Source organism: Salarias fasciatus, chromosome 10 (assembly GCF_902148845.1).
Source record: "Salarias fasciatus chromosome 10, fSalaFa1.1, whole genome shotgun sequence".
Lineage (NCBI taxonomy): Eukaryota > Metazoa > Chordata > Actinopteri > Blenniiformes > Blenniidae > Salarias > Salarias fasciatus.
Window position 1 is genome coordinate 7,335,340 of NC_043754.1, and position 144,179 is coordinate 7,479,518.

Below are 144,179 nucleotides of genomic sequence, written 5' to 3' on the forward strand. Positions count from 1 at the left end.
GTTCCCCTGTCGAATTGGAAAAAAAAATTCAGAGTTTAGCTCCAGCCAACAAAGGAAAAAAAAAATAGGTGGTTCTTGCTGAGTACTTAGCAGTCTTAAGCTTTGACTAATTCAGCTGGCTGGTAATAAAAGAAATACTTTTGGTCGTGTTTGGTGAATATGCAAAGTTGAAAACGTGGGGTTTTATCTGTTCTGACAGACTTGAACAATGAGATGTATGTTTTCTGTCCGTCCGGCACTCCTGTGCCTTCAACAGAAACATTATGTCCCCGCCTTACACGACCCGTGTAACGGGATCCGTGTGACTTCACGGCCGTTTTACACGCATGTTCAATCTGTTAAAGGATTTGCTAACATCCCTGTCAGTTCCTGTGTTGACCTGGAACATGTTGAGTTACTTAAAGCAAAGGGTTGGCTTTTTTTTTTTTTTTTTTTTCAAGGAAATAAAAACACTCAAAGGGCTTTGTGTTTTGTTTTTGTTTGCTGCAGTCATGTGACACATTAAGGCGACAGTCTGTCTTCACCATTAAGTACAAATGCTAAATGCATAAGGCTGCTTTTTAAGTGGTCTGTATTTATAGAAAGAGCTCCAGCATTCCCAAGGCCTTTGATGGGAAGCGGCTTTTTATATAGAGTCCATATGTAAAACTGCACTCTCACATCAAAGTGCTCTTTTGCATTCAGGACACAGACTATGTAATGTCTGCTTTTGGCAGGTTAACCTTTCAAAAGGAAATCAAACACTTTAGAGTGTTGATTTACATGAGTTTATCCTCAAAATCTGTTTCAAAACCACAGTAGCGAGTGGATACTGCTCATCACGCTGTATCCTCACAGTTCTCCAGGCTGTCTTAATACTTTTGAGACAACTAACCCGTACATTTTTCACTGTATAATCTAAGCAAATGTTTTACTACTTTGAGATCCCCTCACCCTGCATTGTACATTAATCCTGATGTGTATTCTCCTGATGTTGCCCAGAGTAGGTGGGGGTTTTCCAGTGATGACACACACAAATTCAGTGCCTCTTTGTAAAAGACGAATGTCCCAATCGGCGTGTTCATTTAAAAAATGCTTCATCCGACCCCTCCTCCAGCCCAGGCCCAGCGCTCATACCGAGCACTAAACTCTCATAAACATTAACCAACATTGTCTGGGTAATCAGGATAAGTGCTTGGTTGCAAGAGTGTGCGAGGACTTAAAATGCCTTATCAGCAGCCGGGCAGGGATTTGGTCAAATCCTACCTGAGCGTTTTTTATGACTGTTGTAGTTTGGATGTAGTTTTAATAAAAGCGAGTGTTCGCTGCTGACTTTCTGAATTATGCAGTGAGTTGATATTTTCCACGGCTGGACAAATTTAGTGATGCGAGCATGCAATATTTAAACTTCCCAGCCTTTCCCCCAGAGACACAAATCCCATCCAAATGTAGCTTAAGGCTGTCAGAATTAAAGGGCGAACGCCCAAAACTTTTACCGCATGAAGCCGAGGTACAACATCGAGCAGTGGAGGGCAAACGCCCGGTGAACATGAAAACTCCCACAGGTTTGAGAAAGTCGTACTTGTGGTCTGTGGTGTCCTCGACATGTCCTTCACTTGAGGGCATTGTCAGATTGAATTATTGAAATGCTCTCTACGGCTGCAGCGTGTGATGCTGACAGCACTCTGTGAAGATCGCCAGTAAACAACACAAGACTTCAGTCCTAATGGACTGCCTCAAAAACTCCCCAAAAAGTAGCCATGTCTTTGCATCTTCAACAGTCATGTGTAATATCAGCTCAATCTAATGGTCAAGATTGGCTTTGAATTATTTCGTTATGACAGTCTGTTAGATAAATTCAATTTTGTCAACGAATTGTATTCTTTATTAAATCTCTATTTTTCATTCTTTCAAGACCAACAATCCATCATAGCAGCCAACTATCAGTCTAAAAACACTGAAATATCAGATAGCAACAGGCATTCAGCTATCCCCACGTACAACACATTAATTATTGTGCTCAATATTGTACTCAATTCAATGAACAACTGTCGTCATTGTGTACTCCACGTAGACACTGCTGGCTCCAGTTATTCACCATTTAATTGGCTCATTCACACCCTTCTCCATGAATCAGATGAGTGGTAAAGGGCTGAATGTGAGGACACTTTGTGTGCTTCATTTCTTCTTCTTCAATTTTACTATAAAAGGGATTAGATATCCCATAAAGACATAAAAGGGGAGGAAATGTAAAAAAAATAAATAAAGGGATTTGGTTCAGCTGTCATGAGTGGACAGATGGCCTGACACTTTGAACAAAAGTCTGCAGTCTTTGATGGAAACTGATCCATCATGATGTGACACTTCCACCCAGTGTGAAGAACAACTCTGGCAAACTGTCCGATGTAACTAAGCAGCGTGCGCCGGGAGCCGTCTTTTACTCACTCTAGAAATGTACATCTGCAGTGCGCCTCACTAAAAGATGCTCTCCCGATCTCTCTCTTGTTTTTCAGCCCACTGTTTGTCACATGGAAAATAGGCAGAGACAAGCGGTTGAGGGGTTGTATAGGTACATTTTCTGCCATGAATCTGCACTCAGGACTCAGGGAGTACACCCTTACCAGGTAAGCAGCTACGGCCATTTGTCTTTGTCTCCCAGTTGTGGACCGAGTGCAGTGACGGGGCAAGGTCGTAGAGGAACAGCAGGAAAGTTTTGGAGGGGAAAGTGAACAGAGCAAATTGGAATCAGGAGCATCCACACGGGCAGATTAGCAAAGAAACAGCAGATCAATGGTGACAATAAATCACCCCCGAAGTAATTTGTGCACAACAACAAAATGTTCAACTTCTGTGGCTTTGTGTAATGCTAAGTCCCTAAGTCTGTTTTCCATGAATGGTTTTGGTCTGGCAACACTTATAAAATATGAAGTCCATGTTGTTGAAGTAATTTCAAAGGGATTTCATGCAAACATGCAGCAGATGCGACGGCCCACATAGAGCCCCGATGTTGCCATGTTGGCTACCTGAAAACTACACCTAAAGTAAGGAAACGGCTGGATGTAGTGATAAAGTAGAGACCTCCAACATGTACTCCTCTCAATAAAGCTGAAATTCTTAAACTGAAGTCGGTTTTGGGCCAAAGTTCATGAGTGTTCAGTCACAAATTGAATGGATATGGGGGAAAGGGCTTTGTGGTCTAAAAAATGAACTTTGGGATTTGCTTTGACTCAATGAAAATGAGACGTGTTTTACTATAGTATCAAATATATATATAAAAAAAGAACATTAAACAGCTACATGCAAGGGACTTGGGATGTTTTATATGCATTGTTTGAAATGGTAGTGGATGACTAGACTATGAGAATGTTTGCTGTTGGGACAGTACTAGTCTCCTACTTTGGTATTCCAGGGAAAATATTTCTTAATTTTTTCTAAATAACCTATTGATTAAACCTGCATTTATTGTCATTTTATTCACAGACATCTCACATAATGATCAATCATGTTTGGCTGCAGTAATTGAATGGCCAAAAGTCCCAGTTTTCCTCAGACTTGCACCTATTGGACTTGTTACATCAGTGTTCTTTGAAAAACTGTTTGTGGAATCCTCTTTAAAGTCTTGACTGAAAGCAGCCACACAGCTGTACGAGTGGTATTGTGCGCGCGTGCATTGTTTGTCATGCTGCGAACCTGCTGACCTCTACATGTCCATGGGTCGTCTCCATCTGAGTACAGGACGTCACATGCTGGAAACTGCAGTGCGGTGCAGTTCATGCTCCATTCAAGACTTGGACATTTAAAAAAACATAAAAGCCAAACACATTAATAATCAGACCTTTACAGAAACTGGATTGTGCCGCCGACTGACTGAATCACCTTGTGTGACTCCTCTCTTTGTTCTCTTGTGTCTGCAGTGCCCTTAAAGACAGCCGCTTCCCCCCTATGACAAGGGATGAGCTGCCTCGCCTCTTCTGCTCAGTGTCTCTTCTTACCAACTTTGAAGACGTCGGTGATTACCTTGACTGGGAGGTGAGAGACCTGCTTTCGGCGACGGAGTGCTCCTTAGAATAATAGCCTTTGTGTGGCCTTCAGGCTCATTCAGAGGCGTCTCTCATCCTGCCGTCGTGCACACCGGTGTGTCCGCTTTCCTAACAGGTTCCTCGAGTCCCTTGAAGGCGAAACAGCAGCAAGAAGTCGCTCTCTTAGTTATTCAAGAAGTCTCTTGTCATTTCTAATTATGTGCCACGCCAAATGCTTCGATTGAAATCGTATCTTTCGGTAGTTGGGACTTTTCTGAGTCTCCATTTCATGTTTCAGAATGAAGAAATATCACATTTGTTCATCCTAAAGCCTGCTTCAGTGTCACTTTGAGGGATTTACGATTGTGTCTTTGTCTTGACTCACAGGTGGGTGTTCACGGTATTAGGATAGAATTTTTCAATGAAAAAGGATCAAAACGCACCGCCACCTACCTACCAGAGGTTGCAAAGGAGCAAGGTGAGGTTTATCTGTGCTCTTTTAAAATCCAGCTTTCATTAAAATAAAACTGTGTGTGTGTATTGAGTCTTGTTTTCTTCAATCCAGGTTGGGACCACATTCAAACCATAGATTCCTTACTACGAAAGGGAGGTTACAAAGCTCCCATCACAAACGACTTCAGGAAGACCATTAAGTTAACCAGGTAATAAGACGTGTGTTTGTTTCGGGTACTGATCCTGATGCATATGTGTGTTGTTGCTGAGATGTGTTTGATGCTCTCACAAAGTGTTTTGGGATACTGTTTGACCACACGGAAGCACAAACACACCTAAGAAGAGCTGAATGTGCTTTCCAACAGGTGTTCAAACTGTAACAACACCGATCTTAAAAGTAAATGCAGTGCGTTTGGCAAACAGAAAAAGGAATGGTGATGTTTTCCCCAATGTGTGCTGTGATCCAATGATTCATCACTCGGTGTTTTGTTTTGTTGTTCAGTGACAGCAGTTTAATTTTCGGTGTGACATTCTGAGCTGTGTTCGTTGCGTATGACTCAAACTTGCGAGCATTTAAAGTGATCGTTTAACTTCACGCGATGACGACGTCACTGTGAGCGACCGCGGCTTCATCCAGACTTCCCCTCTCTGGCCCGCAGGTACCGTAGCGAGAAGATGACGATGGGTTATGCAGAGTACATCGCCCACCGCCAGCACCATCACTACCAGAATGGCATCGGGCACCCTCTACCACCCTACAACCATTATTCCTGACAGCGAGCCGCATGACCAATCATTGGACCTCTCCGCGGACCTTTTCCCAGGAGAGCCCGCCCCCTCCTGGTCTAGTTATTTCTACTACTGTACCATTTTATGATGATAGTTTCCGTTGCCATGCTGGCCGTCTCCTCGACGTTGACATGGCAACGGGTGGCAACGAAGCATCATTTGATTACGGCAAGAAATCCACGTTTCTCGCTTATTTTTTTTTTTCCTCCTTTGCCTGTGGTTAAGTTTTTGCAGCATATATATTCCTATATCTATAACCCCCTTCATTCATACGTTTAAAAAAAAAACGAAACCCATATTAGTTTATTAACCCTATGTCTTTTCAGCAAACCTAATCAGGTGTTTTGATTCTGTGGATGGAAGGAAGTCTCTTTAGGTGGATTTATCCGCCACCCTGGTTTTAGGCTTTGCTACAATTTAACATTTGCTACTAAAAACTTTTTTTTTTTCCTACTTTGATCCTTAATGTTCCTATCCTGACATGTAATACCATGTAGCAAGGCAACTGCAGTTCTCAAAGGCTGTGTCGTCTCTCCTCCGATTCCTCTCAAAAAACAAACAAAAAAAAAAAGACTGTTGAGGTGATTTTAGCCTTGTTAAACTCTGTAGTGTTGTAGTGGGAACTATGTAATGGGTTATGTATTCTCCAAAGTATAGTTAGTTAGGATTGTGATGCCCTTTGACCGGCTCGTGGACGGTGTTTATTGACTGAGCTCACAATCGCGTGTATTCCGTTGTGTGGACCAGGACGCTGATTTTTTAAAAAAAAAAACCAGTAGCATGAATTAGAAATTGGGTTGAACTTGAAGCATCTCCTTCAGAGAGCTTTGAAAATCCTCCTCTCCCCTCCCTCCCCCCTTAAGTATTTCTCGTGTTTTTGTGGTGGAACCCGAACCTTTGAACTGCGTTTTTGTGTTTGTCGTTTCTTTCGCTGGGCCTGAGCTTACAGATATGTTCCCTCTTCTATTTTTCTTTTCAACTTTAAAGGCAATTTGCAGAGGAAGCCATTCAGCCTGAGGATAATCACAAGGTGATTTTTTTTTTGATTAACTGTGGGGGTGGGGGGAAGAAAAAAGTTGACAGGTGGGTCTCATTTCCTCTCTAGAGAGGACATGCAGGCCACACAACAAAAAAAAAAAAAAGAAAGTCTTTTTCTTTTGAATTTCCGTGTCTGTTGGTTTACTGGCAGGGAGTCACTTGACAGGGACGCGGTGTAACGACCTAAAGCCATACTCTCTTTTTAGTCCATGCTCGTCCGGCGCCGCGTGTCGGACGCCACAACGCCGCCAAATACCCGTCAAAACCTCTCGCTCATTTGTCCGGCGTCTCCGCATGTTGTCAGAGAAACATCGTCTTGCCTTTTCAGATTATAGCTAACCATTGTCACTCGTCCAGAGTGCGAAGCATTGACAGAGAAAAAGTCATCACGAATGCACCCGGCGCTCAGAAGATGCGGCGTTGGCGTCAGGTAGACGTGCACGCCGTGCACCGAAGCCGTCACAGGAATGCAGCTTAGTTTGATGTCGTCGTTGAGCCTGCACCACCACTGTTCCGATCCCGTGTGAGTGTGTGTGTGTGTGTGTGTGTTTCCTCAGCACGGGGAATGTTTAGTCAGCTGTCCGGCAGCAGGTCGGGTTAGCCGGAGCCGAGCCGGAGCGCGGTGAGGGGGCATGGGGGAGTGTACGTTATAAAAGTCAGGGCTTTGTAAGGACTAAAGAAGCCATTTTCCCCATCCAAATATTCACTTGTTGTGAGTCACATTCACGCACGCACGCACGCACGCACACTAGGGTAGCTGAGTTTTACTTATCAGAATGTTCCAACTGTTGAGGATCACACTGCGATCCTGCTCGTTTTGTTCCGTTAACTGGAATTTTTTGAGAGGTTCTTGTTACTTGGCAAACATCTTTCTTCGTAACAGCCTTTACTAACTGACAGGTTCTATTTTTTTTTTTTTTTCCTTCTTTCTTTTATGCAAAACGTCAAGGGCTTTTGGCACTCCATCCACAGTAACCCGAAATGACCCAGACTTCAGTTGTGTTGCCTTAAATGAATGATTTAAATAAACAGTGGGCCGGTGGAAGACGAGCCGACTGCTCCTCTGACCCATGGTTTCTCCAGCTCCACCTCCACGCCACAGCGCATTAAACGACGGACCCCCCCCCCCCCCCCCCCCCCCCCCCCCGCGTGTCTGCGGCCTCCCGCCCGGCCGAGCCTCGGGAGGCTTCAGAAAACACTCCGTCGGGCGCCGCGGTGTCGCCACCCTTAATGGTCAAACCATGGGGAAAACCGCTTTATGCATCTCTGAAAACATGTCTGTAAAGAGTTCACCACGCACCGAGGGGGAGCAGTCGGCCGCTTGTCTCCCGGTCCATGTTAATACAGCACAACCTGAATTTCTCTGCTGCAAAACCAAATTGACCATGCTCTTTTACATATATGTCTTTGTATACACATGCAATGTATTTAGTTGCATGTACGTATGAGTATGAGACCTATGGTTTTATCCATGATATGCTTGATCTATGGCTTACACACTCTTATTAACCATTAAGAGATTTAAAAGACAAATATGGTGCTATCGGACCTCATATTGGGGTGGTCACAGCTCGTGACTGGTCATGCGGACTCATCGATCATATCATCCTTAAAAGATGCTCCATGTAAGATTTTCTCCGCGGCGCGTCGCTGTGAAATGAGTTATGACGGCACTTTTTTTTTTTTTGTCTTTTTTCAAAACACTGAAGGATGACCGTCACCGATACAAGCAAGTAGCCCCATGAAAACCTCATCAAGGCCAGTGTGGGTTGCATGATTTTTGGGATCAATTCCCTATGGGAAACTGGATTATTACATGACGAAGGAGTCCCAGCAGCAGCAGCAGCAGCTTATCAGAGGGGCTACAGAATGTACTGTCAGTGGTCGTTATGACAGCGGAGCAGCGGCGCGTCCGGAGGAAATCCTACATGTTACCTTTACTATCCTTGATATATGCAGATCTGTTCAACAGGTGTTTATTTTCTGTTCTCTTGTTTTGTTCCTACCAGTGCAAGTCAACACCCCTGCAGGTTTGAAAGGACAAGAAGTCACACGTTGAACCCTCCTCCTCCTCCTCCTCCTCGTCCCCCTCCCCCCTCGATTTCCCCCCCCCTACACTGTGGCCCAAACCTCATGGCCTCGTCTGTGAAGGTGCGACGTGTGTCGTTCGGTAAACGGTGGCAGTCGTAGTCGTAGTGGCCGTTGCCTCTCCTCCAAGATTGGATGCTGGGTCGTTGGTTGTTTTTTTTTTTTCCTCTTCTTCTCGTTTTCTTTGAAATAGAGCACATTCTGAGTTTTTTTCCTTCTCGCTGCTGAATCGTCCGCGACCTCCTCTTGACAGTCGTCGGGCTTAGCAAGCGGTTCCGCTGCCCAAGCGTCCGCAGGTCCACGGAACGAGGAGCGCGGCGTTTTCACGTAGAGCTCGGAGACCGCCGCCTCGCCCCCCCTCCGCGCCGGCGACCGGCTCTTAAAGCATCGATACCTCACGGGATCCTCTGGAACGGCGTTGGGAGTTTGTTGTAGCAGACGGGAGTGTTTTGGTTCCATACCAGGGTTTAGAGTCCAGCCTCGGCGTTCTCCTCGCGCGGTCACTCTCATATTTCGTGGAATGCCCGAGCTCGTGTTACCTTCGTATGTTCGACTGAACCAAAGATGCCAGCGGCCATGCCCAAATGCTGCTCTTCAGGCCTGGCTTCCTGTCCTTCCAAAAAAACACCCCTGCAAATGACGAAAATGTTTGTCTGTTTTTGTTTTGTTTTTTGTTTTTTTGTTTTTCTTTGAGATTTCTCAACTGTCTTGACTTAACAAGCAACCCGATTTTTCAATGAATTTTCATTGAGTCTGTCTCTGAAGCCGTACAAGGCATCACGGATGGTGAAAATGGTTGCAAATTGTTGTTACTTGTTTTGTTTATTATTATTATTATTATTGCTTTATAATTTTCGAGAAAAAAAATGAAAATCCCATGGTGTGCCTCCTAGCTTTATGGGTTTATAAATGTTTTTTTCCCTAAAGACCAGCAGTTATACTTTGTATAAAAGATGGATTTTTCCTTATTTTTTATGCCATTAAAGAAAAAAAAAAGCCTGTTTTCTTTACTCTGGACCCAGTAGCTGCACTGGTTATACAATCGCACTGATAGATTAATTAAAAAAAAAAAAAGGAGTAAGTGAATCAATAATAATAATGATAATGACAAATGAAATAAGAACTACAATAAACTTGTGTTGGAAACTTTTTATTATATAAAAAAAAATAAAAAAAATACAAAAAAATAAAAAAGGAAAATGACTGTTTTTGTACATCAAAATAAATTCTTTTCAAAAGAATATTTTGGATCTAGTTTGGAAATTATTTTAGTGGTTTTCTATGTTCTGAACTTTTGAGACACCGACTTCGAAGACGTGTCACTGTACAAACTGACTTGTTTCCGTTGCAGTGGCCTGCTGGGCTGGGAGGGTTGCCTGGTGTAACTCCTCATACCAACTTTTAGGTTTTTTTGTTTTTGTTTTTTTTTCCTTTCCATTTTGGATTTTTTCTCTTGCTGCTTTAGTAACTTGAAGAAAAAAAAAAATTGATGGAATAATATGAACTGGGAACTTCAAATCCACACCCCCCCCCCCCCAATGCCCTCACCCCCGTAGAGCTAGATCCCCCCCCCCTCCCCCTCCCCTTCCCTATTGAATTGCTGTTAGTGTGACAAGACTTGAAACGGGCATTTATTATGATAGTATGACTCCAAAAGAAAAAAAAAAAACCCACAAAATGTACACACACACGAAAAAAAAAAAGAAGATAGCAAAAAAAAAAAAAAAAAAAAAATTGCAAAACAAACGTGTGGGGAGGGGTGACAGAATATATATAGATGGGTTATCTGAGTATGTAAGCAATGGCTGTGAAGATAATGTAGTTTTAAACATTGTTATTACCTTTTAAAATCATTTATTCAATAAAAAAAAAATGATAAAACCAAGAGAAAAGAGTGTGTGTGTCCGTCTGTTGCAACATTTCCCGTCATTCTTTTGTCCATCTGCAGCTCTCTCCCTGTCGCTTTCTGTTCATCCAGGCTTATCCGTTTGTTTTGCATGTTCTTCCTGTGCATCTCTTGCTCTCAGTTCAATGCTGTTTCAGTCACTGACAGTTTGTGTTTGATCAGGTGGAACACTGACTCTTAGGTAAATGTTGCACACAGTTTTCTACATATTTCTAGATTTCTCAAAGTAGTATCTTAATGAGTTTTATTCCCCACATATTTCAAATATAATGTGAATCAGGAGGCCTGTTGTGTTCAGTGCTGATAGTGAAGCACAGTTTTAAACATTTCTTTCACATTGTATTGTCCTCTAAATCAGGCGAACAGTTTGGAAGTATAAAACATAAATGTTTGCTTCTGGTTTGGTGGGACTTGAGGATGTGCCGTTTACAACAATCCCTGGAATGCTGAGGAGGGTGGTCGGGCCTTTCTGCTGACTCCTCCAGCAGCGGCGGTCGGGAAAGGTGTGTCTGAAAATACTTCTGTTACGTGATCTTCCGAGCCGAGTGCTCTGACACAGCTGAGTGGATCAGTTAGCAACCTGCGTGAAACCACACACGAACCCCGCCCCGGCCAGAGATCAGACCCGAGCAGCTCTCCGCCGTCTCTCCGGAGGGCGCCTCCGGGCTCTCCATCTGTCTGAATAAATGCCGCTGACGAGCGAGCTTGAAAGCGGGGTGTTATAAGAGCAGTTCAGCCCCGCCACTTTCAATTTTTCTTCATTTTCACCAGAGAATTTTAACACGTCAGGTGCTGCGTGTGCCATAAAAATCAACAAATGGAATCCGATCGGTGGAATACCAAGTCTCCTCTTGGATATGCAGCATGTTTTCCTGGTCATTCAGTCACACTGAGGCCTACTGGATCTCACCACGAGGTGCAGGAGGCTCCTGAAAGCTCTCTGCAGCCCACTTCAGTCGATATGCCGCACTTAAAGCCTTTTCACCCCGCCTGCCCTCCCGGAGAACAGTGAACCGTGACGTTCTGTGCCGAGGCGCTTTCCAGTTTCCCCCTGCAGTGTGAAAACATCTGCTTTAAGATGAACCATCAAAGAAACGGTTCTTCTCAAAGCACTCACTTCTGCTCATTTGTTTTTATTTAGATTTTCAACCAACAAGGCAATCCAACTGTTTTTCATTCCAATAGAAGGAGGAGAGGAATCCACAAATCCTCATGATCGGGCTGAGGCAACAGTGGAAAGTGAAAACTCCCTTTAAGCAGGAAGAAATGTCACAGTTCCAGGTTCAGAAGTGATGGATTTCTGCTGCAGTGGAGGAAAGACGAGAGTAAGAGCGAAAAAAAAAAGGAGAAGACAGAGATAGAAAGCAACAGCCAAGTTGACATTAGACGGCAACTAATCACTGTCAGAGGTTCTGCAAGATCCAGCAAGCTTTTCTTTTTTTCCTGCTTCGTCTTTCTGGCATCTTGAAAATCCCACCAGCTGCAGCAACAGAACTCGTCTAAGTTAACGAGTTCATCAATGAAACAAGCTGAAAGTTTAGTTTGAATTTAGTAGTTTATAAAACATGTGGGAACAACTTATGTTATGGGAACCAATTGATTTATTGTCCTGAGTCAATTAGAAGAGAATAGAAAATCTTATTTTGAGAAAACAAACCAGTTTATTGGAGCAAATTGTTTAGTTTAATTTAATCTGATGACTGAAAACAACTTCTTCCTCTTGTGAGAACAGAATGTCCGGAGGGAACGGGTGAAGGAGACCGTCAGTCCTGTGGGAATATGTTAATTGGTTTGTTGCACAAGTTCATTATTTTGAGGATTCTAGATATTTATCTTAGAATAACAATCATTGTGAGTGTGAGGAACCACCGTTGTGTAGTGAGTGAACAGCGACAGGATCCCCGGTTCGAGTCCGGGGGAACGGCCCAGTGTTTTCTGTTCGTCACTCCAGGAACAAGTCAATCAACTGGTGGAAGTGAAGCTGTGCGAACAAACTAGACGGAAACTAAGAAAAAGGAGAGGATTACTTCTGACGAGTTTATTCTGTGGGAACTGTTTGTCACATAATGTGTTCTCAGCTGAATAGACTAAGGGAACAGATATATCCGTGTTTATCAGGTGTTGTGATTACTTTAGGAGCTCTAACCTTATAATACACACCTCAACTTGTTCCCTTAGTTTGAGGGAGTAATGAAGCCCGACAGAAAAACTTGGGTTACTGAGTTGAAATTTGGTTTGGAATTGGAACAATAGCGCGTAAAACAGTGAAGACAGAAGTCAGGAATGGGACGATCGGTGCATGAGACGCTTGGTCAACTGAAATCACTTTTATTTGTCAATACAGCACAAACTGAGAAAAATACAAAAGTCTCTCTCATCCCTTTCTTTACAGTGAAGTATAGAATATGCTACAGTAACACACACCTTTCATACTTGAAATGAAATATACCGTGACTGACAGCGTTTGTTAATACTCCCTTTCCACTGGGTAACCTATAAAATACCCATTTCAAGTTCATGCAGATCTATGAAGCATTGTGTTTCTGTACAGACGTGAGAGTGCGACTGAATCCACAGTAAATCGGCTCGTCCACTCGTCCTCGAGTGGCGCGGCGCGCGACTCCAGCACAGGTGCATCTCCTGCCAAAAAATCCCTTACGTCTTGGCATAAAAAAAAAAAAAAAAAAAAACGTTTGAATCCCGGCGACTCACTCGAGGCTAAACCTTCCTGAATAAGGTCCAACATAAAACGCGCCCTCCGAGTCAGAGGTTATTAAAAATAACATCCCGGCGTCGATCCGTAACCGATTCATTCAGCCGCGGCGTGGGAAACATCCTCGTGACGTTTGATTATCACAGCTGGAATGATCTGAACAGACAGAAAAAAAAAAAAAAAAGGCAGAGGAAGCCATTTACAAACGTGACGCTTCGATAAGGTGAGAGTTCCGATTCCGTTTGTGACAACACTGAGAGGTGATCGAACGTGTCCTCGCACTACAGACAAGCAGTAACGTCCGCGACCTGCTTCAAGGCGCCGACAACATAGCAGCTTCACCCACTAACATAAAAACGCAGAGCAACATCCACAGCGAGAAACCGAGGTGTGAGGGTGACTCCTCCTTCCCGTTCCTCAAAACGTGACATTTAAAAAAAACAAAAAAAAAAACAAAAAAAAGGCAGCTAGAGAAATCTCCTTGTTCGCTCACACTGTATACAATCCGTCCGGCTCGGCGACCGGCCGTCCTGGAAACGCACGAGCATGCGCGCATGTCTGCAAGCCGACGGCGCCACGTAAAGAAAGACACGAGCTCACGGGCCCTGAAATGCTTGTTGCTGGAGTAAAACGGATGGTGAATCTTAAAAAGACGCTTTAAAAGGCTGACTAAAAAACATAAAATCTCAACGATGAGCAGGGGAGCGGGGGCTCCGAGCGCGGCGCCTTAGTCGACTTTCTTGCTGCGCAGTCGGAGTGTGTCCAGCGTGTATCTGCAGACGGCGCCGCTGTGCTGCGACAGCATGGTGAGGATCTTCCCGTGGATGAGGGTCAGCAGCGTCTGGTGGCCCGTGGCCCAGATCCGGTACCAGGGCCCGTAGAAAGGGTCGGACACGGCCGGACACAGCATGTTGTTCAGGTTCACCTCGGTCGCCTGCGCGGAAACACAGACGTTTCTTCATTAGAAAATGTTGCTTTTAACTGTATTCATGTTTACAATCGTCCTTCCTTGTGGATTATCATCATCACAAAGCTGAAAGATGAACGAATGAACAACATTTTAATGGCTTTGTGTCATTAAATACCGTCTCAGGGGCAGAGCTCTCAAATAACATGTAAAAATGTATTTAACAATAACAAATTTAACCACTTCAGTTTTTCACAGATGGTAGAATTTGACCTTATTTTTTGTTCTGATTAAATATATAAACTGCAGTAGTTTAGTTACACATCTAACAGAACGTGAGGAGGCCCATTCGGATCAAGTATCATTTTCTCTGTTGTGTCTGAGAACATTATGATACCCTGGGCTCTGAAGCTTTTTTACAGAGCAGATAAATAACAGCTCAGAAGTGTCCTTGAACACCTCGCTGCTGCTGCTGCTGCTGCTGCTGTAGTAACCTGCAGGGTGAGACTGTAAGATGGGAAATTTACAAGGAATTCTGCACAGTGCAGAAAACCACAGCAATGCTATTTCATCTACAAAAACGGTGGCAGATGAGAAACTGATTTTAGTTATCTAAATACCTGTGATCAAGAAACTGGAATAAACAGCATTATTGTGACGTTACTTAAACGTAACAGTACTTTATTGAACGATAACTGAGCTCTTCTTTGACGTCATTTAATCCAAAATGGCATCAATGCAAGAATCGGGACTTGAGGATGGAGCTCACTGGTCTCTCTTCTGTACTCTGAAGCTGCACAGCTGGAGGCGGCCATGTTGCTACGTCGTTTTCATCACCTACACGCTGCAAACTTGGAAATGGGGAAGTTTTTCTTCATTGTGGTGTGGAGTATATATATGATAAAACTGCTGATATTTTCACAAAAACCAAACAATGACTAAGGAAAAGGACAGCAATATTAAATTACAGCCAAAGTGATTGAAACCTTCTCCTATAGCTGCTGAATTATGTATGCTTTTACAAATAAGACTAGTTTGAAAGCAACGAGAGCAGCACCGATATGTCAGCTCTGGTCTCAGTGTTCTGTTCACTACTCTTAAAAAAAAAAATCAGGTTTTTTTTTGATACATCTGTATGTAGACTTGAGACTTTATATGTTTAATTCTGTGATAACGACTGGTTTTTTTTCCACTTTACTTGTAAACATTTGATATTTATATGAACCAAAACTTTTATTTTAATTTGACATGACTCAAGTATTTGTGATTCCTCCAATGTTCTCTGCTCCAGTGAACTGCGCCACAACGGCCAGCAGGGGGCTCCATCTTACCAGGCCAAGAATCTGCAAGAAGAGGAAGTGGTAGAGGAAGAGGATGCCAGTGGAGAGCAGCGCCCACCACATGTCTCCCAGAGGCTCAGGCTTGTACACACCTGCAAAACAGCCACGCACAAACATTAAAACAAACAAAACAAAACAGAACCTTAAAACCTTGAAACGCGTCTGCTGAGCCGATCTGAGGCGGCCGCATGAAAAGCAGCAGCAGGATGTGCTGTGTGTGGAACAGGCTTTTCCTGTTTCCTCACTGGAGACAGTAAAACCAGAAGAAAGACTCACACGTGGCGCCCGGTGCGTCGCCTCCAAAGGAAAACTGAGGGCTTCCTTTTGTGCGGCTTTACTTGAACTTATTATAACTCCTAGTTTAGCATAAACCCTTTCGTCTTTTTAATGCACGATTGTCTCGTTGTTCCTTAAAAGACCACAGAAATCCACATCTGTTGGTAGAAACATGTTTTAAAGAACAGTCTCACTGCCAGAGATTACTGTGTCGAGTCTCAATTATTGCCGTTTATGATCAGATGCTAGATTGGCTCACTATGCCATCTTTTTCAAAAGCAACGGTATCTTGTGTGAAAGCAGCTGAGTCAACACCAGTGTTTGTATTTTTTGCTGTGATGAAGAATTCATGCTCTTCGGACATGTCTGCTTCACAGTTATTGCGTCCGAGGAGGGGAAACAGCGAAGAGCCTGCAGCTGCAGCTGGAGAAGCAGATTGGGGTTTTTTTTTTTGTTTGTTTCTTTTTTAATCGCGGGAGAAGCTGTTGGGGTCTTTGCGCGGCAGATTGTGGGGTTTATATTTTGTGCGGCGAGGCCTCTCGATCCACAGCAGTGAGATCCACTCCGGTTGTGTGTGGCGCTCCGAGTCCTTGTCGGTTGTGTGTACGCACGAGGAAGCGGCTGGCGTTTGTTTACGCAACAGAACAACAAGATCAACAGCAGCCGGGACAAGGAAGAAGCCGGTAAAACCACCGGGTCTGACAAACGCTGTACAGGGCGAACGGCGGGAAGAGAAAAGACTCACCTCCTTTCCTGAAGAGGTAAAGAGGAACCAGGTAGAGCATGAAGTGCTGGATGTAGTAGATCTCCTTCTCAAACGGGAGCTGAAGGAGAGAATGAAGCGGTTTAAGTCTTTACAGCAAGTCATAATGAGACCAGAGCTCACCGAGACTTTCTACGGGCCCCAGACACAAATCTCATTTGCTTCTTCGGCGGCTCGGGTCCCGAGACTTTAAGTGGAAGTCGGGGATATCTGTTCTCACTTTCACAATTTACTCGGCAGCCAGCGGGACGAGAGCCACGAGGAGCACCAATACACACCGCCGGTAGCACCTTTATTCACAATCTGAGCAGACAGCGCCATATTGCTTTTCTGAAATAAAAAGTATTCAGCTCTTCTCTGCAGTCGAGCTCCAATAGCTTTGTATGTTTAAGTGAATTTATAAGGATCTTATGTGAGTTTGAGCTGAAACAGGCTCAAAATTTCAGTTCAAGCTGTTGACAAACCAAGAAACTTTACCATTATTATCCCCAGGCTATACTGGAGTATTTTCTGAGTTAGGCTGCTTTAGGTTTATTCTGAATGATCTCTCCTTTAAGTCAACTTGATGCGTCCCTCCTCTCTCTCTGTATCTTCCTGCAGGATCTCTGACAGTTTAACTGGAGTTTGTAACCTGGTTTCTATCACCATTAACTCTGCAGTTTCTCTCCTTTTCCTTTTCTCTCATACTATTCTCACTTCTCTATGTTCTATTATATCATAAGAAGTGCTTGATGCTACATCAATAAACTGAATTAAACAGATAATTCATTCAAGATCAGTCCTCAACCTTCTAGTCTTATTAAACCTATTTTAGAAAAAAACAGATCTAACCAGGAACACAGCACCCATTCATGTAGAAAAACACTAAATATATCTCATGAAAATATACTTCCTTGTTACAGAGAAACCCGTTTTCTATTCAAATAGGGAACCATCTATGTGGCTCTGCTCTCTCTCTCTCTTGCTGCTGTGTGGTAATGGCATCCCATCTTCATGGGTGCATTACCAGAGAGTTCAAACTGTCCGCATCTGGTTCATTCAGGCGATGAAATTTAAAATCTATGCATTGTAGACTGCGTCCGCTCCTCAACTGCAGCCATCACCGAGAGCCTTTCAAACTTTCTTCAGATAGAAAACCGGTGGTGTCTGATGAAAAAGAAAGTTTTTTTTTCTTTTTTTTTGCAACACATGTGGAAACAGGTGAAATCATGTTGCAGCGGTTAAACAGGGGGAAGTCCGCTGATGTGATGTAAAAAAACACTTAGATACCACAATCAGAGCATTTCAAAACGGTCCACACCATTTAAATGTAAGGCAGTCACTCATCTGGCACATTTACTTCACCACTAAATGTGACATGAGGGATAAATCATACTGAAGTAGATAACATTTTCATTTTGCAATTCAAAATGTGTGTGTTTTCTAAAAGCTTTCGCAGTTGTCTGTCGATAGCTGGTGCATTTTGCCACCTCAGGTAAAATGCTGAGCATCGAGAAGGATCCTTAAGCTTCCCACAAACATCCTGAAATACGTCTGCAACTTCTTCCATCTGGGTGTCAGAAGCGTCGGCTTCGGAACGAGGCGGGGAAAATCTTCTCTGTTTGCTCTTTTTTAACTTAAAAGTCTCCCTGTCGTCATTCCACTGAGGAGGAGGAGGAGGAGGAGGAAAGCATAATTACAGGTCTTCTTGTAAAGAACGTTACCACTAACTTGTGTTTACAGAACCTCTGAAATATTACAGCTGTTGTGTTGCTGATTATTCTTGTTTAGGATTAATTCAAAATTTTGTTTCTTTTTAAAGAACAGACCTAATCGGGGGAGTAAAAGTTCATTTTCACAAGCCACAGATGATGAAAAGAGAAGTAACTCCACGACTGTTTCATTAAACTGCATAACACGGGCTACTTCCTGTTGAGTAAGACTGTTACCTTAGTGACACGTTACACAGATCTGGATCTAAATGACAGTTTATTTAAAGAATTAAATTGAACGAAAGACTTCCAGAGAAGGGATTCAGGAGACTTCGTGTTACTCACCAGTCTGGTATTGACGACGGGGAACATTAAAGCCAGTAAGGCTCCATTCAGCATGTGGACCTGCAGTCTGTAAACACACAGGAGACGAGGCAAACATCAAAATCAGCAAAACGGATCAAATTAAATGTTAAATAAATTCTGGTGCTGCATCACATCTGCTTGAGACTGTGAGGATGATTTAACAATCATTCCTACATTTCATAAATCAATACGTTGCGGCCGTATTAGCTTGAGTCAATTAGCGCCGAGGAGCAGGTGCAGCACTGAACAGATTACGCTCCACGTCGCTGGAACGCCATCAGCTTCGGCCCCGATGCCGTCAGCACCAGCTGTCTCCGATCCTCTGGCAGGGTCCGTTTCTTGTTGGGGTGCCGACTGTCAAAAGTCAAATCGGCGACGCTTCGGGCAATTAGAAGCTCTCACTTTACATTTTACAGCAGTCACATTTTCCGGTGACTGCGGGGAGATCTCGCAGAGCTGCTGTCAGGATTCGGAGGAGTCAGCAGAAGTGACTCCTTCATAATTAGTAGGTTTTGGCCGGACTTCAGGATTTGGTTAGCGCTTATCTTTCTTACACACCTGTTTCCATCTCCCTGCTCCTGCAGACAGAAAGAGCGGGATCCTCCTTCAGTGACAAGCACAGAAATGCTTCCCATATCCAAGATTTATCTTAAAAGGCTCCGTATACAGTAAAGTTTAGCAGCCCAGAAGCTTTATGTGTCAAAGCGGGGCCCTACGTCTATTTCCTCCGACTGTTCTTTTTGTCAGGCGAGCCAAAATAACTGTTGTGACAGCCAAGGTCAGTGGGAAAACAGCACTGCTGTAGGAATGTCAGTTTAAATGAACCCAGCTGTCACTCCAGGGGGCCTTAGGACCTTTCCCTAAAAAAAAAAATAAATAAATAAAATAAAATAAAATAAAGAACTCTTTGCTTCATTCACATACTTATTGATCATTACTCAACTCTGCCAACTATTTACTGGCTTTCTTTTTCCTGAGAATGAATTAAAAATTAACTTTTGGGATGGAAAGCGCTGCTCCGAGTCACAATCAATACTTGAATCTGATCCTGGCGCGCCTTTACTTTGAAAATATTTTTCAAGTTACCATCATCAATATTTGTGCCGAGTTTTGAGCTCGGAGGCAGCTTTGTTTCAGAGCTTAAGTGTGGAATTTTCAGAGATTGCTTTCACGAGTTAGCGGCGCTCGCTTCGCCCCTCACGAACGGCCTGCAGCTGTTTGGCTTAACAGACACGGGGAGCTCAGACGGGGCGGGAGGCAGGCGGCCGCTCGTGTCTGCAGACGGAGGAGCTCGTCCGGTGTTTATTCAATGGGATAGTTAACTAAAGGATTCAGACACTTACTGCTAATGCAAACGCTGCTTCACGCTAATCCTCTTTCAAACAAACTTTTGTTCATCCCACCTCATTTATTTGGGTGTTATGAGTGTAGAGTTGTTAAAAAAAAAGACTGCTCCTTTTTCCAAGATAATTCCAACTTTCTTTCATCCATCCATCCATTTTCTACCGCTTATCCGGGGCCGGGTCGCGGGAGCAGCAGCCTCAGCAGGGATGCCCAGACTTCCCTGTCCCCAGACACTTCCTCCAGCTCTTCCGGGAGGATCCCAAGGCGTTCCCAGGCCAGCCGCGAGACATGGTCTCTCCAGCGTGTCCTGGGTCTTCCCCAAGGTCTCCTCCCGGTGGGACATGCCCAGAACACCTCCCTAGGGAGGCGTCCAGGAGGCATCCTAACCAGATGCCCGAGCCACCTCAGCTGGCTCCTCTCGATGTGGAGGAGTAGGGCTCTACTCCGAGCTCCTCCCTGGTTACTGAGCTCCTCACCCTATCTCTAAGGGAGCGCCCAGCCACCCTACGGAGGAAGCTCATTTCAGCTGCTTGTATCCGGGATCTTGTCCTTTCGGTCATGACCCAAAGGTCATGACCATAGGTGAGGGTCGGAACGTAGACTGACCGCTAAATCGAGAGCTTCTCCTTTCGGCTCAACTCCTTCTTCACCACAACTGACCAATACAACGACTGCATCACTGCAGCCGCTGCACCGATCCGCCTGTCAATCTCACGCTCCATCCGTCCCCCACTCGTGAACAAGACCCCAAGATACTTAAACTCCTCCACTTGGGCCAGAGTCTCTCCACCGACCTGGAGAGGGCAAGCCACCTTCTTCTGGTTGAGGACCATGGCCTCGGATTTGGAGGTGCTGATCCTCATCCCTGTCGCTTCACACTCGGCTGCGAACCACCCCAGTGCATGCTGCAGGTCTGGGTTCGATGAAGCCAAAAAGACAACATCATCTGCAAAAAGCAGAGACGAAATCCTGTGGCTACCAAACCTGACCCCCTCCGGGCCCTGGCTGCGCATAGAAATTCTGTCCATGAAGATTATGAACAGAACCGGTGACAAAGGGCAGCCCTGCCGGAGTCCAACATGCACCGGGAACAGGTCCGACTTACTGCCAGCAATGCGGACCAGACTCCTATTCCGGTCATACAGAGACCGGACGGCCCTTAACAAGGGGCCCCGGACTCCGTATTTCCGGAGCACCCCCCACAAGACACCACGAGGGACGCGGTCAAACGCCTTCTCCAAATCCACAAAACACATGTGGACTGGTTGGGCAAACTCCCACGAACCCTTGAGCACCCTATGGAGGGTATAGAGCTGGGCCAGTCTTCCACGACCAGGACGAAAACCGCATTGTTCCTCCTGAATCCGAGGTTCGACTATCGGTCAGATCCTCCTCTCCAGTACCCTGGAATACACTTTCCCAGGGAGGCTGAGAAATGTGATCCCCCTATAGTTGGAGCACACCCTCCGGTCCCCCTTTTTAAACAGGGGGACCACCACCCCGGTCTGCCAATCCAGAGGCACCGTCCCCGACCGCCACGCGATGTTGCAGAGACGTGTCAACCAAGACAGTCCCTGCACATCCAGAGACTTAAGGTACTCAGGGCGAATCTTGTCCACCCCCGGTGCCTTGCCACCAAGGAGCTTACCAACCACCTTGGTGACTTCGGCTTGGGTGTTGAGTGAGTCCACCTCCAAGACCTCGGCCTCTGCTTCCTCCACGGAAGACGTGGCGATGGGATTGAGGAGGTCCTCGAAGTATTACTTCAACCGTCCAACAATATCCCTAGTTGAGGTCAGCAGCTCCCCACCTCCACTATAAACAGTGTTAGCGGAGACCTGCTTTCCCCTCCTGAGGCGCCGGACGGTTTGCCAGAATTTCTTCGAGGCTGACCGGTAGTCCTCCTCCATGGCCTCCCCGAACTCCTCCCAGACCCAAGTTTTTCCCTCCACAACCGCTCGGGCTGCAGTTCGCTTGGCCTGCCGGTACCTGTGAGCTGTGTTGGGAGTCCTACGAGCCAACAAGGCTCGATAGGACTCCTCCTTCAGCTTGACAGCAGCCCTCACTTCCGGTGTCCACCACCGGGTTCAGGGGTTGCTGCCACGACAGGCACCGGAGACCTTACGACCACAGCTCTGAGCAGCTGCTTCAACAACGGAGGTGGAGAACATGGTCCACTCGGACTCAATGCCCCCAGCCTCCCTCGGGACATGAGAGAAGCTCTCCCGGAGGTGGGAGTTGATAACCATGCTGACAGAGGGTCCCACCAGACGTTCACAGCAGACCCTCACAACACGTTTGGGTCTGCCAAGTCTGTCCGGTTTCCTCCTCCGCCAGCGAATCAAACTCACCACCAGGTGGTGATCGGTCGACAGCTCTGCTCCTCTCTTCACCCGAGTGTCCAAGACACGCGGCCGGAGGTCAGATGACACGACAACAAAGTCGATCCTCGACCTCTGCCCGAGGGTGTCATGGTGCCAAGTGCACTTATGGACACCCCTGTGCTCGAACATGGTGTTTGTTATGGACAAACTGTGACTAGCACAGAAGTCCAATAACAGAACACCACTCGGGTTCAGATCAGAGAAGCCGTTCGTCCCAATCACCCCCTTCCAGGTCTCACCGTCCGTCGCTGCCCACGTGGGCGTTGAAGTCCCCCAGTAGAACAGTGGAGTCCCCCAGTCGGAGCACTGTCCAGCACCCCTCCCAGGGACTCCAAGAAGGCCGGGTACTCTGCACTGCTGTCTTTCATAACCTGACATGTTTTCAATATCGCTGTGTGTTTTTGGTTGATGCTACAAATGTGTGACACACTGTTGGGGACCACTTCAGTATAGAGGCATCATAAACTGATTATATTAGTGGGAAAGATGCAGTCAAATCCTGCCAGCAACCACAACAGAAGAAATCAGAGGTTAAGTTGATTTTATAGAGTAAAATGTATTGTGTGCGGCCATGAAACGTCTTCAGCTGATTAATTCCGTTAAGCTTTGCATCTTGACATTTTCAAGTTCATATTTCACATTTATTTTGTTTGAGATTCAATGGGTTTGTCAAACGGCATTGTGGATTTGTCTTTTTATTATTCCATAAAGCAGAAAGCGCTGCCAACAGCGACAGAAAAATCAATTTTTGGCATGTTTTTAAGTATACAATGAACCTCAAATCAGGCTGGGAATGATGTATGAACAAACCCTTCAGAATATAAAGAGAAAGAGGCTCTGGCTCACTGAGGGAAGCAGAGATTTCTGGCTCAGAGGAACAACTTCTCAAAGATGTATCATCAAGGTGAGGGCTGCTTCTCACAAAGTTTGGACCCCCCCCCCGGGACACTCTACTCACCTAAACACAACCATGGCTGTTTTACATGGCGGGCAGGCCAGCAGAAAGATCTGTGGGAGAAATCAGAAACTGCATTATGATTCATATCAGACACAGGGCGCATTCTGACCCCCTTCAGGCCTGTAACCTGAAAGTTATTCACATGTTCAGTATGAAAACTCAGTTTTCACAGTGGATTTGTGCATTTTAAAAGTTGTGAAATACCTTGTCATTATACGGTCATGTAGAAAAAAAAAACAAAAAAACCTGACTTTTTCCTCCTTCGTACCATTGCGCTCATTACTCTCATCCATCCCCGGGGGATCAGTGCTCAGTCACAATTAGTCCCGCTGGTAATGAGGTTGAAATTATTGCGGCTTTCACAAAATCAAATCTCTGACTGGTATTGTGAAACGGTTCGACTGCTTCACACCTTTCAGTGCTGTGAAATGGCTGGGACGCTTTAACAAGCCTGTGTCAATATAATAGGAGCGCAAGTGTCAAAGAGAGGATCCCATCGGAGCCACGGCAAAGTGTTTCTTGCTTCAAATCAAGAAGAAGAGAAGTCAGAAGATAGTCAGGCAATTAGTGCAGATTTCCAAAGCCTGTCCGGTGTTGACATGAATGTATTTCATTGCTTGATTAAAAAAACTGTAACATGTACTCACAAGAGAAGACCAGACGGATAAAAAACAAGGTGGATCACAGTTTAATTATCAAAAACACTTTGCGCTCTCTGCTTTAACTACAAGCTGCTGATGCTTTGTTTAAAACCCACGTGGATTCATTAGAAAACAAAAGGAGGAACTTATTTTCTAATACCTCTCCCTTGCCAAATGCTATTTATATCAAAAACTTTGTCTTTTCGTGGAATGAAAACCCAGGCTACAAGGTGGGCTTGCAATCTGCGCACCGTGACGGGGGCTGAGCGGGGGCCCGCAGGACACAGCAGACATGGATTGGTTCAAAAACACCATCTGACACAAGAAAAAAGTTGCTTTGCCCGAAGGCTGGAAACAGAATTACAGGAAAGCAATTGACCTGAGATTTGTTGTACAACTACCCACCGGCCACGGGCTTGAACACGTATGTCTCTGGGACCGATGTGCTGTACACTCCATCGCTCTGTACTGATCTGCAGTGTGAACATTCACACAAAGTTTATCTCCGCAAGACGGCTTGCAGCGACCACCCAAGAAGACAGTGAAAAACGATGAAAAATACATTTTCTTATGGGTGGAAGTTGCTGGTGTGGCCGCTTGGAGCTTCATGATTGCATGCTGTGTGAGGATTATGCTTCTGTCAATGCAATGCGAAGTTCGATTTTGCTGCATCTACAAAAAAACAAACAAAAAAAAACAAACTTCGAACTTTAAGTCTGTTTAATTACAGTGAATAAATAACCTGGAAATAAATGATGTGACTAAACATTGAGCAGGAATTTTCACAGTGAACAACCCGACCCAATAACGAGGATCGTTAATAGTAAATTAAACCCAATAAACCCAAAGCGAGAATAAACACTGTTTATGGCTGTGTGCTCCAGCAGCGGCATCGGATCTAAGCCTGAGTTTGATTGATGGCTTTTGTCGACACACTGCGAGACAGAAACAACAAAGCATGTGTTCCTGTTGGTACTGAGCCAAGGAAATCAGGTCAGATAATTTGGGACCATGTTAAAACTCGACCTAATCCAAAAAATGTCAGGGAAAGCCAGTCCGAGTTAAATTGATTCAAAAGGCCACGGCAGTGTGGAATCAGGATTAATCCTCGTGTGGGACGCTGGACCATGAAGTCATGAACTTATTTATAGGTGAGACATACTGCTTAGCATTAATCCAGTCCTGGCTACTGCTTTTATTGTAGGAAAGTTGCTCTCAAGTATTTCTTAATTGGTTAAGATCAGTGTTAGAATACTGTAGTGCGGTTGGCTATTGGTGCGTTCAAAAAACACCTTAATGAAGCAACACATCTGCTACATACTGATGTAATAACATCCCAAATCAGGGACGATCTCGAGTTTTATATCAAGGAACAAGACAGTCTGACTGATCCACACTGGTATGCTGCTTTCCATCTGTCTCTGAAGTTCACAAATCCTAACGCAGAAAGATCTAAGTCAGAAATCCATGTTGTAATGTTTGAAACATCCCATTGCATCTCGGACAACAGCTGTTCCTGCACTGGCGCTCTCTGAGTTTCCACACAAACACTGCGCTGCATTTCCCAACATCGGCGTAACAGGACAACGTGGCTGTTTATATGAGTCACGGAAACAGGTGAAAAACCTGGAGCTTCTGTAAAAACAGCGCGGAAACACTGTTTATGCTGCCATCTGTGAAGCTTTGCAGAGTTTACCGTCTGAATCCTGATCTGAAGTGGGCGGGGTCGTTCATTATTTCTGCTCCACAGCTCTCGAACAGGTTCAGAATTACAAGCCCCGAGGCAACTGGAAAGCGGCGCTACAACTTCAGAAAGTAGTGCTACAATAATTCCTCTTCTCCTACACCTGTGTTTGGAATGCGAGCGCTTCAGTGAGTCCAAACCCATTTGCATCCCCTCAGTGTAAACGCAACAGTCAACTCAGCCCTGTAGTTGTTGATGGTTTGGTAGGATTTAAAGTGCTACTGTGGTTCACTTTTCACTGAAATCTGCACCATGTTTGAAACTAAGGACTCCGATTACATGATGACATTTCAAGTGAAAAAGCGTCGTTTCTGCATTGTCATCTCAAAAAAGTGTCCCATTCATACAGCAGCGACACAAGTTTATCAATAAATGTCTTCAATCCTTTCAGCTCTCTTTGAAATGTAATCAATCAATGATTATGACCATCACTTTTATACAGTTCATTTCCTGTTTCATGAGTAATGTGGGTCCAGACAGAACTTTGCCAAAAGGCTCGTCAGCTCTGACAGGGGCGACGTCCTGACTTTTGAGAAGTGTTGCCCGGTGTAAGGACAAACAGAGGGGAAACATGCACATTTAGAGGCCTGCTGTTCACCGTGAACCTTGCAGGGTGCTTGTTCAGACTGACAAAAGGACCCACATTGGTATGCAGCATGCATTTCACTCTGCAGGAGAAGCAGGACCAACTGAGCTGGTAAACTATTTAGGGGGTTTCTGGAATTTTTTTTTTTGTAAAGAGAGGGTTCCATAATTAATAGGAAAGTCTGCCTTTCTTATCGCTGGAGCAGCTGAATCAATGTGTGGCGTGTGAGGCAGACAGCGGCTCGATTCCTCCAGACTTCTGATACTCTGACAGTGTTCTGCAAAAACTTTTAATTTGCTTTTCCGTCGAGTTGCCACTTGGTGAAGCTGCTCTGCGGTGCTCTCGGCGCCGTCTGTCGTGTGGTAACGTGCATTTGATGCCTGTGGGACTCCCGGTACCTTGACACTGAACTATTTTTTGCTATGGCAACTTAAACACAAGACTTGGTAATTTAAAGTTTTTTCATTTTATGTTTTGGTTCATTTTTTGTTTCTTTATGCTCTGCATAGGTATCTGTACATCGGTGTTAACTTGCACAGCAAAGGGCAACGGTCTGAATATGCATCACATGCATGCCACCTTCATTTGTGAGGTTAAGTGAGCCGGAGGTGTGCATGTGTGACTGCCGGTCTCTCTGTGGTAGCCTCATAGGCTGCTTCTCAGTCAGTGTTTGCTAGGACAGGTGCCAGTGGTCTGGCCTGCTCTAGATGCAGCAGATACACAATATTACAACCTAACGTACAAAATGCAAGGGAATGAAAGAGTATTGCTTCATCACTCACCAGGACTTTAATAAAGAAAAGTTCTGAGCAAAGGTCAAAGTCTGCAGTGTCCTCCAGACAAAGTCGCAGTTCAACACAGTCACCATTACTTTCAGTCTATTCAAAGCCAATGTCTGTTGTTGCATTATGCCAAATATTGAGAAACAAAACTAATAGTTGGCCCTCTCCTATATAGACAGAGACACATACTGTCAAGGTTACATAATGAACAACAAAGCAAAAATAAATGGCCAAAAATTCTGTCGAAATTGTGGGGAGAAAACTCCGAAGAGTCTGCGATCATCTCAAAGGTCAATTTGCCGTCTCCGCTGTGCACCAGGAACTTCAACACATAAATCCAGATCATAAAGCTCACATGAATGCATGATCATAGTTACGAGGCTCAAACCAGGCTTGACGTTGTTGTTGTAGCATAATAGACACAGTTAACAGTGATGGCTGTTTCTCCCCTATTAACTTTAACTACCCAGGTATAATTTAGTTTGAAGCATAATGTCGATATCTTCTCTGTTGCCGTTATGCTTATAGTCGGGGGACACGGGCATCCAGATACTCTAAAAGAATTGGGAATAAAAAGCAGCGTCAAGAGCACATCTGCAACTTGTGATCTTATGAGCAGTGACAGCGTGGAGAGCAGTCACTCAAGGTGACACTAATCACAGCGAAATAAACTCCTCCAGGACGACAGGCGAGCAGAAACGACTGCAGCCATGAACTCATACACACAGCTGGAGGTGAGTTGATAAAGTGGGTGAACTTGGGTTTACAAATTATTACGTGAATAAGATTTATGTCATGAAACTTATGTGCAGTGGGTGGCAGCAGTGAGTTACAGTTGCTCAGTTGTTACCAAAAAGCAGACCGCTTCTTGGAATTCCCATTTTGACTCTGGAGCTACTGCTAAAGATTCAGCATGTAAACTAAATCCTTTGTCATGATGGCTTGAAACTCCAAAACCTACCACAGAGTCAGTGAAACGGAGTTTTGTATCAATATACTGTATTACATTGGGTAAATCTACGATCGCTTTCACTTTATTGACGAGTGACAAGAAAAGAGCAGAGGCCTTTTCACATACTGATTAACATCAGTGCTGATAAGCCATGCTTCTTTTCATACAGGGGGAGTCATACATGTAAAAAAGGCTTCAGTGCTTTCAGTGTAATCTGACTGAGTCAACAATCTGTTGATCTGGAGCTTCCTGCTGCAGCCGACACAGTAAATGTGGCTGCATTTTAAACCCTCATACTGATATTTGAGTGTTGCTGGCACACAGCTTGTTAACAGCATGCTACTTCGTTTTGGGAGTGAGCGCTCATCCTGTGTGCGATTCATTCAAAGCTGCAGCAGAAATGCCCGAAGACACAAGCTTGAATGAGTTAATATTTCCTGCAGCAGCATTTATCCTCACCTGACCTGTGATCTATCACCAGTCTGTAAGTTCACTTTTACAGGAAATACCGGCAACGTGCACAAAGGAAGAATGTTGACTTGATAAGAGTGTGTGTGTGTGTGTGTGTGTCATACCTGAGGACACACACACAATCCTGTAACTGGTAATGAGCTGTTCAGACTTACCAATAAACACCAGTGTAGAAAGGCCTTAATCCCTGAACACCTATCATATGTTTGAGAGCCTTTTTTCCTTTTACAGAAACGAAAAACTGAGTCAACAAAAACAGTAAATCTTGATCACAGCTTTACAACAGCATCTGAAATCGATTTCTGCCAGACACATAATGGTCAGGTTGGTCAGCTACACAGAAAAGAATTCTTGACCTATCTTTATATTGTTGTACATGCAACATGATAAATCAACATTACAATCTTAACTTAAAATGGGACCAAATATTTTTTAATGATGGTTCAAAACACTGCAGGCACATTTGCTTTTTTTAACTCATCATTCCAATCTACATTTTTGCTCATAACGCTTTCACTTTGACCGCACCAAACATCAACAGATCGCTTCCTGATAAACTTCAACTACAAACACACCAGCATGTGTGAGGACTACGTGTTATTTCTTGAGACATACACCACTAGGTATGGCTATCTCAGTCAAGATCATCACGATGAACTGAAAAACTGACGTAAGCCCATGCGGCGTGTCATTTTCCAGCCTATTGGGAGCAGACTTGGATCTCCATATCACTGCATGGTCTCTGTTATTGGATTTGTTGAAGCAGCTACAGCCACACCCACAGGATGGCAGAAGGAAATCCATGGCAGTGAGCTGGCAGGTCGGTATGCAGCAGCGTAACTGCTCCTCTACCGCGTCGTGGTGGATATCGCAGACATCTGTGCTGTCAGATGGGAAGCATCCGCTCATCAGTCATTACCCGGTGAACTCCTCACCCCCCAGGGGGGAAATCTCACCTTGTGCTGAGTGATCCGTGCTCACCTGGTGTTTCTGATACGGGGAGGAACGTCACAAGTGGCAACAGCTGCTCTGAGCACGGCAGAGCATCGTCATCTTTTCTCCCACAGCGGGGTCTTACTGCTATCATGCTTTTCTGGAATCTGAATACAAATCAACACAACAGAAAATAACAGCAGAAGGAAAATATTCTGCTGCGGCAGCATGGGAACACAGCCTTTGTTAACAGCTCAGCTCGCAGGTGAAGCGCACACCTTTGTTGATTACTCAAGGGCTGCGCTGCCTTCAGCTGCAGAAACACTTGACTCTGCACATTTCACCCGGCATCATGGGAACTTTGGAGAAACTTATATTTATTTCAACCTTTAAAAAGTCGCATGAAAGTCCTTGCTGTTCTGAACTCACTATTGTTACCAGATACTCTCCTGAGAAAGTGCAGAGGAAACAGAGAAACTGACCACTCCTCCTCTTGTTCAAGGTCTTTTGCACAGCTTAGGTTTCCAATAAGGCTTTACACAGCACCAACCCCACCCCGATGCTGTAGATGCAACACCAGCGACTCTCAATCATGAACAGAACAAAAAGATCCTCAACTGAATGCTGAGATAAAAAAAAAAAAAACACATTGAGGCCCCGTGTACACAACAACATTCCAAGTGACAACAACTTGTTTGTTTCAGAAAGCTCTTACGTTTATAAAGCAGTGCTGTGCATTTACACGGCAACAGCAGAGACATTTAAAACGATGTAGTTCGCACGCAGCCATCAGCCACAGCTGATGGCTGCAGTGGCTCTGAGCACTGCCGTCATGTAAACCGACATCACAAACACGCCACGGTGAAAGTTTTGTGTTACGCTCCTCCTGTATCGCATTCCATTCCAGTCCAAGAATGCAAAACACTCATCTGGCACCACGTTTTTTTTTTTTTTTTTTAATGACAGGGTCAAGCTCCAGCAGGTCTATGCTTTATCACCTGCAGAAAACAACCGTAAGGTCTGACAACTGCTTTGAAATCCTAAAACTTAACGTGTCTTCTTAATTAGTAACTGGAAAGTGGTAAAAGTTTAACTTCAAATCATCAAACTGAGAACTTTCTCTCCTCTTGGCAAGCGGGAAGGTGAGGGAGCTTCAAGAAGCTGATGTGGTGACAGTATTTGTTTGTCGACGTGACTTCTGTGCAGAGTGCTCGTCTCTCCACAAACCTTTCTTTAAAGGAACTTCATGATTTAAGGGAACTTCATCAGATCTTGAGGTAGTCAGCTACAAAAACAGAACTTGCATTAGTGTAAAAACCCCACTTTCATCAGTAATATTCACTTTACAGACATGAATTTAACTTTTTGTTGCTTACAATCCAACAAACTGTAAATAAAAGACGTTTAAATCTGCAGATTAACAGTTTTTTGTTGTCACTTGCAAGAGGTAGCAAAATACTCAAAATCTGTAATTAATAAGTACAGTTACTAGTTTTAAAAACTGATTTAAATATTTCACTTGTAGTGTCCAAAAGTCAGTAAAATGTTTCTGAAAAGTTGGTTTTTGATAACACTGAACTCTGGAATAGAAGTGTTTAAAGAAAACACCTTTAGGGACTTGCCATCCTGTTTTCGTGTAATGAACAACTTAATTGAAACAAAAATGTTTTGTTTTCATTATAAAATATAGTCTTCTTAACAAGAAGTGACTGATTTTCACCTAAAACAAATTGCAAACACATACGGAAAATATCTAATAATAACCCTGATCTCATACAACGAGGAAATTTTGCTGCCATCAGTTGATTTTTAACTGCAGTCAGCATTTTCATCGGCTTCTCATAGCACCTCCATGCTACATGAAATGGTCCTAACACATCAGCGTCACCCCACCTCCACATTTCATCTGCGTGACGAACAACCGCGCTGTAGTTGACGGCGACCTTTTGCTACGACCGTGAAGGTCAGGTGACCAGCAAGTGGAGGAGGAAAGACATGCTTATATAACCTCTCATTCGAACCTTAAAATACCAAATGGAAGCATTCACATTCAACAGGTTGAATTCAGTCCTCGGTTGTCCAGCTTTAAATCTGTTTGTGATTCCAGTCATGAACTGGGAGCTCACACCTAGATCCTGTTGCACACTCTGAAGGAGATAATCATGTTATCTTTTATGACGGCACTGGTCTGACTCCATAACTGATGTGTAATAAAGTCTTCACGACACAAAGCTAAGCAGTATTTCAGGCCAAGTCCGGATTTACCCTTCTTTAAACAACGGATTTAACACACATTTCTGATCATTGCTGCTATAATTGCCCATGTTTTATCTGAACTGGTTCAGAGCCTAGGATGCTCTCCACTGTTAGATTAGATTTTTCAGATTTTTAACAATTTCAGACTCAATGAATAGTCACTTGATATATGCAAGATTTTACTTTGTGATGCCTGACAGGGAACTATCAATTTAATGCATTATTTTTGTTACTACTGATCTTATTTCATCAAAAAAAATCTGCACTTCTCTAGAGGGCCGGGATGTTTGCCGACTTCAGTTTTGCTCAAAAGGAAAATTCTCTCGATAAAATTCAGCTTGTGTCACTATTTTTAAGAGCTACTGTTGCTCTGCCTCACTTTTTCTCAGTATTTCCCAGTGTTTGTTTTGCAATTGCGCTTCGGTTTTTCTAAAATTTTCAAGTTCAGTGAAGAAGTAAATAAAACTGTATTTTTTCCACTATGACTCACCAAATTTGCAAGGTAACAGTTGTTTTTTTATCTGCAAGTTCAAGTGTGACACACAGCATAGCAGCCAATAATGCAATAGTCAATAAAGTTAAAAAAATAAAATTACTACATGCATCTGCACACTATCTCTCATTTAATTACCCAGTGACACCCTGGAGGCCAGTCAAGCACGTCCAAAGACCCAGGTATGACCATGGAGAACCTCTTTACACAAATACTGTGCAAATGTTTAGAAAAAAAACCTATTACACATAAATAAAAGAATTGGTTTTCTTTTCAGATATGCTAAACACAATAATCCTAATCACACATCCATGGTGTTTTATAATATGAACATGAATTAAAAGTCCTGGAAGTAATGGTGTGCCCCACCCATGGAGGCCAGATCTCAACAGATTATGAGCGAGTTTACACTCAACAGCAGATTTGTGCTGAGTTTCTGGTCAGCAGAACGATTTTAGAAACAAGTTTGCTGAGAGGGATTGATGCTGTTGTTTTGGGTGTGAAGAGTGGACACGCTGAATGCTGATTCCCTCTGTTGATCATTCACTTTGCATGGTGTTAATTCATACCATATTAACACATCTGTTTTGAGAGGGGTGCTACTTTGCAATCTGTTGTCTGGGACTTTTACACAGACCTGTACAATCCTGAGAAAATAAATAACACTCCTGGGAAATGATTAAGGTGATGGGACATGACAAATAGTTGTTTGTAACCAGTGTATAGCAACCCTGATCACTTGTAAGAAACCCATGTTTGGACTGTTTATGACAACAATGGGGTGCGGGTGCTCACCTGGACCATGGTCACGACATGGCACGGGTTCAGCAGGTAGATCACGGTCTTTGTGGCGAATTTGAAGCCAACCTCCACTCCGAAAGTCATGCAAAGAGCGACCAGCAACAAGTTCTTCCCCAGGCTGTCCTCCTTCGTCCGTGTGCAGTCCTTGCCCACCACCCGGAGCTCTTTGGACAGGTTGATCTTCTTCAGCGCGACCGCGATCTCCAGCAGGGAGAGGAGGACGATGACCAGACTCTCACTGATGCGCTGCTGGGGCGCCAGGAAGGCGGCACACTCGGGGCCCCCGTTCCCCTCAAACTTCGGGTCCACCCCGCCGTAGATCCAGTCCAGCAGGCTGTATATGTTATATCTGGACATATTCCTCTTCTCGTGTTGGAAAAGATACGAACAAGATGGAATAAAAGACGACACACTGACTTCTTGGCGAAACATGAACTGCGAGGTTTCCCTGTCGTCGCTCGCCTCGTGGTTGAGAGGTAGACATGTATCCACCGCCTGTGGACTACCTCATCCGCACACGGAGGAGGAAGTTTACCGGGCGACCGGAGCCAGCTGTAGTCAAGACTACCCGTAAACTGCTGCTGCTGGCTGCTGGCGGCGGGCAGGAACAAACCCCTCTCCCCTCACATTTAGCAGCCGGGCTAGCTAACGTGGACGGTTGGCATCATATGAAACGAGCAGCGGCGTTCATGTGAAGATACGGACCCATTAACTCAATACATACCGGAGGGGACGCTAGCTTAGCCGCTAAAGCTTACGCCTGATGTAGCCCGAACCTGACTGGGCGTGCTTATCCCCGTCCTTTGCTTTGCAGGTTGTACACGCCAATCAAAGCGCAGTTATGAAACCGGCCAGCTCGCGACACGTACATTCACAAACAGCAGGTTAATCTGTGGGGGGGTCAAGAGGAACGATTATTGACTAGTGAAGTTATTTTTATTATAGTGACAAATAATATCGCAGGAAAAAGGTAAGGTTATATATTACAGTTTATTGAATGGAGACAAAAACATAGGTAATATTTGGTGATTTATATAATTGCACCTGTCCTGTATCTAAACTATCCATCTTAATGTAAGCCTGGGGCTTGATTTATCGGTCGCTGTCCTCTTAGCCTGACAGACAAAACTGAGGACACAGAATTCTCAAACAAGCAGAAGGACGCTCAACACACGTGATGGTCGGCAACGATGCGTTCATGAATAATCAGAAAATATAGTAATGTATTACAGTTGGGATAACGCGCACGGAAAACGATTGGATGCTGTAATTGGTCATTCTACTGTCAATCAACTCACTTTAGCCCGCCTATAATTTTTTAACCAATCACAGGCAGTTACTCCCGCTCGGCGAGCCAATCGCTGAAAGCCAATCTCATTGTTGCGTTTGGGTGACGCAGTAAAAACAGACATGCAATCGTAAACATTTCATCAGCACATCAAGGGTTTTATAGACAGTGAGAAGTCATTTCCTCTGACGACGTGTGGGAGTAATGTGAAACTACACTGAAATCATAATTATAATTCAGATTAGCTTTCACCACAGGGAGGCATCCATAGTAAAGACAGTTATTCAATTCCCATAATGCATAAAGGAAATGATCAGATGGTGTTCTGGGGAGCTATAATCAGTAAAGTGGCGTTCTGAGGAACAATTTTCATCCTGTGTTTAACTACCTGTCACATGTGAATATCATATTATGTTTATGATTCACTGTGCAATACTTACTCATAGACAACATGAGCAGTTGGATCCATCATAAACTAGAATGGAAATGTATAAAGAATGGAAATCACCTGAAAGCAGTTCTCCTGATTTGTGCCAGGAAGACTAACTCACTCACATTGGCTAATTTACAAAGAAGCTGGTTGCAGTGTGCGAGCAGGCTGCTGACCAACACAGCACAGATGCCTGGCTGCTGTAGCTGTGTATTACTCACACTTCTGAGGAAGAAACAGGGTTTTCACTGACATACAAATAAACAAATCTTTATTATAACAACAGAAATGTCCTTATTTGGTGGGTATTGATCATCTCTTGCAGTTACAGCACAGTCCACATTACGACATATTCAAGCTGCTTGTAATTACGGTATGCAAAGTTGGGTTGAATGCAGAGAAATAACTTCGTCAAGGGGATAAATGACGCATGCTTTCTCTGGCATCAGCCACAGCTTTTAATCTGGCAACCTTGTTCACAAACACCTCCGCCATCTCAAATGTTAATCCCTGAAATTAACTCCAGTTCAGTGAATTAATAATGGCGCTCTAGTTTTAAAATGATTCTGTTTTAATAAAGAAAGCTGCCCCAACAAAGGAAAAAAAATCATTAATATATAATAACTATAGAGGACAAAACTAACTTTAAGAAAGCCATTTCTAATCTTAGCAATAAAAGCATTAAGCATGTCACAGAGTTAATCAGCTGTTTTTGTTGTCCATATAAACACGTGTATCCCCATATTGGACAAAATGATCAAGGGCCACAGCTTTATGAATACTTAATGAATTGGATTGTAATGGAAACCAAATATTTCCTTTGAAATATTTTCATTAGGCATGAATAAAAGGCAGCAAAATCTGATTGAAGTGAGCTACAAAATGCACACTTGCCAAAATCAAAGTCTACAGAGAACTCATTTGTAAGCCAGTTTCCTTCATCCTTGTTTGGCATTGTGTTTCATAGTATGGGGGCAATGATGTTCCGCTCTGTGCAAGAACTGGTTTGGAGTTTTTTACTATCATAATTATTTTTCATATTTACACTAGAATGTATGGAGTGGATTGGATGAAGGGTGCAGAGACTGAACAAAAACACATGGATGAGGGAAAAGAAAACACACTGTGAAGGAACTAAGGTTTCTAGTGCCGCACTGGCTTTCTGAAAGGAAAAAGGGAGACTAACAACACACATTTTCACCAGCTGACGTAATTCCATTAGTGTAGGGTGTGGACAGCACAGGGTAGGTTTCTGAGCGGAAATCGCCCCGTCGTGAAATGCTGTCATGTAGGCGTGAATGGTTTTAGTGGAAAGAGTGAAGGCAGAGCATTGCACTGAGATCTGGTTTGTACTGTTGGTGAAGTGGAGAAACTGAGCCTGGGAGACTCGTCAGTTTACAGCTTTTCTAATTTATTGCAATTTAATGGTGAGAGATCATTTTTTAATTACACAATTCACTGATAATGTAGCAGCCTCCCGAGAAATAAAATAGGGGAGCAGCAATAACATGTGAGAGGAAGAAGGAAACACCTTTGTGAGACTGTCCGCTAGACTTCAGAGCAACATTCACTCTCTGTGAGAGAAATCAGATTTTTGATATGCAGTCACAGTATTTCCATTTCAACTCCATCTAAATCTAAGACCACTTTCCCTGTGCTAACATTCACAAGTGGGGTCTTAATTGTGATAAGATTTTAGTGCTTTCAGTGTAATCTGAGTGACTGAGTCAACAATCTGTTTATCTGGATCTTCCTGCTGCAGCTGCATTTTAAAGAGATAATACTGATATTTGAGTGTTGCTGGCACACAGCTTGTTAACAGCATGCTACTTAAGCTCTCATCCTAAGTGCAATTAATTCAAAGCTGCAGCAGAAATGACAGAAGAGACACAAGTTTGAATGAGTTAATATTTCCTGCAGCAAAATTTATCCTCACCTGACCTGTGATCCAACACCAGTCAGTAAGCTCAGTTTTACAGGAAACCCTGGCAATGTGCACGAGGGAAGCATGTTAACTTGATAAGAGGACAGTGTGTGTGTGAGTGTCATACCTGAGGACACACACACAATCCTGTAGCAGGTAATGAGCTGTTCAGACATACCAATAGACATCAGTGTAGAAAGGTCTTAATCCCTGAACAGCTATTTGACGACCCTTCCCCCTTTTTTTAAACTGAAATGAAGGACTAATTCAATGAACATTGAGCACATCTTGACCACGGCTTTTCAGCACATCATGATCCGATTGGTCAGCTACAGGAAGGAGGAGTCCTGACCAGACTTTGTTGTGTATGAATATTTCAAAAAGCTATCTGTGGAAGTCTACCACAAAAAGGCTGTTTTGCTGTGTCTTCAAGCCACACAGACGTCAACCTCTCCTCTGATTGACCATGATGCAACAGTGCTGATTACAGTGTTACTTTAATGGTGTAGCTTACCATCTGAGTGGTTTTGTGCAGGGTTGAAACTGTGGGCTGTGCTGTGGATAGATGTGTGCCAAAACCTTTTGAGGAAGCACTTCTGATTGTCAGCTTACTGCCCTACACTCTTTAGGCATTTTGAGCGATCCAAAACAAAGAAAACGGGTTAAAATGTTCAGTTGACATTTAATAAAACATGCTTGCTTCAAATAGGGCCACACATTTTTGGACTCCAGTTCAAAACACTGCAGATTTACATTTACATGAAGTTAAGGTACCTGCTTGTTCATACAGACTCTCAAAGTCTGTGCAGGTTCATTCTCACTCCGACTCCACCAAACATCAACAGATAACTTCCTGATAAACTCAAACACCAAACTTCTAAAAGGGCCTTGAGGGTTACTCCTTTGATTCCTTGACTGTTTACATGCGTCAACGACTCCTCCTCAGAGCTTATTCAGAAATAATCAGGCAAGATTAACTGCTCACAATTTTCCAAACAATTTGGAAAAGTAAAGAAAAAAGAGACACATTTAATACCAGCTATAAAAAAAAAAATCTGCACTGCACTTTATAGGTTATCTGAGTCAGAAACCTCACCTGTGATGAACTAGAACATGCTGTAAGCCCATGTGGCTTGTCATTTTCCAGCCTATTGAGAGTTGACTTGGCATCTCCATATCACAGCATGGTTTCTGTTATTAGCTCCAGCCACACCCACAGGGCTCTGCTGCTCTATTTTACTTTATCCTGTCTTGATGCATCTCACTAAATGACCAAGAATGCTGCAGCTGCCAGTGCCTGTCTTATGTTTTGTGTGACATTACTGTTTTAATGCGTTTTTGTTCTTTTTACTGTTTGCCCTGTTTTTTTTGTTTTTTTTTTACATTTCTGTAACTGCTGCATGACAAATCTGCACTTTAAGGGAAAAATAATAAAGTTGAAGTTGAAAATAAAATCCGTGACAGTGAGCTGATAAGTAGGTATGCAGCAGTGTAACTGCTCTTGCTCCACGCCGGGGAAGAAATAGCAGACATCTGTGCTACGAGATGTACATATCCTTACAGCAGGCACCAAACTAAAAGCAATATGCACGTTTCTCGATATAATTCAATTGTAATTTCCAGTTTCCAAGAGTTGATGCTATTCTCAGTGCTGTGAAGGCCTCCTAAGAGTCCTTGATGGAGCCAGCATCTTGACAGATGTATTCAGAGATTAGAATGTTTTGATCCATGTTTGACAAAGAAGCAGGGTTTTAATCTCTTAAGCAAACAGTAAACTATAAAATTCTGGTTGAATATTCAGAGCCAAATGTCAACAGCTGCAAAAACACGGTCTGTTAAGTACGGACAAAAAATACAACAGTCGCTTACTTTAGAAATACACTGGCTTTATAAGCCCATTACGTTTGCTCACCTTGAGCTCCAAGACATTGTTCTGCAGGTTCTTCGTCACCTTGACATTCTGCTTCAGCTCCTGGTCCTTTCTCCTCTCTTTAAATGGCCTGTACACTGGCTTTCAACACCTTTTTTCAAAAACACCCTGTGTAACGCTGTCTGAAGCCACTGAAAACCCAGATAAGCACATCGAGAGAAGGCCTGGATTGTTCGGTACATTAAAAGCTCTGAGATCCGTCTTGAAGCCTCTGCGACTCTGTGTTTCTACAAACTTACGCCGCGTGTTGCTGCAACTGTTCCAGTTTACTCTGAAGCTTCTCATTTGCTTAAGTCTATAAGATAAAGTAAACACAGGATATGATGCAAAAGAGTGAAACAAGAGAAAGAAGAGGTAAATCACCAAACTGTCAATTGTTTTTCACCTGAGTTCCACCTGTACCTGTTTTTACATCTTTAAAAGAAATGATGATATAAAGAGGAGATTATTAAATGCTGTGCTAGTCTTTCTCGCATATTTTCTTTCAGTTTTTCAGACATGAACACCATCTATGCAGCTGCATCGCTCAGCTTTATGCTCAGCTTGCTGTTCTCGTCCTGCAGAGCGCAGTTTCTCTCCACCAGTTTAGCGACTTTCTCCGCTGACTCAGGCCTGTAACAGAGCCACAGACCGACTGTTACGACCTGCTCATTCCTGCAGATACAATGTGCCCTGTGTGTGCTTATCTGATGTCCCGATGGGACCCTGGCTGACTGACAAGAATATCTCACCCTGAGAGCGCCGGAGCGACACCTGCAAGTGCTCAGTTTTTAAGATCTTCAAAGTGAGAGGTTTCTAATGACCACTGTATAACTTTTGAACATCAAAATCGAAGCCAATGTAGCAGGCGGGTGAGCTCGGTGTCTCTGTGACAAACAAATGTATTTTTCTTGCTTTTATCCCCCAAAATGCTGATCACATTATCCAAAGCTCAAAGACCTGGATTGATGGTGATGCCTGCCTGCCTCACACTCCTCCCCGCTGTCTCTCTCACTCTGAAGCTGCTCTGTGGATTCGCCCCCACCTGCACACACCGCTGCTAATGACTTAAGATTTAAAAAACACACACAAACACACAGCAGTGGCAATCTAAGACGGTGCAAAAACAGGGAAAAAAGCAGAACGGCCTCAAAAATATGAGATTGTTTGGATTCCACCCACCCTCGCCGGTTGCTTTTGTCTCACAGCTGCAGGGAGGCGGGAGGGGTGAGTGACCAGCAGGAGCTGCTGTGGTTGCTTCTCCCTTCTTCACAGACTTCTGAATCAGTCTGTCAAAGGCAGACAGAACCTTCCTTTCTCTCATAGCAACAGAAATATCATTTCTTGACGGCTGATACGGAGCACTTTCCGCCAATACAAGATACATCCGGTGTATTGATCGCTGTTCCAATGCAAACTGGTGTATCAATATCTAAAGGTATATCTAATTTAAGTCTCGGGACTGTGACATGCTACTCTGTGTTGTGGTGGACAGAAATTCCCAACAAAAAAGCTAAAAAAACAAATGCAAAGTCCACAACATCACAGCCAATATGTGGCATTTAACTAACAGGTTAAGATTTTAAAGGGTTATTCCACCCTGAATATTAATTATCGTAATAACTTTGATGCTTTTGCATTTGAGCAAATTGTGTAATCCAACTGCTTGTGTTATTAGCAGATCAAATATTCATGGAATCATGTTTTAGTCTCCAGATCTCCAACCGGATGGTTTAAAAGGTTGGGAAATGGTGACGCACAAGAACGACTCTGTAGGCGGACTTACAGTTATTCTATGCAAAATAACATTTAATTAAATAAAATAAAAGCTGATCAGTTTTTAAAGGTGGTACTGCCTATAAAAAGCACAGATGCACATCGTACAACACAGTTTATTTTCTTACTCTGAAGTTTGACCTTGTTGTTTTCACTCTGTATATTTATTCACAGGTTATGTCGTGTTTTGAATTGTTAGGCACTTTGGTCAGCCTTGGTTATTCTGAGACACAGGTTTCCAAGCTTCGGCGTGGGACCCCTGAGAGGGACACCAAAGGTCACAATGAGGATTTGATGTTTTTCCGCTCTGAGGTAATCAAAGAGATTTATACATGTCAAAGAAGAAAAGAGCAGAAGAAACTGACCTACTGCATGCACCTTGTTGGAATCAAGACGGTTGGTAATATTTTTATGGAAATTTGACTTTTTTTTTTTCTTTTTTTAGCTCTAGATCAAGATCCGTCAGATATTTACAAAGATATCAAGAACAAATTTCGCAGGGAACGGCTGCAACAAAAAGTTACGGCGAGAGTGAAGATTGAGAAGCAGATCGATGAGATCAACCAGACACTTGGGCAGTTTGTCTAGAAATGTAATGCAATATGTTATTATTATTATTATTATTATTTTTTATAAAATATATCTCAAATGGCTTTTAAATGGTAGAAAGTGCTTAAAAACCTTCAGCTTCCACTGAGAACTTTCAGTTGTACTAATATTTTCCTGTTGTCCTCCCTGGGAGAATAATCACGCTTACCCCTAGCTGACGTAATTCCATTAGAGTGGGGTGTGTATCGCACAGGGTGGGTTTCTGAGTGGAAATCACTCAGACTGTAATGGTGCGATAAAGCCCGAAATGGTTTTAGTGGGAAAACTGAAAGGAGAGCATTGCACTGAGATCTGGTTTGTACTGGTGTTGAAGTGGAGAAACTGAGCCTGGGAGACCCATCAGTTTACAGCTTTTCTAATTTATTGCAGTTTAATGGAGAGACATCATTATTTAATTACACAATCCACTGATAACGCAGCGGCCTCCTGAGAAAGACAGTAGGGGAGCAGTAATAACATGTGAAAGGGAGAAGGTAGCCAGAGTACCTGTGTGAGACTGAGACTGTCTAGACTTCAGCGCGACGTTCACAACATTCAGAAAACTCAGACGTAGGTGATATGGAGTCAGTATTTTCGTTTCAGCTCCATCTGCGGCTCATTATTTCTTTAGTGTCCGCATGAGGCATGTTGTCGCTGTAACATTTATGTGACACAGATGAACAAACATGTCGCCACAGATCTGAATATCGGGATTCAGTCGATCGTAAAACACCTCTTGCGAGAGTGAAGTGGTTAACATATAAAACAGAAGGACTTGACTTTTATAGCACATTTTACTGCTTGAGCAGTCTCAACGTGCTCGGCATGATCACGCGCTCGCACTCTAAAGTTGACAGCTGCAATTCACATTGGGGGAAAACTATGAGTGCATTGTCTTGCCTTGAGGAACTTCAATACATGATCAGGATGAGGGATCCGACCTTTTGACTGAAAGATTGCAGGAGGCCAACTCAGGACCTTCAAAAACTGTCGCCATTTAAGGATCGCCACAAAGTCACCTTTGGTTCCACTTCCTCTTGTGCGACACCGTGTTGATGAAGACGGTTGAAGACGGTTAATTTTTGCTTAAAACATGTTAAACAATGTAATTATCAGTGCTTTTTGCTAAATTCTTTAAGGACTGTAAAATGAGAAAAATAAATTATGCAAATATTTCCCTGAGATTTTCCCCCCCATGGGTCTAAAAAAATTCCTGTAACATTTTAAATCCAGTTTTAATTATAGATTAGGTCAGCTCAGATCCTTTCAGCTAATATGACCTGAAGCTTTTATTCACATCTCGTATTAATAATTAGTCTTACGTCCTGTTAATATTTGAGATGAACGTTGAATTGTACATTCAATAATTATAAACTGAAATGGACGAATAGATCAGTGGAATTAGGGGGAAAAATCACACTTATTTAAATTTGTAGTGTAAAAATGAATCATAAATAGAAACTTTGAATTTACATGGTATTCAGGATTCATTTTAAGAAGACTGTAACTACTACCACTAATGCTAAGAAACAATGATTTGTTACTTTTCATTGATAGGCGTTTCTCAAGTCAGTGAATATAATGAAAATGTTAAAATCCAAAATAAAGAGACGCATGTAATCAGTACACCAGGGTGCCATTCAAGTGGTAGAGAGCCCACTGACATTTGATAAGGCATCTCTGCAGACTTTCTCATCACTTGCTGCTCGGGAAAAATAAACCAGACTCCATTTTCAACGTTTTTTAAAAGGGCAATTCAGTATGTTATCTAAGTCCCACCAGGGAAAATGCTCTGACTCAGTTTACAAGCTGTAAAGGCTTCGCTTCGGGATGAGGGGAGAAGCAGGAAGAGGGCTAAAGATCAACTGGCCTCCTAACACGTGATCCTGGGGGATAGAGCGAGCTGGGCTCCTGGCTGAACGGCGTGTTGGGCTTAGAGAAGAAGAAGAAGAAAAAAAAAATCTGCCAGATAGGAGGAACTTAATGAAATCCACACCCGTAAGGCCCTGTTGAAAGAGGCCAATTAGATGATAACCGAGAGGAAAATACTCGCCAAGATTTTTAACCCATGTTCTTAATGTATTCATGCGTTCCACATATATATGTTCAAAGTGGATATTATGGAAAATATATATTGCATTAAACACAGCATCTCCACAACAATCCCCCTGCCTTATTGTCTGTCTCATAATAGTGTCTGGATGAGTGAGGTTATTGATTGCTGATGGCATTTCATATCCTCAATAAAAGCAAGGCGTCTGCCTGCAGGAAGCGTCAGTGTTCCAGCTCAAACGGGGCCGCGTGTCAGTTTTAAGCTCCGATTCAACCCAGGAAGCATTAGGATTTAAAACTGGTACGACTCTCCAGCTCCCCTTACTGCGAAAATCACGAGCCAAGTGTCGTCACAAGTGAATCCACCCCATGTTCAAACAGAAAATGGATTATGTCTGACACAAACACACACAAAGAGAGAGGCACCAAATCCTGTATCACACTTGTCAGGGCTGTTTGTAATGTCCGTAATATTCCTGCTCTGCACACTGGAAGCTTATGACCGGACGCGGGATAAAGACCGAACACCAAACATATGATATCGCTCTCTGAACTCAGTCGTTGTTCATTTTCCCTCTGAGTTACACTGCAGTGAGTCTCCTCACTCCTTCAGACCTTTCCTTTTCTCTGTGCTGTTCACTGTCACCAGGGGGCGATGTTACCATTTTCCCTCCCTGTGTGGACTTCAGCGTTTCGCTACTGTTTGGAAAATATCTGAAAAATCACAACCTTTTCAGACGCAGACCCATTTCTTTTATCGTCCCGACTTTTTAATGGGTCAGTGTGAGCTATTTTTTCCTGTGCTTTACTGTCACAGTAACATCTCCAAAAGAGGTCGGGGCCAAAGCAGCACAGTGTGACTGCCAAAACACATTTGAAACTATATAAAATATAAAGCACTTCATTATGTGGGAACATTAATTCTCAATTTACTTGTTTTATGACTGTTTTTGTCTTCAGTTCTGACCTGTTAACTTACTATTTTGACAAAAGAGAATGATAAATATGAAGCTGTCAAATTAACATGCATGCATGTCTTCATCATTTATATGATGCATACATTTAAATATTTAATTTCCATTTGGATCAGCTTGATATAAATACCTGAAGTGTGCTCAGTTTATACAGCTCTTTAGAGATGTGAAGGCCCAGAAGAGCCTCTGTTGCTCTTAGAAGAGAAACGAGAAGTGGAGAGGTGACGTGGACTGCTGAGCCGGAGGTGATAGGATCTACATGGACAACAAATAAAGTATTTTGTGGGTCCGGGTTTATATTTGTCAGAATAGTGTGAAAATCAATGGGCTCCTGAGGGGGTGGCTGTGCTCCGATAGGCCTGCTCCTCTCCCCACTGCAGAGCAGGAATCAGTCAAGGATATTAATCTAAACATCAGTCATGCATGGGGAACACCCCACAAGGAGAATCAGCTTGCTCATCCATGCGTCTCCTGGGGGAGGTGGCGGCGGGGGCCTTTGAGGAAGGAGGAGCTGAATGGGTAAGTATGTCAGGGTATCATCTCAGGAGATTTGATGTGGGCTGACTTTGGGCTCACGCAGACAATAAAAACCCAAACGGAAGAGGTTGGCACCATCAAAACTGGAATTTGTTGCATAGCTCAGTGAGCCACGTTATAATCTCCACTGGAAAAAGATGAGGCTGAGAAAGTCCAAACTGTGACTCCAGCAGAACGTCTATCTCCTGTGAGGGGGGAAGTGGGAAGCTTTACTTCAGAGTTATATGTTAATGCATTTCATCTTATTGCAGTCTAATCCTTGGAGTAGCGGTGCATATTATCATTCAGGGCCAGTCCGTTGTCTTATTACCTACAATATGCTCCATTTCATTTCCCCTCATCAACATTATAGAAGGCTTCCTCTGCCACTATTTTAGCTGATCAGACTGGGCTTTCTTCCCAAGGACCCGTGCAGCTGTTGAGTATTTTCCTCCGTGAGGATACCCCACACTGACTTCAGGGCATCAGAGCTTTCCACTCCACAGATAATCTAATGTACCACAACTGTCAAGTGTGCTAACAGCTACAGAAACATGCCAACATGGTCAATTCTAACTTGCTAATCGATGGCTTAACCCAAGCTGAAAATCATGGGCGGAATTCAAAATGAAACCTGTGGAGACACAGAAAACCTGGAGGCAGCTCTTTCCACACGTCCGCATTCAGCCGAGGCGTCTGATCCGACGCGATACCGAACTCAGAATGTCTGAAACCCGTTTCCAGAATGCATAAAATGGAAATAAAGCCAGGGTGCAGTGAGATGCACTTTTTTTTTTTATAGAGGCATCATTAAGCATCACATCAGAAGATCATCGACACATGAGATGATGCAAACCAGACACTTTTGGAAATGAGTAAAAAAAAAATATCATCTCATTTTTAATTTGATGGAAGTGGCACATCTAAAAAGGGCCTGAGACCTCTTCTCACATGAGGCAGAAATGAAAGTAACAACTTAGTCATGCAGAAAAAAAACTAATGTATAAACATGATTAGTAATTAAATTGACTTTGATTTAAAGTAAACTGAGAACAAATGGAAATCTGTGTTTGGATCAGAAACTACGGGGAAGCTGTGTCCTGCAGATGAACGAAGCGAGGGACCCTCCAGCTGGTTGCTGGCGCATACATTTCTGATGTTATGGGGTTGAAGCAGTGCCTGTGGTGTAAAAAGTGTACATACCCAGAAAGTTACTGTCGTTGCCTGAAACTATGAGGAAGTTTAAAAACAAAAAACATATGCTCCATCGAGAAAACAACCTTTCAAGAAAGCTGATTTCAGCAAGACTGTGAAAACCATATACTGTAAGTGCATCTATCACCATGCTGTGGTTGGCGACCTGGAGCTGAACTGGGAAGATGTTTCACATTGAACACCCCCCATTAAAAAAAAACCTCTTTGAGGCTATCTTATCTTTCTAAACTCCATTTTGTACCTTTTTCACAGATGATCACACTCAATGTAGTCACAAGAAACACTGATGCTGTACAATAATACATACCAGCCTGTCTCCATCAAAAGAATTTATCATTTATCATTACACAAGATCGAAGTCACAGCGTACGTTTATTTCAAAACCTAGCCTTTGTGTGTGTGTGTATGTGTGTGTGTGTGTGTGTGTGTGTACAGCTTATTGAAGGCAAATAAATATCCAAACAAACTTGGCTCCAAGTAAAGTTTTCTGTGTGTTGGAAACCCGTTTATTTCCAAACCCATTTCTTAGTCACCCGTACAGTCTGGAGCCAGAGGGACTTTGCTTATCCCAGGAGGAGCAGCAGCAGCAGCAGCAGCAGCAGCAGCAGCAGCAGAGTGCGGCGTCGGAACTGAAAGGCAGATGAATAGCCTCATCGTAATGTTTAGACCAGCCACTCTGCTCGTGTATGCTTGAGAAATCATCAGAGATTGTGGGGCAACATATTCCCAGGCAGATAAAATGACAAAAAAAAACATTAAATGCGATGATCTGAGAGAAAGAGTATACACAAAAGAGTTGCGTAATCATATAAACACTGGTATCTGCTGATTCACTTTTTTGAGGGTTAGTTCACAATCATGGTCCAGCAGTTTTTTTTGGGAGTGTACAGGAGATTCAAAGACATTTTGATTCAAAGACATTTTCATACCCTTATTACATCCATTGGCATGCTTGATAGTAGTCAACCCCAGCAGGTTCGTCCAATAGAAGAAAAAAAGGCTTTCCAAGCTTTGAGCACAAACTGAAAATGGCCGCTGTGTTTATGACTCTAAAGACGTTCAGTGTGTAACCTGTTCGACTAGTTCTGTCAGCGGAAACGTCTGAAGTGAAGAAAAACACACAGAATCATCAACTTTGAGATGTTGGGAGCATTTACAGTGAAGTATGAATCATTTGTAAAATCTATTCTCGTGTATGTGACAAAAAAAAATCTAATCTCATTTAAATCTGTTAAAAAAAAAAAACAGTTGTGGCATCCAGCGTTTAAACTTTCCTACATTTTAAGCTGCAGTGACTTGCTGTGGTGACACTGTCAAAAGGAGCAGGTACATTATTAGTAAGATCAAGCGGTAGACGACAGCATCCATAAACATGTAGGCTTCAGCCACAGTCTTGCTTCAGTTCAACGTTATCCAGAAATAAATGACAGCAACCAGATACAGAAATGCTGTAAGTCAAGAAACTGCACATAGTATATTAATCATATTTGTATTGATTTAAAAAAAAAAGTGTATACAAGTGACACAAAAATCCATTTTCCTTTGACGTCCTCCATATCAAGTCAGATTAGTGCCTCTATTTGCATTTCTGCTTTTCGGGTGAATATACTTTTCTTTTAAAGTATAGAAACAGACATCTAACAGGGATGCAGGCAGTTCAAGTTATATTTTTCACTTGTACATAAAGCAAGGAGGCTAATTCACAACATTGTTACCAAATCCCGTTTTGACAAAACCCTTCAGGCAAAGTATCTGCCTGCAGGCTTACAGTACCTGAACTAATCACTGAAAAGCAGCGTGCACTGGGGGCCAGCGCGGTTTCCTTCACTAAAAACTGCAGCAGGGGTTCTGTAAACTAGACGAGAGGTAATATTGTGTCTTCAAAGAATAGGAAGAGTAATCAAAACAGACAAAGGCTGGTAAAATAAAGTGAAATAAAAGAACATGTTCCAGACCATAAGTGAGTGGGTATATTGTTGACTCCCTTCACGGAAAACCAACAAAAGAAGAAACACTAGCCTTCTGTGGGATGTAATAAGCCTGCTGCACGGCAGAGGACCAAGATGGAGAACTTTCCGGTGAAAGTCTTTTGACAATTTTCATGTAATTATTTCAAGCCGACGACAGCTATTCACTTTTAATGCCACCCATTTCTCCTCACAATGGCCAAAATTACAGAGATCGGAACAGTTTGTGAAAGGAGCGCCTGAGTGTTTCGAGACGGGCCGATCCCAGCCTCACACTGAACTGAATGAAGGTGACACTGAAGAGAAACGGCTCCCATGGGCCGAGGTTAGCCAGGCAGTGCTCATGACATGACTGCCATTAGAGATAATGATACAGGCCTGCATTTGGCTGTCAGAAACATCACAGTGATTAAAGGTCAGACTTTAGGCGCTGAAAGATGGCGAAGGCTGATTGACTCGTTGAATGTCAGTGCACATGGACGCCATATCTGCCATGTCCTATTCACACGTCCAGCTGTACTTCTAAGCATCCTAATGCCGCCCGACAACTTTGACAAGATCTTTCTTATCGGGAGAGTCGTGCTTTTATGTTTGCTTTGCTGGAAAAGCACTTTATATACAGAATATGTTGAAATAGGACACATATACAGGTAATTTTGTCTATATAGATCCAAAGAACATTTCAGCATACTGAGTAGAAAGGCCTTATACACCTGTAAACCCTGATGGAAGGAGACTAAAAATCTCTAAAAGGAGACCAAAAACAACTTCTATTCCCAACCACACGCACGCGCATGCACACACATACATGCGCACACACAGGCACACACACGCACCACACGCAACGATAGTACATATTACTTTTATTACATTCTTAAAGCAACAGATTACAATCGTGAACATTTAGCAGAAATTTTTGGCTTCAAGCAAGAAGAAAGTATCACCTTAAATTTGACTAGAGATAAAACTGTGGCTGTAAGTGAGATTCAATAAATCCTAAGCTTTTTCTCCATTAGAATTAATTACCTTTTTGTTTTTCTGTATCTGCAGGAAATCTGCGTACTGAAGTTGAAAATCCAAAGTATTGCATTCATGCAAGAGAATAAATTCTGTGGATCATAACACTTTAACAACTTATTTGTTTTCTAAGTTCTGCAGGTCTCCTAAACTCACACCAGGCACCCTCGCAGGCCATCTAGCACACAGATTACGCTCATGTATACAGTTTTAAACGATCTCAACTGACACTTGGTGCTTCTCACTTCCCTTAAATGTGCCTGGAGTTGAGAGTCCAGGGTGGGACGTGGCCAGAGGACGTCGTCTTCTCTGCCTGTGACTCTGCAGTCTCTGTATCTCTGTTCAAACTCCTGACAACAGTCTGTGACAGTTCTTCTGAGAACACCCTGTTTGAAGCCTTCAGTGGTGAGGTACATCTTCTTAATCGTGGAGGAAGAGGACTGTTTAAATATCGCTTCTAATTCAACCAAGAAATCTACTGGTCGATTCATCTGTCCAACGTGAAGTGTGAACTTTTAGAGAACAGCAAGTTGTGCAGAAAGTGCTCAGATATTGAACATTCACAAGCTTAGAGAAGGTCACATTAAGCTCACCTGGAAAGGTTAGAGTACTTTTTAGGTCCTTCCTTAAGTTTCACCTGAAAGCTGAACACCTTAAACTTTTTATGGATAGTGTATGAGGGTTTTCTTCAGGCCATCTGGTTTCCTCTTACAGCCCTAAAAACATCAAGTTGAGTTGAAGTAGGAACTGTAAATTAGTCTTAATTTTAGTGTTCTCTGCATTTGCTTCGTGGTTTTAAAAAATATCAGCATAAGCTATATTTAACTGCAGAAGCAGAGAGCATCCACTTGATCTTAAAGGTTAAAAATGTCTTCCTCAGCAGAAATGATCTCTTTTGCTTTTCTTTTGTATAATTATCCTGCAGTTTCTGAAATCAGCTTATTGGTCATTTTATGAATTCTACTGGTGTGCACATTTATTATTCTTCATATTTTTTTATACATGACTTTAACTTTATATTTGAGCTGTTTACACTTAACTTTTTGCTTTCTTTACTATTAGTAGGTAGTCTTCACACCAATGTTTCATTTTATTGTCATACCACCGACTGACAAGAAAAAAAAAATCACCTTGAACTTTCCTGCAGATCTTTCAGTTTTCTTTCCAACATCGTAATAGGATCAGAAACGGGGCCTTTCTTTCTTTGACTCGGTCATTCAATAATCGCCTTTCTGAGCCATCCTGCGGTGGATTCACTTGCATGCCTACGATCAATATCCTGCTGAAAGGTCCACCTCTGCTAAAGGAGCTACTCTCAGACAGAAGTCCTGGCATTCGCTTCAGACTCCATTCGACATGATGCAGAATTCATAGCTGACTCAGTGTTTGCAAGCAGGCCAGTCCCTGAGGAGATGAAGCAACCGCAGGCCATGTAAAAACATGAGACCCACCATGTTTCACAGGGAGGTTTCACCCTGCACCAAAAGAAGATCTTATAGCAGGGAGTGGTGGCCTTCAGGTTCACAGGTTAAAATCCCACTGAGAGGTCAAGGCAAGTGAAACTCCTTGGGATGGCCCAAACACTTTTTGCGGTATATTTGGAGTCAATGTGGCGAATAAAATATTCATTCTCTCCTAAAACACAGTCGTACAAAATGAAATAGTTAAATAACTTCAAGTAAAAATCCCCTAAAATGACTTTTATGAAGCCTGCAGCTCTAAAAAGCAGTCCTTAATTGGCTGGAAGGAGCACAGGTGTAGATAATAAAGGTGATTGACTTCCTGAGTGGGAGGGCAAACGGTGCGTTCAAGAGCAACCGGCTGTTTGGAATGCTCTAGGTTCAGTGTGGGGAAATTTCAACTAAACCTGGTCAAACTGAGAATCAAGAAGCTAATTCCAATACTACATCCATCAGCCCCAATACTTCTAAATTAATAATGTGTCTTGATGATGCGTTCTGTAATAATCCAACTGTGTAGGAACTAGGAAGTATGGTTTGTTTAAGAAAAAAAATCACATTAGTTTTGTGTGAAAAGTTTTCATGGCACAAAAATAGATAGAGAAATAGGTTTAGCTTGTGAGTCATTACTAACATTACTTTGTTTGAAGAGATTATGTGCGAATATTGGTTGTGAGGCGACATTTTCAAACCAGAAGTTGAATTTCCGCAGTTCCTAAATGTCCCAGTTGTTTATGAACGCACCACAACACCTTGAGCGGCAGTATTTTTTATTTTAATAGTAACGATCATTCGTCACTACAGGCCTGTCTTTCCGGTCTTTTAGCCTGTCTTTCCCCGTGAATTAGCCAGATTACTTGCAACAGGGCTCGTCTTCCGGATGTTTTGTTTTACGTAGCGGAACAGCGGCTGGAATTCAGACTGAGCTTCAAACATTAAAGTGATGGAGTTTCTCCTCCCGCTGGGTCAAGAGAAAGGTAAGTTTGTTTCATTGTTTTATTGATTTATTTCACACGTGACTGTGCACAGCCTCAGAACGAAGGAAATAAAATGCATTTGCAAACATCTTAGTGTACAACCATGATGGAAAAGGAGCAGGAAGAAGAAAATCCTATAATACCTGCCCCTTTCTGAGTTCATACACATATTGATAGACTGTCAATAACAATACTCTATTGCAAAATAAAAATAATTCTTGAGTTACGTATTTGCAATATGAACCGTCATTTTTCAAATTCATATTCTGTAAATATTGTATGTTTATACATTTTTCTTAAAGTTTAGAGAACTCTGCTCTTTATGTTCTGAATATACGATAAATGCATGAATGCATATTCCGATATGTTCTTTTCATAAAGTTAGAAATAATAAAATTAAACAAATCCCAGTATTCATTGCTGATATTTGCTAAAAACTACACTAAATGTGTGAAAAGTAGTTAAGATGAATTCAGGTACAATGTGTCAGGAGGACATAAGGAAAGGAGTTTGTCATCTTTTGAAGATTTAAGATTATTTCAGCCAGAATAAATATTTCAATTTTATTCTTTTGATTGAAGATTGTACATTTGCTGCCAAGTTTGCTTTGTGGGAATTAAGGCTTTTTCTTTTTTTTTTTGGGACAAACTATCTCGTCATTCATAAATTCAGGAGTCACCTCAAGCTGAGCTCATCATTTGGAAAATATTTCATCTTGAAGTAATAGACTAGTGTCACCTTGTCCTTGTCTACTGTTTCTCCATCTTAATGACTAAAGTACTGACTGCTCTGCCGTTTTATTGCTGCTACAACTTTGCACTTATTATCAAGTCACTTTCACAAGGTTGTCTTCAGCATAACAACATTGCATAACGTAGCTCACGCTGCATATTCTCAATGCTAGCCTTTGATTATCTCCTTTACACGGCAGGTGACGTGTTTGCCATACTGCTGCATCTTACCTGAGCGCTCTTCTTTGCCTCCTCCTCTCCTCCATGGTTCCTCACAATGTTTGGTGCTTTAAGCAGCGGCCACATGAAAACTGCTGTCACCTCATCCCTCCTAACTGGATTCTACATAATCTGGCATCCGGTTGTCTGATGTTCACTGTTGCCGCTCCATCGTTGCGTGCAGGCAGCGACGAGGCCGAGGCTTTACACGCCTGGTGTCCACCTCGTGTGTGTTGACTTGCTGCATGTTTATGATGCTTTTTATGCACCTATTGAGCCACATGGTTGATGTATTGTAATGATTCGGTATGAACCTACGTGCTCTCCTGAGTGGTTTCGGTGAATTGTTGTGGGAGCTTCAGTTTTTCATCAAAGTCGAAGAGTATTTCACCACGTGTGTGAAAGTTGCCATAAAGAAGTGCTATTCCTGTGTGCCAGCAGCTCCGCTAATTAACTTCGGTAACGGAGGGGTGGACACTTCTGAAAATGATGGTTAACAAAGGTCAGAACAAAGGAGGAGAAAGCATCTTGTCATGCTTGACAGGATGGGCTCACACCTCCTCACAAGTCACTGGAAATCAGATATTTAACCCCCCCTCCCTTTTCAGCACAGCGTCCCATTTTTAGTTAAATGAAAAAGAATTCAGCGTTTCTCTCTTCACAAGGCTGACTTTATGTCACACGGAGCGATGCGCATTAGCCTTATTTGCATGTTTCGTGTTGGCGTCTAATTGCCTAGTGTATCACTCACGTCATCGGTTTGCACAAATTATACACTTAAACGAGTGCTTTATTCTGTTCTCATGCATGAATAAGTTATGTAATGCCTAACTTGGTAATTTCTGGGGTAAGAAAATGGTCGTGGTATGAAGTTAGGTTGTACTTTATGTCGTATAAGATCGCTTATTCAAAGAATAGTTCTGCTGTCTTGATATAATTTGTTTGCCATTGAAACAATAAAAGCTTTTATCCAATTTTTTTGGCCCATATGATGGTTCATATCATACAAATAAGAGTGATTATCCCATTAGAAGAGAGCTTTCACCCTGAGCGAGTGCACGCAGTCCGACTGTGATCAAATTCTCAAACGTGTCGTCTTCTTCATCCGTGATTGAGCTCGGGGAGATGAGCACAGCAGTGGCACGGCTCAGATGAAAAACAAAGCGCCGGATGCTCCCAGGGCTTGTACGGACAATTGCTGCTAAGCATGTGACGGGTAATTTCATTCATCATGACGCGGGCGAGAAAACAACCTTACACGTCCACGTGGGGCTCTTCGGAGAGCTCATTTACCCCGGTGTGCCGAGGAAAAATGAGGCGCTTTGCTTTAAAACCTAATAGCATTGCTGTGGCGCTGAAGGCACCTACAGGGCAGTCGGGACTGGACTGCAGCCAGACGGAAACAGTAACCTTCAGAGTGTGGAGGCAGCAGCACAGTCATGTTGGTGTTTAAATTTCGAGGCCTGTACTTTGTTGATCGTTTGTGTCGTCTTTGCAGTCTTTTTTTTTAATGCACTGTGTTGCACTTTTGTTGATCAGGGGTTCAGATCGTCTGCAGGTTACGTTTAAGAATGAACAACTTCTCTTCAGCTGATCTCCAAAGTAAATGTTTTACAAGTTTTTTTTTTCCATAAGTGAAACAAATATAGAATATGTGATCTTCACATGTAACACTTTATGATTTACACTAAAGAAAGCAGCTGAAGTGACCGATATGACTGTTATATAGGGGTGTAACTGCAGGTCAAACATGACCGCTTCAATTAATGAGCTGAGCTATTTTAATAAATGTGCATGTTTGGCCTGAGCAAATATAATACATTTGGTCAAATAAATCACTGACATGATCAGATTAGGAATGTCAGAGTCATGAAATTAAATTTCTTTTTTTTTTTTCTGGTGCAGCCTTTAAACACTTTCATATGTTCAGCTCTGCAGAAGCTTACAGGAGCACGATGTTAATCTCTGATTCACTACAGAACATCATCTTTACATTTTCTGCAGGAAACAAAGCTACAAAGACTTGCGTCAGCCGTTAGTGGGTTATATCGTCCAATCCAGTCATCTGCTCTTTGCCTGTTGTGCTGGAGAGTCTATGAGCAAGACAACCCTGCAACTGTTGCACTGACCAGTGGATCATTTCATATATTTGTCAGTACTTTGGAAGCTTGTAATCAGAACACAGTTCAAAAAGCCAACATCTGTGTTTGGCATAGGTCTGCATAGGTTTGCATTTATGTAACATAGACTTTAAGTGTTGCATGTTTGAGGCTTTTAAAGTAACATATGCTGCCATATCGCTTTCCTCACTGAAGGTTACCCATCAAGATGATGCCACGTGGTTCAAAAACAGAACTGCGTCCATGAAAAAGGGCCATGGGTTCTGAATTGACCTGCTTGTAATTAAAAAAAGGAGTGTGGAAGATCCAGCTGTTTAGTGGCAGGAGGTTGATATCAGGGGTGACCACACTTTCTGTACAGAAGGTCGATCAGAGAAAACTATGAACATGGCACTGTCACTTAATGTATAAGTATATATCACACTATAGCACTCACCTGCTGTCTTACACATGTCTTGTTCTGCCATTTTTTTGGTGACCAGCAGGAACATTTCAGATTAAATTTAATCATTTTGTTGAGAAACTGCTGTACAAATAATGTTCAATGGTCAGTGATTCTGTACTGTATTTATTTAGGTTTGTAGTTTGAAGCCCTTCATATTACCTGTTTCATAAAAGGTTGTATCTTGAGTCAAAACAAGAATAATGCTGTCAAGTGTGTTTTAATGTGTGGGCCATAATCCAGGATAATGACTTGAAGGGGTAAATATATATTACTATATTTACCCCTTGTTTTTTTTTTTTTTTTTTTTTTTTTTTAACTTTTAAAGTTGTCCTCTTGTCCTGGATTCATTTCACTTAATTTTGACTCCTTTTCACAACTGGACTGCAAACCCCACACCATTGAGTATGTATTGACTGCTGCTCCTCTTGCACCATTGCAGTGTGCCATAATCAGTCATTGCACTGATTTGATTTGGAGATGTGAGAAACTGAGGCATCTTTAAAAAAAAAAAAAAAGTGTGGTGCACAACTCATTGTGCCATATTTTTGATTCTATTAAAGCTAAGAGGCATTTTACATTTGATACTGTTGAACTGCATAGTTGTAAGACTTTTCCTTGTGTTCTGAACATTGTCAACAAGTTACAGAGGCTGTTTGTTGAATTTTTGCTTTGTCACGTTTGTGTAGATTGCGTAGATGTCAATGAAACAAATCAAGAGAGTGTTTCAGCTTTGAGTTGCAGCTTTATGCAGCCCCCCCACCTCCCCACCTCCCCCCACCCTTTTATAGATGTTTTCAAGCTGTGCTGCTTGATTATAAGTCACCACGTTCGCAGCAGTGATGGAACTCGTGCAGCAATGACTCAGACAAACACTCAAAATGCACCTCGACAGGATCATCGAGGGGAAAAGTCCATCGTGGCGTGAGAGAAAAAGAGAAAAACACACTTTTTCGAAGGTTTGAATGCAACCAAGGAGGGCCTTAGAACTCCAAGACAAAATACATGGTCCTTTTAATCCCCATTTCCATTTGCTACATCTCATACAGTAAGCACATGAACGAGAGAGGGCAACATACAGAGAGTCCAGTCACTGAGCATATAGAGAGCACTTCCCGACAAAAACACCAAAGTCCACAAAGTTTTCCCGGAGCCGTCTCTGTGGAGGAAGTCTTTGATCTCTCAATGCGTAGGGACATGCAGTGAAATCGCTGGAGAGAGAACACAGTGTGTACGACTCTGCTTGCAGACAGCTGCTAATTCACAGTTAGGTTTGAAAAGTGCACACAAGGTACTGATCCTGTAAATAGCTTGGATGAATATTATCTCTAGCGTACGGCTTTATAAATACCATAACACGTAGTGTTACAGAGCTCAATGTAAGATAGCAGTACTTATCCGATGTAAAAATAAATGACGTTGACATATTCACAAAATTGATTTCACAATATCTACAAATTCACAACTTTGTAACACTATTCTGAGCGTTTAGAATTGTTGCCATTTAGTTTAGTAATTTCTCTAGTTGTCTACGGCTTTCTACACATCAGGAGATTTGCATCATTGCTGTAGAGGTTATGTCGTATAAAACATAATATTTAATGCTTTACTGAATAGCATAAATATATTCATATAGTAATATAGTCTTAATATACTGTATCTTATAGGATGACATGTTTCTGCGGACATTAACTCTGGCCCTGCGAGGAGAAGATAACACGATCAGAAATAAAGCTAAATGGCAACAGTACAGTAAAATCCTGTTCATCCAAACCTCTCAAGAGGAAAGAAAAACACCACAATCCTTTATCATATTAGATTTACATATATACTCTTTAAAATACTATTTTACAACATTTTTGACTGAAAAAATTAAATACTTCTTGCATGTTTTCTTAGCTATGGCCATTGAGTCTGAGAAGTTTGGATGAATGTGATTCTGTAGTGGTCTGATGTGGGCTGAGCGGCTCTGAAAGCGTTTTCCCCGTATTGATAAGCACAAAAATGACAAATGTGCATTAAAAAAAGCAAACACAAAATGACATTTGAACCAATCGTACATACAGAGAAATGCAGCGCAGTCATTTGTCTTCACATTCATGTGTCACGTGACCAGAAAAAAACATAACAAAACCGACATGAAAACTCCTGGTAAAACATTTCAGACGTGGAGAGAAACACTCTGGCAGTAAAGATTTGACTTGATGAGTAATTTCTGGCTTTTCATGAAAGTGTATTTAAATGTGTACATTTTCAGAACGCACACATGTTGCTGTGTTGGCCTGAATGTGACCCCTGAACTAAAACCACTGGTTGTAAGACCGTTTTTTTTTAAGCATATTATTTTCCCTCTGCAGCAACTGCTTGACAGTACTTAGCTACAGTCCCTGTCACATTACTCAGAGGAATCATACATAAACATTAGTGCGGTGTGTCATCAGATCCTGAATTAGCAGCAGCCAGCAGGCTTTATGCACCCTCAGCAGACGTGTACGATGAATCAGTTTGTTTGAGACAAAATGATAAAAATCGAGTCTGGAAAATGAGACGGGGGCGCTTCGCAGGATCAGTGCATCAATTCCTGACATATATTTGATTCAGAAAAACCACACTGTGTCGGCAGCGGGACGTCTGTTATTTAGCGGCAGTGTGCGAAAACACGAGCGGTTATTAAATATTGCTCATATACGAGGGACCTGGTTCAGGAGGGCTGCAATTATAAATTTATTCTGTCTATTAAAATTGGATTTGTTAATTTGAAGCTCCTCACTGTCGTAATCCGTGGTTTATAGTGTCAGGATTCATCATGTCAGTGGCGTCGCTGTTTGTGTTTGTAAACGTGAATAATGTCTGAATGTGAAGTGGTTTACCAGGAGCTGCTCGTACTCTTCCATTCATACTACAGATTGCAGCAGCGCATCTATTCAGATCTTCAAAATCCTCACGCGCATGTGATAAATAATCCTCACGCATACGTTGGTTCGGTCCTATGTGGGGTGTTGTTCACTGTAGCTTGGAGGGATGCGGCCGATCAATTATGCAATCACCATAAAAGTAACATCTAATTTATTGTTCACAGTTTTGTGGGATTAGAACTGAATAATAACCCTGATGTTGTTCGAGGTCAAAGGTCTTGAATAGAAATAGAAAATGGTCATGCGTCTTACTGGGATGCTGAAGCTGACTTCCTTTTTCTTCAATTAGCATTTAAAAGGTTGTAAAGGAACCTCAGTGTGTTTGTGTGTGTGTGTGTGTGTGTTTATATACGCAATAAATTAAGTTTTGAATCTGCTCGCTATCAAATTAGGGCAAAACACTTTCAGAACTCTGAGCCAGCGAGAAAAATACAAGCCTCACATCAATTTACACAAATAATTGGAGCCTAAGTGTGTTTATACAGACGCTGCTGAGGCTATGAGAAGGTAACTGATGAGCAACTGGGATGAACCACAGAAAACATTGATACTAAGCCCTATTTCAGTGTGACAAACACCGTTATTAGAGGTCGCTGACATGAACATGTACAGATTGTCATGCATTACCCTATGACTCTCACACACACACACGCACACACACACACTGCATGTGGTTGGCGATATTAACAAACCGTCACAGAGGTCACAGCACAGTTCACTCATTCTCCTAGGCTTACCACCGAAGATACAGTTAGAGAAGATGGACTGCATGTTGGTATCTGTACTTTAAACATTGTGGGGGGAAAAAAAAAACAAAAAAAAAAAAAAACAGGCAACAGGAATGAGACGCCGTCTCAATAGAAAAAAAATGAGCAAATTTCACACAGAAATACAGAATGTGTCACAAAAAGAACATAGATCACACTTAACAGAGACAAAAGCTGGAGACACATGCCACCGCTGAAGTTAAGTCATTTGTTGAGAAATGACTGGTTGGCCCATTACTTGCTCTCCATTGTGATGGCAACAATTAGTTTATTGTTGGAGAACAAATGCAGTCTTTTTTTTTTTTTTTTTTTTTTTTTGGGTTCAACGGAATTTTTGTGGCACTATTGTCTCCGGTGATGACAGTGTCTCAGAAAGTTGCTTCGATGTGACATGTTGTCTATTACAAAACACACACACACACACACACATAAAGAAAAGTACAACTTACGCACTCAGTCAAATCAACAACAAAGTATAAAAGGGCAGGAGGTACAGTACGGATCAAAACGTTGACAGGACGGAAATGCAGAAACGATGAGAGATGCAAAGAAAAGGAGGATGTGAAGGCTTCTGCGTGCCTGTCCACGATCCACACGGAGACAGAAGACCGGGAGTTCAGTAAAACATTGTGTTTTTTGCATTTCCATGGTAAACGGGCAATAAAGTGTAGTTCAGTCTGAGGTAATGGTGGTAGTTTGTTATGATTGCTCAGCTCACGGAGACGCCGCACCATGAGAAAACATAAATGCACGTGATAATTATTCTAGACGACATTTGATCCTTTTAATCTCTTTGCTCCGTCTTTTCACAGGCAGAGGTCTGCTGGCCTTCCATACCGATGGGCAATTTTACACTCTGTGGCCATGCCCGTGGGCTGGTGGCGTGTGAGGCACAGCCGCACGCTGCAGTGGACACCAGTGGATGTTTGCATGTAACCTAACACCCAGACCCCTTTGTGCATATATGTGTCGCGAATGCAATCGGACGTACGTCGCAGCCGTTTCCTTTATGACGTGTGTATTTACCAAGGCACATAGCTCCTCTGTCACCGGGCATACTCAGCCAGTTAAAACAATAAGAGCCACTGGACGAGAAAATGTACAGGCAGCCCCCCATGAGACGCGAAAGCAATTCCAGATGATGCTGCACCGGGACTGTTGAGATTCAGCGTGCGCTGAAGGCCAGACGCTGACGATTATTAATGATGTTCCTATGGAACTATACAGGCTGCCCCCAGCTAACAGCACAGTAAAGCGACCAGCGAATGGGCGCCGCTGGCATTTTTTTTTTCTTCCCCTCACCGCCGCCCCCCCTCCCCCCCTCCCTGTGCATCGCCGTGTGCGTGTGTGCATGCATGTTGTCATCTCTCTACCTAAGTGTCAAAGCCTTATCGTCTGTAATGAGCAACAATGAAAACTTCAAACGCATGCCTGCTCTAACTCATCATAGGTGAAGCGCAAACATGTCAAGTGAGAACACAACTCGACTACTCTACGGAAAAACGGCAAGCAATCAAGACACAGTGAAGGAGTACTTGGTTCCTCTCCACAGAGAACAGGGCCAGAGCTAAGTGTGACAGGGGCCGGGGGTGGGTGGGGGTGGGGGTGGTGGTGGGGGGTGGGGGGTGGGGGGTGAAGTGGCGGGAGAGAAAATCATAAATGCTACACAAACACAGACGTGACGTGAGAATGTGCTCCCTCCAAAAGTCCACGACTATTATGTGAAACTACTGCATGTTCGGATTTGCCTTCCACCGATACAGACGTGCAAAATATCAAACGCTTAAGAAAAAACAGACGCACGAAACATGCGCGCACACACATACACACACACACACACACACACACACACACACACACGATAAGATGTGATGGACTTGGCCTCCTGCGATCCTGTCTTAACCGAAAAAAAACCACCCCGAGCCTCGGACAGATTCAGTTTAGGTTGTTGGCCTTCATGATGGCGGGCTTCCTGTTGACGTACGTGGCCCAGTAGCCTAAGTTGAAGATGAAGAACAGAACTGGGAAAATGATGCGCGAGATCTTGTCCACTTTGCTGACGCGGTTGTAGGATTTCTTGGCCTCTGTGTAGGGGTCATCCATTTTATGCAGGTAGGCGTGTTTGGACGACACCGTGGGCGCGCTCTTGGAAATGGTGGTCAAGCCCTGGTCCTTAGCCACGTTGATGGCATAGGTGGTCCCGACAATGTTGAAGGTGTTGTTTGCCTTTTTCGACAAGGCTGCCGACTCTCTTCTCTGGAAAAGGGAAAAAGAGGCAGTAAAGTAAAAGGTTGTCAGGAGCGAAGCAGCAGACTCAACAATACTTCCATTTGAACTCATTAAGAGGAAATAGAAGCAACACCACGAGACACGACACACACAAGAACAAAACAAAGCCTAACCATATCTTTAATCCTGGCCATGTTAGCCTGAAACGGTTCCTGAAAAGAAAAGTAGAAAAGAAAAAAAGTTTACCAATTATATTAAAATTACCCAACGCACATACTCTATTCATCAGTGCCTAGCTGGAAGTACTTCTTAACAAGACACACTCTAAATACTGTTAAAAGTCAAATCTGCATCATACAAATCTCTGAATGCAGAAAAGAAAAGGTCATGATAAAAAATTCATGACTAAATTACCAGGCCGGTAAAATTAAGAGGGTGGAAACAGGAACAGTTTATATTTTTTGCATGGCTGCAGAACCAGGCCGGACTGGGCGTCTGACAGCGCTAACAGCTGCGGTAGCAGCGCAGAGAAAAACAAAAGCAACATAATGCCTGAAAACATGTCTGACAAACTGTATCAATGAGAGCAGCCAGACCTCTTCAGGCAAACATCGTGCGATAAAACAAACACGACAAAAGGGCTGCGCGTGATAACGGCGGCGCGAGAGGCGGCCGTCCTCCTACCGCTGGAGAGAAATCATTAGACTGTCTTTCATATTGGAATCACACGGGAAGACGGGGTTTTATTTGCTAAATTGGTCCTCTCACATAGCTAAACTTGCAACACTAGAGGATCCTGTCAGCCTAAGCGAGTACAGCGCCGTGCACACGCCAGCCGTGGGAGAGCAAGTAGGGCACTAAGATTGATTACGGGAGCAGAGTTTTAGTTTCCTGTGTGGCATGCAGTCTGGTGCCGTGGTAATTTCCTTCACACCATTCATCCCCACTGTGGCCACTTTAAAGATGCGCAGTCAAACTAAACCGGCGTGTGTCACGTAACAAAGAGTTTCACTTTCACTGCTCCCTGTTTCCACTTTCCGCCCGGCTTTAATTTTTGCTCCACTTTTTTCGGCTTCATTTAATTTTCCTCCCTCCTTTTCTCCTCACTCCATCTTTTTAATTAGCATAACTAATGTCCCCTTCTCCCCTCTTCCAAAATACTTCACGGTGGATCTCTGTCAGCGTGCAGCTCCTCACCAAATGTTTTGTTTTCTTCTTTGTCCTCAATATTATTCACACATGCTCACAAATGTGCATTAGAGTGATGGTTTTCTTTTCTTTTTTTTTTCTTTTTTAATATCCTGTATGTTTCTCCATGACCCAAAACTCAACAGGAGACCACTTTGCAGTATCAGGAGTGAGAAGAGGTGAAATGATATTGGCAGGAGCTTTCACAGGCGAGTCATTATTGTAGCACAGCCTCAGAATATTGGTCTGAGGCGATGGAGGCAGCAGGATTGCGCAAGATACATGTTTCCTCCTCAAATGAGTAGCACAACGTGATGAGTACGATCGTTTAAGCTCCTCTGCAATGACAGCAAGGCTTGTGGAGAAGCAGCAAAGCTGGCAGCTTTTAACAGAGGAATGGGGAGCCACTCCCTTAAGGGTCTACTATCTCAAGTTAATTTGAACCGAGAGAAAGAAAGCGTTGCACTGATGCCCCCAGATAACCAGATACTTTTCCATGCTATCGATTCCTCCACATCTAAAGCCACCGCGAGCCTCCTCTATCACGGCAGCGGCCTGCGTCAGCAGGAAAGCGAATGACTACTATGTGTCATATGACCTTAATCATAGCCCTTAAACTCTGCAGTCGCAGAGATGTTCCTCACCCAGTATCCTGACAAATGAGCTATGCAAAAGCAATTTTCTGTCGCTATTTAGCCAGGCTGTCATCTGCAGTAATTTATATGGACTAATTATTGAGGAAACCGTATGCGGGAATCGGCTGTATGCATGTTTTTGTGAACATAAAGTGACACAGCGGATAATTTACTTTCGGCCAATGAGTCTTGTGCACTGTTCAAAGTCATTCGGCTAGCTGCAGGCACAAATATCCCCCCAAATACAACGCATCTATTGACCTTGTCTTTGTAACTTCTACAAATTGTTGCATCAGAATATTTTTTTCTTGACTGTGATTAAGTGTCCTGGGGGTAATTGTGTGTTGCCGCATCCCGCTGTGTGGAGCTCACTGTGTTCATGTGTGCGTGAACCCGAACCTTGTGACAGTCTGTCCTTCTCTAAGACTGGAGATGAGGTGTTGGCATATTTAATAGCCTCAAGTATGTGAGCATGTGTGTGTATGAAGGAGCAGACTGGAGATGGGAGCCATGAAGCCCCTGTCTCTTTCGGTGTGTGTGTGTGTGTAGGCAGGCAAATATAAACACAAAAGTTGTATTTTTTGGGCGGGATTTCTGAGGCTTTAGATTGATCTGAGGTTGTGTCACAGATTGTCAAACTTTTACCTTGTTAAGAAACCAAAAGAAGCTTCTTTTGCATATATTCCCAATCCTGGGTTTTGAGAGTGCTATTGTAAAAATCTAAAGGCTATGACCAGCATTTAGTTTGTAACTCACACTAGTAGAACAAACAGTGACCTCTAGTGGTCGTACTAAACCTGAGGGCAATGATGGAGAAATGTAGAGAATATACTTAAGCTCTGCTATAAATCTTCCACATTTTCATAAAGTTAGTTTTCATTCAGATTTGTCGTCGGCTTATTTATCAATTTTACCAAATGTTTGTGTTTGAGGCTGCAGTGATGTTTAGCTGAGTTTCAGTGTCTCAGCTGTTTCTCGATTCCTTCAGACGGCCCGTTTTCTGAAGGCTAGTCAGTCAGCAGGGTAACATTAATAACCTGGGAACGTCTATGTGGTGTTCATGGCCTTACAGCTTACACTGCAAAACGGTGTGCATGTTGCATAGCAATCGAGGTGTCAGTCCTGTAATACAGGGAAGATATGGAAATGGAGCGTGAGGCAATAGAGCTTTTTTTTTGGGGGGGTGATAAATCCAGTCAAGATTTGTTGCACTGAGCAACACATTTGAATTAATTTTTTTCTTGTAATTTGCATGGAAAGCCGACGCTGACACCTGCAAGTGTTTCTTCCTTCAGGTGCATCATTCATAACCGAGTGCTTTGTGGGGCTAAAAGCTTAAGGTGTGAATGTTGTGTAAGTCAAGCAAATTGTCACATTTACTCAGTGCTATGAATCTAAAGTGAGGCTGCAGAGGTACAACGGTTAGGTCCTTGGTTTTCTCTGAAAAGAGTCTCTTGTGGTGGTTGATTCGGAACAGCATTTGCGCTCTCTGAGTGTCGTCTTCAGCCTTCAAATGCAAACTTTGAAAGCTGCCGACACTGAATTGGGACTCGGGTATGGGGATGCATCTTATATATTAAGTTAAATGTCATTCAGTTGGCCAAAACATCAGAACCGACTCAGTATAAATCAATCCAACTCAACACCAGTGCAGATTGCAACTTCGATGCCGTGACTCCACTGAGTCTACACACAGAAACTAGACACATTAGTCTGTGATCGATAGTACCCATAAATGATGAATGAATGAAACACAAGAATTCAACTTATTCATAGTCCAGCCAGTTTTTCTTTGAGCGAATTTGAACGGATTTCTTTTCCCTTTTATTACAGCCTCCTATTTTTCTTAAAGAAAGCAATATCTCGAGTTTGCCACGAATATAGAAGTACTATTTAGTTATATTGCAACTGCTAAACACCAGTTTCCAGCCATGATTGGTGCCAATATGCAGTCAAAGCATGGTTTAGGATGATTAGTCAAATATAACGACTTCAACTCGCTGCATTATAAAGCGTTTCCCTTGTTGGAACAGTCAGAGGACGATTCCCAAGAGGCAAATCATCAAGCATAACAGTTTTCTCACTTCAAACAGCACAGGTGTGGGAGCAGGAAAAAAAAAAAATCTCATCAAAAGGGGTAATAACAAGATGCCTCCAGAAAAGGCTATTTTCCTCTTCCTCCACCTGAATGCACAAAACTTAAAAAGTTTTGTATGGCAAACACACAGAAACAGCAACTTTCCCGTTGTTATGTAGAGAAGAATTGTCATTCTGACACACTACTGCGAGGATTGACGATGACAACCGATGTTTTCTGAGAGATTATTGTACTTCAGTCGTCTGTAGGTGTAGTCATTTGTGGTGCAGGTGCGGATGCATGACAAACCGTGATCACTCGCTGGCGCCTGCGGAGAAAGCCACGGCACAATCAGCCTCTGCCCCTGCCTCGGCGGATGGAAACAGCGCCTAATATCTAACACAGTAGTGTCCAATCAGGTGTCGCAGAGTGCCAGGAATACACAGGCTTTCATTCCCACCAAAACTCCCCACCGGCTAATTTCTGTAATAAGCACACCTTCAGCCGGCGAGGGGAGAGCTAATTAGGGAGATCGCTTGTCAAACTGAATGTTAGACGACACGATGGGAGGAAAATGGCATCGGAGCTCCCCTAACCAGCAAAGTAAATTAGTGTGCATAGACTTGTCTACAGCTCACCATTCGAGACCTAAAAAAGACGTAGCCCTGGGGGGGGGTGAAGTCATGGTTTGGTTCTGGTCGGAGCTGAAACTCCACCACTGATCACCGGGGACCGTGTTCTCAAAAAGACTTGCTGAGCTGAAGCTCTTGAATATTACCTTCCCTCATATATTTCCCCTCTTATTTCATCCCTTTTCTCTTCTAAGGGAGAGGTTCCGTGTAGCCCGATCATTTTGCTTTCCAGCAGCTCGTAGTAGCAGGGAGTGTGATGGGAGTGCCACGTCTCCCTCTGTGACCCCATTCTTTTTTATCTATCATGACAACTGCATGCTCAGCACAGCCCCTGAGAACGCAGTCCAGGCTGTTGCCATTAAGACGAGCCATCAAAAAGGGGTTGGAGGAGGGAAAGGGAAAAAAAAAAAGGAGGAAAGAAAATAAGGGAAAAAAAAAAGCCTCCACTCTGCAGCATTGTAACGCTGCGAATTACCCTCACCGACGGAAAAGTTCCCTGGCAGCAATATACATTTTTCTGCCAATCACTCCGAGGACCAAATGTCAAGCTATATATATATAAAAAAAAAACCTACAAAGGCTGTACCGATTGTGTCAAACAGTTTGTACATTAGTAGCAAAAAATAGATTTGTGGTACCATCTGTCACAGAAGAAATACGTCTCTCTCTGGGTTGTGTCTGTGCCTGATACGCCAGTGTTTTATGTGTCGGCAGCCTCGCAACAGCAAGGCTGCTGGCGACCTAGCTCCTGTTCTCGAAGTTCAGAATGCTGCATATATGTTTCTCATGTTTGTTGAAAAAAAAAAAAAAATCCCAGGAGGATATCCTTTTATCCCATCTTTTATTCCGGGTTTGAGCTTGTAATTCGTCCACGAATGATGACTTCAAGTGAAAACACAAAAACTTTTGTTGCATTTTAGGTGTCGTTTATGACAGTGGTGCTCGGAGCCACTGAAATGCCAGATTTTTTTCAAAGGTTCCCAAGGTGGAGCTTTTCAAAAACTGAACTTTCTGAAGACACTTGGGCTCCAGCTCCGTGCAGACGGCGGAAACATAGCGGCCCAGCGTGGAGACGACATCGATTCTATGTAAATGGACATCGTTTTCAAAATGTTGCTCAGTAAACGGGGCTTGATTACTTCCATGAGTGGTTTCCAGGTTGTTTACATTACTTTCGCATCTGTTAAGGTGAACATCGTTCTCTTTCAAGAATCTACAGCAGGTTGAAGAAATGACCCAGTGTTGGTGACAGTCGGTGTCTCTGCCAGTGTTTTACTTTACTGTAATGTTTTAGAGATGAAAAGGAAAGGTCACATTTCTGTCTGGAGGCAAACTGAGTGGGAGCCGCCGCTTCGGGGTCCAAAATGCTCTGATTAGACTTTTGTGTTCAAAGTTAACAACTCCAGGATCCTTGAAACATTTTCTTTTCTCCCTCCTATATGTCATTCGTGAGCAAACCGACTGTCTCCCATAACGTCATTCAACAAGGACTTCTGCATATATTTATCAGTTTGAGGATATTTTTGAAAATTTTGCTCTTTGTCTGAAAATGTCGGACACATGAGGTTGATTTAAAAAAAAAAAGTAATTATCAAACTGTTTTACAGCCAGAGTAGAAAAGAAAAAAAAGACAGATTGAAGCCCAAAAAGCATCTTTATTTTAATGACGGGAAATGAGCACATGGATTTTCTTAAGGACTACGGAGGCTTTAGCCTTTGTTTCCAATTACTATAACAAAGACTCCTCATGTTATTCTGAGCTGCAGAGTTGAAATCAGAGAGTGAGAACATCACCACTCTGGGAGTTTCTCAGCAATTATGATGTTTTTGCAGTTAAATGTAGTTTCCTCTTCTGATAAATACTCCCTTTGTTGGAATAGGATGATCCAGTGCAAACAGGAAGAGTCTGCTAGAAACTCTGTGTGTGTGTGTGTGTTTTTGTGTGTGTTTTTTTAAAAGCAAACTATAATGTTGGAGTAATAATGAGTTCAGCAGTCGGGAGGTCTGGAAAAGCACGACTCTACGTATCACTCAATCATGAAGTCAGCCCTCTGGGAATATTCCTTGCGTAAAAATATGTCATGAAAATCCAAGTTTCCCGTTGTTTGCACATTTATCTTCCTCACACTGTTTTTCATACTCTGCACTTTGAGCTCAGTAACGATGACGAAATCCTCCAGCAAACAGTACGGTGTAAGTTGTGTTCTAGTTGTTCTCTCGTCTTGAGGGAAACCTGAGTCTGAGCGCACCTAATTAACCGGACGTTATTGTACACAAACACATTTTCTGGGCTGCAAACAGGAACAAAATGGATTTCAACAGTCTGTTGTATGATTACATTAAACTTCATGTAATCATACCTCTGAAACTTTTGAACAAGCTTCTCAAAGAGCGTACATCACACTGCAAACCTCTGTCTCCTTTACTTCCACTGCAGGCTGTTTTGATCTAAATATACGTTTTCAAATTAATTCATCGGGGGGGAAAAAAATAATGCTGGAAAAAGCTACATGAGTGTTTTTGATGTGGGAGTGACCTGATGCATTTCACTTCAGAAAACCTTTTAAAGCTCATCTTTTCTCCTCCTGCAGCCTTTAGCCTCAGCCCTCATGAATCCACTCTGTTCCCAGCATTCACAGAGAAGCAGCAGTGTAAGTACATCTCTTTCTCTTATTCTTTAAAATGTCATCTTCCTATTTACGCCAGTACAAGTCTGATCACAAATCCGGTCTGATATATGCAAGTGCACAACATGAAGCGTCCACGACACCGCCTCTGGTACGAAGCACGGCGGTTTGGTGGCATACATGCAAGAGATTTAAAGAAAATACAGGTAACGCTGCAAATGAGGCAGTTTGTAAGAAGAATTTTCCAACAATCTCCCTGAAGTTGGACCACATTTACAACGGGAGAGACATATAATTCAATAAAAGTGACATAAATTCTTAAACAGGACATTTTGAAAAGAGACATTTCAAGCTTAATGAGACTTTTAGATGCAAATAAAGAATGTAATAGTAATGGAAGCATACACCAGCATTTGGCTCTTTACTTTCCAACATTTGAACTTTGGATTTACTGAGGTGTTTTCCAGCTCGCTTGCTGTCGGTAATCAGTGGGATTTTATACCCCACGTCCACAAATCAATCTTATTCTTTATTTCACATCCTTGCAACAAGATGCAAATCTGCTAATACAACCAAAAAAAAAAAAAAAAGGCCTACGTAAATCACTCATCATCAACCAATACATATAAATCTAAATGTGTTTCTTGGCAGGAAGGGGACGTTTTATTTACGTTTCACAGTCAACGTCTCAGCACATTCAGAGAAACCTCGGTAGATCATCGACGCCTGATTCTGTCATTTATGTGATCCACTTAAAATCAGGCGAACAATTAATTGGTTCCTTTCATTAGTGGAACGAATGAGCTCTTTGAAGCAAACGCTGCAGATAAATTATTTCAAGACAAACATGAGCATTTGATATATTCAGCACAGGACCGGGTGCTTAAATTTTCCTCATTGGTTTTCCCCGTGCTTGGTCTGATACCATCCTGGGCTGCTAATCTTTTTTTATTTGATGTCATCAGTTATAAAACACCATTGAAATCATAGTAAATTTAAGCCCGAGGGTTACCAGAAGAAACACGTTCCGCTTTATTTATATCAACACATCAATTTTCATAGGAAAGCATTTTATTTGGGCGCTTTCAGCTGGATTATTTTGAACACATCCCCAGTCGTACAATGTGCATTTCTACTCTCCTACCTTGATACGGATTCACTCAGTACCCTGCATCCTCATAAACAAGGCACAAACAGTCCAGACGGGCGACCAATTAAAAATCTATAAGTTGTGATTCATCAGCGCTCGCGTTGTAAAGCAGTCAGCCTCGGGTGATTCATTCGGACTGATGCACTCTCCCTTTTTAATCAGCGAGCCCATAATGTGCTCGTCTCGATGTAAAGATGCCATCTTTTGTGCCAACACCGACTTCAGGACGGGAGTTGAACATATGCCGCCATCGTAAATCAGGGCCAATGTCTCTGGGAGTTTACCTCTGTTTCTGCTCTCACTGTTCCGCCCCACTGTCCCTGTTCCATTTGGCTGGTAATGAATAAATAAAAGCTCTCTTTATAGTCTTTATGGAGTACTCCAGGCTGCGTTAAAGAGGGAACTTTCCATCAGTGTTTCCACGGTGCAGTTTCCCCGCGACGCGCCGCCACCGTGGAGTGATGGCGACCCGAGCAAGTTGGCACATTTTTAACAATGTGGTCGAATCAGAAATAATTTGTAATGCGATAGTCAGGAAAACATGGCTGCGGGTAAAAATCAAAAAGGAAAAGGAGAAGAGGAAAGAAAAGAAGCAGCGTTTGGTTTGTTGCGGTGACGTGTTCGTGATGCATCGGGAGCGCAGGCATTTACAAAGTTCAATTTCTTTTACAATCAGACTGTTTCAAATGAGAATCACTCACCCTTATTTCCATGCCCTCTTTTTTCCCATCCCACGCCCAGCTGCGCTTGGTGAAGTAGTTGACTGTGGCAAACTCAATCAAGGCAGAGAAGACAAAGGCATAGCACACGGCCATGAACCAGTCCATGGCAGTGGCATAGGCCACCTTAGGGAGGGAGTTTCTAGCACTGATGCTCAGGGTGGTCATGGTGAGCACAGTGGTGACCCCTGAAGACAGAATGAGAGGATTAGTACACAGCAGGAGGAAACGAACAAAAAGAAAAGTTTTTTTTTTCTTTAATTTTTACAACTTGAGTCAGATTTTGATTTAAAAACATTTTTTTTTTTCATCATTTACTTGGTGGCTTTGTGGACTGGATAGGAGCTTCTTCCGGGCTGTTTACAGCCCGTGGACCTTATTTTTGACACCCCCGGCCCAAAGGAAAACCAAGTTGTGCTGCTTCAGAGCTGAACTCAACCACAGCTATGAAACAGAAAAACATTGGACGGGCTTAAATTCTCTACTTAAAATCAATCAAGGTTTCATTCAGTTCTTCGAATTGGATTCCAGTTGAAGGTTATAACTTTAGAGACGACGGCCTGGTCCGCTGCACTGCAGAGCTTTATATAATGCACTGTATGAAATCAGAAAGTTGAGCCGCGTTCTGCTGACACAATTCAGCGATGTGTAAACATCGCAGTACACTGGGTCAGTCCGGCAGGTTCAAACTACCGGGGACGGGCTTCTCAATGCAGTGAACCATTACGGGGGATGTTTCGCCTTGTATTTTCGTTCCAGCCAGTCGGATGCATGTGTCTGAGGAATTAGATTCCCTTGTAAAACTGAGTGCAGCCGAGATGAAACTTCCAAACTCTGTTGTTAAATAAAAAAAAAAAAAAGAAAAGAATGCAAGTTTGCAGTGATAAGACTCAAGAAGTAAACTTAAAGAAAAAAAAAAACAGGGAAAACTTTTCTTCAGTTCACAGAAATACACAATATATGGCCTTGAATACATTTGAAAGAGGCAGGGTTTTGTGCAAAGGTTGTCTTGAATGAAAATTTAACTCGACGCCTAATGTGAAAATGAGCAGCAGACTTCCATTTACTGAAATTAATTAATCTGGAATTGATTCCCTCGATGTGAAAACTTTGCAGATCATTCAACATCTCGGCTTTTACGGTCGGCGTGGCGGGGAATGAAATATCGCTCCAACAATGGTTGCCCATCCAGCCACGTAAAAACAATCACTTCATCTGTTCCAGCCTATCTGGCCTGATGAAAGACGAAAACACTGGAGACTCTGAAAAAGGAGATCCTGAGCCGCAGGACCGGGAGGTCAACTCATTTTGGTGAGTCACGGGTGAGAAATTACAAAATGTGACAAAAAGATTGATAGGAAACTGTTCACTTTGGGGACAGAGATGAATTTCCAGGTAATGCTTTTCGCATAACTGCTAACTAAGTTTTAGCGTTTCGACTGTTTCTCTTTAATTAAGAGATTCGTCTGAACAGGAGGAGGTGTTTATCAGCACAGTGATTAATTATCGGTCGAGATGACGACATTGTGGCGCTCGCAATAACAGTGATTTTCTCCGTCAAAGATTCTTGCAGAAATGATTTAGTGATGTCTGGAAAAAAGAACTTCAGCGGCGAAGAAGGACGACAAATGATCACTCGGTCATAGGCGGGATAAAAACACACCATGTCCTTCAAAACAAGATTCATTTCACCAAAGATCATGGATCGCTACTATTTCCTGACACGTGATAAAGTGTGTGTTTGTGTGTGTGTGTGTGTGGAGGTGAAGGAGGTGCAGTTAATCAAAATGCATTGGTAAAGGCGATGATGACCTTTTTAACATTCTGAGTGGCCCGGTGCTTCACGTGCTCTTTGACATCTATTGTGCGAGCTTTGCTTTTTTTTTTTTGTGTGTGCGCTTCATTTCTAAATCAAAATGCTAATTATGTGAGAACCACAGATTAAAGGGCACTTCTGGGGATTATGCAGCACAATAACAACAAGTGAGAGCGAAAAAGGGGGGAGTTGCATTTCATCTTAAAGCACAGGGTATTTCAAGCAGACATTATTTCCTGACATGAATCGCACTGGAAGAACAAATTAAATCATTATTAGTCAAAGAGAGAAAACGCTGTCGAGTGTCACGTCTGTTGACAGCGAATACCGAACAGCTCAGGAAGTAGGGAGATTTGCATTTGGATAATATCCTCATGGTAAAATGCTCATCCTGACTGTATTTTGTTTATTTCTCTGTTAAATGGTGGAAGGAACACCTGTGAGATGAGCGGCAGAGCTGAGTTTTTGGAAAATCCGAGAACGTGATGCTTCTATCAATGCGTCCCCTCTTCTGCAGAGTTACTTCTCTTGCCAAGTAGGGGGGAAAAAATCCATCTCTTGGAAAAAGAAACACTTCAAATAATAGCATTTTATGATCCAAGTTCAGCATGCCCTTATTTTCTAAGTGTTTTTTTCTTCTCTGCGGGCAAGTAGATTTTTACAACATAGCTTTGACATGTTTTGACTGGATTCTCCCGTCTTCATCAGAAAGACGTCAGGATGACGTTTTCCGGGGAAGACGGTTAATAAAGAGAGAGAAAACACTTGTACTTGCTTTATTGAAGGCTGGTTTGTTAAGAGGTTTCGCTTCAGATGTGAAACTCGGATAAGTAGTTCATTATAAACAGGCCTGTCATACCTGACACCTGTTTGGTTTTTTTTGCATTACATTTACTGAACACTCAGTTTTGCCACTTATTCCTTTATTCCTACTTTTTAAATTGTGAAATCTTCCAAATTTCTTGAGAAACACCTCTTCCGCTTGTCCTCAGCTCAAAACAAGAGTCAATAAGACCATAAGCTGTTTTATCTCTGGCAGAGAGAATTTTGTGGATATTTCTTTCATGGCCAGAACCTTCTAACTCAGCTCTGCTGCTCATCCCACAAATGTGGCACCATCAAAATGTGGCACAAACAGGAAAATAACTCGCCAAACCGAAACCTAAAATTATTTTGTAAGATGATGACTGGGCCTGCACATTCCTAATTATTTCATCAATTTTGCTGTTGGTAAATTACAAGTAATAAAAACAAGCTTGCATTTCGTGAGCAGCAACACTGACGCCGTGAGCCCCTGCCATTATTTCATAAAGAATGCGGATGTGCAATCTGAACCTTATTAAGAGCCCCTCGTTACTTCAGCGGGATTATCTCGGCTTTTAAAACCGATGAGCCCTGTTTTATCTAAATTAGCTGCCGCTCGCTGAGGAGTATCACTTCAAAGCAGGCCGGCTGTTGTAAAGTTGACAAATCAGTGGTGCGGCCTCATCGAGGGACGCAGCTCCTCGTCTATCTATCACCTGCCGCGCTCCTCCGCCCGACGTCTGCCTCCCGACTCCGCTCCTGCTTATCCGTGATTAATTAACGCTTGCGGTTACAGAAGGAGGATCGAGTCAATACTCAATACTACGATAAAAGCTCAGGGAAAAAAAAAAAAAAAAATGACGCTCCTTGCTCGTGTGCACCCGGATGCACCACAGCTTCAGCATGTTTTCTGCATCGTTATGTTTACTATTGGAGCTTTTCAACTGGAAACTTCCTCCTCCTCCCCCTTTTTTTTAAACCTTTTGCATTGGTTTGCTGAGTCATCCCGCAAATGCAGTCCCTCGTCTTTGTTCTGATCTGATTTGATCCTCACCCCTCACCCCTCACCTAAAACCGTCAAGCCTGTTCAGTGAATCGCCTGGTTGATTCATTTGTTGTTTGCTGGGTTTGGGACACACGAGACGGCACTCACCAAATACAGTGCGCGCTGGAACCGATTCTCTGTTTAGCCAGAAGGAGACCTGAGACAGTATGACAGTCATGATGCACGGGAGGTAGGTCTGAATCACAAAATAGCCAATTTTCCTTTTCAAATGGAAATACGTTGTCATCACTACATATTCTCCTGAAGGGAAAGGAGAGAAACGGAGAGAGAGAAAGAGATGGGGGAGGAGAGAAAGAGAGACACACACAGGGTCATCATTATTAATACAGCTATGTGAGAAACACAAGCTGAATGTATTCCAGGATGGATTTTATTAAAGTTAAAACATTAACGTGAACACTTGCATCATCAAAGGTTTGTCCCCGGGCTCCTGGTGAGCCATCAAACCGTACAAACACACCGAAAAACTGTGCTTAAAAGATGCCATGTGCACAGAGACGTTCCACCGAGGTTGTCATTCGTGCTCTGTGTGAAAAAACAAGTTACATGACTAACCTCTATTTCGACAAGGATTCACTCAGGAAAGCAGAGAAAAGGAAACATTTGAAGAGTCGATAATTGGGTGAGCAGTTGTGTTTGGTGTGGTTCTGGTGGAGAGAAATAAGCTGTTTCTCCCATGTTAAAAATATCTGAAGACAAGTCAGAGGCCTTGAGCTGTGGTGAAGAAATCTGAACTGTCACCAAATCTATTCAAACATCAGCAAAGACACGAGTGCAAAGGTCTTACAAGCTATTTTTGAATACTTTTCACATAAAGGCATCGATCAGTAAATAAACATGTGGAATCATGACGCAGCTTCAATGCTTCTATACTCTGGAGATTGTCTGTGTGGATGTAGTTGTGTTAAAATCCTTCAATGTTATGTAATCCCACACAGACTTCGTCATGTTAAGACGGGGAATAAATGAAGGCTGTTCTACAACAAGAACTTATCGTTTCCTCTGAAGTCATTATCCTCCGCTGCAGATTTAATTGTTGCAGCCAATCAGCCGCCTCTCTGTCACTGCACAATACATATCTTTAAATATAAATCTTTGAATACTGAATCTCAGGTTAATGACAGACTTCACCATTTATGAAGGCTTTTTAAGAACTTTATCAGTGCTGACATTTTCACCTGATGTAGTTTTACTGTTTTAGTTGATGTTGAAGTACTGGACCTGAGTTTGAATCCCATTTGTGAGATAAACAGTTCAAGTCTACATTGAAGGTTGCAGCGACCTCAACAACAGATTTCTTTGCATTTAGTTTTTGTTTCGACACACTGTTATTTTTAGTAAATGCCTTGAATAAGTTACTGCAGTTGGGATTGGCTCCAGCTCCCTGCGACCCTGAACTATACAGTGGTATAGAAGATGGATTAATAAAGAGTTGTAATTTTATGCAGCGCTTTCATTAGATTTCCTACATGAATGTGGCTACACTGTGTGCAGTGGTTAGCATGGTTTCCTCACAGGAAGAACATCCCAGGTTCAAGGCCGGTTGTGGATCAAGGGACCCTTTGTAGCAGAGTTTTCATGTTGTCCAGATGAACATGTTGGTTTTCTCTTTGCTCTGGTTTCCTATGAAAAACATGCATCTTATGCCGGGAGTTTACTCCAAATTACCCACGAGTCTATCTGAATATTTGTATAAATAATGAATGATTCAATACATATATACCCATGTTTGCACTGTGATTTTTTTTTTTTAAAAGTGCCTCATAACCGGGGATCTGGGTTTGAATCCCGGCTGTATCAGGAACAGCGTCTGGTTGTCATCACTTCCTGGTTAAAGTGAGAAATTAAATAGACTTCATCAGAAATTTTATAAGAATGGATTTAGTTATTGATTTCGTCTTTTATTTATTTATGCCTCATATTGTATTAGAAAAAGTTCTCTCTTCATATTGACTTGTTTCATTTAAATGTATTGGAAGTGCGTCAGTCCTCTCAAACAGGGTGTGTGATTTCATCCATTTCCCTTTGCGGAGCCCTTTAGATATATTTATCTGTCTGAAAGGTGCGATAGGAAAAAAAAAAAAAAAAAAAAAAAAAGCCTGATTGATATGTTTTGTTGCACCGGCCCAAACCCCCTGCACTGCACAGTGTATTAATTCAAGATGAGCCGCCTTCTCTCCTCTTGAATAATTAAAGCAAAGCGGCTCTGTTTTCATGTAAATACAGTGGTAACCTCTGTATCTGCCAAGGTGGCTTTCAAAGGGGCCTCCGTTTGTTGTCCTCCCCAAAGAGACTGTGTTTCCACAGCCATCCTTCAAGCCGTTGCCAGGACACTGATTATTAAAATATAGATTTTCAGTGGCACGCTACTTTAAAAAAACTCATTTACATTTTCCTTGAGAGCCCTTCGCGGTAGCCGTGGAGAACCTGTGCCTGCGTCATTCTAACCTCTTGATATTTGTCACCGGCGGCGGCGGCGGATGGACAAATTCAGTTCCTTCTCGGCGCTCGGCTCTCGTTGCCATGTCTGCAATCTGTGTTGCAAAGATATGAGAAAAACAGCCTTCTATCCCCCCGAGGTGCATTTTCTGAGCAGATTCTTCTGACCAGAGCTGAACTGGCCCACATTCCCTCGGCTCAGTGTTGTCCATTAAGTTTAAAGTTAGGAGAAATAAGGTTTTCTGACATCTATAAGATGAGGCTGTTTATGAAAGGAGCCACATCGACTCCACCTTCAATCCTGCCAGGCTTTTAGTTGGCTGCGTTGCTGCAAAAGTACCTTTCGCAATTCTTCTGGCTTAAGTTCAGCCCACTAAACAGCCCGACAATAAAGACGGGCTCATGGAAGCCGTCCTCCGTAGAGTGAAACAAGCAATTATTTGGCACATTTCGCTTCCTCGGAAAACAGATTGACAAAGAGGCTCCGTGACGTTTTAGTTCCCAAACACTAGTGAAGTCTGACAAGCCTGGGTAACTGGAAAGCTCGCCGCATGAGAGCCGCATGAGCAAACAGCTCCATCGCAGAGGTTAAATCTCTGAAAAGGGGAAGCCGGGGTGGCTTGTATATAAGCTGTGCACTCCGTCTGTGATTATCAACTGCACCCCCGAAGCAAGCTTTTATCTTTAGCTCCGCAGTTATGAGTCCGTCAGCACATCGTGCAGTTACTTAAAGCCGGATTGATGATTAAAGTTTCTTTTATATTGCTATAATTCACTTAATAGACGATCATATTTCCAAGTTTTCAGTAACTCGTTTTTAAAGCAATCTCTCCAGTAATAAAGCAGAAACTACTCAGATGTGGTTGAACTCAATTATCTAGTATATTACTTGATAGTTGGTGCAAATGGTCCCATTATTACCTGTGCCTGTCTCACTTCTTTATGTTACAGTGCTGCCATAAAGTCTAAAGCCTCCAGTGAGAAAACAAAACTCCGCATTTGCTTTATTTCTCTTTAATTCGGTGGTTATGTAAATTGAATCTGGGCCACAGCCCAAAACAGAATAGAAATAAGTCTCTCTTTTTTTTTCCCTTCCTTTCTCCAACCGGAGTGAGGCTCTTCATATAATCTCTGTGAATAAGCTGAATGGTTTCCCTGAAAACTGATAACAGCCATCGTTTTGTTCGATGGACCCAAACAGTGCAACGTGAATTCAAAAAATGACAGAGCGGAGGAAAGTGCAGACCGTCGCTCTCCAAAAAAAAAAAAAAAAAGACCCACTGGAGTGCCCCGTACGTATAAACACAAATGAGGGAACACAGTTTCTCTCATGACAAAGTACATGCAGGAAACAAACAAAAGAGAAGCTAATAAAAGTTTTTAATTCAGAGGTAGGACTTTCATCACACTAATTTTGTTCCATTGCTTGCAGCAGAGTGTGGCGCATCGAACTGCTGTGAGACTTTGCCCGGCTGACCGGCCGCCTGCGCTCGCCGCGGGCGAGGCAGGCCCAGCGTGGTGTGTTGTTTGCCTCGGGCCTCAGCCTCGCGCCTGTTCCAGCACACCAGATCTGATTAAATTTGAAGTGTATTGTCTGCTGCTGTGTGGCCCGAAATTGGCGTGCGGCGTACCTGTGCTGGAGCTGATGGTTTCTTTGCCAATGACGTGTCCCAAAAGGTCGTACTGGTTGAGCCTGGAGCCGTCCTCCGCCACCGCCACCGACAGCTCGTCTCCCTGAGTCCACAGGTAGATCACCTCATTATTGGTGTAAGCATCTGGACAACGGGGACAAGGCAGGGGGCAAAAATGTTAGAGAATGAATCAAAATGTGACATTTTTCTTTCCTCCACTTTTTCTGTGGCTGAAGAAACTTCTGGAAATCTGACAGGCTGAGTCATTTTCTGCTGCACAGATAGTTTTTCCCCCTATATACAAACAGAATGCTAGGAAAGAGTAGAGATAACTATTTACTGAGGGATGAATCTGAATGAAATGTTATAGATATTCATAACCCGCCGACTTTTTGCTGTAGTGCCTGAACAGCGCTTTAATAAATCATCATCATTCATCATTAGAAACTGTGCCATATTGAGATTAACAGTGGTGTTAACCAGGAAGTCAGAAATGCTTTTATTCCCTTGATAAATAACTGAGCATTTAGATTTTGGTATTACTGAAGAACTTGTGATGCTTTTTGCAAAAATTTATCTTTACGTTTGAATACCTTAAAAAAAAGAAAAAGAAAAAAGAAAGCCTCAACAGTTTGCATGAGTAAAACGGTAATGTGAGACGACACCACGAGGGTTTGTCTTGAAAGTTATTTATCCCCACTGTACTTTTAATTTAATTTCATTCAACTCAAAAGAGTTTCTCTCTAAAATGGCTAAAGAGGACACATTTATGAACTGGATGATTTAATACTAGATAAAAAATGTATAACCTAAACGATGTTGCATAGAACAGCATTCTAAATAAAAAGATTTTGTGCTGTATAAAAATCTTGAACTACTGAGTAAAAAACTCTACTTTGCTGTTTCATTTCCAGATTTAGTAACTGTGTGAGGACTTGAGCACGCCACACACTTAGTTTCTAAATATAGGCATGACTTGTATTATTAGTCTTTATTCTTTCAAGAACTTGGAGGAAAACTGAGAAAACGAGCTTCGCTTTATTTCGACAGCATCCTGGTTTGCTGATATTGGTTACTTGTTAGTTCCTAATATCCAGTCGAGTGGTTTTCTTTCTCTAATTTCACTAAACTTTTGCATCCTCTGCTGAAAACTCTGCGCTCTGGCACAAAACACACTTTCTAACTTGCTGTTAAATGTTTCAACTTTCTGAGGCTCTTCATCTTTATCAAGGGAACTTTCCCTTCAAGCCAGAGGCGGACTGCTTCCACAATGCTGACAGGTATCCCCGAGCTCCCCCAGTCCCTTGTGGAGCGTGCAGTCGGACTCCTCTGATGTTTTTCCAGGTCAGGCGAGGTGCCTAACACCTGCAGAGAACAATCACCACTGTTCCCGCAGTGTGATTTTTGCATTAAGCTCTGTTTTGTTGCGGCCATCTGGACGGACTTACAACTTCCGAACTTCAGAGGACAGGCGTGCGCATCCATGGGGAAATCCTCCAGGTGCATGGGGCACTCGGCATGAATGGTCAACCTGAGGGGGCACAGAGGGAAACACTTCAGCGGGACGGCCGCACTCTGCTTAAGGACACAAAATGGATCGGGGCGTACGACTCCGCGAGCAGAATACAGAGCGAGTTTTCATGGATCCGCGATGAAGATCTTCCGAGAAATTTCTTCATCATGCATGGAAGACGTGGCTTTCAAACATAATCAGAGCATGGAAATAGAATTAACCAGCAATCGCTTTAATGACAAAGTACTTTTTAAATAGATTCATGCCTTTTACAAAACAAAGAGAAGAAACTGAAAGGGAAATGGAGTATGCCCCCCTCTCTCTCCTCCCCCCACCCCCTCGCTGCCAGTAGTAATGAGAATTAAGCTGAATGACAAGAAAGCTGAAGTCTCCAGGGAGCCCCACAGTTTATTTCATTCATTTGGTCAGAGGGCCGAGCCACAAAATGCACTCTGTACGCAAACGGGGAAATAGTGTGTATTATCTCGCTCATGCAAGTTTAATCAACATGGGGATTGCATTTGCTGAGTTCAAACAAAACAGCGAGCCATAAAACCTTCCTTCTCTGGACAGAGGTTCTCATAAATGCACCGCAGACTGTGTTAGTGTAACTCGGTTATAACGTTTATAGTTAATGCATCAATTCAGGGTCGGGACTTTTTAACAGCCTGGGAAACAACGATGTCAAGGCTCTTTTTCATTTCCAAAATAGTGAATGCATTCTTACATTGTGTGTTCAGGGTGCAAATTTCACTTACAAACATATGTATTTGATGTAAATAACAAAATCGTTTGAATTATTTAAACTTTGAACGTTCATCGCAAAGTTTGAAAAGTTAATAAATTACGGCCAGCTTCAAGAGAAAAATCTCCCAGTTTCTGATTAGCTGTTTGCATTGCATTCACAACTCTGTGCTCATTTTTTTTGTCCTCCTTCATTTCTGTTTTCTGCTGCTGTCCCCGATTTCTGATAAATGACTCACAGCTACAATCCCTGCAACGCAACATGATTCACGTATGAGCGGAGCTTAAACCAACAACAGACACGAAGGTAAACAAAGAGTTCAGATCAGACGCTGAATGCACGCCATTTATGTGCAATGACAGAACTTCCCGTCAGGTATGAAAGAAACAAAACCCGACAGTCTGAGACATGACAGCAGCTCTGAGATGCTGTTTTGAAGCCGAGCGATGCCTTGAGCTACATGCATCACGACTCTGATCCAGCGGCAGTGATCGCATGTTAATGACAGCTCCCCATCCCTCTGCCCGTAGACATTATGCACATTGTTTTGCTGGTGTACGTTTGGTTGAAAAGCAGTCAAGTCTTACTTTCGACCAATAAAATGCCACATTGGAGCCCCATATTCACACAAAAACATGTAAGTCCTACATGAAACGTGTTAGCACTGTTGTTGGTGGAGAGGAGACGCCCAGCCTGCTGGATAAGGTACAGGAAAAAAACAATTGAAATCATTTAACAGGAAGATGAAAAGAAGTAAATCTGACGTGAAAATACCCAAATAAGTATTTTATTTAGGGAACTTGACATAAATCAAGAGATCACTGAATAACCGACTGCAGACGCAGGCATTGGGGAAACTACTGGGCTGTTGAAGTCTGGCCCGTTGCCTACACAGGTTCTTTTACACTCCTTTATGGCTCTTTGATGGTTCTTTTTATGGTCTTATATTTTATTTACACCGATTTTACTTCTGAAGCTTAACTCTGTCACTCAGTGAATATCCAAACATTGATGCTAAACTTCACAGGGTGAGAATAAAGTTTAATCACGTAGAACTAATGACCGCCTGACTTCAAGTCAGTCTTTAGAAACCCGGAGCTGCCTTTGTGCCGTCAGATTGGTTCTATAGAAAAATAACAGTGCTCTTTCTTTTCTTGGACCCATCTTGTACTTTTATGCTTCTAACTTCTCACCACGCTTGATGTAATATAATAAAATTTTTTGGCAGAAGGATTCCATCTGATGGTCTATAATATGCAGCACAGTGCAGGAAAACATGTCATTTTTCATTTTCCAACGATTGCATTTCAGTTAGTCTTTTGAGATATCTGAAGTTTTAAGGTTGTGACATGTTGAATTTAAGTGCAGCTCTGGTGTTAATAACATTTTCTTTAGTTTTAATTGATTTTACAAATCAATTAAGCATGCACTCATTAGAAATTTCCATCATAGGTGAATCACTGCATGAAAAGACGGATTTCCGTCCGTAAATGGCCGTGAAATTTCAAGTTAACAGCTGTAAACGAGGACTCGCAGTCAACACCGAAAACTACTGAAAATGGACGTGGATGGCTGATCTCTCAGCCCCCATGTTTCGAAGACTATATACTCAAATGATATTATCCCTTTATATACATTTGTTTATAATTTCAATATATTCATGGAGCCCGTCTTCAGGCAACCACTACAGTGAAACAGCAGGGAATGTTAAGACGTCCATCCTTCGACCGCAGCATCCCGACTTTTTTGCTTTCATCCCTCTGAGCTGTATCTCCATGAAGACACACCGCACGGCTCATACACTGTGCAATTTGTTCATTTAAATGAGTAAATTATGAAAAAAAAAAAAAAAAAACATAACTTGCAATAGGTTGTAATCGCAACTCTCTCTGAGTAAGACATTTTAAAGTGCCCAAAAATTGATATTCTCCGTCTGGCATGCAGCACGATGAGTCCGAGGTAATTTGAGGTGAGCTGAGAGTGAGTGATAAATGCCCTCGCAAAATATAAGAATGCAGCCTCACCGGCAGACAATACCGGCTCCTTCAATTCGAAATAATGATGCAATCCTGCAGAGTGGGAGGTCTCGGCAGCATTTGTCGGTTCAGATGATGCGGACGTGCTGATTAAATGGATTTACACTGTTTGGCGAGGAGTGCCAATCAACTTAGGGGTGCTAGGTAAGGCCGTGCACACCAAACCTCCCATATGGTGGATTTATATTCTGAAGCTAATACCTGTGCAGCCAGCAGATTCATGTTATCAGCCTCTGCTTTGGAGTGCTCTGCAGAGCCTCTAACAAAACGACTAAATTTTCATTCAGACTCCTTCAACAACTCAGCCGAAGCGCTGCATGAAGAGAGAGGACGCAGCTCATGAATATAACATTTACAAAACTGTTGCAAGTACTTAAAACTCTCTCCCAAAAAAAACAATGTGCAGTGGTTGTATGCTCCTACATGCTGTTAGAATGAAGTCCTGAACGAGCTGCAGAATTTGAATAAGCCTTCAATCGAACTATCACAGTCAGGTTGCAAAAAAAAAAAAGTGTTTTTCCTTCAGCACGGCAGAGATTTATCTTAGTTTACTTCATCAAAAAACTTCTTCATCTTCCCACTCATTTACCCAGCCATGTAAACATGACAGACCTTGGAAGACTGCGGTAGCGTTCAGGTGTCGTCGATGGCCTTGGCAGAACTGCCACCGCATCAAATCTACTCATGTTGGACCGCAAAATGAAATTCTCTCGATATTTCATTTTCACCCTTGGAAATCAATACTGACCTTGTGGATGAGCATCATGAAAATATTTCTTTTGAAGCGCTTTCACAAGCAGGATGCAAAGCTGCAGCGACGGCTGACTGACAGGCTCAGTGTTCAGATCAGATGAACTCAATGAATTAGTTTCGCACCCGCCCTGCGCATAATGGCATTCGGTGACTGCGGCTGCCTTGGTAGCTGATGCTATTTACAGTGCACTTTAGGCATGACACACACACAATGGCGAGGCTTTGATCAAGTCGGTATTCCTCACTGAGCTGTCGGCGTGTGAAACATATGTGGCCCAGAGCGCCTGCAAATCAGTTACCTGCCTGTCGGATGTAAAAAAAACATGCAGAAACGATCCAGGTGCATCAGCTGGTTATGACTTTATCATAAATCCAGTTATTTGAAAAAGAATAAGTTAATTAACTGCGGCCAGCTCGTGCTTTAAAGGCAGTGTCAGTGGTAAAATATGTTGATTAGTTGTTTCACCTCTTAGGACTTTAGTTTTCCAGTGAAAACTTTCGCTGAGTGTTGGGGTTCTCTTCACCCAACAACGGCACTCAGTCACTAAAAAAGCTACTTTTGAAAACGGCCTTTATGGTGGAAGTTTTCGAAAACGCACACTGAGAAAGCAGCTCACCTCATGGTGTAGAGAAGCGTGCCGTTGTCGACTAGTCGTAGCAGTTTGTTCGGCGTCGTCATGTTGTGCGCCACAGATTTCTTCCCGTTGTGGAAAAAGGTGTCGGGGGTCCAGATCTTACTGGCCAGGAGGTTGTTGAGCGGCAGCACCTGCATGGGCCCGTCGAACTTCAGCCTCTCGTCCCTCCAGCTCTGGCGGAAGAAGACGTCGATGGTGTACTCCTGAAAGAGAGAGCACGTGTCTCATCACAGATGCCATTAACAGTGTTTTTTTTTTTTTTTGAGCTCACACGTATTCAGTCAATGTCGACTGGAAACACCTAATTGAACGAAGCCATCATGAAATAAACATGCAGTCATTAAAGTTGTGCCTTTCCTGATGTTCCAGGTCAATATCTCTACTGCCGGCCTGCCCAGTGGATGTTAACAGCATGTTAAGCTTCAATTGGGAAAGCAATCCCATAAATAATGGAGTAGTAGTTTGGACTGGACCACAGCAGCAGGACAAACACAATTAACATAAAAGTCGGTGCCTGTTAAAGTGAGATTAATAACAAAACCGATCAGTCATTTTAAATTGCAGCAGTCATTTTTAATGTTGTTGTATTACTCAGGCTAAAGTGCGCTGCACTGAAATGACCAGCATTATAAGCTAGGAGCCGATGGCTAACTGCTAACGGTGTTTGTTTGCCTGTGATTCTGCATGAAAAGGCGTCCAAAAAGTAGAAAACCCTGTGACTGCGATTCAAAGATCCCGATAGTTGAGAACTGGTGCATTGAGGCAACATATTTTCCCGACTGATGGTATTTAGTGGCATGTTTCTCTGATATTGGCTGGATGGTTCGTCATCATGCAGTAGTTGTAACTTATAATCACTTTTTTTTAATTAATACGTTTCTGTGCATGTTTTTCAAAAGGACATTTTTCTTTTAGTAAATGCCCCAAAATACATAATGCATGCACGCACAAATTTTACTGGTGTAAAATTATGTTTTTGAGCCATGTATTTCTACATGATGTAATTACGACGGTAGGAAATATTCAACACTTTCATGCCTCGAAATGGACCCGACAAGCCAGGAACTACGTATCACATCTGTTTCATGTTTTATAGATTTGCAACAAAATCTTTGTGTTGTCACCAACACATGAAAAACAACATACAAACAAAGCGAACGCAGGAAGTAGCCAGTCAAACTGAATTTATTTCACATTATTCATTCAACGGGGCTGGGTGTCCTAGCAACAGCCTCTCCTCACCAGCTGTGTACAGCGGCTGGGCAAAGTGGGAGGAAGAGGAAGCTTCCTGTATCTCACACCTCGGCGCACAATATTGGGGATCGATAAAAGCATGTTGTGCACGTCTCTGTTCCGATTGGCACTTTGTGCTTTTCGTTAGCACTCTTCAAAAGGTTTTAGCGCGCCGGAGTGGCCACCAGTGAACTGTAACCGGTCGCTTCCCGAGTGGGAACCTGATAAAGTCATTTCTCAGTGGCTTTAACGGCGGGACGCCGCCGTGCTCAGCGGGGGAGGAGTGCGGCTTCCACTCAGAACATCAACGGGGCTCCTCTGAACAGCGCAGAATGGACGCGTGTTAATTGATGTGATTGACCTCCCGACGGCCCGCGAGCCTACAGTACGATAAAACAATTACACTGCATCTGTCCTCTCAGCGGTGCTCTTAACAAAGCCCGTCGAGAGCTTTACGGAGAGATAAAAGCAAGAATGTGACAAACACATATTTCGCTCAGCCATTTAATTCCTTATTTCTCCGCCGCCTATTGAGTTAACTTCCTCATTTCTCATTAATCTCCGCTCAGCAGCATTTAGCTTTCCTGGATTTTAACATAAACAAAGCAAAAAAAGTTTATTTTTATTTTTCAAGACTATGGTGTGGTTTGTTGCAAAAAAATGTTGTGAATTTTTGCTTTCATATGTATCAGCAGTACTACAGCAGAGCTGCATGGAGCAGTCATTTAAATTACCCCAAAAATTTCTACCTCCTCTGAAAACAAAACCCTGCTGATAGCACGGCATATCGCCTGCAGCCTTGTTGAAAACAAAACTTGCTGAAAGCTGCCCTGAGTTTATCCTCAGGATACCGGTTGAAACAGGATGGGTCAAAATTGACAAAAGCTCATATTTTTAGTTCAAAAGAAACCCTGAAGCTACATGACTGCAACAAATGCTGGTGGCACAAAGAGTGAGAGCAGGCTGGCGAGCACCAGGCTGTTCATTCAATTAATACATTTTAATTAATTGCCTGGTTTCTATAGAGTTCACGCCTCCAATCCACCAAATTTCTCCAAAAAAACTCACTGTGCAACACTTTGGCGATTTGTTTCAATTGCTCATCCCACAAATGCAGGCTTCTCCTGAATGTGGTATGATGATGCAGTTATCTTCCAAACACAAACTTGATCAGTTTCTTTTTCTCTGGGTATATAAGCATTGTTGCGAAGGCGCCTGTATTTTTTTCCATCCATCATGTTCTGTTCTGTCTGGTCACATGTTGGATTCTCCGTCAGGACACTGACCGATGACCGGCCACATGTGGACACCGGGACAAACGCCACACTGTGATTTACCGGAATTGTCTCCTGCGTCTCTTGACCAAATCTTTACAACAAGCACTGCATCAAAGTTTACTGTTTTGGCTGGAAGGACCTTTCAAATCTCTATTCACCACATTTACACTCACGTACTCTATTATTTTCTTTATGAGATGACAAACTGTTTCCCAATCAGTGTAAAACCATCCAGCGATGATTAACCAGACAATAGAGGGCTGGGCCCGCTGGGGTGAAAACATCATTTTATTTGTTTTTTTTTTTTTTTTTTTTTGGACAGGAATCTCCTCTAAACTCGAGGAATTAATTTGAAAATTGAATGACAGGAATGAGGAAGAGTAGAGTCAATCTCCGCACAAGGCCAAATGGCACAGTCGGTTCCGATGCCAGCTGGTGTTCCTCCAGGGACTAAGTGATTGATTTCTCCTTGACAGAGGAGACAGAGCGCAGCGTCCACCCAACAGTAGTTTTCAAACGCCTCGCTGTTTTTTCATACAGAGGAACAGATTTACAGCGGCAAACGACTCCAATTTAAATGACACTCTGCAATGCATTCATAACAGCAGCGTTGCAAATACATAAATACTGAACACCTCTTCACGCATAATGTATGCCTGCAGAATATTTCTTGACATCTCGCCTTGATTTAAAAGCAGAGCATGATGGGAAATGCAAAGAGGGAAGTAACATGCCACAGCAGTCTCGAGATGGATTGGGAGTAAAATTTACAGAAAAAAAAAGTATGCATTTAAATTAGTCCCAGGTGCTTTATCTTTTTAAATGTATTGCTAAAATAAGGGTTTAAAAGACTAAAAAGCTGAACCTGGAGAACGGAAGAAAGAAGCATCAAAAATCTAATTATAAAGATGTATAGTTTTTATTTTGGTCTTCACTTAAAATCTGTATTTAAATGTGAAAAAAAACAAAAGATGCTTAATTCCCCCGGCGTCTTTTGAGCAACGGCGCAGAACTAAACATAAGCGAGTTTAAAGAAAATCTCTTAAATAGGTGATGAATGACTTAAAGGCGCCATAATCAATATTCCTAGATTAACAGTAAATTAAATGAGGGTGGGCCTCATGAGAGGGGTCACTCAAAGTGACAAGCTCAGAGAGAATTATTAACTGACTCTGCAGTTCTTCCCTCAGCCGCTTCCACCTGCTGCCGCCAGCAGACCTCAGCTACGAGCCTCCTGTGTGCTTTCAATTTAAGATAGGCGGCGAGATGGATGGACTGCTGGAAAGTTGGTGAGATGGCTACGTAGATGATGAGGTGGCTGAATAAATTGAGTGATATATGGCTATATGGGGATAGATGGACAGGTCCATGACTGGACACATGGCTAAATAGATGATTAAAGGATGAATAGATGTCGTGGTGGCTAAAGAGATGGATCGGTCGATGGTTAAATAGACACATGGATGGAAGGAAGGATGCACAGCTTGATAGATGAGTACATGCTAAATAGGCGTGAATTGCTAAAATGATGCCAAGATGGATACACAGATGGTTGAATAGTTGCCTAAAAAGTTGAGATGATGAACACAATCACCATTATGTGATTCTAATAAAAACAATAGTTTTCACTGTTCCCTAAAACCTCCTGTGTTGTCTTTTTTTTTTTTTTTTTTTTGCTGCAGGTATTTCAAATCAAATGTTCTTCTTAAATGGATTTCATTTCTTTTTCATCATTTTGGATTTGATATCGCCCAAATCAGTTTTGTCTGATCAGAATCACTGACTCTTATTTCACACGGTGAGTGATCAGGTCCGATCGGGACCAATTTGTGTGTTTGCCGGTCCTGTGCTCTCCGGTTGCTACGGTGACATCCCTGTGCCCCAAAGTAGCCATGAACAACCCGACAGGCGGTGGGGCAATGAAATGGATTCTGGTATTCACTGCATGGCAATGTGGAGCGGCTCACAGGTTTGATCAAAACAAAGAGACAACAGGCTGAGATTGTTCTTCCGCTCTGCCATATTGTTTGTGCAGCTGTCAGTCTTGGCACAGCGGTCCGGCGGGGAGCTCGGTCCACGCAGAGAAAACACATATGGATTTGAAACGGGCTTCTTCATAAGCAGAACACGTGTGATTTGTGGCCGTTCAGACTCGGATCAGGGTCTCTGCTGGGTATACACACAAACCGAGCTTTGACTGACAGTCTGAGCTCAGCCTGAGACACCGAAAACAATTTCAGCCTGTTGGATGCACTTCCAGTATGCTTTCAAGTACTGTAAGCCTCAAAGTACACGGTGAGGCTTTTGTCTGTTTCAGCGCCAGTGAGCTCAAGAAGTCACATCAGGTTACGTTCAGTGGAGTCACCTTAGCGGTTGCATGGAAACAACTCGGAGCCCATTATTACAAAACTCTGCAACAAATTCCTGAGTATTTTGATTCATGTTTATTTGCATGTCTCCCTAAAGATGTAGAAGCGCTGTCACTTCTATGCCATAACCAAATGAGCCTCTGATGTTTTCAAGTTGAAGGTAATTACTGCGCACTCTGAGTCAAGACTGTGGGATTGCCACTGCAGCATTTCACAGGAGGGGAGAGCACAGACACATAAAAACAAGGATTATAAAACACGACAAAACCACGTCTCACACACACACAAAGAAATGTCTCTTTGCTCATGTGTATGTGACAGAGGAAGAGCAGCAGTGGAAGAGAAGCAGCCTATGGCACCGCTGAAAATGATGAAAATGAAAGGAAATGAGGAAAATGATAGGAAACAGCTGATAAAGGTGGCAGTTAAGGTAGGATGTACGGTCGACTGGGCTAAATGGGTCTAGATGTTAAATAACCACACTCTGTCTGGGCCCCTGATAATGGCAGGAAGGTTGTGTCTAATATCTGATGGAATATTAATGCAGTCTTTAAATGGAATAAATGATATCATTAAATTCGAAACATTTGCTTAGTATGTCCCGTTTTAATTATGTCAGCAGGCTGCGGCTTGAAGCATATCTGTACTTGTCTGTCACTGGATTAGATTAGTTCAGTTTGATAAATTTTAGTAGTTTTGATGTTCCTGTTAATTTGGTGAATTGTATATTTTTAAAGAAAACCAAGCTATGAGGACATTTTTAATAGTAGTTGGAAAAAAGGCTCATTGTTTCAAATACGTTTTGTCTAATAAGTAAGAATTAGGTTAATGATGTAATGTTTTATTTTAGAAGCATTTGGTTTAATGTAAATGTGAGTCTGAAGACATATGGACTCAGTTTGTTATAAACAAGTAACTGAAATATATGATACTTGTCTAATATTTAGTCAGTGCATGAGAGTTTGAGAGTGTTCTGTTTTTCTTGTTCAGACATCAAGTTTCAGTTACATGGTCTCTGTTGACCTGCTGTCATTTTCACTACTGCCTGGTGAATCTCTCTTAAACATAAAAGTAAAGTCACACAAAGTTTGAAGTTGTTGGGGAAAAAACAAAACAATCCTTCTTCTCTTGAGTGAGTCCCATATTCTGAAACAAGTGGATAATTAAAGAGGATAACTACCTTGGAATCATGCTCTGGACTTTGCACACAGACTATTCACCTTTAAAAAAGGATTCAAGTGAATTTGTCCCAAGTGGACTTGTGCCTAAAGGGTTATGAGTAAAAATAATTGCTTGTAGATGAATAAACGATCCAGAGGCCCCTGGTTGTCTTCAGCGTGCTCGTGATGCATTTGAGCAAAGTGATTTACTGCTACAAGATGAGCGAAATCAATAGTGGAGACTTAAAACCAAACGCTATTCCTAAAATTTCAAAACACCCACAGATATTGAGTGAAATCATTTATAAAACATCGCCCCGCTGTGGTGTGAAAAGCTGCTCCAACAAATATGCTCGAGGTCTTTGATGAGGGAACCTTGGTCAGATTCTCACACAAAACCATTTGTAACTTTTTGGTCAGCTCTGCTAAGACGCCAACTTTTTTTTTAACCATCTCGCACCCTTGCTTCTTATTTTTGGTGTGAACTGATGTGAACTTCAAACCATAAATGATTTTAAAGCACATTTAGACTCCTGGTAAATTTTTCTGCTGAAGTAAAATCCATTCACCTTTCAATACATTATGAAGATGAGACATGTCTAAATGCACCGAGACCTTCACAAGTTAAGTCCAGGACTTTTTCCTGCATACAGTAAGTTATTGTCTTCAGTCCCTGGCTTGATGCACTTGTTTTGTTGATCTAGATTAGCTGTCTGGCCTGACAGGTTTGATGTAGTGCCTCTGACGAGATATTATATTGTGCACGGGGACCATTTTTCCAATATACTGTGCAGAAATGGAATTCATGATATATGCCATGATGTCTCGCTTTTGACAGTGCAAAGCAAGCCGAAGATATCCTCCTAGTTTAGGTGTGTGTTTGTGATACAGATCATTTCTTAGGGGGAGCATATTAAGTGGCCCTATCTGTTGTGGATTTCACACTCTGGGCATTGCAATGATCAGTCAGAGACTTGATGAATGTCTTAATTACAAGTCCCTCTTATTCTCCCATTGTCAATTATCTTCTCTCGCTCCGCTTCTTGTGCGCCGTTCACCTTTCCCCGCTGAGAGCGTAACCTGTGCGAGATTCGCAATGAGCTGTGAATCCCATACCAACTCCAATTATCTTCAGAGTTCACAGGCGTCTGCAGCTCTGAGGCGTAAACACATCCAAGCGTTCACTATGTGCGCCGACTACTGTTCTGTAGATTCAGAAGCAGAAATGCGGAGGTGAACACGGGAAACTGTACCCCACATGAGCCTTATTGGCAAAACACATGGCTAGAGATAATGGGATAGATTACAGAGAATGAACATATTAAAGCAGGGGTGGGGAACCCTGGTCCTGGAGGGCCGCAAACCTGCATGTTTTCCATGTCTCCCTGCTTTAACACACCTGAATCGAATCAAGATTCATGGCCAAGTCCAGCAGAAAGCCAGATAACAAGCCTCATTGCAATCAGCTGTGTTGAAGCAGGGAGACATGGAAAACATGCAGGTTTGCGGCCCTCCAGGACCAGGGTTCCCCACCCCTGTATTAAAGCATCGAACAGTGCCTGTCATGTGAAAGATTCCCGACCAATCAATACGTATACATGGTGAAGGATGAGCGGATTTTCTTCACTGACGTTTCAGATGACGAGTGCTGCATTCAGATGGCACACCAGTCTTCCTGAGGAGGATGAGGAATGGCGGATGAGCATGTGGTTGCAAAAGTACTTTGGTCAGGAGAGATCGGGATTCTTGTTAAATATTAAAATGAAACAAAGGCCTTTTAAACATTTAACCAAGGCTTTAAGGAAACCTTTTTTTTTATTTGTACAAGATTGCATTTTTCTGTCAAACCCTGTGTTTTCTGTAGTCTGAAAGAAAGAAGAAATTAACACTTTATTGATTCTCTCAGGGAAATGATTTCTCTACATTAGCTGATCCTATTCTTCATTAACCTTAACTACACATGCTTGAAGCAGTGGGCTGCCACACTGGAGCAAGTTGGGGGATTGGAACTCACAAAACCTCTGGATTTCTCATCCGAAAGTGTGAAGTAGTTTCAGCAATTCTAAATTTAATGATTCATGTTTACAGATTGTTGTTCTGCCAAATCGGAGCGTCCATTTGTTGGCCGCTCTGTTCGTTGCAACTTTCACCATTGAATGATTTATATCAGGACAAAGAGAAACATGCTACAGAAACACTGCGCTTGAATGACGTCTGCGTGAACACAAATGGAGAAGCAAGTGCTTCTCTGCTGAACAAGAAGCTCAATGACACAAAACAGCTGTAAAGCCACTCAGTTTTTCTTAGCATTATCCCTGCTAGTGTCATGGACTTTAGTTGCATTTCCACAACTCTCCACAGTTTATTCAGCTGATTTAACATGTGTGGTGAATCTAAAGCTGAACCCCCAACAGTGTGAAATACAATTTCACCACTACTGCTACTATCTGAAGTGTTAATTTTCTAAATCCACATGCTGAATCGCTGTGAAAAGATCTAAATTGTGCAGCTGTGTGAATACAGCATGTTTACAAGCAGCTGATACTGACAGTCGTGAAGAAGTTCACTGAGAGGGACTCATCAAGTCGGCAGAATGTGGGCTCGAACAAGCACACGCTATTTAATCAGTTTACATTCATGCTCAACCAAGTATCGAGTCTTAAGAGCTTCTTTTTGAAAATAAAATCTGTCGTTTCACATTAAAAATTGAAATTAGGGGTAATCGCATTTCATACCTAGCCTAGCCAAGTTTTGGGCTGGCCTCACCCCAACCCCTCCTCTGAAAATGTATTTTTGTTTCTTTGTATTCACAATCTTGTAACTTTTTTTCATTTCCAGTCAAATTTTTCATGATCAAACGGGAAGTTTTTTTTTTTAATGTCTTTTCAGCTATTTGAAATGATATGAGACAAGAAACAGGTATTGAAAATACACATTCAAGTATATTCAATACACGCCTCAAGTATATCCGAAATTGTCCTTGAGAGGTTGAAAAATCTATGAAGTCTGCTTATAAACATGTTAAAAAGAGGTCAATACTTCTAATCAAAGCCCCACGTCCTGTGATTGCCAAATGATTGCAGAGCACTGAAATGTTAAAGTGCCATCACGTTAGGCTGTCATTTTTACAAGAAAATCTTGGGTGATTGGGTGCATGAAGACTGCGCCTGCTCTTTTTTTCCCTCAAGTCTTTCCAACTCTGCACATGAATCACCCGGTGACGCTAGAGAACACACTGACCTGCACAAAAACGACCATAAAAAAAAAGTTCTATTTTAAGAGTACATTTTTCCTGAAAGCTTCAGAGAAAACAAATTTAAATTCTGCATGTTCTCTGAAAAGGAGGGTTTAATTGGGCTTGCATGTCTTTGAACAAGGGCATCATGATTAATAAAGAATCCAGGAGTTCACCTTCAAATTTTAGGAGCAGAAACATCCACCTCTTCTGTCCAGACCTTGAACTGATGATACATTTTGACGTCAGTGCTCCCTGAATTTTAAGCGTGCGGATATGCGCTGAAAATCTCAGGTATCAGAGGAATGCTTAGCCCCCCCTGAAATCCTCCAGCCCTGGTGAGATCTGATGTCTTTGTCAAAGAGAGCTGCAGCGCAGCACATGTGACAACTGAAATCGCTTCCCATTTCATCAGCAGAGGCTTGTCAAATCCCACCATGAAGCAGGTACATGTGCTGTGGCGCTGCATGCATGTGAATAAGATGGGACTCCATGGAAGAAAAGAGGGAGATGGAACTAAAAAAAAATAACACACACACACACACACACGCGCGCACACACAACAGAGGCGATGAGAAGGGGAAGACTTGAGGTTAAGAAACACATCCAGCCACTTACCAGAGATCAACATCAAGCTTGTAACCCATATTCTGGCTTTTGTTGTGACTAACTTCCGAGATTTTTTTTCTGTAGTCGGGCAAAACTCCAAACAACGTTTCATGTTACTGGCCTGATATTAAGGTTTCATGCCGATTATGCAGTTAGCCTCCCTCCTGTCGCGATGTGAGATGCTAATGGCAGATGTGGCGTATTGGGGTCCGGGTGAAGACTGAACGAGTGGCCCTGAGGGTGAGCGAGAAGCAGACATTTCTGGGACACTTGATATTACAGCGATGGGTAATTGGACCACTGGATGCACACAACATAAAATATGAAATGCCCAGGGTAGAGAGTGTGCTCTGTCTAGGAACATCTCAGTTTTAGCTGTCCTAAAGTATTTGAGCTCGACATTTTTAGCCATGCCAGCAGCAGGACTCTTGGGACGGCGGGATCTGTCAGTTGGACACTGTGATCCTCCCTAAAACATCTCAATAAACATTGGATGGTTCGCCAAGAAGTTTGCTACAGTCCCAGAGGGTTAAGCCTAATGACTTCAACTCTCATGTAGTGCTTCGGGCCAACAAAAACACTGATCTAAAGAAATGTCTGTACATTTACTTTAAGGATTTGAACAAAGCTTTACAAGTGACTATTTTTCCCAGAAACTCTGCCTTTGACTTCATAATTGCCAAGATAAGTGCTGAAATCACGAAACGTCACAGGAAAAAATGAGCAAACCAAAGGTTTGGATGAAAAAACATTCTTGTAATGATGGTAAAAAAATGAATAAAAAACAAATGCAATGGAAATGCAACTGCGTGTATTATTCTAACAGTGTGTGTTTCCAGTCATGATAATATACAGTAGCAACAGATCTACACATATTCTAAATGTACACCTTAGGACTGTGCAAAAGTCATTTCAGAAAAAGCTGAGGCACAAATAGTAAATCGGTCCACCATTTTATACGTTAATGACATTTTTCTTCATGTTGAAGTTAAGAAAAATGAACCGAATCTTTTAATCTTTATGAAACTTATTATGATAACGACAAGCCCTTCTTAAAGACTGATCTACACTCTATTGGCACTAGCTTAAGAACATTACCAAATGATAATGACGCTTCTTCTTCCACCAAATTGTAACCCATGAACGTCTCATTTAACATAATAGTTCGATTGTCTCTTACTGCTTGAGAGCCTTCGAGCCTCAAGACCAGTGAGGACTTCATCGCCTTCATTTGTACGCTGACAAAAACGTCGATGCGTCTCGCTAAGAGTGTGACGGCCGGCGCTCATTTGACTCTCAGAGGTTACTGTGGGTTCAAATTCCCGCATTGCATCAAAATCTGCAGGCGCTGAAGTTTATTGCTCTGGAGGTGGAGCACCAGTTAACAGGGCTTAATAAAGAGCTTCATTAAAGGAAACAAGTTTTGACGAAAAAAAAGTAGTGCCTGATAACAAGATATAAACTGAGTTAAAAGATGTTTTTATGTCCCTCAGCAGTGCACGGCCAGTTTCCCTCTTTGTTTTAATCACTACATAGCTGCCTCCAATTAATCAGCTGAACTCTGGTGTATTGTCTTCAAAACAAAAGTTTCCTTTGGTGAACACATCAAGGAAATTCTGAAGCTTGTTTCCACCTCACCGTACCTCCAGGATTAGCCATGTTCTCTCTTTAACTGACCTAGAAAAGTGGTCCGCACTCGAGTTTCCCCACAAACTGTTTACTGCAGTGCTCCACACTCACAAGCTGTCCTCATCCAGAAAACTGGCTCGCCCTGAAACCCTCCAACCCTCTGAGCCACCAGATCCCAGGAACAGGACCACGAAAATGACCTCCAGCACGTCACGTTTCAGCCTCATCTATAAACATGGTGCAGCTTTCCCCACGCCGAGCAACCCACTCACCCTCAGAGGCAACCTCCTCTTCTGGATGTGGCCACCAGTGTCAGCAATTCATACTGCTCATTATGGGAGTTCAGACTGGAGACCTACTTATTTAGTCGTGCCCGCCGTCCACATTTGTTCGCTGTACTGTATAATGTTTGGCCTCGTCTTTTCGCTCACTCTTGAGGGAACAGAGGATTGATCTCTTCCCAGCGTTTTATTCATGCGGTCCTGTCCGAGGAATCGGCAACAACTTCAACCTCTTTGGGAAGTTAGCTGTAAGTAGATAGTAGTGTTAAGTGTTAATTAGATATTGAAATCTTTTAAGAAATACAATAAAGTGTAAACCCTCTCGTTGATCATTATATTTAAACCTGTTGGACCGTGTCAATCAATAATGTAATAATGGCCAAAACCATAATACCTGTCAATAATGTAATAATGTTGGCTTTTTTTAATGAAATAAAGGCCATGATGTAAAAACTTGCCAATACTGTCATCCTATATAAATAGGGCTGCATTTCTTGCATCTTTTTTTTGTTGTTGTTGTTGCAGGTTTTGTCCAGTTTGCATCAATCTATTTTATTACATTAAGAATGCTTTAAAATTATTGTTATATTATTTGTTACAGACTCTAGCTTTGATTCATATACTGACAGCAGGAACAAAATAAGGTGAGGTGGTGAATAAAAACAAATACAGTATTTACTGGGACTGTATTGCATGTGTTTACAGACTATTGATGCCTTTTCTGTGGTGTGAAGTCTTCCGATGGCCGAGCTTGATGATCTTTTGAGGCTCGACTGTGGAGAATCTTGAAAGGAAACATTTGAAGCCTTTGTGCAGCCTCCATGAGAGTTTGTAAGCAGCGAAGCTGAATGCAGCCCGGGGCCAGAATGAGCCCTGCCTGGGTAATGATCTGAAACTGACGAGCAAATGCAGAAATTTGAAAAATGCAATATGCTGATGTTTTTTTCTCATGTCTGGGAGGAGCCAGGCGGCCCCGGCTGCTACTTTAGTCATTGATTAAAGGCAGAAGATGCGAGTGTGTTCAGACAGCAGGTGCTTTGCCTCTGACAGGAGACAAAATACACCCTGGCTGACCTCGCTAACTGTGGCTCTGACCGAAACGTTACAACAAGTGGGCTTCTGTGTCCCATGCTGTTTTCCGTTGATTCATGTTGCTGCCAAGCAGAGCATGCGAAGAGAATAAAGGATTGGATCTAAAATTGAGCTCCGAGAGACCCCAAAGGTGATATGTGCTGGAAAAGATAAAGCACTGTCTATTGTAATAAAGTATGAGAGCCAACGCTCGCTCACAAAGCGAGCCCAACATACTTTGCTTCACGTATTCCATCTTCACAATGGCAGGGATGATCTCTGGAAGGTGGAAGTCCACCAAAGGATTTTCATTTTCATGAAACGCTGGAAAGGGAGGGGCTTGAAAGAGACTGCACACCGCATGCGGCAACAGACAGAAACCGCAGTCCAGTGGCGACGACGATCGTAATTTTAAGTTACTTTGCTAAATCTAATTGGAAACTGGTATTTATGTGCAAATTTGTTCACATGAATAAAAGTCAAAAATTTGCAGTTTCAATTTACTCCTGAAGGAAATGGCTGTTTTTACAGCTACAAAACACTTAATTGTCAACAATTTTGTCATTTACAATGTCTGGCGAGTTGTGTTGGTGAAAATTACCAATTAGTCTACACCGCCAGGGGCTAATTTTCAAAGGCAATAAATCAAATTACATTTTTGCATTATTCGTGTTTATGATTGCTCTGTTTGATTCAAATACTTTGTCGAAACAGGAATAATCGAAAGATGCCTCTTGGTGGCACCATTAGTTTTGAATTCCTGAACTAATAAAGGCCAACAAATGGACCGTTTCAGCTGCTCGCTCTTCCAAATAAACACCACGGTTCCTTGTGTCTCATAACAAGTTGTGAGTTTTGCTCCCGGACTTCTGAGTTGGCTGAAGGGACCTGGCATTCCTGGATAACTTCTTCCTCCAGGGTTTCTTCCTGACCACAGCCTGGCAGCTGAGGCAGAAATGGATAACAAGAAGGCAAATGCTGGTGGATAAACACTGACCACTGAAGTGCTTCGTCTCTACCGAACTCATCTGAGCGTTCTCTGTGGCAGAGGAGTGAAAACAGGGATCTGTTGCAGACACAGCACCTTGAGCTGAAACTGAAACATGTTACAAAAAAAAAAAAAACAGATGGTTTGTGCCTTTTAACAGACACATCAGATCAGATCTTTTTCCCACTTTATAGCACTGAAGCCTTATGTGTTTTTTAAACATGATTTTGATGAGTACATTTAAATAAATCTATGTAATGATTCACTCATCTACCAAAATGAGTTTAATTAAAAGATGTTGCATCTTCTATCGAATAGAGACATTTAAAATGCCATTAATTGGGATTAATTACCAAGCTCCTAATTAGTTAGGTGATTATTTTTCAATCTAGTGCCACCACTAGTTTAAATATGCAGAGCTGGGCTTGAGCGGAGCTTTGCTTCAGTAACATATGAATCACATCCAGCAGAAAGCATAAACACAGATTGAATTCTGCGTCTCGGGACTGTGGAAATACTCTCAGTCGACCACACATCACCCCGAGCTGCAGCTGCAGTGAATGATGAATCTCCTCTAAGCCCTTGAATTTACATGTCGTCAATATGCATGATGTATTTTCTCGATAATTTAAAACTACGGCTAACTTTTGCGCGACGCCTGCAACGTCTGCGTAGCTTTAAAACACCTCAGACTGCTGGTTTGCCTGGCCAACAGCGCATCAGCGATGCAGGAATACATTTTCCACCGTCCACTGTAACTGACCTCACGTGAGAGCGCGAGATCCTCAAGAGATCGCCCATTGAATCATGCGCAGTTGGAGTCTGACAGCTGTAACCTTGAGCCGCTCCTGAGAAGCGGAGAGCGGCGCCGTCGCTCAGGGTGAAGCAGCTCTCCGCTGAGACCCCGGCGCTCCAAAGTTTTTCCAAACGCAACTAATCTTGCCACGTCATACAAGCTGTCGAGCCGACTCTGTGCTGAGCGAGGAGGAAAACCACCCAGAGCTCACAGCGGTCAATTAGAGCTGCATGATCAAATATGTCAAATGCCGCATAAGGTCCTAAGATGGAGCACAAAGCGTCTCCGGCAGCTGCTGTTTAAAGGAGGTCATCCAGGGCTTGTGAAGGAAATTAACCAAAAATAGTGCTGATGACAAGAGAGCGTGTTGAGTGGGAGCAACGCAGTCCAAATGAGTGGATATGATGTAATGTCAGGACAGAAATGTTGTATTTTCCTCTATTTGTTCTCCTTTTTTGGATGTTCGAGCAGCTAAAACATGATGCATGCCGACCTGCATGGCCATCGGCGGCGAGTCACATTAGTCATGTCTTCTTTTTTCAAATCCGTCTCATCTTGAACTCAAACTGCCCAACCTAGATTTTGGTATTCGATGACACAGACAACATCATGAGATTTCTTTTAGTTTTTTTTTTTTTTTTTGGTTTTTTTTTTTCTCGACAATGTCTCTCCCAAAGGTTGACGCACTTCACATTACTGAAAGACTGGATTATTCTGGAGTAGCTGAGGCGCGAGACGCATTAAAGCAGCACAAAAGTCGTAATGAAAAATAAATTACAAGGCTCACCAGTGTCAAAATCATGTATAAGGAACAGTGCAGAAGCAACATCAGGTGGACAGGTGGAGCGTAAAGTGGTTTTCTTTGAGCACAACAGGAATATTGTTTTTAAAGAGCTTCAGTGCGTCGGTCTGCTGCCTCCCACGGCGTGAAAACATGAGAAGAAAGGTTTACTTTTGGTTAGTTGCTTGGTGGGTTATTCTACTCTTTCTGTTTGTTTTCATAATGTGCTCGTTCTAATTATTCACCTCCTACATGTAAAATTATGTTAAAGGCTTGAGGGCAAATGTTGCTGCATCATTACACAAGAAAAAGCCGTAACATAAATCATGCGCAATTCTGCAGAGATACTCGCCGATTTAAATGGTCTAACGGCAACGCTGTGAAGCGATGAAAGGCTGCTGGGATCTGATGAGTGTTACTCACCATGTCTGTGTCTGACACCGGCCCGAAACTCGTCACGTAGATGTTTGTCCTCACTTCTGTCACACTTTCTGGGGAAAAGAGACAACAATGAGTCGGCGACATTACGGTGCGAGTCAGGAGACGAAGGCCTTTTGTTAAGCTGATTGTTTGTGTGCATGACGAGGAAGTCCGCCTGTTGGCTTTCAACTAAGCCGCTTCACAAATAAAACCTCCACAGTAATCAAGAGTTAGCGAGACATTTCAAACTGAGGAAGAACCAAGAATGCGCACGTCGCCTGTGAAGAATTCGCGGCAGTCCCGGCAGCTTAATAGGTGGATTCAAGCCGCCTTTGTGCATCACTTTGTCAAATCCATGTCCTTGTTGTTGTGCCAGAGACTGCAGGTTCAGGAACAGAAAGCTGGACCGACAGTATTAGACATTTCCTAAAATGTGGACCCGAGCGGCGTCAGACAGCACTAGTTATGGCGCTCCCCAGGATATGTCCCACGAGGCCCCTTTTTTCAGCCTTGATTCAGAAGCAAAATGTTGCTGCGAGCGACTCCACAGATGCTTCTTGATAGTTTTTCGGTCAGTAAAACTACCATTTGTTTGGCTCAAGCTACTTTTGTCCACTACAGCATAAAATCTGCTTTGGGTCAAGCCCAAGTCTGTATCTTTAGAGAAAAGGCTTCCCCTTTGACCCAAAATAATTTGAGTTAGCCTGCCCCAAAATCATTTATCAACCCCTGAGGGATTACTGGCCCAGGAATAAAATACAGCTTTAACACATGGGGCTGTGCTTGTATATTTTATCTAAATAATCGGCACATGTTGGTGCCTTGTTCTTGATAATCACATTAGACATGATGGCGTTTATTGTTGTGTGGCTCTGGCGTGACTCTCACAAGGCTGCGCGTATTCCTGGGCCCAGTGTATTTTTTTATTCTAATTACATGTATCATTGCACAATACATTACAATGCAAACTCTGTAATTGCTTTTGCTCCGTCATCATGATTTATAGATGATAGCAGAAGCTGGAGCAGTGATCAGACTGATCATTACACACAGAGCTAGTCAACACATTAAATGAAGGTATTAATGACGTGACATGGAAGGACCGTTTCCAAACACTTCACAAACGATTAGAATAAAGCATTAAGTGGGGCATGATATGAAAGTCGTGACAGATCAGAATTTGCCCTCTTCAGTGTGAGCTGAATCAGCTCCTCTGGGGCAAATGTGTAAAGCAGGCTCTTGGGCCAGCGGCGAGACAAATACCTGCTCCCAGTGGAGCAACAACGAGAGAGTGATGAGGCTTTTCTCCAAAAGTGAATAGATCCTGGGCTCTAACTGTGTCCCAGATCTAAAGAGACCACCCACAGGTGAAGTCTCTAATCCTTTGGCAAAAGGTCCCCCTGAGAGAGGAGATCCACTTCCACATTAATCATTCCTGCGACGCAAATAGCGCTCACAAATACGCGATTATCACAACACGGAGTCAGCAGTTTGCATGGCAGACGTAGGCAGGGGAACAGAATGAGTTGCCCCGTTTCTGTTTACAACAATGCACCAGAGCGTGGGGCAGAGCTAATAGATGCTGCTGGAAATAAAATGAAATGGCATTTTTCACTTTCTATCCAGTCTGCGTGTCTGAGATGGTCCCACATGACTGTTTCTGAAAAGGAGCAGCGAGGCGAGCGCTCGTCCAACAGGAAGAAGATTGGTAGCCTCGTTCCAGCAGGTAGAGGCTGTGGACTCTGATGCAGCAGGCGGACAAATCCACCTCGATGCTTCAAGTGAAATTAATGTATTCTAAAACATATGGAATAAAATCATACAAATCCTGATGAAAGGAATAATTAAAACTTAAGGCTCTGTTTAGACCAGTTTTAGACCTGCGTTGTCAGACACATTGAATTCAGGGGCCACAAACAACCCAATCTCATCTTCGGTGGACCTGAACAGTAAAATAGTGTCATAATCTGTCAACTTTAACTGGATCTTCTTGTGTGCAAGATGAAAATGTCTACATTTTCACAAAACCACACAATTCCAACCGAAAATGTCTACAGTCTCAACATGAAGCCAATTTTAATGAAACCTTCAGGTGAAAAATCCAGTAAAAAACCTTCTCCTGTACTTCTCTAAACATACTCCCCCTCAGTTTTGTGCTGTGTCCAAAACCTCAAAAACTCTTAAGAAATGTGTAAAGAAAAAAAAAAAGGTTTATTTGAATTTTTTTAGTTTGCTTGGTGGTTTGACAGGCGAGATTGGACACTCCCATGGGACTTATATTTGACAACCCTGTTTTAGCGCGGTTATCAATCTGGTAAGTCTGTGCAAATCTACACTTAAAGGTGCACTAAGGAGTTTGCACGTTTTATGCGAAACAGCGCCCCCTGCAGGTCTTGGGCGCAATGCAGCTTAGTGAAAAAGTCATGCCTGTGGCTTGCGTGCACGGAAGAGAGGAACTCCTTCCTCGCTCTTTTAGTAGCTCTCGAGTAAAATTTAAGTTTCTTTTACCTGGTGGAGTCTGTGTGGAGCTGTGGCAGTGCTAGAAGCCAGTCTTTTCTTACTTTCTGGAAGATCCTGCTCAGTTGTTGCTCACTAAGCATCTGGTGGAGTAATGGCGGACAAAGCGAAACTTAAGGAAATCAGGTCAGTGGGAGCGCGTGTTACGTCATTCCTTTCAAATTCTCCCAAAAAAAAAAATTCTGGTGCCGGACCGGCACTGCAACTTTCAAGTGACAATTTAGCGCTGTTAGAGGTACTTGTAATGAATATGTCAGGGCACATTGTACACATCATTAAAAATGTGTAGGATATTTATGGTGGAAAATAAGTATTTTTAAAGTTGAAAAACTCCTCAATGCACCTTTAAAATCATTAACAAGCCATTTTATTGTCTCATTTTTCTTAACAATAAAAAAAAAAAAGAAAAAAAGAAGGATTATGTAATGCGGTCACCTGCATCTCAAATCTGGAAAATTAAAGACGGGACCACAACTTCATTGGAAGCTCAGTTTAATGAAACAAAATCAGCAGAACGTCGACCCTGGGCTGAGTTTATGGTCACAAAAAACCCTCGAGTGGCTTATGAAGGGAGAGTCTTATTTCAGCCAATTAAAACAATTTGTGTTCTTCCTGTTCTTGTGGCTTTGTTACTGTTTGCTTTAGTGGAGATAAAAAAACATCCAGAACCCGGAGCTCTCCGCCACTGCATGCAGAACCTCATAGCTGGGAGACCTCAGTGCTGCAGCCCTCTTGCCCTCGCGGGGCGGGGGGCGGGGGGGGATATGACACTAACAGCCCGCACACTGCTGCTCTTCCTGGTCTCTGCCACACAGACCCAGTCGTCCGGCCTGGTGGGTCTTCAGCCCGGTGGAGACGCTCGTGGCTCTAACGGCACGCAGCAGAGCAGAAATGGCCACTTCCGGCTGGCTGGCTGAGAAATGGCAAAGCCCGTTTGAGCGTGTGGGCTTGCTGTTATGCCGCATTTTTGTCCTGGGGGGGGGGCGAATATTTGGATGGAACGGCAACAATTAGAAGGATTTCCACTGACATATGTGCTTATTTGCCATTTGGGCATGATTGAACAACGGATTTCACCCAAGGGAAGCCACATTCCTATAACGGTGCTGCAACAAAGTGACCTGACGTCACTGATCCCAGCGCCGGTCCATCATCTGCACCAGCTGTTGTGCCTCACTGTGCCCGGTCATGGCTTAAAGCTGATTTTCTGGCTCAATCTGATTAAAAAACACACACACAATTAAAAAAATATAATTAAATATTTAGCAGTCTGGTGGCTAATATTATTTCCAAGAAGTAATGCTCATTAAAGTTTGATTCATTTTCAGCAGGGCCAAGCATTGTGCTGAAATTGTGCTCGTTGTACGGTCACTGTCTCTTCACCCTTTCTGAAACATCTTTATTGAAATGCAGCATCCTGTAATCTGAAGCCTAATAAAGTTCTGTCAGTTTCTGTCCTATGAGCTGCGGCTTTCAGCTTTCAGTCTGTATTTGTTTGGCTTTGGTGCAGTCGGTTGAGTAGGTTGATCACAAGTCCGGTGCCTGCCCCCGCGTGTGCATTTGTGGACGCAGTTTTATGCAAGACCCTGAACACCAGGTTGCTTCTGATGACTGGCGAGGACCTCGCAGAGCAGCGTTGGTGTGATTGATGTGTGAATGTGCACCGGCTTGCGAAGCTTTTTGCAGTGCTGGGTCGCAAATTACTTAAAAGTAGAGAGTTCATGTGCCTTGAATACAGAGCCTGTTTTTATTAATTGTAACAGATAAAAGAAATGCATTTTCTTATGCACAGTGAGGGCGCCTTTACTCCGGCTGGCGAGTCTGCACCTGCTGCAATTTGGGGCTAAAAAGGCTCAGATACGTCCACGAGGGAAGCATTGTGGATTGATTGCATGTTTGTCCATAACAGGTGTGAAAGCTCCCATCAGATACAACTATACAGGCACAACCAGAAAGAAGGGGCTCACAGCTGTTTACACTTAATTACAAGAAAGTATCTATGAGAACAAATGAGGCAAACTATTAATTTCCCTTGATATTTAAAGATGAGTCTACCTGTAGTTATCCTGCGTGCAGCCTGAGACTCGAGGAGAGTGCAAAAGGCTCGAAAGTACCTCTGTAAGCCGGATGTCAGAGGCTGCTGCTGCAAATACTGCTGATAAGCAAGCTAAATCAATGTGCACGCTGAAAGTAACTCTAAAAACTTCTACATTCCACCAAGAAAAGAAAATACAAGCCTAATCTATCAAATCAGGAACCATCTAAAAATCTCTACAAAATCGCAATTTAGAGTCGAGCTGTGCAGAGCAATTACACTGAATTTTAAGTGTTCTCCTCCTTCACTGCAGCATTTTCAAAGAAGTAAACAAGGTTTTCTGATACAATCTTTATTGTAGCTAAAAGATATAAAGGCGTGTGATACTGTAATATAAATAAATATATGATACTGTGATACACCTGACCCACATTCCCATCTTTCACTTTATCTGTGTGTATCTCCCACTTGACGCCGCACTCTTTCGCTGCGTGGGTGTTTGTGGTTATATCTACAACACACGCCGCCGCTTACCTCCGAGCCCGGGACGTAGCCTGTTGTCATATCCGTCCAGCAGCCTGTCAAGGATCCGGGTGAAAATGGTGATATTGTCTCTCCCATCATCGGGCAGCGGCTCTCTGTGCGTAACGACTGCCCTGCGGGGAGAAACGGGGCGGGGGGGAGCGAGGTGGAGTCAGAAAATAGAAAAGACATAAAATGTAAGAGAAACGTTGATGTTTTGTTCTGTAAGTGGACCACTGAGACTCCGAGACTGAAGTGCCTTCATGCTGGTGTTGGGGAAGCATGCTGCTTGTTTCTGTCAGCAACTGCAAAGCTGATATTTACAGGTTTATTATTTTTTTTTTAATAGAGCAGAAGCAGTTTTCTATAATGGAATGGGATTCATTTTTTATAATCAAGACTGCAACTTTAAAGCCTCCTCTCTGAATCTGATCTTTTGATTCATTACATGTTTGGTATTTCTCTCTCTGAGAAACTGGAATGTCAGCGACCAGCCTCGGGCTTCAATCAATATTTGAATAATATCTTTTGGTGGGGTTTGTTTTGTTTCACTGTTTGTACGAGCTGAAATCTCTATATTTACAAGAATAACTTGTGGTGATGATTTATGTCCTAGAAAGGAGACCTTGTGCCTTATTTTGTTAGAAAAAAAAATCATTGAAGCCAAAATTATTATATAAACAAAACAAAACATGTTTTACTATTCAATTTTTGGAATTAAAATTACAACTGCGATTATATTTTTAGAGGCCAATCTGTAAATCTTATGTGTTCCTTCTGGTCGGATTTCATCACAGCACATGTTTGATATTTCTCTCTCTGAGAAACTGGAACGTCAGCAACCAGCCTCCGGCTTCGATCAATATTTGAATAAAATCGTTGGGCTGTGTTTGTTTTTCTGTCGCTGTTTGCACAAGCTAGCATCTCCATATTTACAGAAATAAGTTGTAATGATTTACACCAAGAAAAGGAAGTCCTGAGCAGCATTTTGTTGGGAAAATTCCTCCAATGCTGTCAACCGCTGCTTGTTAGTTTACATATCCCACAATCCCCTACAGAACAATATTGTGGTGAGATGAAAAGGCCACTATACTGTAGGTGGAACACTGATGAGTTAATGAGTACCGTCTTTAATTAAACTAAAATCCCCCGAGGAACTGACCTATAATATGCGAGTAATCCCCGTCAGCCATTGCTCGGCGTCCCGCCGCACTATCGCAAGCACGGGCTCGGCGCTGCACACTCAGGATGCAGCTTTAAGGAATTTAGGGCTTCAAGAGAAACCCGAGTTTTTCTCACCGAATGCAGATCAAAAGGGAATCTGACACTCTGAGCAGCAAATCTGTCTCTGCTATTAGAGGGGCTTTCTCCGACTTAATGCGCCCAATAATAACAACTCCAGATAAGAGTCCACCTGGGCTGCAGCCGAATCCATTAAAACACTTTGCAGGGTGAAGGTCACAACGTCAGATGCATAAAATTGTAATTATTATCAGCATGGGGTGTTTGGGAGTTCAGAATGATGTTCCTGCATGCTGAAGCAGAAAAAAAAAAAAGCACCATAAAAGTGAAGCATGTGGGCAAATGACTCCAATCTGGCTAAGTGGCTATTATGAGGGCATACTGTATGTGGGCAATAAATAAATATCAATTAAGCATCAGGGCTCCCTCGTGCTTCCTGTGATGACTGCCCCTGTGCTGTAATAGCCTCTGTGGTGCACAACAGACAGGACATAAAGATTTGCGAAGCCTAAAGAAAACAAAGAAAACAGAGATATATTATATATATATATTTATATATTTTTTTTGTAGGGAAGATGAAAAGCGTAAAGTCCACCAGTAACACTTTACGAAGTACTCAGTGAAGCGTTCCCACTATATAAACTGTTATTTTTATTGCACAAAAAGCTGGATTGTTTATCTAGATGGCTACTTGTGATAACAATGAATGTAGAGGGAGCATTTGTTGGGGAAAAGGAAATTAGTTTTCCACAACTTTTGGTGGAATCAAACCCATTTTGATATTTTTTAAGGTCAGCACAGCTTCCATTTATTCAGCCTCCGGACCAGACCTGGCACACAGACGGAATATGGACCTCTGGTTCGTGAGGAGACAGAGATTATGGATCTAATGAATGCTATTATATAGGATGCTTGCAATACAGTGGTTTTGGTTTTTCTTACTTCCAGTTTACTGCATTTATTCATCTTTTACTGTGTGTGACTTACAATCATCAGACAGACAAAAAAGACAAAAGGAAATGTAAAAACGGGACTTGACAGAGCTGGAGTATTATCCTAGAAAAGCTATGTAATATAAAACATTTATTATGAGGTGAGGCTTGATCATGTTAATCTAATTAAAATTCTTTGCTTTTTATGGGTCCACTTGGAATCAGAAAATGCAATTTTTGGAAAATTTGAAAATTGCATTTTTTCTGAAATGCTGCTAATGTTCATGTGCACCACAGCTGAAGTCAATAGTTCTTCTGCACATGCAGGACCAGATAGACGGTAGCAACAATGGACGCCGCCAACGTGAATCTTTTCTGAATGGAAAACACACAAACACGATACATTCGGAGTCACTGTGTTTGATTCAGCTGCACTGTTCCAGCACAGCAAGCTGAGTCTTTGCCCTCCTTTCTAGTCGACGTGACAATACCGATGCACAAAAACCGCTGAGTGAAAAGCAGCTAAAGACAGTAGCAGGTTATTAAATGTGATGCAAGAATTAGACGAGACTGCATTGCTTGGGCTGATGGACGGAAGCTTTCAGTTTAACACACTAGAAGCACGGACAATACAGTTCAATGGAAAATATGCAACAAAAAAAAAAAAAAGATCCACAGATCACTGAAACAATCCGTCTTTATCACCTCAATGAGTCAATCTACCAAAAATGTAACTTCTTGTTTCCAATACGGAGACGCTAGAATATGACTTGCTTATTAAGTCCATAATTATGAAGATAAGTTTCTTAATAGAGTCAAACTACTAATATATTCACATTGACCAGGCTTGAGCAGAAGTTGTGGCTCAGAATTTCAGTTCACTCCTTGCTTTTCCATGAGGCTCCTTCAGAAAATTATTCCCCAACCTCTGCTGTATACCCGCTTCATCCAAACATGCATTTTTAATATTTTCACCCATATCTCCCCTTGTTGCTACCTGCTTTATCCAAGTCGAGGTGGAAAGCTGGAGCCTTTCCCAGCTGTCCTCAATGTTGCACCAGTTTTTCACGGAGCTGAATCAAAGACAGATGCCTCTTCAAACACATTCATCCACCTATCTTCTTTACTGCTTTATTCAAATAAATGGCGTGAGAGTCTAAATCAAATCCAGCCAAGAAAAGGGAAATGCATTCACACACTTTCACATTCATGCCAGTTATTATCATGCACCCGTATGTTCCAGGACTATGAGGCGAAACTATAAGAGCCGTAGAAAACCCAGGCATCCACAGTAAAGCCCCTAAAGCCAGGAGCTCCAACCACTGCTCCACCGCACACCAAAAAAAAAAACCCGACGCAACAGAGAGTAATCACTGCTCCACTGTACCTCTCGATTAAATTTACATGACACACATGAGGAATTCACAGGAAATGAGGCATGCGTGTTATCCAATATTACACAGTGTGTCTCAATGACTGAGATGCAGTTGTTTTCATATAAGTGTTCAGAGCCGACCGTCTCTTGTCCAGTGAGTTTTTATTCACCTGAAGTTCTTTTACTGCTCCACATAAAAAGCATTCGACAGTGTAGGTTTTTGTTATGAAGAAGCAACACGAAACGCGAGATTGTTAATAAAAAAAAAAACATGTATTGAAGCTTTACTTGGCTTTGAAAAACATATGAGTGCTATTTGATCTCAGTATAGTGGAGGAAGTGGAGGAGGCATGTATGAGAGTTGAGCGAGATTTTTAGTTTCAAGCTAATCTTGAATTATAGATAAATTTATACTTATAGCTTATGAATATGCAAAGTTCTAAACCAGGGGTGTCAAACACATTTTAGTTCAGGGGTTACATACAAATCAGTTTCATCTTTAGTGCACAGGCAAACTGTTGTGATAATAACCTTTGAATTCAAACTACAATGTCTTTGTTGTGCTGAAGAATATAAATGACGAAAGTGTATATTTTCACAAAACCTAACAATTACAACTGAAAATAACTATAATCTCAACTTAAAGAAAATTTTAATGTCATTGTGTTGTGTAAAATACACTGGAATGTCTATAACTGTTGTATTATACATGTTTTTACAACCTCACCCTGACAGCACGGCTTGGAGGCTAATGCTAGTTAGCTCCTATGTTTCATCGCAGCCTTTTTCTCAGTGTTGTGTTTTGTCTGCGACTCTCAAGAAATTTGTTCAAAAATGTCTGTTTTCTTAGTAACTTTTACAATTTGCCAGGTGGTTTGGCCACATCGGAGCCTCTTATGGATTCGTGTAGGCCCACGGGCCTTATGTTTGACACCACTGCTCTAATGGATGCAGAGTTACTGAGTCAAGCTAATGTCAGGAAATTCAGTGAAATAAAACTTTACTATTCAGTTGACTCAAATAAGATAAATTGCTGTGGTATTTACCATTCTAATAGAACTAGAACCATAACAATTCCAACTTCAAGAAGAAAGTCCAGTGATTAGCCACATGATGGCCGATATCAGAATGAATAACTCCAAAGGGCACTCCAGTGAGACAGAGCCTTTTAACACCGAGCTCACGAGCTCAGTGGGGCACAGTTTGATATATTCTGCTTGTCAAATGGGTCCCTTACTGTATAATTAAACTCTGGCTTAAGAAAACGTTGATTTGTGAGAGAGCAAGAATGTACTCATGAATATCTGAAAGAAATATACCTGATATTCTTGGATTTTCATTCAAACACCTCATCAAAAATTGACAGGCTCATGTGTTTGAGGAGGATCAAATGCACCAAAAAAAACCAAAAACAAAACGCTTTCGAAAGGAGTTTAACTGCAATAGGTAATATTCACTTAACCTGAATCGTATATCAACCCCAAAAAAAGCCTCTGTGGCCTCTGTGACTGCACCAGTGGAAATTCAAAAATTAATGAGAAACCTTTAGTCCCCAAGAAACCATTCTAGCAACGTCTGCTTTCCACTGAAATACCCTCTTCAGAAAAAAACAAAGGATTTGCGTGGTGTGTCGCATCTGTGTGTTCTACTGAACGCGCGCGCACACACACACACACACACACACACACACACACACACACACACACACACAAACGCACTGCAACCCCTCGCAGTAGCAGCCAGCTGTTAAAACTCACAGATGAGAACAAAGAAGTGGGACATTCGCTCTGAATTTGACACCATTTTTGTTTAAACACACAAGTTTTCTCGTCGTGCCAACTGTGAGTTTAAAATCCTTTGTCCTCTCCATCGCCTCCATTAGTCACACCGCCTCAGCACCGGCACATACATCAGAACCAACACACCCAAAAGTCTTTTTTTTTTTTTTTCCACTGGAATACGGGATGTTTTCGAGAATGGCGCCTACAGGAGCACTTGCATAAGATGAATACTGAATATACAGAGAGACACACATCTCCGGTTTCCCAGAGCACACCACTGTCACCATCTCGTATGATCGTAACTCTGACATAGCTACCTTTTTATTAAATATTTATCATCAGTCATGGGATCGGATATAAATAATGTTCATTATTAATCAGCGCCAGGCTGTCGAGTTGTATTTTTCTGTGAGGCAGCTCAGAAGTTGAAGTTTGATGGTTTAAAGTGAATTGTGGGTATTTGATCACAGGGATTAGTGATATTTACCAATGCTGTATGAGGCCAGGCTGGAATACTGTTGAGCAGCAAAGGGTGAAGATTCGTCATCACATGAAAACCACAAAAAAAAAAAAAAAAAAGTTTCTGTTTTTTGCTCCAGTGCTTCGATTTCACACAACACTTTCCATCCCGACTGCAAAGAGAAAGGGCAAAATGTACAGCTGGGTTCTGTTGTGCCTGTTTGTGTGGGACAGCTTGCACTTTTTATAGCTTCTATAGACACATTTTTTACAACAGGCGTTTATGCAAATGTGTACCTACTGCTGTTCCGGGGTCCTGCCATGGTACACATGGGATTCACAATGTTTTTTATTGCAACGATGACTCAACTCAAACCCTGGCATTTTAAATGTGTTGCAGTCCCATTGTGTCATGCTTCCGCGATACTTTGATGGCAGACTGTGATCCGATTGTCCAAAACAACCTCTAAAGATGGTCAGATAGATGTCAACCTATCAACATGTGTGTAATTCACCTGTTTTTAATCTATGTACATTTGATAATAGCTACATATGATACCGCTGGTTTTCTTTCCAGGTCAATATCAAGTCAAATCATAGCTTGCATCATGCTGATAACTTATATAACACATTATATAATATTTATATAAAATATCTATAATATAACTTGAAGTTGACGCCACTGACAGCATCACTTTCTGTTTCCTCACGATATCAGTGAGCCACCGATGTGTTTTTGGCCACACCTCATTTTGAAAGCCATGGGCACGAGTGTGTTCATGATGTGAACAGCATGAGCGCAGCGAGGGAGAAAACACAGCTGTGCGACTCTCAAACTGGCAAAAACACTTGCGCTGCTCTTGGCGAACCTTTGCGCCTGATGTAACTTCACCGCATATCTGTAAATGACCCCATCATCTCCCATCGGTCTTCAACGAATTGCCGTTTGTCTTCTGGACAGTCCTGCATAGAGTGTTTATCAAGAGTCAACACTGTAGTGTATTAATGGGCTCAGGGGAGTCTTTTTGTTTGTGGTTTGCATGTTCTCCCTGTGCATAGTCGCAATCGGTCCTGCATTCATCGACTCTTCGTCTGTCTTCTGTGGTTTTCTTTGAGCCATCTGAACAAGGGAAGGGTGTGAGATCCGGCGTGCGTCCGATCCGCAGGACTGCGTTTTAACACCGAGTACAAATTTCATCAATCTCTGCAAAAGTATCCGATCTGTCTGCTGTGAAAATGGTTTGCTGTGACATGGAGTTCAGTTCTACTCAACTTCATCCTGAGAGGAGGTTTAATTACGTTTGGTGAAAGGAGCCATGTGGGTGTGTGGGTCCTGTAAGTTGACAACAGGCTTTTTTTTTCCCTGTCGGTTCATACTTGACTTAGCATTCGAGGAAAAGCACAGGTGTTACTAATACCGTTAACAGTGACCCAGTGCTACAATTAAAGGCCGCAGGAACCTGAAAGTGATGCGGGGAACGATAATTACAGCATTTAATGAATGCTTACAGTCGTAGTTGGCTGATATCTCACTATATGGCCTCTTGAAAAACACTTTGCAGAGATGCATTCTCCTTGTATGCCTGGGTCAAGTTAGCTTCTAACTTTCATTTGAAAAAAAATGAAAAAGAAGTTTTAATCTGTTTTGTGATCATCTATTTTTGGGACATCCCTGTGTTGTATCGTGTGCCCGAGTGACAGACGATTATCTTGTTGGTACAGCGTCCGCTCGTCGCTGCGGGCAGCGAACATAACCGTGCCGACGCTCCCGAGTATTTTATCTTTGTTTCTTGTTTTGTTTACTCGCAGCAAGTATGCAGCCTCGCAGAAACTGACCAAGGTCTGACATTTTGTGGTGACAAAAGTGACAGCACATGACAGGAAAATCACCGCCACATCCAACAACACCTCAGAGTTAATGGAGCAGAGTGCGCGGCAGTGCCCCGAGGCAGCAGTTTGATCGGGAGACAAATCAAAAATAGATTGTTGTTAAAACGGCAACTTTCCACACAGCATATGCAGGCATGCCGAGAATCATCCTACTTTAGCAGCGTGGTATACCTAAAACCTTGAATCATGTTCATAAATCACACTTTATTTTAGTCTTTCAGATAAATTGTGTCTTGAGTATGTTTGTTTTTATAGTCCAGCTCTGCAGTTTGACTCGACAGTTTAATTTTGTTAAGAGCATCACTTCTGTACTTCCAATAGAAAGCGAGGACACATTTAACTCAACAGCTTCACATTCAGATTTGATGACGGCATCATTAACATCGATAAACGCAGGTTTTACGTCAGGAATATAATATATCCTGGAGTCCACGGGCAGCTAAGCTACTTATTACTGTGTGCACAAACTCTGTGGTGAGCCGACTCCCTCTGAAGAAGCTACGCTGTGAAATGGAACGTTACCCAGTAAAAATAAAGTTTCTTAATTAGCCGTGTTCTGTGAAAGTCATCTCTTTAATTAATTATTGCTCAGTCTCATTTCTGAAAGGCACCGGAATTCACTGCTGTTCAGCTGGGAAGAAGACGACCGTGTCTCTACCCTCTCCAGGACGGTGGTGAAAACATCCGGGAGCTTGTCTGATGCTGCCATGAACAACCTTTCAGTCACACCTCTGCTGTCTACACCTTTATGCCGCCCGTGCTTTGGATGTCACAGACTGTGAAGTGGTCCATTTGTACGGCGGCGGTGGCGTCCTGTATGGGTGACCGGTCCCGTGAGAGGAAGAGGCAGGGCACACTTTGTAGACTCACAGGTGGAAAAAAAAAAAAAAAAAATGCGTGTGGGCCCCAGCAGGCTGAGTTAGTGGAACGGGCGTGTTCAGAGCGAGTGGACTGGCACTGATCCAAGGTTGGTGCACTGAAGCACCCTGACAGGTGAAGGATTGCTGGTCTGGCCGGGGTAGAAACGTAGCGGTGGGTCTCTCAGGGTACACTGGCTGCCAGGAGGTGTGGAGGTGAGCGAGGGGGGGGGGGGGGGGCGGTTCTTTGAGAGAAGCGAGCGGTAATGAGAGCTGCTCAGGACGCAGTTAGAGATGAAGGTGCTCCACGAGCTGGCAGACTGACAGAAAATAGAGTTGAGCGAAGACGAGGAATTGTCCAAGCTGAAGTTTAAGTGCAGCTGGTCTGAGGAGTTTCATTATTTCATCTCCTGGACCCTACATGGACATCTGTGGTGGGTTGGAAAAACTGCTCGGATGAATTGTCACCATTTGCCAGGCTTGCAAAAAAAAAAAAAAAAAAAAAAAAAAGTCCTGTGAGTTTATCGTTCATCTGTTCTGTACAGTATAACTGCAACCGACTTGAAAGTCCCGTGAAGCGGCGTTACCTCCTTAATGCGATGCATTTTCCATTTAAAACGGGACGTCCAGGAAACACATTAGACGATGAGGGATGAATCTCCAGCGCAAGTTAATGGGCTTAGGCAGTTTTATTAGATAGAACGGTCAGAAAGGTGAGGCTGTTTTAAAATGTTGTGCTGCCTTTATTGGTCCGACTTTTAAGTCCCATCCATTAGTGCAGCATGAGTCACCAGTGAGGATGAGATGTTTAACAGAAGGTACAAGAATGTGATTAGCATTGACCTAAAGAAAGCTCAGCAAACTCAAGGCATGCACCGACCTGTTGTGAAAAACTGTGAGAAATCCCAGTAATCAGGACAGAAGGAAGGAAGGAAATGAACTCACAGCGGCTGAAGTCTGTTTTATGACGTAGGGTCAGGTGGATGACGGGAATCATTCCTTCACCGAATGTTTGATGTTCAGTTGGGCTCAAATCATTCACAGTGAGCAATTTAGTTTAAAAAAAGTAACTTTCATATTTTGAGTAGACTACATGTCATTAAAAAAGACATTTCCACTAATATTGAATCATATTTTTATTAAGAAAAAGTTCATGGCTGTTATGTAGGACTGTCAGATTCCATCTGTCCAGAATTTAAAAGAATATTTTCAATAATTTATTTGTAACTACTACATACTTGGCATTGAACACTGATCAACACACCTGCTCTGGAGAAGTTTTGTAATTTTTTCTCAAAGTGCATTACGAACAAGACCAAATCTTCACAGCTCAATTTAATATTCTGTGCAATCCTTTAGTTAACTCATTTTTTAACAGCGTCTTGTCCTGTTTTTTGGTTATTAGTTCATTAGGTTCGTCTTGTCTGAATGGTCAGACTGCCAAGAGGAAACCAAGCAGGTCACATATGCAGTGTTAGAAAAACCCGTCCTGCGATTGTATCAGGATGTCATGTTTATATATTTTCATTCCAACCACTTGTGTGGTGTAGAAACTGAACAAATCTGAAATAGTATAGAGTCGATTTAAAACTTTGAAAGGCCTTTTATAATTGAAGTCACTCTAAAATTTTGCACCTTTGGCATGAGTCGTCCTCACAGAGGTAAAAACGAAGTAACATGACAATCCTGCATAAGTACTATAGCAAAGTAAAAAAAAATACTTCCTCGTCACCAGAGGCTCAGCATTGATACCAAGTTGTCATTATAGATACGTAGAGCTGAACTGCGCTCTGAATGTTTAGCTCAGAGAGCTGTTGAATAGTGATAAAAGACCATAAAAAGAGGAAGGCCCAAAGGTTTTCTCGATTAACTCTCTTCTCAACAAACTTATAATCTCTTAAACATTTGACTGTGACTGTTTACGCTCTCAGAATTCAGAGTGCGTCTACGTTTTAAAGCGCCCTGGCACCCTCATCCAGTCACCTCCCTCCATCTCAAGTGTGCGTCAGCCCTTCCCCGGCGGTCCGAGAGCCGCCGGGTGACTGATAAGAACGGTGATATCCATCCGCCGCTAAAGTGCCCCGATGAGACACCCTGCAGACTCCTGCTGCTCAGAGTCAGGGGCCGCTGAAATCAAACGGAGGGGATTAGCAAGGCGGCGCCGAGCTTTGTGAAAGCACTTTTCAGGTTGATCATTTTTCTTGGCGGTGTTTGTTTGTGTGGGAACGACTGCTGGAGTCCACCTGCTTGTCATCTAAATCCTTCAAAGCGGGGAAGATCGTGGGGGAGGGGGCTGTCTAATTAGCACGCCACTGATTAACAAATGGTGAATTTGAAGCTTGAATCCATGCATGAGGTAACCTTTACTACATAAGTAATCTTCCTCAGCAGATCCTCCCACTCAAATTCTCTCCAAGTCTCCCAACAATGTATTGATAATGTTACGCAGTGGAGCATCGCGCAGCATATTGTCTCTTACCATGTATCATTCAAGGCCTTCACAATGTGACTGATTTGTCTTTGTTTGCTTCTTTATTCCATGTTCTGCATGTCTGTTTTGAGCAGATAATATTCTGGGGTGGGGCCACAGGGTAATAACTGCTAACATACTGGAGCTTTTCTTGACTGCAGGGGCAAACGCCTCATCTGCAAACAAAAGAATACTATTTCTCATCCACTGTTTATTTATTTTTGAAGAGGTGGACGCCAGAGCTGTGAAAAGATGTGAAAATATCACACAGTGAAATTAATATTCAAACTACAAAGTGTGATTTTTTTTTTCTCTGTTCTAGCAGTAAGGCTCAGTAGAAGATCAGTCTGACCTGTTCTAGTCCAGGATGTGATAATGAATTAAAAAAATGAAGCTCATCCATGTTTATTGTTTTGAAAACACTGATTCACACATTTTATGGCATATGTACTTTATGTTTAACGATAATTAACAGATCCTTGTTTTCATTCTAAGTAACATCACATCAGCCGAAGCATACTGTTATCGCTGTAACTGTGAATATGTTAATACGGTCGTATTAAAAATGTGCATTGCAGTGAAAATGTTAGGTGAAATGAGGACACTACAATGGCTCCAGGGCTTTATTTAAGTGCATTTGGGGCTGTCCGAGTTTTCTTTTTTTTTTTCTTCCTATTTTACTGAGATAACCTTAATGTACTGTAGCTATTTTGTTCTCTGAAAAACTCTGCTGCACCTGTTCTGGGTCAAATAATGAACATTTGCTGTGTGGTTTCTCAAAATTCACACCTGAATGTCAGATTGTACCTTATATTTAGGATACGACATCAACTGAGGCACAGATCAGCAACGGCACAACAATAATCTGAAGATCACGAGAACTGGGTGAGAAACTACAGAGTCAGAATTAGTCCTCATGGGGCAGTTCTGTTAGTCAAGAGACAAAACAAATGAAAAAATATTCTGGTGTCACACAACCCCCACACTATTTTATCAAACCAAAAAGTGTAAGAAAAGGCAATGCTGGATGGCAATGACATTGCATGCAACCAAACTTTTTTCTCTTGAAGGTCTTATTCTCAGTATATTGTGTGTTTGGTTCGTGTCGATGTCTTTGCGCCACGCTCAAGTCCTACTGCCAACAAACAATGTCACAATTTATCTGGAAAAGATGTAGACGCAGCTTTTCAAGGGGCCGGCCGGTTTGGTGTGTGAGGTTCAGACAGAAGCTTTCACTGTTCTCCCTCCAGTTACTTCTTTCAGCGTTGTTTCATCTCCGGGTCCATCCATCCGTCTCATTTCATCACCTTGAACAGACCCCTCCTGTCACTTCGGCTGAAGTCCCTGCAGCGTCGTCTAGTTTGGCCCCTGGACCTTTTCCCAGGTTGAAGCCTGCTTTACTTTGTGAAGAAGACACCTGGGGGACATTTTCACCAAGTTCCTAAACCACCTCCACTGGAAACAAAAAAAACTTTGCAATGCATGTTTTCTGAGGTAATGTGTGTCTGCAGGGAGCAGGTCCTCAGAGCACTTTGCCATCGTATCGACTCGAGAAAACAAACTGCTACAGATTTCAGACAGCGTCAAGAGATTTGCATTGGATTCCTTTCTCACATAAAAGAGCTGCCGACAACTTTCCGGTAGGGGGAAAAAAAAAAACATTTTCGATAGATGTTCAGCAATAATGACAGCCGTGGCTAGGAGTTCCTCCCCAGCATCTGTTTAACACTCGCAGATAAAACAAGGGGTGGAGGCCAATTTGGGGCCTTCGTGGCCCATTGATCACCATTAGATGCTAAAAGTTGGAGACTGTGGCACAATCTGTTCAGGCAGTGGAACAAGAGGAGCAAGATAAAATCAATTGGAAAATGTTAATTTCCAGCTGGTGCTACCAAACGGATCGCCCAACGCTGCTGTTCTGTGTCTTGTACTTGATGATGTTTTGGGGGGGGGGGGTACTGTTTGTAGAAGTTGGCTCAATAAATGCCGGAAGAACTTTGTAATTTCGGCTCTGCTGAGATGTTCTGCTTGGTGAAGTTTGCAGAAATGTGTGCGTGCCTGACATTTTTTTTTTTTTTTTTTTTTTTTTGGTCACCCGCTGAGAAATCACACAGGCATTAGCCTGTGATGGAGGGTGAATCCACGAAAATGTCAAGTTGTTTTTAAATGTACAGCATGTCTTGGTGCGTATTTCAGTTGTCGGTTAAACAAAAACACTGCCTCGTCGTTCCCCTCTCTCTATTCCACGCACGCAGCCGGCAGCTCAACCCACACACAGGCTCAATTCCCCAGTCCATCGCTGTAAAAGCTTCTGCCTTGCTTGATCTTCGAATTTAACCGTTTTTGCCTCTCTTGTTGTCCTTGATCTTTAACTTGCTTTAATTCACTGCCATGACAGCCGAGGTCAGAACAAGGGCAGGGAGACGTCTTTCTGGTGTCTGTTCGGAATGCAAACAGGAGCGGACCCCCGTCTTTGAAAAGGCTTCGGTTTTTACGGAATGAGGAAAATGGTATTTCAAAAATAATGAGCGCTTGGTCGTTTTGGTTCAGTATTACTGTCAGAACAATTCAGTGTGATCACATTTGATAATGCACACTGGGCTACATGTGGAGATCCCACAGCAAGGTGCTGCGGCGGCGGCGTCGCTTCTCATTTCAGCTGAAGCTGCAAATGCATTTTGAAAAATTATATAAGTGATGATAAAGGTCGTATTGCAAGACGGGACGTATATTCTCTGTGGAGAAACAAAACAAATGCGCCAGATAGGACATCATGACGCTTACAGCTGGGGGAAATTATCTAACGTAAAGATACGATCTGAAAGGTGTGATATCAACGTTTGTGACATCAACCTACTTTCTGGGGCGTGCTTAGAAGAAAAGCCGTAGCCCGTGGTGTGACATGCAGCCCTGATATCCGCTGGGATTACGAAAGCCCCATCAGCACCGATGTAGCCGATGTAGATATCATTTATAACTGTAAACAAGCTCTGTAGTGCCGAACGAGTGCAGTGAGAGCTGAATCTGTGAAGAGATGGGCTGATTTTTCATGATGTATACGCCCGCCAGATCAGTGATTCCCAACCCGGGGTCTGTGAACCCCCTGGGTGGACACGAGAGATCACAAAAAGGGCCTGGCCAGAGATTTCTCCAAATTAGATTTGACTAAAACCACTTAAGTTTTTTTTTTTTTTTTTCAAAGAAACTTTGAACGGGTCCTTCTTACTCTAATTCGTCTGCAGTATTTGTTTCTTGTCTCATCGTTTTGGTATAATTTATTAATTAGCATTATTTGCCTGGTAATGACCCACCCTTCTCTGCTTCCGATTGGCTGATTGGTCCTCATGCTGCATGGTAAACGTCAACGTTAATCAATCAGTGAGTGCAGTGAGTACGATACAGGTAGTGGCAGATTAGGGTGGACATACTGCTGAACTGATGCTGCATCGGGGGGATCTGGAAGTGGGCGATCGCACTGGTTGGGAACTTAATTCACCATCAAACACTGAGTGGTGACAGTTTTTCAGGTTGGCATTCTCTCTTTTTTAATTTCAAATCTCATCACAAATCTTCGACGCACACAGTTATTACAGCTTGAGGAATCAGGGACAAACAGAGCTCACAGAAAAAAAAAAGTCTATTCCAGCAGGATTATTTATAAATCTTACACAAGTGACACGCTATAATTCATGCAATTCCCAAGAAAGAAATAGGTGTATTTCTTTTTATATTACCTCAAGTAATTATCACCAAATTGTGATTTAGTGATCCCGAAGCCACAGGTGAAGGAGGACACATTATATTTTGCAGATTTTATGACCAGCATGTGTATTTCAGTCTGTTAGTGCGGCGCATGGCATGGCGTTTGCTTTTGCTGTGGAACAAGAGGTTGAAAATATTCAAAGTCCTGCTCCCCTCATCCTTGACAGCTGTGTTATCCTTTCATCATTTTCCAAGCGACTAACACGTGTTCTCTCTCCTCTCTATCTCCTTTCAACTTGATTTCTTGCTCTCCCTCTTTTTTTTTTTTCCTTTTTGGCTGACTCCAGCAGAAATGACTCTATTTCCAACCTCTAAAGAGATGTAAATGTTATTCACTCAGCCGAACTAGTGCATATCACTCACAGGTATGCTGCTGTGTATGAGAATAAATTCATGCAAGTGTATAAATAAGAAGGTAAATGTGCATAGTAAACATTTACCAGTCTCCATTACGCCTCTCATAGCCCTTGACAGAGCGGTTTCGGCTGTGAGGGCTTGGTAGTGACCCTCGCCACACAGAGCAGCCAAACACACTGCAGCACGAAGGACACTCAGACGACCTTCCAGACACAAAGCCACACATCTGCAGTACAGATGGAGAAGGACATTTAGTGGGAAAGACGTTTCAATTAAAGATTTCATTCAAGATTAAGGCCCCGTTCAGATGCTGTTTTCAAGCGAAACTGCAAAACTTTTCAACTTTTCTTTCTTTCTTTTTGTTTTTTTTTTTTTTTTTTGCATTTTGGATGTCTGTTTACACAGCATTAATGACTTTGACTGAAAAAAAAAACACTTTTTGAAAAATCCTGCCAAGATGAAACCTTTTGAAAACGCTCTGTTGCCGTTGAAATGACTTTTCTTGTACACCACAGTTCTAAACACATAATGTCAACTAATTATACCAGTCGATCATTGAAAGTGCAAATCTTTTGGAAAAATTCCATCACAAAAGCCTAAACTAATGTTTGTCAGTGCACTTTTCCAGGGTTCAAAGTCCACACCAGAAAATTAAACAAACAAAAAAGCACCAATCTGGAGGCTTTTCAGGGTTTACGGAACCGCAAAGTTCAAAAGTTATTCCTCATTAAAAGCTGTTTTTCCCTCATATACTCTATTTGCTGATGATTTGAAGTAGAGACCATATATTATTTACCTCACCATGACCATGATCAAGCTTGTTACAATTATGAGCTTTAGCACTACAGCTCATGTCATAGTTTAGATTTATTGCAAAATAAGAGTTTATTTCATTCTGCATTAATTCCTTTTTCACAACGGTTTCTCCTCCCAAAAATTCTTTACCTGATTGTTAATATAAAGATTGGTAAATTAACTGGTTATAACTTGCTAGTTTGTTTAGACGTACTTAAAGTTGCTGAAAATAGTGAATTTCTTTGTTTTTTTCCATTTCTACTCAGTTTCTGCTGGAGGTAAAGAAGATGCAGGTGTTAAACTGGTAGAATCGATTTCAGTAATTGTCTGACAGACTTTTGAATTCCTGACAACTGTTTCATCTCTAAAACTAAAAATACTCTGAAGTCATGTCAAGCAAACATGAAAATATCATGCAGACATTTGTTTCCGTCTGTTTAGATGCATGTGGACTCGTCCGGTGGCGGTAGCTGTCATCCTGCAATCAGGTGCTGTCAATTCCCTGCAGAAATATCAGATTTAAGGAAGTGCTTGCATTTTTGCCATGAATGACAGAACTACATTTATCTTGTGCATCTTGATTATCAGTCATTGTTGCTGGCGGCTGCTTTGTTCTTTTAATTGTTCCGGTGCACAGTGTAAATGATCAGCAGTAATTCTTAACAAAGCAAATGTGGCTTTTGTCTCAGCTTTGACCATTACATCTCCTATCATCCAGAAAGGTTGAAACAAGTAACAAACCAGCTTTAGAAAGTAGAGATATATGTCCAACTGCACCTCAAGTAAAGTACAGACACCTGAGAAATGTGTCATTTAGTTGAGCTTCTTCACTTTTTACTTCTGCAGCTTTCAATTTGTTGTCCGCTGCTTTTCTATTTCCATTCCCAGTTTTCCATCAAAGCCAAACCAAAAGAAGTGACTGTTTTTTTTTTTTTTTGTAAATGAATGGGATAGAGACATAACTTCAGATGATGGAGTAACTGGATTAATCAGGCAGGAGCATCTCGGAAGGGGCCAAGTGGGCTGTAAACCAGGGCAAACTGACATATTCCACACCTGGGATGTGCTGTCAAGAGCTCCCAGGCACATTGTAATCACTGCCTTGCCACTTCCAAGAAAGACACCCGTATAACAACCTGGTGGTTCGCGGGGCGTCTGCACCTGCGACACCCTCTCATGTGGCGAAGCAACAGGTAAAACAGCAACTGTGGGAGAAGAACAAGCGAGCAGCTGCACTGTGGGTGCTAATAAGTCAGGAATTTATACTCTCTCTTTCTCTTTCCTTTTTTTTTGATTAGTGAGGAACAATCGCTTCTGCCTGCACAGCCCCAACATGCCAATTAGCAGAGTTTCCCATTATAGATGTTGAGCCTGTCATGCACATACCCAAGTGTTAATCTTGCCATCTTATAAAGCTGTAATTCGTTTGAAAAGCAATCTATAGAGGAGATGTAGTCACCCGTGGTTAATTACAGGGCTGCGCCAAACATTAGAGGGGAAAAAGAAAGAAATCTTGCAGATTTTTGGTCTTCTGAAACAGTTCTTCTCAATGAATGATGGGCTGATGTGCCAAATGCAGCCTTCCAATGTCTGCAGAATAAATCTGTTCCTGCTGGACTCGGTCGTTACGATAATACGAGATGAATAAAATGTAGCTGATTGAACTGGCAGGGCGGGAAAGTGATCCGCAACATATGTCTGTAAAACTGAATACACTCCGACCAGTTTGGTTTTGATACATTTGCAGCTATCAACACATTACCATTTGTAAATTTTCTTTGACTCACTTCTAGAAAACAAAGTTCCAAGATATACGTTAGCCTTCGAGTCAATCGTTAGACGTTGCTTTACTGGAAAGACGGCGCGGTATCATTAATGCTCCCGGTTATTTTCAATATACAATTAAACACCCTGATTCTCTCCTCTTGCTGCCAGATCAATTAAACAGAAGGTGAACAGTAATTGTCTTTTCTCTTTGTTTTCTAAGTGAACACTCAACCTGATGAATAATTATGTATGTTAGGTAATGAGATACTGAACAGTGAAGCAGTTGTTTTTAGATTTAAACTAAATTATACGGCTGCAACATGATGAAGTACTTCAATGCCGATCTTTATGTCACAAAAAGGCAAAAGGTTGGCGACTTTAGAGTTTCAGAAGAAGTTTTAAAGCTCTCATGAAATGGAAAATAGATTTTCATCTTGTGTCTCTGAACTGAATGTGGAATTATCTTTTAATTGGTGGTGAATAATTATCCAAAAAATGAATAATGAAGACTTTTCCACATAAGATTCTTTAAACTCTGGTGAAATTCATCCTGTACTTACGATAGTTTTTGGGATTCTGCATCCAAAAGGAACACATATGCAGGTTGTGGAGGTTTTTGAAAAACTGGACACAGTTTTATAAAGAAAGTCTTTTCGTTTGGGAGAAACTCCACACAGAAAATTCAGGCTGGAAGCAGAGATCGTCTCGGTAATGCGAGAGCGATAACCACCGCCCCGCCATGTTCCACTACTTGTACCAGAGGACTGTAAATATATGAAAGTCACATTCCACCTCATTTCATGGGGTCTTTAAATCAGCGGGGGCCTCACAGGGCCGGCGCCGGCGCCGACACCGCTTGTTTACCGTTTGCAGTGCACAACATCATCAAATTGAAAAATGTCAGCGGCCGTATAAACCAAGGCTCCAGCCTTGAGTGGACGTGCCCCCCCCCCCCCCCCCCCCCCCCCCCCCCCAACCCCCCACCCAGCTCCTCTCACCTTTTAGCATATTTGATAATAACCGAGTTCAGACCTCGGCGGGACATTTAACCTCCATAAAAAAAAAAATCCAAAGCTACGTGTTGAGACCTCATTTGACTTCCTCAGAATTATATCTCTGTTTTATTCCAGGTCACAGTGGTCGCGGTATCAATCAGCCTTTGTTTAGCACCGTTCAGTGAGTCGGTAAAATTCACGACGAGGAGGTGGGACAACAGAAAGCAATAAATTTGAGACAAGAATCCTAAATATTAAAGGGCGGGATGAAAGCGGAACCTCGGGGAAATAAAACTGGATGTAAACGACCTTTAAATATTAAATAGGAAAATTAACAACAAAGCACAATGAAAAACCGACTTTGACAAGTGAATAAAAGTTCATAATTTATCATAAAAATGTGAAATGAGGATGAAAAGTAATACAATACTTTTACTTAAAAACAGTAAAGCTGCAATTCAGAATAAAGCACAAGAACCTATCAATATCTTCAGTTTACGTGTAATAGATATAGCAACATGCACATGAAGGTTAAACCATGTTTTTTAAAATGAAAGTTTAAATTCAATTTCACCTGTTTACATTCCTAAAGCTTCTTCATAAACTCTACATTTATGCTCCTTTTCAGCCAATCAATTCTTCTAATTTTTTTCCAGTTCAAACCAGCCCCAAGTGAGCTGCAATCATGCTTCAGATCAGGAGCCGCGAACCAAACAGCAGGAGGGTAAAGGTCAAGTCGTGATTCCCACTGCACCAACACTGAACAGTTTCTCAGTCTCATATTACCAGTTTAACACGGCCGATAAGTTCTTGATCTACAATCTGCTGAACAATCAAAGCATTAAAGGATAAAGGCTGAGTGAGCTGATAAATATTGTCAGATGAAGCGATTATCAGCGGATCCAGTGGTGAGTGCATTTCAAATGCACAGAAATTGAGTTCATCTTGATTCTGTGAAACGGACAACTCAAGTCTCGAAAAAAAAAAAAAAAAAAACCACACACCAGAGAATCAAAACCATTCATCCTGCAGGACTGATTTAATTGTGTGTTCCTCAGAAAGATGTATGATAAAGAGCCAAAGTGATCCAGTGCTTCAGTATTTGTTTGAATCTCAAAGCGGCTGCAGTTTTTTTTTTTTTTTTTAAACGGAACAACAGAGTAAATCGCTTTGAGCCTCGATGTTCAATTATAAGAAACCTGCTTTGAGTTTGCAGCAGAGGAAAATGAAGTGTGAGGTGTGTACTTAGTCAAGATTCAAAGAACTAATCACAAACCGAAAACACAACGCTGTAAAAAGCTGCATATAAATAAATGAAATAACTGCATTTTAGGACTCTACAGATCAGAAGGTGGGGGTGATTTCGTGTCTGCTTGATTGTATAACGAAACAATCCGTGAAAAGCTGTTACAAACCTTCTGCCGGCGCCGCTCTGAGTGGGTCTGCATGCTATTTTCAAAGGCGTCGTTAGGTTTAAAGATTTTAAACTGTATCGAGCGGCTCGTTCGTCCACGGCTTCACCGACTCACATTGGACTTCAGACGGAGTCGTGGGCGGATGTGTTGCTGGTGGCAAAAGAATATGGGATGTTCTGAAAATGATTGTTTCGCACACAGCGCTCCGCGGACATGAGTCAGAGCCAGCCTCCCCCCTAAGAAAAAATAAAATGCGTAAGCCACCCTTATATACAAACGAAACAACGAAAACAATTTAATCTAGCATTTCGCGGAGCGTTAATGTCTTGAGGGGCCGGACTAAGCGGCTTCAGACATTAGTTTAACACATGCGTCTTTTCAGGAGTCCTCGGTCTGCGATCAGCCGTGCAGATGCCTTGTGGGAAATCCATTCCTGCTTCAATTTGATTCCCGGCTGCTGGGGAAGTCCGCTAATTGGTTGCTTTGAAGATCACTGGCCAGATCCTCAGTCTATCAACAGGAAATTGACTGAAACTCTGCGGTAATTAGAGCGCGGGTCAATGAAAATTTAAAGAATGTGGAAAGTTGGAAGGGCTGGAGTTCTGCGTGACGCTACTGCTGCTACGAGCGTGATATCTGGAGCTGCTCGCAGCGACTCTGCACTTCAGGAAATCAAGCTTTTTCGAGAGCGGTCACTTGACATTGCAGCTACTTCATAAATAGATTATTGACAAGTACTCGAGGTAATTAGAAAACAGGTCAATAAAACTTCAGGAGAATTAACAGCGCTGAAAGAAGAAGAGAAACTAAAAAGGCTGCTTTTTTTCCAAAGGTTGAAAACGGATAGCTAATACTTTTTATTGCCTGTGAATCCCACGACCGCTCGTGCACGCGTGAGGACTGGAAAGTGCTTCACATGTTGAATTTGTTTCATGCTGTAAACTAAATCTTTGATCTATAGTCGCGCATAAACTGAGCATGCATGCTATTAAACGTCTCTGCTGCTTGTCCTGTCTTGACAGAGAATCTTTTCGTCAAGTCACTGCGTGTAATTGGCAATTCTTGACAGAGACGTTCTGATCTTGCATTATTTACACGCTCTGAATGTCTAACTTCCTTTTTTTTTTTTTTTTCTGAATACAGACTATTTGCTGGGTCATTCAATCACCGAAGTGACTCAGCCTGGAATGCATTACCCTTGTACAGAACGGTGCCACAGTAACCTTCACAACACTACCAGAGAGAACGTTATCTGTTGACCAGGCCACATCTCAAAGTGATGCCCCCTCACTGCCACGCCGTGAATAATTCATGCACCAACTTCAGGGCCGATCCATCGGCAAAGTGTGCATGTAGCACTCCTGTGCTTATAGCCATCGATTATGTGCCATGTTATCCAGCAGCTTGGCAACGGATCACAAACAAAACAGACAACAAGACAGCCGGCGTGTCCACAGCTGTGAAAGTGTTGACTGTATCAGAGGGGGGAGGCGGAGGTGGAGGCCCGTCAGAAGGATGGATGGAGCTCCGCTTGTAGCCCTCTCATTCATATGTAATACATGGATCTCTGGGAATAATAGCTTAATCATGCCTCGCTCTGCACTCGGCGAGGAAATGAGGAACTTTGGTGATGCGCAGAATGACAGACCCTTATATAAAGGATTTGTCTGTTATACCTTAATCCATTAGGAAAGTCTCCTCGCCTCAACTGTGGTAAAGCCGATTTGGAAGCTGCCGATAACATCAGTGGGCATCAGGGAGGTGGCAGCTCTCGGAGAGGAGCGGCTCTGCTGATACGCAGATATTCTGGGAGCATGTGCATGCTGACGGTCGGAAGGATTATTCCTTAAACTTTGATGGACACTTCATACACAGTTTTACTTTCAGATGCAAATTTCAAGAGAAATTCCATTTTTAGTTCAGGTTTGGATTTCTCAAGAGGCAAGTCATCAAAACGCCTCTCTCCTCAGATGAACCGATGTGAAGCATCGTTTTCGGTTAAACCAAACGGAACGCGCTGAACAGAGAGCGCCGCGGAAGTCTGTAAACATCTTTGTTTGAGGTTCACGTGAAGGAACTTTCATTGATCAGTGTCCCTGAATATGTCAACACTCAATCACCATCCAATAATAAACCGCCGCTCTCATCAAAACTGACAATTTCCCCCTGGTGCTTATTTCCGTCCTGAATACTAATGGAAGGAGTTTCAGCTCCGGCCTTCATTTCTGCTCTCACACTGAATGTGTGAACCAAGGTCACCCCGCCGGTACTTATCAGCTCTCCACAAATAAAAACACAGATGAACAACACACCGAGTCTTTTAGGATACACTCCAGAATGACAATTTCACGGAAACAACTGCTGTTGAAATGTGTGCTAAAACATTTATTTTTTTCCACATTTCCACAGTTACACAGCGGCAAAATAAAGCACAGCAGTAAATCTTCACTGTAACGAAACCCAAATGCTGTTATTGTAAATAAGTATTGTAATTTAATGAGGGACAAACATTTTTACAGATTACGTGAGATCTCTTCTTATATACTGTATAAGGAATGTTGAAGTTTGAGAAAACCTCTTCCTGACATTAGTTTTTCTTTAATTTATGAAAATAAATCATGACGAAACAGGGTAGACAAAATGACTTTATTTTAAAAAAAAAAAGTATTTTTTAACTGAAAAAATTGACAAAGATGTGCTTATATAACATAGAAAGCACCATAATTATTATATTCTGAAAATTTAACTATTTTTAAAATATTTGCATGTTTTTTTCCAAAAACTAATAATATCCATGCTGACTCCTCATTTTCAGAACTGATCTCCACACAGCTCTACAAATATAGACATGTCTGAGTGTAAATGCCCTCAAAATATTTAAAAATATGTGTTTGTATTGATTCCAACATGTCTTTGCAGGAGGAATATGTTTCAAGAAACGTGATATACTGTTAAAGTGTGAAGAAACTCCTGCTTCCACCTGATGTTCCGTAACGACCGCAGAAACCGACGAACCTCACAGAGACGCTAATTATGCAATCTGGCAGGAGACGGCCGGGTCTGGAGCCGTAGTCGTGCCCTCCATGAGCAGCATCCACTTGTTTTTCTCCTGCAATAATCACACATCAAAACAACATTTCAAACCGTACGTAATAACATCTGCAGAGAACAGAGCCTCTTCACTCCCATCAGCCCCGCAAAAATATTCGGGAGTCTTTTGAATTGAAGTGTATTTGAAAGCTGGGCTGCCACAAAGGTTCAATCATCGCACTTGTTATGTCGACCTAATTGCATTAATGTGCATAAGCTCTTTTCTCTTTATTGAATTACTGTTTTACTTTGCAAATTGAGCCTCCGGATGATGGAGAGGGAGACGTGGACGCGAGCAGAGACAGAAATTACAGCGAACTGCGAAAAACATTGAAAAAGCTGCTTGATCACATGCATGTTGATAAGTTTGAATAAGCTAACTTTCAGTATTTTGCATTGATCGGTCTATTTAAGGGCTGAAGCAGCGTCCGCGCTGTCTGACCGGAGGGTGGAGGTGTGTTCTGTATTGTCAGAAAATCGATGGAGATCGTCTGTCGGCGCCTCTATCAACACAGAGCTCAATTTAATTCCAAATGGATTTCTTTGGAAATCACAGTTTGGCCTGCAAAAATAATTGCAGTTGTGTCAAAACAGCATACGATATTATAGAGATCTTATTACTAACACAGTAAACAGACTGCGATCGCTGTTTTTCCGAATTGATCTCATTCAAAACAAAACAAGAGGCCACCTGTGGTGCCTGTTGTAAAATTTAACAGAAATCCAAGGTTTTATTAACAAAATATCTTGATCAAAGACGAATATGTTATCCTCTCTCTCGCTCTCAGACGGATCAAATGAAAACCACGTGTAAAACACTCTGCTCTGCTTTATTTTAAAGGTGGCAGTGATTTGTTGTTATTCCCGTGTACGGGGATTACAATTTGAAGCACCAGTAGCAGGCCGAATATGCTGAGAAATGCAAAAACTCGACAAATGCGGCGCGGGAACAGCAGCTTATCAAAACCATGTAACATAGCAGGATTGAGCTAAGCTCATGTTTATTCGCTTCACAACAGTCCAGTTCTTCTGAATGTAAAACACCAGCTTGGACGTAGCACATGTGAAAGACTTAGTCACAGGATTTGCTTGCAGAAAGGTGGTCTTCGCTAAATTACAAAGCAGCAAGAAAGCATTTTATTCCAGACACTTACGGGTAATGACGCTCCACACTGTGAAATGTTCACTTCTCCACCAGAGGGGACGTCGCTCTTCCGCGAGGTTGGGAAAAAAAAAAAAAAAAAAGGGACTCTCACATTGTTAGCTTCAGTCAGAAGTGGGAACGATGACAGGCTGACTGGTTAAAATGACGATTACTGTGTTTTCAGGCTTATTTCGCAGCGAGCTGCCATGAAAAATGTCACTGAACTCGGTATCAGTCGTCAATTCTCGGCGCACACGAGCGTATGGACGGAGAACGACTCGAAAACATGTCACATGTCAGGCAAGTTCTTAAGAAGCTTCCATTTTGATCTCAGTCGTGCTTTAAAAAGTTTCTGTAAATAAATCCAAACCTCAGAAATAATGACTTTTGCTTAACAGTAGAACAGAGGAGTCAAACATCCAACCCAGTCTCTTCTGGAGTGGGCCAGGGCGGTTAAAATAACACCATAATAACCTTTAAATTTAAACTTAAAAGGTTTTTATATGTACATGGGAGGAAAATATCTATCAGTGAATCCAAAATAAATGTTTTCCTTGAAATTTTCATTATTTACTTGTGTATTGTGCTGCATAATAATTTATCCCACCAGACTTCTTCTGAACTCTGCTGGAAAACATGGACGTAAGGATACATGTGATAGCTGCGATACACTGCATTGTGGGTAATGTAGGCTCATTTTAATGACGATTGCGACATAAAAAGGCAACTATTATGTCTTAGTATATGCTGTGATTGTATTTAATGTGTTTATTAGAAGTCTGGCACTGTTACAAATATTATTTTCATTCATTTGTAGTTATTTCAGGCTGACATCTTTTTTTTCTTTGCTCATGTGTGTATTTTTCTTGTAATCTTCATTTTATTAATATCATCACATTGTGCTCCTGACTTCTTCATATCGCAGTTGTTGATATCGTCACAGTGATCACTCCAAGCTATATTGTGCAGATATAATATATACTGCTCTGCACATTTCATGTGCTGACTGCTCCACCCTGGACGTGCGGTTGTGTTTGACACCTGAGTGTCTCCGGTTCGATTCCAGGTTCAGGAGCCTTTTCCTGCAGAGTCGGTGTGTGTCGGTGTAAGTCTTGTCTGAGCGCTCTGGTTTCCTCCCTCAGTCCATAAACATGTGTTTTAGGTTGATAATGTCCCTGTGACGGGCTGGCGACCTGTCCAGGGTTTCCCCTGTGAGTCAAACCCCCCCCCACCCACCTCCATCCCTCTGCTGGGTGAGGCTGTATACTGAATAGACAGATTTAAGGAAAAAAGTTAAAGGAAGTATGAAAGTAGCTCAAAATCATTATTTTCCGTAGCCTCGGTTCAGCAGTAAATTGGAATAATTTTATATCCATTGATAGAGGCTTTCTATAAACTGAGAGCATGCGGTTTAATGGAGAGTCGGAGTAAGTTGGAGTCACACATTCTTGTGAAATATCTCTTGCTGGCTTTGGCCAGTTCCCTCTCCTGGCCACACATTTCTATTTAATATATGTAATTACAAGCGCTGTGTGCGCCTAATAAGCACGGAGAGCCAAGTGGCACAATGACAAAGCAAACTGGGCTAATCCCTGTCACGGCGTTCTGATTTCTGCTTTCTCCCAGGTTCGGCGAGCCTTTCTCCCAGCGTGCAAAAACCTTAAAGTGATTTACAAACCGCTGCGTCTCCCCGCCATACCTTCCTGCCTTATCAACAACGCTAACATGGCAACCTGTGCAATCTCTTCATTCGAAATTACAAGCAGTGTGATTAAAATGACTCGGAGACATGCGGGAGTTTTCTCCTTTTTTCTTTTTTTTTTTTTTCTTTTTGCTGACTCTTGACACACAGAATGAAAAATGTGCACAGGATGCAGGAGAGGAGAAATGCTGTGAATGGACAATCGGAGCTTGTGGTGTGTGCCCCACAATGCAAATTAATTCAGCAGTCAGTGAAATTCAGACCGGTGCAGGGGAGAGCTACACTCAGGCGGGAGGGGGATGGCTCCACTTTAAATTTGCTGTGTGTTTTTTTTTTTTTTTTTTTTTTTTTTGCACCTAATTGAGGACAAGCTGGCATGTGTTCTATTTTAAGCATCCAAAAATTGTGAAAGTCACACAGTGCCGTCCATGCAGTCCTTGAGAGCAGAAAGTACAGCGATAGCAAGAAAACAGGAAAATATACAAATATGTTTTCGGTCTGATCGGCCATTACATTGAAGACTTGAAAGAACCAATGATGTAATAATAGTGTCCTTGGTGTCCTTGGTGTCCCTGGTGTAGTTGACCCCTACCTGGCTTGAGAAGTGAGGTTGAGCAGCAGGAGGAGGATCCACAAGGCCTGGTCCGGTGAGTGAAGCTTCCAGGGTGAAGCAGCCATATCAGTTTAAAAGCTGGCGCCTGCAGGGGGAAAGACAGGAGACGGTGTCACTCAAAGCGCCGTAACACGGAATCCAAAAATCTTTACAGCTTCTTTTCTAATCTGTATTTTAAAGTCTCAATCACTCCACTCAACCGGGCTGCTCCTCTGAGGTTTATACTTTTGATTTATGTGATTGATGGTATTTGTTTGGTCTTAAACTGACATTTTTACGCACCATACAGCACTGCACATCGTACTGTAGGTTGTTTTATTAAGTGGCATAAATCAAAAGGTGGTTTATGTCCTCGCAATGTTGAAAGCATTGTACAGTAAAAAAAAGCAGTTTGTCAAGTTTATGTTGGCCCTCTAAAAAAAAAAAAAAAGGATAAAATGGACCTCTCTTTGAGGTGGTCAGTCGGTTATTAGGAAAGCAGTGGGCAGTAATACCGTTCCTTTTGTTTGTCCATCACAGTCAAACAAGGAGCCGCAAGGACCCGATGAGTCATGTAGGTGTAATGAATGAATAAAAAAAGAATATGAGCGCTCCGCTTCCGTTTCATAAGCCCATACGGTCATGTGTCACATCAGGAAGACGCCATGTGAAATGACTGTGGCCTACAGGAAGGTTCCCATCAAGCTAACAATGAACAGAAAATGACATGTTGAAGTTCAGGCATCAAAACGACCCCGTCAGTTCGCCAAGAGGTTAAAATTTCCATGGAGCTCCATTATATGTGCATCCTGTGTCTCTGTCACGCTTGTAGGGCCACAAGAATTTGATCTTCTCAGAATTTGGCGGTTGTTCCTTCAATCAGATCGTCTGATTGTCACCTTGCAGCATCTCCAATACGAGATCCTTCAACCGACTAGGAACACCATTTTATTTGATCTGTTGAACATGTCTTTTTCAAACGAGCTAACTGTGTGTTTTGTTCGTTAAGGAAGTGATAGTTAAGGCTACACTCACAAGCAGAAGAAGTCAAGAGACATGTTTATGATATTATTGATTTATTTTCATGGTGTAAGTTGACTGTGAGTGTAAAAATAAACTCATTACTTGTGCAAGACAAGATTTTAACTTCAATATTTAGTGCTCAAGTTCCCACTAACCACGTGAAAGACTGGGGAGATGTGTGAAAGCTTAATCAGCTCTGCTTCGTGCAACTTTCTACTGCTGCTAGACATGAATTATTAGTACGAACTTAATAATATATTTAGAGTTTAATCTCTAACTAGGGTCATGGGGGTTGCTGTTTAGGTTAGGCTGCACAATCTGAACATCAACTGCTGGAGAACCTCAATTTTGCACTGAGACGAGCAGGTATCCTCACACTTATCGATATGAACCCATTTTTTTCTTATCAATTAATCTGTGTATTTATTATTTTGAATTGTGTCATTTTTTTTCTTATCTGTGTTGTTGAATTTGAACATAAAAACTGGGAGTGAATAATTCTACGTGGGTTAAACAGTTCCCTTTACATCTGCAGCTGCTGATCCAGTCGTATCCGATATTGACAGAATAACATTAATCCTACAGATGAGAAGGGGAGATATGCAGATGCTGCAGTGCATGTGTTCATTTATTGCCCACGTTTGTGATAATCTTGTTTATTCAGTTTTTTTTTTTAACTGTATAGCTTAATTAACAACTTGATCTTATCTCTGTATTGACAAGCTACAAAAAAAAAAAAAAAAAAAAAAACTGAATAAAACACATAGCCTTGGGAGTAATTAACAGTTACTGGCCCTTGATTCAACACACTGAGAGTCATATAGTTTCATTCCATCATTAGTGCTAATTTGTAGCTTGTTGAGAAACAATTTGCCGTCATTATTAGTACAAGATGCTCTGTATACGTCGTGACTGTGGAAAAAATAAAGGACGCATCGGGAGGCGTTTGAGGGACGGATCCTTCTGTCTCGCTCACGACTCCAGTTCACGTGTGCTGTGTTTGTCCGGAGCTCAGCTCGGCCCTCGTCAGAGGAGAAGACAAAAACCACCAGTCACATTCAGGCTTCGGATCGTTTCAGGCGTCTCATCCGCAGCCACTCCCCGCATTATTACCACCAGCTGAAATTCAATTACCAGAACAATAACAATAATTTAATTTTCTTGCTTATCAACCAATAATGTCTAGTGTTTCCGTATACTCGATCTAATTAGTGGAACCCTGAGTGGGACTCGATTCTTAATTATCCAGTCGTCGATTTTGGTTGCAGGTATTATAGGCAAACATAAACTTCAACACAAAATGTTAAAAGTTGGTGTTAAAGCACAATAGAAATAATTTGATGGATTTTATCTTCTATTTTTTGTTAAAAATCCTTCTGGTTAAGCCTATTTTCTAATAATCGAACCATTTTCTAGAGTTATTCATGTAATCACAGGCCAGAGTTGACCCCAGCTAACACTGCGCCAAAAGCTAGGTTAACACAACATTAAAGCACGCACGCACGCACGCACGCACGCACGCCTCCAAAACGTTTGCTACAAGTAAACTAACAACCAGGTCTGTGGATTACAGGAGGAAGTGAACGATTACCCATACAGACACGGGAAGAACATGCAAACTCTATAAAGAAAAACATCCAAATCTGTTTCTTCATTGTTACCATAAGCTGTGAACCCAGCATAAAAGATATTTCTGATTTCACCAATCAAAATAGATTCATTCAGCTGAGCCAAACAGGTACTGTGTCACTGGTACATTCATTTACTCTTTGTTTAGTTTGGAACTTCATTGTTAACAAGAAATGCTGTAGTTTGTGTGTTCAGTGGTTTGATAAGAAACAGACTGGAATAAAGCACAGACAAATTATTACATCTAATAAAATCCAAGAAAAAGCACATTATGTAACAAAATTTCTCTTTCCTTTTCCTCCTGATACCTGCACTCTCCTGTGTTGAATCGTGACTGCATCCCTGACCCTGTAATTATTAAAGATTATTGCACGGAGTTTGCAGTCTGGCAATTTAGCGATGAAATGACCTCTCATTATAAATGAATGTGCACAGAAGCTGGTGGGGCTGCAATGAATGCAGCCCAAATGAGAGAAAAGGACGCCAAATGACTGAGGCGCGCACGCCGGCGTGCTGCAGCTGCGTCGCACTCAGGAGGCTCTTATTGTGCTTTTGTGAGGTCCGCCCTCCCCTCATTGCCTTTTTTACAGAGGGAAGATCAAACAGTTTTCCTCGGGGGAATCAGTGATCTCCGTGTTACTGTAGAACCCCGGTCATTACAGGAGGGGCAAACAAATGAACGATGTAAAAAGTGCGCTTCGTTTGGCTCCATCTCAAATAAGGAAGCCGCGCGAATACCGCCCAGGCCCAGGACCATGCGATGGAGCCAAGGCGAAACCATTTTTAATGAGGAGGTGTTAATATTGATCGCCGAGCCCCAAGTGAAGGCATCATCCACATTTAATGCCGTGTTTTCACTGCAGGGTGCCAGCTCGGCTTGACTCCGCTCACTTTACTTCTCTGGATGTTGGCTTCCTGAGCAGAATTGTACCGACTCAGTGCAGGTGGTTGTCATGGCAACGCCGTGTGAAGCTGCCACGTCGTCATTTTCAATATGATCGAAAAAAGAAAAGACGAACCATAGAAACATACACATAGACATAAACATACCAAGGTCAGTCGGATCTCAGCCAACACTGTTGACGTAGGAGAAACATGAGCAGATTATGCACTGGTGCTGGTTGGTGGTTTTGCGTCGCAGTGAGAATATTCCCGGTTTGAGCAAAGACTCAAGGACGGTCTGTGTGGAGTTTGCATGTTGTTCCTGTTCAGGTTTTCTTCAGTGCTCATGAGTGTCTGTCTCTCTGTGTTTGTCTTCTAATGGACTGATGAACCCGTATCCCCCCACAGTCAGCTGTGATCGACTTTGCATATATTAATAAGTACACCATTCAGATATTAAATTCTTCAGTCAGAAGTTACTTCTTCATACCACAAAAATAATAGTAACCTTAATGGGAGATCAACTGTGTTGAATATATTTATATTCTCTTTTGTAGAAATAGAAAAATATATGAGACAGATCCCATAGTAAGTGTTTCACTCTTCAAATCGCACTTGACAGTTATGTTCCTTTTTTTTCGGGAAGCTGAGCTTTCTCTGCATTTTTTCACTGCCAGTGTGCAGAGATTAAAAAGAGAGAGAGAGAGAGAGAGAGAAACCAAATGCGGCAGTTTGGACATTAACAGAGTTTTCACTGTGTAAAATATAGAGTAAATCTGAGTTTAATGTCGACAAACGTTTCAGTCATTTTCAGTCACTGGAGACCAAAAGTTGTATTGTTCTACTCCTAAAGCATAGACCCTTTTAAAATAGAACTATCTCACTACAATATTCAGCAGAATAAAGCCTCCAGTAGTGCTTTTAAAAGAAAACTTCTACTGCCCCATTGATGATAGTAGCATCGTGGTCGGTGATGAAAGTGATGATTTCCTTTTAGCCAATCAGAAATCAGTAATCTTTCGATCTTTCAGTGTCAACGACAACAACTTGGAGCATCAACAACAACAAAAGATGCTCTCTGTAACTTTTGCTTGATGAAAACCAACCATAGTGTGGCCAAACTGAAATCACAACATACATGTTTAAAATGGATTAAAAAAAAAAGAAGTCAATGTTATAAATCAAGACTATGAAACACACTCTTTATTGTGATCTTGATGTTTATACAAAGTATTGGATGTGGTATTATGTGGCTGAACAACCCCAAAACATCCATATCGGTTACTCAAATTTCCTGATAACAGAGGAGATCTGATATAAACAACAATAAAACAGACTCCAGGGAAGAAATCCAGTTCTTGAGAAAGCAGCGATCTCACGATAACCTGAATAATGAAACCACACAAACCAAGGAAATGATGCTCCCCATCAAAAGATGGAGACCCACTGAACACTGCAGAGGATAAAGAGCTTCGGATTCCTTGGTGCCCGCCTCTCAGGTGAACTCACCCGGACTGCAAACATCTCCCATTAGGTGAAGACTTCCCAGCAGAGACTGGACTTCTTCAGGAAGGTTAAACAGCCTCCTTCAAGGACTCGCAGCAGATGGTGAAGGTGGCAGAACATCTCATAAACAGACCACCTCTTTACCTCAGAGGCAAATACACAGAGAGACTACACAAGAAGGCCAGTTGTATCACATCATGGTGCCTTCAGGAATAACACTCTGCAAAACATCAAAAAAAGACCTAAAAACCTCAATATAGAGATTTAAATCTATTCTGATAATGTCTCTCTGGTCTACAACTGTCAGTGAATGAGAGCGTAAAAGAAAAGTTGGACTAACAGCAATGGAAGTTTGAATGACCAAACTTTCTCTCGCAGATTTCGTACAGGCAGCAGATTTCTTGGCAGTTTTTAACCCCAATTTCCCACAACCCCAAACTTAAGCAAATGGAGTGATACTTGGGTGCAACAGCTTGAGGCGTTGAGCGCCAGTGCCAGGCTCGTCTTCTCCTTGTGTGTCAGATTAAACAGCTCTGACCGTTTCATGCTCAATAAAACTGCAATGAACAAAGGTTTGATAAGGAGGAAATCAAGCCCAGAAAGCCTGAAGGCCGGAGCGTCCACACTGTTCACACAATAACAAGATACTCAGAACTGAAAAACTGATTTTCTTGCTAATGAAGAAATGTTTACAAGGCACTGTGTGCACAGGTCTTCACAATGTCTTATTGACCAATCTATTTAATTGTTTATTTCTTATTGCCTTTTCAGAAATAAACAGTTGGAAACAGCGGTAATATCAATGAATATTATTCAGATTGACTTGTAAATCTCTATTGATACCAAGATTTTATTTATAGTCGTATTTAATCTTTGCCATTGTCTCCTTATCCGCATCAGGTTTGTCCATCCTGTGAGATGAAGCTTGGATCATCATGCAAAGAAACACATCATCTGAGCATGTTCCAGTGTTTTCCAGCTGTAAGACATTCTTAACAGGATATCCGAATCAGATTTGAAGAGTGCTTCTATTATTTGTCATAAATCGGTCTAAAACTGGGTTACTTGAGTCGCCACACGACGAGCAAAATGCCAAATGTGGCCAATTGAATCGAATACAGTTCATGCAAATTAGCCGAAATGTTATTTTCATAATTTCGGCCCTCATCTCCCTTTTCAACAGATGTCACGCTGGAGGGCAAGCCAAGTCCCAGACTGTGTCAAATTACACCAATCTTGTGTTGCTTAACAAATGCTGGTAAACAGAACGCGGCGGGCTGCTGTTCCAAGATATTTTTTCTTCGGTTTCCAACCTCTCTCTCCCTCTCTCTCTGTCTTCAGTTTTTTTTTTTTTTTTTTTTTTCCATCTTTGTACATTTCGCCAAACTGTTTTTGTTCACACTGGATCATTATCCTTTAAAGATTTTATGTTCTGCATAAAGACGACGGGATGCCCTTTGGTGTCAGGAGGATCGTTTCCCTATCATATAATATCTGCCAGGAAATTTTAGCGCTAATTTCCTGACATATATTGCCGTCTATTCAAGTCAGTTCCTCTCCTCCCATCATGGCATCTTTGTCATCTCTCATGTTCTGAATGTCCGGGCTGAATAGAGCTTAAGAAAACACTCACATTCCTTGAAGCTCCAAGCTGCGGTCATGACCGAGTGCTCTCGCGTAGTATTTCTCGTTTGGAGTGATTTTAAATACCAAATATCTGCTCAGTTTGAAAAATGCTGCAAGGAACTAAATAAACCAAAGCAAGGAAAAAAAAAAGTTTGTTTTGTTCGTTCCAAAACTCCCTAATATATCACATTTCCTACAGGATCTTGGCTCCGTTCTGTTGATTCAGTTCATGCTTCCTCAACAAGCTCCAATTAGAGCCGCAGTGAAAACCCATCCAGACGACATCGCAGACAGCGCTCTTACTAAGCGTCGACAAATCCTTTCGAAATAAAAATAACAAGACAAACAGGCATTAAAAGACTGGCTGCCGGCCGCCGTATACGATTTACCAATACCTGTCATGCAAATGAGGGGCTCAGCGGTCCCTGGGGCTCAGATTCCGCTTGAATCTGAGACGACGAGAGAAAAGAGAAAAACGAGTCGGAGCCTTTGTTGGCAAATTAAAAATAGCGTGCCTGAGGTGACAGTAGACCTAAAGCACTCTCCATTTCCTGCTCTTCTAACATTTGTTTCCAGTTCTGCTGTCAGTTCATTTTTTCCTGGGAAAAAAGAATATGTAATGGGTAATGTAATCTCCTCTGACAGAATTAAAAGCTCTAAATGCCTTTGATGCAAATGAGGTGAATATTCTGCCTGGACCACTCTGCGGTGTGATTTATTGAACAATTCAGGTAACAGATGATTAAAATAAGATCTGTCCTGTTTCAGAGATGTCTTTTGGTGATTGGTTCCTTTTATTTATTGATTTTTTTGAGTGATTCTAAATTGAGACACTCCAAAAAGTTTTGTTAAGATTGTTGCGAACTTCATGTGAACAGATGTCATAAATCTGCACAGTAAATCAACTAACAGCAGATGGCCAGTAAACATGATTAATTAGAAATTGTTAAAATTAGCACACCGTTCCATTGTTTTTTTTTTGTTTTTTTTTTGTTTAAAAAAGGTGAAATAATCTCAAATCTCATCACATTTAGTTTAATATAATCATCATGCATGTTGTATTATTAAACTACACACACGGTTGATGGAAAGGGCTTAAAATAAATCTACTGGTTGGGTTTCAAGGTCTTGGTTAGTTTGGGTCAGTCGTGGAATAAAGGTTAGAGAAGCGCAGATTCAAACTAATGACAGATCACCTCTGTCGCTTCCTCGGCGAGGTCCTTAAGCCTCAGCTGCCCCCCCAGGCTGCACAAAGGCAAACAACTGCTCCTATAGGTGTTGTTAACGCTTCACTTTGAAAAGTATGGGTCAAATCCAGGGAAACAATTCCCCCCATGGAATCAGTCAGGTCTCTTCAACCTGATTCAAATGAATTTGCCAAACTTGACAGTATCTGTCTAGCTTAAGTTCTCTGTGTACAACGGTTGAACCTGACTACTACAACAACACAGGTTAATACGAATGAAACATTTCAACATTTCCAACATGTCCGCCTGTTCCTCACTGAGGAACCAAAAAAGACAAACAGCACCATGTGTGGAATAAACGTATAATGTAGGGTTTTTTTTTTTCTTCATAGATGAAGTGGTCCTTCAGGCGCATTCACACAAATGCCTCCAGCACTCGCAGGAGCAGTTTGTCGTTGAGTGCAAAGCGATTAGCATGCAAATGTACACAATGCACACTCTGAGCCTGAGTCTATGGTTCTCTCACGGAAAAACGTGGCATGCCCTCTTCCTGCAGGGGAAGAGAACCTACATCACGTCTGCATGTTTAAGCGTTTTTTTTTTTTGTTTTTTGTTTTTTTTTTTATCAGCCTGGGTTGTTGTAAAGTGCTATACAAATAAAATTTGATTGATTGATTGATTGACTGCGGCTTTTATTCACAGCTGATGGGAGGAAAGAACATGAAGACACGGAGAGCCGGTTGAGTTACGAGCAGCTCGGTTTCCCTTAAGAAGAGCAGGATGATGCTGAATAAGTAGTTGAGACAAAAGTTAACCAAATTGATGCAAATAATGGAACAAATACTTGTCGCGTTTTTTGTAAGGAGGCACAATGAGGCATAACTACAACACCATATAGCCACAGTGTAAACACAGAAACAGACAAACACACTCAAATTCATACCTGTGGGCAATTATGGATCAAAATTGGTCTCAAATACTTTTTGAAAATATGAAAGTAATTGCTAAACTGAGATTTTTAAGCTGACGTAATAACTTCCTGTTGTGGTTGAAGTGTTTGAAACATGCAGAGTAGCAAAGAGACTAAATATATGAAATATAACTTTTGAGATTTTCTAACTGCCAATTTACATTTATTCTTCCTTAACATCAGGTGAAGTAACTGCTCTTCTCATTCTCACTCCACATGTTGGATAGTCGTGTGTGACGGTGAAGCAGTGGGATGAAAGTGAACGCTAATAATTCTCTTGAATCTGCCCTCTGATAGGCGGTGAAGTGCATGCTGTTGGTGGTCCTTCCAGTGCAGCCTGTTTCTCCAAGCCGGAATTCCTCTGACTGACGTTTAAAGCAACCCCAGTAAGCAACCCACACATGAAAATCATCATGCAATCTGAATAGACCAACAAACTCGGCCAGTGAAATTAGCCCCGATATTCACTTTTCATAGTTAATGTTGTTAATTAACACGTCGTCCAGCACATAATGAGACACTGTGAAAGAGGAGGGTGTGTCAGGGATTCTTCTGGCAGAGACGCCGTCTGGAAACAAAGACTGGGAGCCGCGGCTGCAGACAGTCCACAGCACAATGCACACAGGTGTATCTCTAATGAGTGAGGACAGGGTTTCTCTCTGCTTTGGGACTGGGGCAGGTGCATTATTACCGTCATCTCGCTCTATCTCTCTATACCAAATGATCAATGCATTGGGCTGCGGGGCATGGCGGCTTCTGCTAAGGCACATCACGATTACGTTACGCCAGCAATAATTTGTCAAGATTTAGGTTTGTTTCTCACAGACATGTAATGAGAGTAAAATGGATCCATTATGAAGGCAGCGCCACATGACAATAAGCCCTCTGTTGCTGTTTTTTGGGGCAGAGGAAAGATATTTTTCATTCTGTCTTCTCCGTCTCCCTGTGCCAAGCCTTGGCTGACTAATCGTCAGAGGAAGTTGTTTACAGGAGCTGAAATAAACGATAAAACTGCAGAATAAAACAGCCCGAGTGACCCTGACGGTCCACTCCATTCAAAGCTAAACACATTTAATCCTGACAGAAACTTAAGGTCAAGTGATTTGACAAAGTGCTTAATCGAGCCAAACTTTACAGGATCTGTAGTGGATCTTTCCCTGTTGTTACAGAAACAGGAAACTTCACGGCATCGTGAAACTCACTGGGGACGGTTATTAGCATAAAGATATTAACGAAAAGAAAAAGAAAAAAAAAAATCTAAACCAGATGGAGCTATTTTTTACCCGGACAGATTTGGACTTTTCATGCTGTGTGCGTACATTTACATGACAGAGGAGAGGGAAGAATGGAAATCTGGTTTCCGAAATGAGGCCAAAGTGGTTAAAAGCAAAACACTGTCACAACCCTTGAACATTTGTAATTTGATGCTCAGGAGGACTCAGACGTTCCCACTTTCAAATAAAATGTAAAACATCCCACTGTGGCCTGGATGTGGCGACTACACATGCATGTGGCAGTAGATAGGAGCTCTCAGCGGCTTCGGGTTTTTGTGGAGGTGATGAAACAATCACGGAAACCGCCAAGAAGCGCAAACTTCTGTAAGTACTTGCAGATGCCGTGACGCCGCCACCCACTATTATGCCACTTCAGATAAGACCGCCGAGGCCCGCGCAGTCTATTCCAACTTCATTTCTATTCTCCCCTTTCACATGTAAAAATCCAGGGAGCAGAATGTAGCCGCTGCTGCCAGATGGCTTCAACTGTGCCCTCTGTGTCTGAATAAAGCCGATTTGGCTTACACCTTGATTCAATATTTCTGTAAGCCATCAACAGTTCTCACCTGTCAGGTTGCGAATGGATAAGATCTATAATGTTTGCCTCGTTGAGCAGGTTTGCGCACACGGAGTCCAGCTGGGTAATTTTATGCAGATACTGCTGAATCTACAGTATTTGATGCCCATTTATCAAATCTGCAAAGCATACAGTACAGAAATGACCAGTGTTATTCCAGCAGAGCCCAATGAACTGTGTTGACACAATAACCCAGATCATTAAAGAAAGCCCATATTTCATACAGTGGATGCAATTTTTCACAATATAGTTTTCATTAGTCTTCGGCAGGTCGCAATCAATTCCTGTTCCACCTAGGAGAGTGTTGGGGAGAAACTACCTTTGATATACACATGCTGAAATCACACATGATTATAAAGCGGCTGTAATTGGGCAATTGTGCCTGCAATAACACTCATTACGCTGCTGGGAGGAAGAGATTTGATCAGATAAACCGAATAATCATGCAAATCAGTGTGACTTTTACAATTATAACGAAACTACTGCAGATCTTCACGCAACACACAGCAACCGTAATTTAAAAAGGAAACAACCCACTCTCCCCCACCCAAAAAAAAAAAAAAAGAAAACACATACAAACACACATACACACACAAAGAAAAAAAAAAACTGGAAAGCAGCTGTTATAGCAGGCATGGGGTGTCTGCCTCATAGGTGAAATCTGTCAGAGTTCATCAAGGATCCCTGGTGGAGTCCAATACCTTTTCTAGCACTCACCACCTGTGCACATGCATTACCTCAGGCCTTGTTAGGCTGTTTGCGGCACGACGGCTGAGCGCTGCAGACCGCAGGCCTCCGTCTCTTGACGTGTTTTGTTAAGCGCTTTGATGGCTAAGTTTATACAACTTTGCATTTGCATTTCAGAACGTAGCGATACAAAAATAGACCCGCATGTGAGCAATACATAAAAGTCTTTTTGTGCTGTGGTTGGTGATGTGAATGCCATATGCGGGAATGGGATAAAAATCTGGATCAGAGAAGGAGGGGGAAAAAAAACTGTCTCAAGGCTTTTGTAATGCAGTTTTAACATAATCCTCAAATAGAATAAAGAGCAAGAACATCATGAGCAGTGATTCTGAATGCTTCGGGGCTGAGACGGAGAAAACAAGGCTCTGTTTCCCCAAGGCGAGACAATGAGAAGGGAAGAAATATTTTTAAAAAAGTACAACAAATCCTCCTTAGGTGAGCTTAACACCTTATATCAAACACTGTTTTCTGCCTTGTGACGTTTAAAAAAAATGAGGACAATAGCTAAATATCAGACTTTTCACTGATCTGTCGAATGTTAATTGATTAATTGTTTTTCTAACATTGATTAAAATGTTTCAAAATCCAATGACGCATATCTGCTCAGTTCTATTAGATGTGAGACTTCTTAAGAAATTTACATGAAAATATTTTGTTGTAGGTGATGAATTGCATCTGAGTCAGATCAGGGGTGTCAAAGTAATTTTAGTTCAGGGGCCACATACAGTACATCCCGATTTCAAAATAGTTCCATCACAGCCTTTTAGGTTTCAACTATATGGCTTTTATTTGCTGTGGCACAGACTATAAACTGAAAAAAGTCAGCGTTTTTGCAAAAGCTATCAGTGCCAAAAACTGCTACAATTTCAAGATAGAGACAATTTTAATGATACAAAATACAGTGAAGCATTCAAAATACTTCTCCCTGTAACCGTAGCATTTTGGTCTGCAGTGAAAGGATGGCTTTGAGACTTTAAAAACTGTCTTGAATGAAATAAATATCAGTTTTGAATCCTTCTAATTATATCACTGTGACTTTTAGTTGATAAAAAGAGAAAAGGGCCCAGTTGGGAAAAGTCCATCCTCCATAATAAATAACTCATAAATCCCACATATATTGACAGAAATGACTCGTCGCAAGCTCTCTATTGCACCATTAGCTGGAATAAATTTTAGGCAAGAATACAGATGTCAGACATACCATTTGTGAGAAAGACTTAAGGTTCCTTCAAAGCTGATAGCATTACATGGCCGGCAGAGCAGAGGCCCCACATGGAGGGGAAATTAATATTTCAGTTCAGACTGTGACCAGTCCTGCATCTCCTCAATGGATTATGATTACAGCTGGAACAAAGTCTCTGCCCAGCAGGGAGAGAAATGGTGGTGGTGGGGGGGTTACCCAGACTGGCTGGCAATCAGAAGCAGTGGGCACCAGAAGGAAGAATTAGAGAAGTGAAATGAAGAGTTTAAAGTACAGCCTGATTTCATGTATTGGCCCACCACTAATGACGGATTTCTATTAGGCTGGAGAGACTTTAATCACAGCAGACGTCTCTTCGTGTAGCAATAATACAGGCAACAGCTTTTTGTTGAAGATTTTTTAAAGCCGCTCCAAATGTTTTAATTTGTACCCATATTATTCTTCCATAAATTTATGTTGATAGCGGCTACTGCTCAGCAGCTGCTGGCGTCTGCCGCCACGCGTCGTCACCGTCCCTTCAATACAAACGTCTTCACATCTCTTCCGAGCTCGCGTTCACAGTTCATTATCGCTCTGACTGTACAACAGGACAGAGTTTCTGAGCTGTGAAGGATTTCCATTTCCTTCACATGCAAAAGGAGATGCGGGGTGGATAAGATTAAAGGACTTAAAAGACTCATTACAGGCACTCGTCAGCTGTATCGACGCCACACCACAAAACTAAAGCTGAACGGGGCCAGACAAGTTTAGCCGATTGGTTCTCAGTGACGCTGACATGGCTCAGTTGTTAAGCGGGTCAGCACAGTAACCTGCTGAGGTGGCGCTGGGAGAATACAAACGAGCGTGCAGTCGGCATCGCGTGGAAGTAATGGATACAACTCCTGATGCCTGGCGAGCGGAGGGAGGGTGTATGAAATGAGATAGAGAATGCGCACGGTGTTAGAAAATGCATCGCTCTCAGGAAAAGTGAACAAAGCAGTGAAGAAAAAGGATGAAGTGACTAGTCTGGACTGAACATTGCCTTCAAGTTCTACTAAAATCATGCCGGTTTTTTCTAAGCGATCACCTGGGAGTTCTCTTTGGAGGCGACGACGCCCCCCACTAACCAGCCCTGGGTGACTGGTGCATTATTCATGTCACAGCATGCGCTGCTTGTTTGCATGGCTGTAATTGTTTTATGATTAACCTGCTGATTGCTCACCTGATTCATTTTCTTTAAGCAAGATTTGTCTTTTTTAAAGGTGGATTTTTCCATCTTTAAAGGGCTTGTTGGGCCACCTTTTGACATTGATGTTAAGTGAAAATCTAATCAAAACAAGTAAAAATCTGATGACAATTAGCCTTTAATAGGCTG

General features: G+C 42.3%; 3 protein-coding genes and 1 long non-coding RNA gene across 5 annotated transcripts in view; 1 reads left to right on the top strand and 3 right to left on the bottom strand.

The window, feature by feature from the left end:
• ammecr1 (AMMECR nuclear protein 1) overlaps positions 1-10,100 on the top strand; it is a 12,475-nt gene extending 2,375 nt beyond the window's left edge. The window contains exons 2-7 of one of the 2 annotated variants that reach the window (XR_003932233.1): positions 2,493-2,603; positions 3,894-4,008; positions 4,386-4,476; positions 4,564-4,660; positions 5,111-9,027; positions 9,061-10,100. Coding sequence is in view for 1 of the 2 variants with exons in the window: in XM_030100424.1 (XP_029956284.1) it covers positions 2,493-2,603; positions 3,894-4,008; positions 4,386-4,476; positions 4,564-4,660; positions 5,111-5,225 (529 nt within the window). In the remaining variant the exon portion in view is untranslated. Of the gene's footprint in view, positions 1-2,492; positions 2,604-3,893; positions 4,009-4,385; positions 4,477-4,563; positions 4,661-5,110 lie in introns of both variants that reach the window. The other variant, XM_030100424.1, reaches the window with a different exon arrangement.
• A 2,483-nt stretch (positions 10,101-12,583) lies between these two features.
• On the bottom strand, positions 12,584-33,431 carry tmem164 (transmembrane protein 164). The gene is made up of 6 exons (XM_030100425.1): positions 32,668-33,431; positions 23,015-23,064; positions 18,308-18,374; positions 16,254-16,332; positions 15,224-15,324; positions 12,584-13,919 (listed from the first exon to the last, which is right to left on the bottom strand). The coding sequence occupies exons 1-6, from the start codon at positions 33,103-33,105 to the stop codon at positions 13,713-13,715; spliced, it is 942 nt and encodes a 313-aa protein (XP_029956285.1). The 5' UTR covers positions 33,106-33,431; the 3' UTR covers positions 12,584-13,712.
• Positions 33,432-39,630: 6,199 nt separating this feature from the next.
• LOC115395321 (uncharacterized) lies at positions 39,631-56,424 on the bottom strand. The gene is made up of 3 exons (XR_003932267.1): positions 56,339-56,424; positions 48,183-48,185; positions 39,631-39,641 (listed from the first exon to the last, which is right to left on the bottom strand). It is a non-coding gene; the product is annotated as an uncharacterized LOC115395321 (long non-coding RNA).
• Positions 56,425-59,603: 3,179 nt separating this feature from the next.
• Positions 59,604-109,690, bottom strand: gabra3 (gamma-aminobutyric acid type A receptor subunit alpha3). Its single transcript, XM_030101311.1, has 10 exons — positions 109,665-109,690; positions 103,591-103,712; positions 98,508-98,575; positions 82,638-82,858; positions 78,422-78,504; positions 76,974-77,117; positions 72,991-73,143; positions 69,200-69,405; positions 60,363-60,401; positions 59,604-60,216 (listed from the first exon to the last, which is right to left on the bottom strand). Exons 1-10 carry the CDS (start codon positions 109,688-109,690, stop codon positions 59,896-59,898), a joined length of 1,383 nt encoding a protein of 460 aa, XP_029957171.1. The 3' UTR covers positions 59,604-59,895.
• Positions 109,691-144,179: the final 34,489 nt, after the last annotated feature.

Coding starts and splice junctions, on each gene's coding strand:
- tmem164 (XM_030100425.1), bottom strand. CDS start 33,105: ATGTTTCGCCAAGAAGTCAGTGTGTCGTCTTTTATTCCATCTTGTTCG. Junction 16,333..18,307: donor CCGTCGTCAATACCAGACTG/GTGAGTAACACG, acceptor TCTCTCCTTCAG/CTCCCGTTTGAGAAGGAGAT. Junction 15,325..16,253: donor TTACCTCTTCAGGAAAGGAG/GTGAGTCTTTTC, acceptor GCTGTTTTGCAG/GTGTGTACAAGCCTGAGCCT.
- gabra3 (XM_030101311.1), bottom strand. CDS start 109,690: ATGGCAGGACCCCGGAACAGCAGTAG. Junction 82,859..98,507: donor CGGTGTCAGACACAGACATG/GTGAGTAACACT, acceptor TCTCTCTTTCAG/GAGTACACCATCGACGTCTT. Junction 60,402..69,199: donor AAGAGGGCATGGAAATAAGG/GTGAGTGATTCT, acceptor TTTTCTTTTCAG/GAACCGTTTCAGGCTAACAT.